The sequence below is a fragment of the Phodopus roborovskii genome, unplaced genomic scaffold (assembly GCF_943737965.1).
Source record: "Phodopus roborovskii unplaced genomic scaffold, PHOROB, whole genome shotgun sequence".
Taxonomy (NCBI): Eukaryota; Metazoa; Chordata; class Mammalia; order Rodentia; family Cricetidae; genus Phodopus; species Phodopus roborovskii.
Genome location: NW_026126434.1, coordinates 28,322,004 through 28,465,449, shown reverse-complemented (window position 1 = coordinate 28,465,449; position 143,446 = coordinate 28,322,004). Strand labels below are relative to the sequence as shown.

The window sequence follows — 143,446 nt, the reverse complement described above, 5'->3', positions numbered from 1 at the left end:
ATCCATGCATCAGGCTCAGGGATGTCATTGCTGTTGTCACCTGCTCATCTGCATCAAGCATTTGGTGTCTTGTCATCTTGGAGCCCTCAGGTTTACTTGTGCCTTTGTGTGCATAGCCACATAAATATGCAGGTGGGTGTATGTGTACCTGCATGCCCAGTGTACATTTGTGAGTGCACAAGTGTGTGCATTGAGTGTAGGTACATGCATGCTTGTGGGTTCATGCATGAGTCCATGGGCATGTGCATACTTGAGTGGCATCTCTGTAGAGGGACATAGTTGTGGGGTGCTGCTGCCATCTTTTTCCTTCCCCTGGAGCTGGCTGGGTGAGGAGGCTGCACCCAGCTTCACTTGGGAGCCAGAGGAACCTTCTCCCAAAGGTGCTAACAGCACCTTATTTAAATGCAAATGGCTGAAATCCAACTTTCTTTATTAAAATTGTGCTTCAGCCTCTGGCATCTTCTGAGCACACAAGTTAGGGAGCTGATGGGAGATGTCATTTTGTATATGTTTTTTATACTGGGTAATAATAAAGCACGCTGGCCAATAGGAAAGGAAGATAGGAGGGACTAGGAGACAAGGAGGAAGAGGAAGTAGGAAGGAGGAGTCAGCATGGAGAGACTGGGGTGACCAGATGCCTGCCTCACTCCCCGGTAAGGAGACCACGTGGAAATACATAAAAATGGGTTAATAATTAAGGCAGAGCTAGCCGATTAGAAACTAGCACCTGGCCAACAGCATTATATCAAATACAGAGTCTCTGTGCATTATTTGGGGCTGGCGCGGCGGCGGGTCAAGACCAGCGGTGGCGGGAGGAAAAAACCATACTCCTTACAGGGAGCACCACCTGGGACAGAGGAGGCAGCTGGAGCACCCAGTGCATGGAGTCCCCCTGGCAGGCTTGAAAAGAACGGTGTCCAGAGGAGGCAATGAGACCCTGAGACAGGAGCCAAGCAGGGGGACGAAGTTGGAACCACCAGGCCTTCTGTGCGCTCTGCAGAGGCCACTCTTCATAATGGACTCTTCCTGCTGAGTCTGGGGGCTCTGAGGTCTGGACCAGGTCCTTTATTCAGCTCCACACCTCCCTGCTCTCACCTCTCATCTCCCCTTCCTGCTCCAAAGTCCCACGTGTGGTCTCTGGGCTTTGCTCACTCTGCCTCTTTCTCCCTTTCTTCCTCTGCTACAACACACCCACCCAAGCACCCCTTTCTCTGTGGACCCTCCCCCAGCTGGTTCCTTGGAGCCAGGCTGCTTCTGGAAGGGTGGTGGGCCGGGCTCCTGCAGGCTGGGAGGGGCTGGCACATGCCCAGCGCCTGAGCTTGGGGGAGGGTCCTGCTGCTCCCATCTGCCTTACTCCTAATATAGGCTGCAGCAGTACCAAGGAGGAGCCCCAGCAGGGAAGCAGAAGGCAGCTCAGAGGGGAGGTGACAAGGCTGCCTCTGCCACACAAATAGTTCTGTCTGTCACCTTGGGCTGGGTGGCTTCCTGAGGCTGTGGAGCTGCTGTATAAGAGGTCACCTTGCCATGCCTGGGGTCTCCACACCTTGGCCAGTTGTGACCTTTCCATCATGTCCTGGTACCAGGGCTTGAGCACTACTGAAGTGCCTACAAGGGGTTCATTTTTGTAAGGCCCATAGACCAGTCAGCCAAAGCACATCCCTAGGGTGGTGGTGCTAGCTACAGGCCCCCTGGGTTCTGCACTGCTCCCTGCCTGTCTGTGCCCTGTGTCCCTAGCCCTCAACTTCCGGGCTTCCCATCCTGGAAGGACAACACACTCATTACCTATCCCACCCAACTTCAGATTACTGGGCCAAGGTTCAGTTTTCCTCGTGTTGTTGTAGCTGTTTTAGATCCTAGTATTCCAGCCAGAAGTGGGGGACACAGCTGCTTCCCTCCCAAGCTGAGCATCTCCCGCCAGATGAGGCCCTCACATAAGCAGAGAGAACTGTTAGTGATGTCTCTGGGTAGCTCTGTGCTGGGAGCTCCTGGGGGAAGTTACCCAAACAGACCCTGGCCAAGCCAGGGAGAGCAAGGATAGGCAAGGCTGCTGGGATTTTCCCAGAGAGCCCTGCTCTAGGACCATGCTCCATCCAATCAGCTATGAGTCCCAGGCTCTGCACTGGACTGAGGGACTAGGAAGCTGCACAGGAGTTCCCTCCTCACCCATAGTTTCTGTGTGACCCAGTGAGAGAAGCAGGCAGGGCATGCAGGGGCCAGGAATGTGACTCCCTGTGGTCCCTCCTAAGCCTGGGGGATTGAACAATGTGACCTCCAGTGCCTCTGTGGCCCTCAAACACTGGACCTGGGAAATAGTCCTCCCTTCCCCAGGAGAAGCCCAATGGCACACATGGGAACTCTGCAGGACCCTCCCCCTTGTCTGCTTCTGGGAGGCAACCAAAGAGGGGCTAGAGAGTACAGCTAGGGCCCTCTGCCACTCCCTGAATTGGGGGAGGGGGGATTAAGACACAGTTTCATGTAGTCCAGGCTAGCCTCAGACTCCCTCTGTACCCACATATGATCTTGAACTTCCGATACGCCCTGCTCCATCTCCTGAGTGTTGGGACTACAGGCATGTGGCACCACACCTGGTCTGTGGTGCTGGGCATTGAAGCCCCAGCTTGTACATGCTAGGCAGGCTGGCACTGTGCCAAATGAGCCACAACCCCAGTCCTGGGGAGAAACCTCAACAAGTTTAGCAGACTTGCCAGTGTTCTTAGTGACAAGAGTCCTCTTGTCCACTAGTCAGTGTGAGTTGCTTGAGTTGTTTGTTTTTCAAGAAAAGATCTTATGCTGACCAAACTCACCATATTCTGCCTCTGGCACACGCCATTACACACACCTCTCAAGGTTATCTTCTAGAGAAGGCAGCCAGCAGCACATGGGCAGCATCAAGATCATAAAGGAAACTACAGAATTCACTAAGGTATATTGCAGCAACCCCATAGACAGGGCTGCCACATACCATCATTGCACAAAGGTCTCTAGGTAAGAGAGCAGCCACCAAGTTATGTGCCTTGTACTCATCTAGCCTTCAGTGGGAAGGGCAAGGGGGTAGTGGGGGGTGGGAGTGTGCTGTGATGAGACACCATAACCAAGTCAACTTTTAGAAGAAAGTTTGCTGGGGACTTCCAGTTTCAGGGGGTAGCATCCATGACCACATGGCAGAGAGCATGGCAGCAGGCAGGCAGGTGCTGGAGCAGTAGCTGGGTGCTCAGTTTGTTTTGTTTTGATTAAGTTTTTTGGTTTTGTTTCTTGTTTTGACTTTATTTATTCTGTGTCTGTCACATCATGCATCTCCATCCCATTCATTCCCCATCCCTATGCATCTGCCCTCTGCCCTTTCAACGCCCACCCCCCATAGAATAAAATTTAAGAGAAAAAAAGAAATAAAAGAAAAATCTTGTCATGGAAGCTGCAGTGTGACACAGTGGGTCACACAGTGAGCCCTTTTGCCCACGTATCTTTACTTGCAAGTGTTCATTGTGGAGTCATCGGTCTGGTTCAAGGCCTCTGGTTTCTACTACACTATCGATGCTGAGCGCTCACTGGGACTCCTCTTGGTTTTCCTGTTGTGGCCCTGTGTTGTGGAGATCCTGCAGCTTTGGGTCTGTGGGACTGATCCCTTCATGTGCTCCTGTAGGCCATAGATGGAGTGGGTCAACTCATAGCCCCAGTTCTGGGCCTGGGTAGTTGCAGGTTGGTCAACCCCTAGCTCTCCTGCATTGCCCTGGCTAGTTCACCTCTTGCAGAGATGAGCAAGGGGTGGGGCCAGCTCTCACACACATGGTCAGGGTCAGCCTCAGGTCTGTGCTGCCTGGGCCAGGTGCAGGGGCTACTCTCCCCAATGCTGCAGCTGGTGAGGGGCAGTGACAGCTCTCCTGCTCCTCCCCCACCCCCACTCCTGCCCAAACCACCACATGGCAGAAGAGGGCGGGGCCAGGTCTCATTCTCTGGGCAGGCCACCTGCACCCAGTAACAGGGTCAGCTCTGCTGTGGTGCTCCGGTGAGGTGAGGTGAGGTGAGGGCTGGTGAGGGGGGAGGCTCAACACCCCTGCCAGCCTTGGTAGCATCACCACATGGCATATAAGAAGGTTGTGGCCAGCTATTCCACGTTCACACCCTCAGGGCTGGGAGCTCATTTCTTAATAACTAAAGGCAGAGAGTGCTGAGCTGCCAGTAGCTAGGCAGAAGATATAGGCAGGACTTCCAAGCAGAGAAAAAGGAAGTGGGAGATGAATCTATACTCCTATGAGATGTCAACGAGACACAGAGGGAGTCACATACACAATGAGAGAGATGTAAAGAGCCACGAGGCAAAATGCAAATATAAACGGGTTAAGTTATAAGAGCTAGTGGCACAGGCCAAAGCTAAGGCCAAGCTTTCATAATTAATAAGGCTCCGTGTCATCATTTGGGAGCTGGTGGTACAGAGGAAGGCTCGTTACACATGAGGACTTTGGTTTGCCCAAGTGGCTCTTTTGCCAGTCAGCTGTTTATCCCAGGAGATGCCTCCCCATTCCTGGCAGCAGATCCTCCCAGGGCTGCCCACCTGTCTTCTCAGAGGCTGAGCAGCTTGCCCAAATGCCAGGATGCTCACTCAGGACTCAGCCTCCCTAACAAGCCAAACATCTGGCTGACAAAGGGCATGGCTTGCTCCCGATGAGGTTTCTTCTGCACAAGCATGTCCTTAATATTCAATTAGTATTTATCCACTGCGAACAACAATTACGGCCGTTGACTCTCAATGAAGCGCCTGGTTAATTAATGAGCACGGTCTTTAACACGCTGGCAGGATCTCTTTGAAAGTGAGGAATGAAATAATGGCAAAAGGGTACCAGCATGAGCCAGCTGTGGAAACAGTTGCCCTGGGAATTCCTGAGCTCCAGATGTGGGTCAAGTTGAGCATATATCTCATAAGGTGTCTACTGGAATGGAAATACAGTGGCTGGGACTTCTAGCAAGCCGCTTAACTAGGCTCAAATGCTTCCCCCTCAGAAGAGGCTGGGCCACCAGGGTCACCAAGTGTATGTTTCAAGACAACACACATTTGCATGACTCCCTCAATGCCAGCCATTGGCTCCATATGGCCTCTCCACAGAGCAGCTGCCTCATCTCTCTCACACCCTCCATCTGCCTCCTGCCTTTCCCCCAACTACTTGAGTGCCACCCTCCAGTCTTGGGCCCCAAGGCTGCCCCCCTATTTCTCAGCCCTCTGCAGACCCTTAAGGCCAGCTGCAGGTCCCAACAGCCTGGTTCTCAACTTTCATAGCCATCAAACCCTGCTGAGATCAAAGGGCATGATGACAGCCTTGCCATCTCAGGCCCCTGGCCATCTACTTTTTGTGTGAACCAAGGCAGTTACTCAGATGCTGGTGCCTTGGTTTCCCTGCTGCTGCTGCATTAAGAGAGTAACAGCTTCTATAACAGACCCACACAGCAGCCCAGAGATACATACAGTCTGCTATATGGCTGTGTCCCTGCAGTGCAGTCATACAGGGCCCAAGTTCTTTCTGTCTTGTTGCTCTGCTTGCCCTGCCATAGTCCTTGTCAGTATTCAGGCATCTGTACTGGCCTGCCGTTGAGGTCCTGACAGGATAAATCCTCAGCTGCAGCCACTGAGACCACCTCCTGTGCACATTCGATATGTACCCTTTTGAAAGGTGGGCTTTGCCCACCTCTCATCTCCCCTCCCACTCTTGTCCCCAGGGACAAGTCTCTGCTGCCTTCTCTGTCCCCCTTTCTGCCCCTTCTTTCTCCTCTTCCAATAAAACCTCTCATGTGACCCCTGTTGTATAGCGTGACTCTTTCCTGCAAGTTTTAAATAGACAACACTCATGGCCTCTCAGCGTCTCTACCACCAGAGTCCCATTGACAGAGGGGAGGGTCCACCCACTAGCAGAGGGAAGGGTCCCAGCCATGATCTTAAGGCCCTGCTTGAAATAGCTCCCACACCCCTGCCCAGCTTTCATAGGTGACAAGTGAGTTACACAGACACACTTAGCCACAAGGCAGGCCAGGAGACAAGGTCAGTCACGTGTGTGTGTGTGTGTGTGTGTGTGTGTGTGTGTGTGTGTGTGTGTGTAAGAGAGAGAGAGAGAGACCAGAGAAGTGAGGGGACATGGATGGACAGGGAGGGAGCAACCTGTCCTTCAAATGTCACTAGGGAGATCAAATGACAATAAATGTGAGACCCTATGCAACTAGCCCACAATCAAAGCCATCTCTGGTTATGACTTTATGCCCTGCATCCTGCTAAAATTGGAGGTTGGTGGTTAGTGGTACCCTCAGGGTTAGGGGTTAGCATCAAAGTTTAACATTAGAGTTGGGGTGTAAGTGAGGGATTGAGGACAGTGGTTAGTATTAGGGTTAGGGTTGGGGTAGTAGTTAGTGACCAGGGTTTAGATTACATGTTAGCATTAGAGTTTTAGTATAGGGTTAGGAGTTAAACTTGGGTTTGGTTTTTAGTAGTTACTGGCTAGTGCTTGGTTTAAAGGTTTGAGTTAGTAGTTACAGGCTGGGTTAAGGTTTAAGGCTAGGGTTATGGTAGTGTTAAGTTAGGATTTAGGGTCAAGTTAGCATTCAGGGTAAGTAATGGGGATCCTATGAGGTTTGAGTCAGGGGTCTTCATTTTGTTTCCATTGCCAGGGTAAACACCCTGAGGAAAACAACTTCAGAGGAGAAGAGCATATTTTGTTCACAATTCCCAGTTACCATCAGTCAGGGTGGAGATGTCAGAGTAGCATAGCAGGGACACGAAGCAACTTGTTGCTTTGCACCCACAGTTGAGCAGAGGGCAATGGGTGCAAGCCAGCCTGTGTTCAGCTAGCTAGCTCCCTGCTATTTATAGTCCAAGATATCCCCCCAACAGACATGCCTACAGAGAATGGTGCCACCCACACGGGGTGGTTCTTCTCACCTTAATTAACATAATCCAGACAACCCCCCCATAGACATGCCTACAGGTCACCCTGATGTAGACAGCCCCTCAAAGCTCTCCGCATCTGATTCTAGACTGTGTGACGTTTACAGTTAAAACCATTACAAGGTTAGAGAGTAGGGCTAATGTTGGGGTTAGAGTTAGGGGTTAGGCTTTGGTTTGGGAACACCTGAGGAACATTTAATAGTCTCCTGGGCCTCCTCCCTTCTCACTGTGGATTGTCACAAGCTTCTTTGGATCAGATCCCCACAGCACAGACCCAGCTAACCTCACACTGGGCTCCATGAAGTCCCACAGGTCTCTGGAGTTGCCGCTTGCTGCTTTGTGTGTTGGAAAGTGCTCGGGCACTGAGTCAAGCACTGCAGTTGACAAGGAGCATCCCAGTGTGGGAATGGACTAGAGCACTCAAGTCCACCCTGGATCCAGGAGAACTGTCAGGGATCTGGTTGCCATCCTGGAACCAAGGCATGTCCCCCTCTTCAGTAAGACACATCCCCTGCTCCATCCCCTGTAACCTACATCCATCCTCTTTCCTTGGCCTCTGTGACCCCACCCTAATCTGGCATCACCAAGTCCACATGGTGGCAGGGGCTGTATGAAGTGAAATGGGACCCATGATTCGACAGCAAGCCCTGGGGCACTTGTGCTTTTTAAATACAGCTGGTGTGAACTTCCCAGCCCAGGCTCCTCTGCCAACTGAGGGTTTGGAAACCAGAGTCCCTCCCTGGTGATGTGGACTTGGTACTGTGCTCCACTGTAGCGGTCTGGAAACCTTCATAATTCTCTGCAAGGAGTTGATACAGGTGCTTGCCACATCCTGACCACCTGAACTTGATCCCTGGAACTTGCACGGAAGGAGGAGGACAACTTCCCCAAGTTGTCCTTTGACCTCCACATGTACACGTGCTTGCCATGTTGTGTCACACACTTACATGATACACTAAATTAAATAAATGAAGAAATTTTAGCAAGGGAACCAGTGCTCCCATGTGATATCATCCTGCCCACTCCTCACCCTGGTTTCCCAGACCCAAACTCCTGGACCCCCTTCACCTACTCAAGCAAGAGCACCCCACTCCGTCCCAGCAGAATACCCCCTCACTCCTCACCATACCCCCTTATCCGACCCACTCACAACCCCAACCCCAGTAACCTTCCCAGCCTGCTTCGGGTGGTGATGCGCAGCTGTGGATGCTTTGGCCAGACTCGGGCGCCCTCCTGATCCCCTCTGTCCTGCATGACAGCAGAGATCATGCCTGTGTGTAACACTTCAGGGCTCCCCCTCCTGGCCTAAGTCACAGGTCCAGGCTCCTGTTGCCCCAAGCGTAAAATGTTTTTTCAGCCAGACCTCCTTGTCTGCTATCTACAAGCAGCTTTCCCAAATTCTAATCCCCCTGGCTGTTCTGTCCCTACAGAGCCAGGATCCTGTGAGGGTCCCTGAAATGAAGCTTCTGCTTCTCATCCTGGGTGTCAGGTGATGCCTCCCTGGGGCCCTTCCCCTGTGCTGCTGCCTGTCTCCATGTTGGTCCCCTAATGTCCTCAGCTCCTTCTTAAATGTTTAAATTTATTATGTACAGGGAATTCAGAAGAGGGCACCAGATCTCATTACAGATGGTTGTGAGCCACCGTGTGATTTCTGGGAATTGAACTCAGGACCTCTGGAAGAGCAGCCCATGCTCTCAACTTCTCAGCCATTTCTCCAACCTCTGTCCCCAGCTTATAACATTGTGCTTCCTTGCTGGCAGGGGTATGCTGAACCCCAAGGACACCAAAGTCATGTCCTCTCTGAGGACCCCAGCCTTGTGATGATTTAAACTCTGTGTGTGCAGCCATCCCTGATAGAGGAGGGACAGGTAGGCAGAATGACTGACAGGGAGGCAGGGAAGGAACAGCAACATAGATCAAACCAGAGCACATGGATGACAGCAAATGCTGAGACAGGCTGGAGTCTGGAGACAGCTCAGCAGTTAAGAGCAATGGCTGCTCTTTCAGGGTACACAAGTTAGATTCCTAGCACCAACATGGCTGCTCATATCCATTTATAACTCCAGTCCCAAGGGTTCCAACACCCTCTGCTGGCCTCCTTAGGCAGTGCACATACACGGTGCACGGGTACAGGCAAAACTCGAAAAATAAATCTTAGGAGGAAAAAAGACTAAAGCAGTCTTGAACAGTGCTGGCAAGGGACTGGTCCCCAGGAGAGTCTCTTGGATGGGAGTGGGGCATGGAGAGTGAAGCAGCAGCCTGCATGACCTGAGTGGGGACATCTCCTGGTGCCTGGGGAAGAGTCCAAGTAAAGGGAATAGTGGCAATGGCAAGGACACCCAGCATGGCCAGCAAGGGTGGGGGTGGGTACACATGGCATGAGAATGTGGAAAGCAGAATGGGGACAGGGACAGATCCTGCCAGTGTGTACTGTGCCACTTTGATACCCGCAGGATGTCGGCAGCCTCTTCAGCCCTTCCTTTGGGACCTCTGGGAGTTGAAGCTGCCTCATCCCAGACACCCAACCAGCCACGAGTGGCCCAAGGCCATCCATGACTGCAATTTAAAATGGCCTTCAATAAAACAGACAATAAAGCCACACTGCAGGACAGGCAGAATTGTCACTTGAAGAGTCAGAGCTTCTACTGAGCTAACTGAAACCGTTGCTAATTCTCAGAAAACTACCAAAGAAAGAGATAATCTTTATTTGACAGAGAACCTGGTGAAAGTCAGGAAAGAAAAGGTGGGAGTTAGTACAAAAGCCTGGCCAGCCAGAGCAGAAGCTAGATGACCCCCAGACCATCACAGGAGGACCAGGTTTCCCGAGACACAGAGACCACAGGCCCACCCATGCTGTGCTCACCTTTAAGGGAGCAAGAGAGGTGGGCATAATGTTTGGAAAGATGAATGAACTGTTTACATTGATAATTTACTTTGAACAAATTAGTTGAAAGTTCTCTGTAGCCACTTTATGAAGGAAAACAAGTGGACCGAATTCTTTCATCTAAGAGCAGGAGCAAAAGACTCTTCACACTCCTTCCTGCCTCCCACCAGAAAGTGCTAGCCATGGCAACAAAGCAAGAAAAAGAAATAAAAGGCTTGCAAATGGGAAAAAAATAAAATTGTCTGTTTTACAGGCCACATGATTATTTATAGAACACACATGCAACCTACCTCTAAGAGTCCCACACAGCAGTGAGTGAAGTTAGGTGTTAGAACCCAGGTCAACACACGGAAACCCACCCATGTCCACACCCAGGCAGCGGGTACTTGGTAGGAGGGAATTCCAAAACAACGTTATGTGATGGTGCATGTCTTTAATTCCCAAACTAAGGAGGCAGAGGCAGGCAGATCTGGTTTACACAGTACGTTCCAGGCCAGAGAGACCCTGTTTCAATAAAACAAAATGGATGCTTGTGTAAGAAATCAAAGGACTCAGAAAGGTAGCATATTCCTGGGCTGGAAAGATCCAAGCAGACAGAGAGGCACAGCATAGGCATGATGATGTACAAAACTTGGGTGAGTACACATTCAACCCACTCTACCAACCTAAATCTCAGCAGATGTTTGTGGAGATGCAAAGTGACACTAGAACCTGCGTAGAAAGATGACAAAGAACTCCTTTTACTCTTCTGTAAAAGAAGGTTCCCCTGAGGATGCTAGTGCAGGCCTGTCATCTAGCACTCGGAACGCTGAGACAGGAGGATCATTATAAGTTCCAAGTCAATTAAAAAATGAAATCTGTCTCAATTGTAGAGTGAAAAATTATTAAATCTGAATGACTTGCAGTGCCCAATCCTGAGACTGAATAAGCTTCTGGTTGAGAGTAGCATATGGGTGAGGCAATAAACCCCAATGAAACAGGACTAAGGCCGGGAATAGACTCTCAGCAGGCAAGGGTACTTGCTACCAACCTGAGTTCAATCCCTGGGATCCCACTGTGGAAGGAGAAAACCAACTCCCAGGTTATCCTCTGACCTCAACACTGTCACCATGGTACAGATACAAATAAGTAAATGCAGTTTTTAAAAAATTTAAATGTCTAGTGCTAGAGCTGATACAAAACTGGACCACTTCACAGAAGGCTGGTGGGACCGAACTGGGGCAGCTCCTAAGATTCTCTTTCCTCTTCTCCCCCTTTCCCCCTCCCTCACTGATGCCCCGCACCTGAGTCCCAGGAGCCTACCCAACCATGGTCTCCAGTCACCACGGGGATCAAGCATACAAGAGACACTTTGTGGGGAAGGGGAGAGGGTACCACATTCTGATCTCCTGCCCCAGAATCCCTTATGTATTATCTCTGTGACCCTGCCCTGCCCCCTATCCCGCTGGCCAGTGAGCAGAGGCTGTCAGGGTGTCCCTTGCTCATTCAGTTAACCAGGGCAGCAGGGGGATCCACATAGACCCAGAGTCCTCAGATCACTGTCAAGGTCTCCAGATATTTCAGCCTTTCTACAGGCCACTGTCTCTGACCCTGCTAGAATCCTGGTCTAGGCAGCCAGAGGCAATGGCTTTTGTTCATTTCCTACCATGGTGGGTCTGGTCTGCAGCCCCAAGCAGGACCCTAGAGCCTCAGTCTATTAAATAATGCTGTCTGGGGAAAGGCTGCCATGTGCGCTGATGGGACTTTAAAATTTAATTGTGCCAAATGAGATTATAGTGGGGAGGTGGGCAGGTGGGCCCCGGAGAGAACTGAGGGGCAGCTGCTGGGGGAAAGGGTAGAGAATAAAACACCCTGAGCTGGTACCACCTGGCCAGGCCCCAAGTGGCCTCTGCGCAGCTCACTAGCAACTCTTCCTCTACCAACCCTGCGAGGCCCCAGAAGGGAAGGCTGGGCTGGGCATAATTCTAAGGTTGCTTGTCCTTCACTGTTTTGAGAAAGGGTCTTATGTGCAGCCCTGGCTGCCCTCAGACTTGCAACTGCTCTGCCTTCAAGCGTCGGGATTATAGGTGTACACTACTATGCCCCAAAATGTTTTGCAGTCAGATCTTTTATAGATTTCCCCCCCCCCCCTTCCTACCAAAATTTCTAGTTTCTCTCTCCAGTTCAGCAAGGAGTCACTTGTCTCCAGAGAAGGAACTGAGAGGACCACGAAGACATTGGACAAAGCCAGGCTCGCCTTCTCTCCTCATCTGGTTCTCTCACCTCCCCCCAAGTCCGACTTCCAAAAGAAGCAGTTGTCAGTTTCCTTGCACCTCAGAACTCCCACCCTGTGCTGAGGCTTTCTTGCTTTCTTCCTCTCTTCGCCCACCTCCGCCCACCTCCGCCCACCTCCGCCCACCCTCCATCTTTGTCTCAAGCTCCACATTGCATTTTGAACCTAGAAGCCTAGAGATAAACTGAAGTCTCACGAAACAGCAGACAGTAAGCAGAGCAATAGACAATTTATACTCTGAGGGTAAAGAGTCATGTGAGTGCCGTGTCCAATCATAAGGCGAAGCCGCACTTGGCAGGCAAGGGGCACGTGGTAGACAAGCAGCACCTGGAGGGCAAGCAGCACGTGGCAAAAACATGTTTTTCTGTGGAGGCACATAAACAATCGTCAGCTGTAGTGAATAATCTGAAGTAGATTTACTCCTCTCCGCTGTGGGAGGGGCACACAAGCACATTCCAAGGACAACTCTGTGTTTTTGGAGAAACTGAGGTCACAGGACTCTTGTCTTGCTTTCTTGGAGTTTTCTCACAAGCACTCGGAATTCCTCTCAAACAATTCCATTCTTGGACCATGTTCTGACAGCCCATTTCTCAGCAAAACACTCCAAAAAGCCATACATAATTCCAAATTAGCTCCCAGATCCCACTAACTTCTATTGAGCCCCTACTACGTGCCAGGTAAGACAGCAGACATAGCAGACGCAGCGAAGAGGAAAGCAGCTAAGGTTTTGTCCTTGAGCTGGCATTCTGATGTTAAGAAATGATTAGAAGACAAACAGGGTGGTTGTGGACTTCGAGAAGAGAATCCAAGAGGCGCAGCATGGGATGGGGTGGTGTCACGGGCCAAGGCTGCCTGTCTTCAATGAAGTGGTCCAAGGAAATGACACTAAGAAGGAACATTCAGTACTCTGGAGTTTGCTAGTGGGTTCCAACAGGGTCTTTTGTTGTCAAGCCAATGGACACCTATACAACCCTAGAGGCAGGGAAGGTTCAGAGCCCAAGACAATCAGCCTCTGGGTCTCTTTGTCAGACATAAAACAAGATTGTGGTCCCACCCTGAGGACAAGCCCATCTAACTCATTTAATCCCAGTGTTGGGAGTGTCTCCAACACTGGACCACAAACTGGGCCTGAGTGTGAAAAGAAACCCAATTTCCCTACTACTCCCATCTTTCTTAGAAGAAGCCTAGAGGTGGCAACCTGGTGGTGACGGCTAGCAAGCTCAACTTGAGCTCTTTTTCAAATGAAATCTAAATAGAGATGCACACGATGTGTACCACAAATCAGAGCCATGCTCCTCGAGGACAGATGCCCTCGGCATGTTCACACGTATGCAGCATTCTTCTCATAATGGAGTGAGCAATTATAAACACATCAGATAAGATGGGAACAAGGTTGCTTCGGAGAATATAAAACAGAAACACAGGATTACCAGACAGCACCCTCCGACATCAGCTACAGCCTCCACACTCCTGCTGCACATCTGTGCTGCGAGCTATTGTCTGTTCCTACCAATAACTACTTGCAAGCTAAACAGGGGCTTTTCATTTTTGTCTGCCCCTTCTTGCAATGCTCTCCAGTCAGACAGATTCAAGAGGGCTGGGGTTGTGGCTGAGCACTGGGCTTGCTAGAGTCTACCTGGGAAGCGTTTGGGAGCATGGCTCAGAGGTACAGCAGCTGCCTAATATCCCCCAGTGAAGGGCTGGGTGGGCTCTGCAGTAGAGCTCTGGCCTAGAATTCCCCAGTGGAGGGGGGGCGTGGCTCAGCATCCCTGAGGCCCCTGGCTCATTCCCAGCACTTCCAAGAGAACAAAGAAAAATCAGCCATAGGATGCTCTTGAGCCTGGGGCCTTCCCACTGCCCCTCGTCATGGTGTCCAGTGTGCTGAGCACTATGCCTGTCTTAGGCTGTGCATGACTCAAACACCCAGAGGGGGCCAGGAAAACCACATCTCACTTGGTGATGGCCCTAACGACTGGGCCCTGCCTTCACTTGGGGCTTCTTTCTGCCTCCCTGGACTAGAACAGCTCAGGAGAACTACCTATGACCATGCAGTGCAAAAGCGCCTTCCACAGACATTGGTCCACCTCCCCTGGCATCCAGCCCTTTGGCTTGCCTTGGAGGCCTAGAGTAATGGGACTCTCACCACCTATGGTCCTCCTGGCCTGGTCTGTTGTCAGGTGACTGCCAGACATTTCTTCTCTCTGTATCTTTGTCTATGGAATGGTGTGATAAGGTTGAACAAGCCAAACTGTGAGGCTGGAGTGAGATGATATGTACAGCACAGGGGGAGGGGGTAGCTCCGTTGGGAGAGGCTTTACCTGCCATGCATGAAGTCCCGGTTTGATCCCCAGAACGGCACAAACTGGTCACAGTGGGGCAAACCTGTGATCTCTGCATCCAGAAGGTGGAGCTGGAGGCTCCAGAGTTCAAGGTCACCCTCTTACTATGTGGTAAGAAAGAGTTCAAAGCTGGGGCTGGAGAGGTGACTCAGGAGTTAAGAGCACTGGCTGCTCTTGCAGAGGACCCAGCACCCACAGGGCAGCTCACAACCATCAGTTACTCCAGTTCCAGGGAACCTACTGCCATCTTCTGGCCTCCATGGGCACAGGGCACACATGTGGTGCACAGTCAGTCATGCAGACAAAACATTCAAACACATACATAAATCTAAAACTGTTAAATAGTTCAAAAAAAGATGTGCAAAGTCCCCAAATGAAGTCAGAACCCCATTACATGTTAACAATGTTCAGACCCTGTCCCCAGCCTTGACCCTGGCCCTGGCCCTGTCCCCAGCCCTGTCCCCTGCCCTGTTCCTGTCCCTGCTCTGTCCTACCATGAACCTATTTCGTGCCCACGCTGTTGAGAATGAGATGGGATGTAGTGTGCCTTCATGGACACAGCTTTGGGGAGCTTGTGTCCTTGGGTACCTAAGGGAGCCTTGCTGAGGAGGCAGAACTGGACCAAAGCCCTAAGGCAGACAGGGAGTGGGACCCAGTGAGTTCCCCCACTCCACATGCCCCATCCCTCCCATGCCTCAGAGCCTCATCCATCCATCTTCTCCCCCCCTTCCTGTCACAAAGACTTGCAGGGGGGGAAGGGATTAAATCCAGGCTGGCCAGCAAGCGGCTGAGGAGCAGGACTTCATTACCTGCCTGCCCAGCTGTCTGCAGCCATCGATTGGCCATGGCCCTGGCGACCTCCGATCAATGGATAGCATGTTATTTACTGGATTTTGTCCTGAGCTGGCTGCAAGAGGGGAAGGGGCCTGGACGGAGCCATCCAGAACTGTCTCTAAAGGCCTCACTCTCAGGCAGAAAGGGACAGGGTATGAATCCCTGAGTCAGGGAAAGTGGGGAGAAATGGAGGCCGCACTGGTCTGGCATGCAAGGCTGTGGAACTTAGGCTAGAGCTGTACAGCCTCAGAGTCCTCTGAAAGAGGCTAGGGTGAGAAGGGTGTGATTGCTACACAAGGCCCATGGTAAAAGCAGAAGAGACATGAGCTGGGAAGAGCCCTCCATTCTGCTAGTGGTCCCCCAAAGAGAGGGAGCAGCAGCCACTCCTTCTGGAAGCTGAAGCTGTACAGGAGTCGGGGCTGAGTGCCCATCCCTGTGGTGATGGGAGATGTCATTCTGTAAATATGTTTCTCATACTGGTTAATAATAAAGTACTGTTGGCCAATAGGAAAGCAAGATAGGTGGGACTAGGAGACAAGGAGGAAAGAGGAAGTAGTAAGGAGGAGTCAGGATGGAGATGCTGGGGAGACCAGATGCAGGCCCCACTCCCCGGTAAGATGAAAGCACGTGGAAATATTAGATTAACAGAAATGGGCTAATACTTAATACAGAGCTAGCTGATAAAAAACAAGTAACTGGCCAACAGCATTATATCAAATACAGAGTCTCTGTGCATTATTTGGGGCTGGCGCGACGGCAGGACAAGACCAGCGGCAGGAGGAAAAACCTTACTCCTTACACCTGTGTTCCTCTCCCTACCTCAGGACTTCTGTCCAATCAGCCTTCACCAGGTAGCGACAGACCCCAGGGCAGGCTATGCCCTGGCTACTCACAGCTGGTAGAGGACGGAGTTGGCAGACCACAGCCACAACTTCCAGTGAACAGTTGTGGGGTGTTTTCTTCTCTGGCTCCTACGAGACAGAGCCAAATTGCCCACAGTCTGCACTGACTGGCTTTTTCTTCTTCCTGCTCACTCTGCCTCACCCTTGTTCTTGGGGTTTACCTCAGAAACAACGAGTCCTTCCTCAATTCAGGATCTGTTCCAGGGAACCCCAAAATATCATGCATGCAATGCCACCCAACAGGAGAGCTGAAGCCATTACCCAAGGGAACAATATGTCACCCATACAGCAACGCAAGATGTCACTTCCTCCAACATTATCAATATCCATCTCATGCTTGCAGCACAGGCAGGAGGTGCAGATGCCAAGAAACAAGCCAGAGAGAGAATCACTGCAGAGCTGGCTCCACCCAACATACACACCATGGTGGGATGTTCTGATGTGTGGGTGATGAGATACAAGCTGTGGCATCCAGCCTCCATAGGGTAGAGGTGAGAGGCGAGAGTACTTGAAGTGGTTTTCAGGGGAATAGGCACTTTGAGAGACAGGACTGTTACAAAGATTTTTGGGAGTGTGGCAAGGACACTTTATGCCCATGGGCCTGGTGATGGAATCTGGGTAGGCACCTGCCAGTCACTGGTGACCTGAGTGGTCAAGGCCTCTGAATGGGCACAGCTGGACTCAGAATAGGGCTGGGGTAGCCACCTGGACTAGTGTAGAGCATGTGGACAGGATGTGTACCAGCCTCCTTAGAGGTTTGAGACCAGCCCCCTTGGAGGTTTGAGACTATAGGAATGGCATCTCTGACTGCCAAGAGGCCATGATATAGTGAAGGCAAAGCACGGAACCCCGGCTGTCTACAAAACTGAATCAGACAGAGCCCTTAGACAGAGGGGCTGCTATGAGGGGAGGCTGAGGGAAGAGGCTGGAGCAGGAGACTGGAGGAGGCAGGCTTAGAGCTACAACAGAAGCACAGGGTAATGTGGGGACAGAGGGGACAATGGTGTTTGCACCTCAGGCAGAAGAGACACTGCAGGGATGTTGGCTTGCCCCAAAATGGTGGTTCATCTAAGAGATGTCAGCATTGAGGGGACCCAAGGGCAGATTTCACCAAAAGATGTCCCCCACCCACCATGCACTCTACAGGGGCAGGCAGAGTCCCAGTGTTACCATGCTGGGGTCTCTGGACCTGACACCTGGGACATGGATCCTGGATTTTGTTCACAGGTGTAGCTCACCTTGTACAGGTGATGGTTCATGATCTCTGCCTCACCTACAGTTCCTGGGGGTCTCCCTGCTGTGAGAGGGTCTCCCTGACGGTCTTTCAGTCCAGTGATAGGGACGAGTGCCTGTTGACACCTCCTCAGGGCCTCTACCTGGCCACAGGCCCTCAAGTTCCTTTCCACATGTCCAGACAACCAGTTCGTAGATCCTGGTGTGCCAGGGCCCTTTGTGATCTTAAAAACTGGGCTAGGGATGTAAGTAGTCGACAGTGACAAGCACATCAGGAAACTGGGTGTGATCGCACACGCATAAGATCACAGCAGGATCAGAAGTCCAAGGTCTTTTTCTTTTTCTTTTTCAACTAAAAGTTTGAGAGCAGACTGAGCTACATGAGAACTTGTCTGGGGGGGGGGGGGGAAGCAACAGCAAACTTACTGCAGTGGAGGCAGAGGCAGGTGTATCTCTGTGAGCTGGAGGTTAGCCTGGTCTATATAGCAAATTCCAGGTCAGCTAGGGCTGCATAGTGACACCCTGTCTCAAAAATAAAAGTTATAAAAAAAAAAGTTATTTTGACTCACAAAATATTTGTTTGTGTGGTTTTAGCAGTATTTGCTGTATCAAAATTAAAACTGAGAAACTTCTAAATATTTGACTCAAGGGTGCTGAAGAGATGGCTCAACAGTTAAGAGCACTGGATGCTCTTCCAGAGGACCCAGGTTTGATTCCCAGCACCTTTTAGGGGCTCACAACCATCTGTGACTCAAGTCCCAGGGGATCCGATGCCCTCTTCTGGCCTCTTTAGGCACTGCATGGACCATGATGTACAGACAAAACACATGAAATCAATTAAATTTAAAATATCCAATTAGCTAACTCATTTAGGATTTAAAAAATCACCTAAGTTCATATTAATAAAGTAATTTATTTTGTGAAAGATAATTATTTCAAAAGAGAGAAATGATAATTAACCTCCATTATCAACTTGAGTGGATTTTGAGTCACCTTGGAAACACCTCTCACTTCTGGGGTTCCCAAAAGGTTTAGACTTGCCCTGACTATGGATGACGTCATCCCACGTCTGAGACCCTGGACTCAGTGAAAGGGAGAAATGGAGCTGAGAGCAGCCTTCACCTATAGTCCATACTTGTGGACGTGTGACAGGCCGCCTCCCACTCTTGCCAACATGCCTTTCCACCACGGTTGGCTCTGTTCCCTCACACTGGAAACAAAATGAAAGCCTCCTCCCTCAAGTTGCTCTGGTCAGGCGTCTTGTCACAGCAGTGAGGGAAGTACCCACCGATGCGCACCACCGCCAATGCGTGTCACGTCCCTTGTTTTTATTAATTTATTTTTCACATTCCAATCCCAGTTCCCCCTCCCTCTTCCCCTCCTCCCCACACTACCCCCACCTCCCATATGCTCCTCAAAGAGGATAAGGCCTTCTCTAGGAAGTCTACTAAGTCTGTCCCATCATCTCGTTGAGGCAGGACCAAGGCAGCTCTCCACTCCCACACCCCTGTGTCTAGGCTGGGCATGGTATCTCTCCATACAGAATGGGCTCCACTAAGTCAGTTTGTGCATTGGAGTTAGATCTTGGACCCACTGACAGTGGCTCATATGTTGTCCCAGCCACACCATTGTCACCTGCCGCACATGTGTGGCCAAAGTACTGAGCTTGGCAGAGGGTGTCGGGATTGAAACACTTAACAGACCCCCCCCCAGGAGAAGTGAAGAGGAAGTTGCTGCCCTTTATTACAGAGAGTAATGGGCTTATACACCCAAGCCAGGGGATGCGCTAAGCATAGGAGGAAGTCATGCACCACCCACACCTGGGGTCAAGGCATGGGCACTGCACACCGGAAAGTTATGAGAACTATCTTATTTGATCAACCTTGAGAGCATGGGGGTTCTACAGCTGGGTGGGGAGGAAGAGAGCTGTAAGGGACAAGTACTTAAATTTCCCAACAGTCACCTATATTAAGGGAGTTTAGTTCAGTCTTATGCAGGTTCCCATTTGTCAGACCTGAGTCAGTGATCTCTCACTAGCTCGGGTCAGCTGATTCTGTGGGTTTCCCCATCATGGTCTTGACTCCTTTGTTCATATTTTTGTTCCTCCCTCACTTTGATTGTGCTCCAGGAGCTTGGCCCGATGGTTAGTTGTGGATTTCTGCATCTGCTTCCATCTGTTTCTGGAAGAGGGTTCTAGCTTCTCTGGGGTTGTGAATAGTAGGCTGATTATCTTTTGCTTTGTGTCTGGTATCCACTTATGTGTGAGTACATACTATATTTGTATTTCTGGGTCCAGGTTACCTCACTTAGGATTTTTTGTTTGTTTATTTGGTTGGTTGGTTTTTGTTTGTTTTGTTTTTTCTAGTTCTGTCCATTTACCTGCTAATTTTAGGATGTCATTGTTTCTTACTACTGATCATCTGGGGTGTCACCGTCCCTGACTTCAAGCTCTACTGTAGAGCTATAGTAATGAAAAACCCTGTTTTTATAAACAGACAGGTGGACCAATGGAATCGAATCAAAGACACTGATATCAACCCACACACCTATGAACACCTAACTTTTGACAAAGAAGCTAAAAATATAAAATGGACAAAAGAAAGCATACTCAACAAATGGTGCCAGTATAACTGGCTGTCAACATGTAGAAGAATGAAAATAGATCCATATCTATCACCATGCACAAAACTCAAGTACAAATGGATCAAAGGCCTCAATATAAATCCATCCACACTGGACCTCATAGAAGAGAAAGTTGAAAATATATTTGAATGCATAGGCACAGGAGACTACTTCCTAAATAGACACCAGTAGCGCAAACACTGAGAGCAACAAATAATAAGTGGGACCTCCTCAAACTGAGAAGCTTCTGTAAAGCAAAGAACATGGTCAACAAGACAAAACAGGAAAAGATCTTCACCAACTCCACTCCAAGATAATACAAAAAGCTCTAGAAACTAGATATCAAACTACCAAATAATCCAATATAAAAATGGGGTACAAATCTAAATAGAGAATTCTCAACAAATAATCTCAGATGGCCTAAAGATACTTAAGGAAATGCTCAGCATCCTTAGTCATCAGGGAAATGCAAATCAAAACCACTCTGAGATTCCATCTTACACCAGTCAGAATGGCTAAGATCAAAAGCACCATTGATATCTTATGCTGGAGAGGATGTGGAAAAGGTCGGACACTCTTCCATCACTGGTGGAAGTGCAAACTTGTGTAGTCACTTTGGATATCAGTATGGTGAATTCTCAGAAAATTAAGGATCAACCTATCTCCAGACCCTGCCATACCACTGTTGCCACCCAAAAGAGGCACCCAAAGGAGGCACATTCACACCACAAGGACATTTGCTCAGCTATGTTCATAGCAGCATTATTTGTAATAGCCAGGTCTTGGAAGCAGCCTGGATGCCCCTCAACTGCAGAACGGATAAAGAAAACATGTATTTCCACAACGGTATCACACCACTTTAAGCACAGACAGCTGGATTCTTATCTGCTTCTGCACCAGCTCTACGGTAATATGCCGTTTTGGTTGAAGGAGATTAAGAAACTCCAGGTTCTGCCACAACGGGGCCCATCAGAGGTTGTGGGCATTCAACACCAAACCTTAACATATGGCAGATCCTGGAGGGTGGCTTACAGCCTGAGATCATACAAATGCAATCACAGGCTCCACACTCGGTGATATTAAAGTCCTGATGCACTGCTTCCCATGGTGACCACATATGCCTGGCCACTTGTGAGAAAGGCTTTCGAGGATGGGGAAGCCGGAAGGCCCAGCTGCTTCCTGAATTCTGATTACCACTTGAAAACTCAAACTTTATCATTGGCAGTAAATCCTAGCAGTGTTTTCCTCAAAGAAACAAGGCTTGTTCACTCAACACCCAAGACGGAGCAACTCTGGTTTGTCTGTGTGTGGGGGAGTATGACGGTGGGTGAGGTGGGGGCATAGGGGTAGGTGGGGTGTGGAGGTGGGATTGTGGGAGGTGATTGGTGCCCACATGCCACACAGCCCATGCACAATGGTCAGAGGACAACTGACTACAGTTGTTTCTCTCCTTTCACCATGTGGGTTTCAGGGATTGAACTCAAGTCATTGGGCTTGGCAGCAAGTGCCCTTACCCACTGAGCCACTTCACAGGCCCTGCAATGCCCACCTCTACCCCGAGAAAACCGTGTTTCACAGGAAGAGCAATTTCAGCTCAGAGCTCCATCTCCCAAAGGCCATGCTCTGAGACTGTCTCCCTCCTTCTGTTCAGTGGGAGCCTCCCCATCACCCTGAGATTTTCTTAGAACATTAAAGACCCATATACTAGAGGAGGGAGAGTTAATCACTTGTTTTGTCATTAGTTTGTTATGGCTCAGCTCATCAGAGATGTGTTTTGTAGGATTAACTGTCCTTTCTTCCTTGCAAGTGTGTGGTGAGGAGACATATGATTATCAGTACTGTTTGGCACGGGCTCCCTTCATGCCAAGCCACCAGCTTCGGGGTAGAGAGGAGCTACACAAGCCTGCAGCATGGTCACTGCTACTTACACTGCTGAGAATCTCTCTTCTCCCTCGAGATGAGACAATGGTAAGGTGGGTGCCTTATGAGCCTCTGAGTCACAGGTGAAGGCAAGGAGCACCCACTCTCTGAGAGGGAAATTCACACTGACCTCTAACCTGCAGAGGGGATGGGAGGAAATGGGGCTGTGTCTAGTTTAAGGGGCTTGCCAAGATATGTGAACCCTCAGGTAGTCTTTGAAAGAGCAGCAGGTATCTTGAACCTCACTGTAGTGGCTTAGATGAGAATGGACCCCATGGGCTGATGTGTTTGAATGTTTGGTTCCCAGTGGGTGGAATTGCTTGGGAAGGATTAGCAGGTGTGGCCCTGTTGGAGAAAGTGTCTCCCTGGGGGTCAGGTTTCAAGGTTTCAAAAGCCCATACCAATCCCAGGCAGCTGTCTCTGCCTTGTGCTTGTGGATCAGATGTGAGCTCTCAGCTACTACTCCAACACCATGCCCGCCTGCCTGTTGCCACCATGCTCCCTACTATGATAGTCATAGACTCTAACGCTTTGGAACCATGAGCCCCAAGTAAACTCTCTTCTACAAGTTGCCTTAGTCATATATCCTTTCACAGCAATAGAAAAGACACTACCTTGTGATCAGAGAGACAGAAACCCAAGAGGTTAAGAGCATGGTAGGGACAGAACCACAGAGCACTGAGTCTTGGACCTCTCTGAGAAAAAGCCAGTGTCCTTGGCAGCAGGGCTCAGCCTGACCCTGGCCCTGAGCTCCCATGACATTGAAGGCCTGGTCACTCCTTCCCTGTATTCTCTTTCACCTGGCACTGGCCCTGACCCGTAGGCCTTGTGAAAGGGTCTCCTCTGACGGGGCTGGACACCGGCTGGAGGCACAGCTTCTATACCCTGTGCTTGAGAGCTCTACTCTCCATTTTGTAACCAAGTCTCCTACAAACCTGCCATGCAAGCAGATGGCCTCTGGCATGCAAGTGGCCTGAGTGGCTGGCTGAATGGGTTAACACTGGTGACTCTTTCATGCTAAGGCCCCTGGAGGCCCCAGCTCCTTTCCCCTCCCAGCACTGAAGAAAAGTAAAAACATCAGGAGCAGAGCTCTGGGTAAATAGCCTGGAGTTTGCCTTGAAGTTTCTGTGGCCCCGCCCCCAGGCTGCAACTGAGGGTGGCTCAGTCCTGAGTCCACCACATCCTGGAGCAGGCAGGGAAGCCATTGGGCCCAGGGTATCAGAAGAGGCTCCATCAGGGCTCCATCAGGAGCATCCTGAGGCCTGAGGATGGCAGAGCCAGTGCCCAGAGGCTCAAACAGGCCTTGAGGGGACAGATGTGACTGGAGCCAGCTAGAACTGGGGACCTTCTGCCAGGATGAGTCCCAACAAGTGCTAAATCCTGATGTCACCGCGGGTCTCACCTTTATTACACTGTGCCTTGCAGGTCCCTTCTCTGCTTGAGTCCCTCTACCCAACCTCTGTGACCAGAGCCCACTCTACACTCCCACCTCCCACCACCTCACTCTGGGGAACCCCTGGGCCTCTTTTGCCTGCTCAGGTCCCTCCACAACGGGCATTGAACTCACAAATTGAACCACCTTGGCTGGTGCTGCCCAGGGTTCTGGGGGACCTGGGCAAGGTCAGGACCCAGGGGGTGCACTGCCTCTAGAGCAGTATAGAAAAGTATAGAAAAGACAGGCACTGCACCGAGAAAGGACTCCACGCATGCGTCCCCGTGCACGATGACACAATGGCCACTCACAGGCATGGCCATGCTGATCTGTCCCCTGGACTCCAGACCTTTGCAGGCTTTGGGTGACACAGCTCAGAGCACCGAAGGGGTCAGGCCTCAGCTGAGCTTTGTGGTCTCAAGACTGGCTAACACCTCTGCGCCTCAGGTTCTTCATCTATGGGGGGCACCCCTATGTTAGGATTCCACAGGCTGTGATTGTAGAGTTGTGATGTTGCAGGCCCAGAGCCTGACTCCATTTTCTTTTGTCTGTTATTACTCACTCCCTTTACAGCTATCCTACACTGGAACACAGTTTTAAAGTGCCCTGAGTCTACGCTCCGGGGCATGGACACTCATCTCAGTTTCCAGAGTGAACTATGCTGGTTTTCTGCCTCAACAGACGTGGAAAACGTGTAAGGACACTTGTCACTGAGCAGGAACCCAGAAGGCAGAAGTTTTGTGTAACAATGATTAGTGGCTGTTACCTGTCCCAAACCCAAAGGGGTGTGAGGGGTGGTTTTTCAAAAAACTTCCAAGTCCAAATACCCCTGGACCCCAAGACATGAGAAACTGGCAAAGCTCAGACTCCTGTGACTTGTCTGGGGAACAGGGACCAGACTGAAAATGTGACTGGGATCAGAGTTGTAAGTCATGGATGGGGAATGACAGAATCTGACAGCCAAAATGAGTCCAGTCTGAGAGGATTAAGATATGGATTGTAGAATTCTGATGTCACCAAGAGGGTAAGAACCCACATGTCACCTGCTGCAGACCTAGATAAGACCTTGGCTATAAATCCCCAGGCAGCAGGGACCTGGGGGCCAAAGGGCTATCTGGAGATGGAGATGACAACTTGTAGTCAGGGCACAAATGTAAGCAGGGGACCCTGGCCAACCTGGGCTCTGTACTGGGAGCCACCCTATGTGGAAAGCTCTGACTTGGGCTAGAGAGACCCCCCTGCACTTAGTGTTCACAGCTTATTCCCCACAGTGTGGACCAGAGGCTGTCACTGCCCTGACCAGTTTCAAGTGAGGCTCAGGACCTGCTTCAAATTCAGAAACTGTGGTCATTGGATGGCCTCTGAGGGAGCTGGAAGCTGAGTGACTAAACTGTCGTCTGGCTGCCCTGACCCCCACAACGTTTTAGTCACTGCTAATGTGGGTTCCTGCCATGTGGCATAGACCCCATGGCTAACCAACAGTTCATGCCATGGCACTACCAGGCATTGGATGGGGACAGCAATAGAGGCCCTCATCAAGACACTTTATGCTGAATCTTTTTTAAATCTTGTATTTATTTAGAGTGTGTGTGTGCATGCTCATATGGGTGCATGTATGCTCATGTGATCACATGCTGTGTGAAGAATGTGGAAATTAGAACATGATTTGTGGAAGTTGCTTTCTCTCCTTCCTCCGTGTGAGCCCTAGGGAATGAACTCTGATAGTCAGGCTTGACATAGGCAAAGTCTCACCTAATGAGCAAGCTCCAGGTTCTGTGAGAGATCCTGACTCAAAAGGTAATGTGGAGCTGTTGAGATGGCTCAGTGGGTGAAGACACTTTGTGGAAGGAATATGACCCCCAAAGGGAGCGACACCACTAAGAGGTGTGGCTTTGTGGAATGGGTGTGTCACTGTGGAGGTGGGGTGTGAGGTCTTATATGCTCAAGATACAGCTCAGTGTTTCAGATCACTTCCTGTTTCCTGCAAGGTGGGAGCTACCTCTCCAGCATCATGTCTGCCTGTACACTGACATGTTGCACCATGACAATAATGGACTGAACCTCTGAACTGTAAGCCACCCAGTTAAATGTTTCCTTTATAAGAGTTGCTGTGGTCATGGTGTCCCTTCACAGCAATAGAAACCCTAAGACACACTTTCTGTCAAACCTGACCTTCCTGATTTCAGTCCCCAGAAGCTATTCGGTGAAAGGGGAGAGCTGATTCCCACACACTGTACTCTTACCCCCACATGTGTCCCATGGCATGTGTGCACAAACGTGGATATACACATGCATGAACAGACATGTGCACACACACACAAGATGCACAGGAACAATTCCTTAGGAAGTAGCATGAAATTTCTAGAATGTGGATAATGTTCTATATTTTGGTTGAGATTGGACTATACAGATGTGCCAATCTTCAGAGCTTCCAGAGAAATCCACACAAGTTGTGCGCATGTCCCTTGTGTAAACACGTCTCTAAACAAACACACACACACAAAGAACTGTAAGCAAATGCTAAGCTGGCTACCAATGCTCATGCTGATACTTGGGGCTCACTGTGAATGTTATCAAAAGCCAGAGTGGGAAACCCTCATGGTCCAGAGGGTGACCTCTCTATCCAGCTGTCTTCACTTTCTTTCATGTTGAAATTTTGCGTGACAAAATGAGTTTGGGAAAAAACTGTTTCCCTGTCTCCCTTCTGTCTCCCTGTCTGTCTCTCTGTTTATCCCTGTATCTCTGCATCTCCCATCTCCCAATCATCTCCCTGACTATTCTCCATCTTCCTCCCAGCCTCTGGTGTCCAGGGGTTAAAACAGTACACTGTCCATCTTTGTCTTAAAGAGCATCATGGGCTTTGTACACTCCTTGTCCCTCCACTGAATGAGCCCTTGGCTGTAGCCCCAGGCTGTGGCAGTCTCTGAGTGGAGGCTGGCCCTGTGCCCCTGCCCAACTCTCCCCTGTACTCTGCTGCCCATGAACAGGATTGGGTCTGCAAGAGTTTGACTCCTAAACATTCCCCAATAGTTCGTGTTCTGCCAGTGCTGCTGGGTAGGGGAGGCAGTGGGAAGAAGTTGGAGGGTAGAGGATTGTCCTTGAGGAGGATTTTGAAACCATGGTCTTTCCTCCTCTTCTCTGCTTCCTGCCAGCCATAAAGTGAGCAGCTTCTTCTTCTGCAAGCTCCCACCATACTCTGCTGCCCTGTCACAGGCCCCAAATGGACCAGCAGACTTTGAATTAAAATCTTCCAAACTGTGAGCCCAGACAAATCAAATCTCTCCCCCTTTTACACTGATGGTCTCATGGATACTGCTGCCTACATTCAAGATGGTGTTTCCACTCAGCTCATCCTGCAGGAACACCCTCACAGACACAGCCAGAGGTGTACTCCCCAGTTGCCTAGTGACTCTAAACCCAGTCAAGCTAACCATGAAGACAAGCATCACAGACCTCCCAGGCGTGCTTTCTAGGTGTGCTTGTGGTGACCCACTCTCCACTCTCCACAGAAGAGGGTTCTCAGAGGTGAGGATGGGACCAGCATTGGAAGCTGGAGAAAGCAGCTGGCATTGGAAGGATGTGATTCCATTTTTATAATCTTTAATGCAATCTCCAACTCTGCTTCAAACAGGATATGCCTGGAATTCTTTTCTTCATCCAAGCCATGAATCCCGATTTTCCTGAGCTGAGGCCCCAAAGATGAAAGGAACCCCTTAGGCTAGTGAGGGCAACTCTGTTGGCCACAGACAGCCATGGAGACATTACAGCTCACAGGGACCACAGAGAGCCATGGGGACACAGCACACAGCCTGGAGTCACTCTCCCATCAGTCCCTTGACAAGCACTCAGCACACATCTGCCATGTGGGCAGGGACTGAGGGCCCAGCCATGCCAGAGCCTCTCCCTCACCATCTATGAGGGACAGACAGCTGGGAATAAAAGAGCAACAGAGAAGTGACACTTTCCCTATGCCTACTGAGATAACCAGAGTTCAGGAGTTGGCGAGTGTGTTGTCTTGGAAAAGATAGCTGAGTTTTAGGCTGCAGAGAGAGCCAGAAAGAGCCAAAGTGAGCAGGGCCCCTCTTTCCCTCTCTTTCCAATCCCTCCTGGCACGATGGAAGAACACTATATTGGATCAGGTACAAGGCTCGTCTTGCAGGCTCCCAACTTACACACACCACAGACACACCCCCACACCCCCCCACACACCACAGACACACCACATCACACACACACACACACCACACACACAGAGAGATGCACACACATACACACATACACACCACACACCATGCCAGGTACCTTTCTGCTTAGCAGATAACCAGGACCCCAGAATACTGTTATATTCCATAACCAAGTCCCCAAACTGCTGACCCAAAACCCAAACCATGCCAGACTTGCCTGACCTTGGATCTGAGGTTGCAGTTGCCCTCAGGAGTGGTAAGGGGAGGGCCTTGCCCACCTTCTGCCCCACAGCTGGCCAATGAGGGCCCTGCAGTGAGCTTGCAGTGTGGGCTTCACAGGGAAGCCAAGGGGTCCTAAGGTGCCCAGGCCTCCAGCAGAGCTAGGCTGCTCCTCCAGCAGCGCGAGGCTGCTCATTTGGGCTCTGTCATTTCTGAGTGCCTGTCACCCATGGGCCTGTGGTGGCAGTGACCTGGTTAGTGTGAGAATTAAATGAGATGAGATCTGCAAGGTGCTTAGCCCCTGATAAGTGTCATCCAAATGTTTTTAAATAAAAAGGAAAGTGCTTAGTAAAGTGTATTTTAGAATCACTGTCGTCCATGTAATTGTATTTAAAATGTTCCCCAGGAAAGGGCCTGCCCCCTTTAAGAATGACTGAGAAGAAACTGCTTCTGTCAGCACAAAGCCAAAGATTAGGAGACAAAGCTGGAGTGGCCGAGGATTTAATTAGCCCAGCCAGGAAGCCTGAGCAGGTGGCCCTAATGGGGGGGGGGGGACACCAATGGTACTGTCCCATCTCACCCCACCCTAGGCCTGACCTTCCCAGGCCGAGGAAGTGTGGTGCTGGGGGCCAACGTACTCAGCCTTGACCTGTTGGCATCTGCCCCGACCCAGCTTAGGGCACAGTTGACCAAGGTCAGATAGCAAAAGATGCAAGGAAAAGCCAGGCTGCTGGAAGAAATGAAGGGTGAGTGACAGCAGGGACAGTTTAAAGTCAGCAGGCAGCTAGCAAGCACAGAGGCTCACATCTGTTACCCTCAGCTCAGGAGGCACAGGCAGCAGAATCACGGAGCCTGAGGCGTGGGCTGCATAATGAACTCTAGACTAGCTTGTGCTACATAGCAAGACGCTCTCAAAAAAATCCAAAAGAAAAGAAAGGGTGGGGGCATGGTGAGATGGCTCAGTGGGTAAAGGCAAGCTTGATCATCTGTTATCCCTCCCCAGGTCCCCGTGATGGGCAGAAAGGACAACCTCCCCAAAGTTAAGCCTCTGATGTCCACATTTGCCACTGCATGAACACAGGCACACCTACCCATCACAATCACAAAATAAATACAAACAAGGTAGAACATTTTTTAATGTTAGTTATGGTAGTGCATGTCCAAAATTCCAGCAGGCCAACTGGATCAACAGAGTGAGATTCGGTCTCAAACAAAACAAAACAGGAGGGGAGAAGGGAGGGAAGGAAGGGACAGAGGGAGGGAGGGAGACAGGGAAGGAGAGAGGGAGGGAGGGAGCAGAAGGAGAAAAGGAAAGAGAAAAGAGGACCAGAAGAGTCAGCATTGCTAGGGTGTCAGTTTTCTCTAGAAGGATCTGTAGCACTCTGGGACCTGAGGGAAGTGATAATTAGCCTTGACTGACCTGGATCTTGTAGCTAAGTCTTGAGGCCCTGTGCCACAAAAACCTAAACAGAAACTAAAGTGTCTGTATGCCCCAGCATCCGGTGTAGGCTGGATGGCCTGCTCTGACGCCCGGGCTATATGAGGAAGAGGCATAACAAGTTGAGGGGGAACCTAAATACTGGAACACACATGAAAGTAGAAAGGGCCTCAGAGTCAAGACAACCACAGAAAGCCCAGCAAGATGGCTGTGCCAGCAGAGCCCTGGCCTCCACTCCTGCCACCACAGAAACTTGAGTGGAGGTGCAGGCCTGTGATCCCAGACTTGGGAGGTGGGAGCAGGAGAATCAGGGGTCTTAAGTGGCTACATAGAGAGTTTGGGGCCAGCTTGGGCTACCTAAGACCCATGCTTCAACATGTGTTCATTTTCCATTTCTAGGATAGCCCTGATGTTTTTGACCCCCATAATGCCACAGACCAGAGCCTCTCCTTCAGATCCCGTGATTGACAGTCCCTAGGTCCATCTACCCGTGGAAACAGCTGAGTTCGCTCACACAGAAGGGGTTCTGGAAGCCTGCTGTGGCCTCGCTCCTCCCTGACTACTGGCCCAGGAGTCTCTTTTATCACGGACTTCAACCTGCCTTTCCACAAGGGGGCTGCTGCTACCCACATTGGGAATCTGTAGACACCAGGCAAACTTCCTGCCTCCTAGGGTTCAATGATGAAGTGGATGAGCCTCTAAGGGGTTCATATAAACGGAGTCTCCCCGAAGAAGCCCTAGATGAAGTATGGATCTCTGCCAGTTCGAGTGGGGTCTCCCAGCCCTACAAGGAGGTGTCAGTATTTTGGTTACAGAGCCCAACTACAAAGATGTTGCCCTAAGCCCCAGCCACAAAAGCAGAGAAGGGATTTGAACCCAGGCCCAACGGTCCCTTCTCAAATACAATAGAAAAGTATATGCACCAGCTGAGCATGCGCGGACACTGACCCATGTGCGCACCTTCCTTGGGAGCCTTGAGCTTCCTGGGCTCTTGGAAGAGGATGTATGTGAGCTGTAGATGAGCCAAGCCACGGGTGTGGACAAGGGTCTCTCTGAGGGGGGATTAGGGTCCTCCCTGGGTTGAACGCTCCCCACCCCCAGCAGGGGCTGCAGTGGGCTTGAGAGAGCAGCGTTACTGTCTCCATGGCTACGTGCAAGGGCGTTGGGAGCCTCTACGGATTGATCCAGCTCAGTCAGATTCAATCCCGAGCGAAAATGGATTTTTTTAATGCGTCTATTAGCTGCTTTGAAAACGCAAATTGAGTTCAAGAGAGACAGACGTCGCCATCAGAAAACAATTTGGCGTCGGAAGACCCAGTGGTCCAGGACGCCCAACATGGGCAACGCCCCTGCAAGCCTGAGCACCCCTTTGTGAGAGAACAAGGAGGGCCACTAGGCCACCCTGTTCCCCCCTCCACAATCCTCAGGGTCAGTGTAGCAGTTGCAGACAGTCTGCTACAGAAATAAGCAAATTTCCCACTCAGCAGAAAGCAAGTTCCTGGGACACAGTTAAAGGGAGCAGTTCCTGGAAGGTAGTATCTGAAAGCCTTTGGGAAATGCTTGCCTCCCCTCCACCCCCAAGTGGTTCTCTACTCCTTCAGAGCTTGCAGAAGGCGGTGCTACTAGGTTTAGTCTCATAGTGCATGTGCAGTCAGGCCCTGGTGGCACAACGCCCTGGGTTTGGGGCACCTGTTGCCCAGGGCCAACAAGACAGGGAAAGGCCCGACTCTCCCATCCATATTTTGAGATTCCCCTCTTCTGGAGGAGCTGCCTGGGCCAGATGGCTGACTGCTGCCCGCGGGGAACAAGGCTGCCTCTCAGCTGCCCATGGAGCCTAAGGCTGAGGCCTACCAAGCCAGAAGGAAGCCCCGAAGCAGTAAGGTCAGATACATACTTCCTTCCCTCCATTGTCACTCTCTGCCTACACCCTTCTTTGCATATGCAAATGAGTTCCTCCTCCTGCAATTACACAGTAATCAGGAGCAAATTACCTTCTTGCTGTTTACTTTCAGCGTCCTTAATTAATCCGGTTATTAGACGATTAATGGACCTTGTTTGGTGAGAAACTCATAGCAAGAATGGAGAAGGGGGTAGTATGCATGCAGGGACCATGCCTGTGTGTGCATGTGGGGGGGGGATATTTGTGTGTGTGTGTGTGTGTGTGTGTGTGTGTGTGTGTGTGTGTGTGCATGCTTAGGGGATGGACTAAAGGATTGCCCTGAGTTTTCTGTCCTCGTGTTCCCTTCTAAGCCTCTTTTCTTTCCCCATACCCTACTCTCCTCCATTACCCCCCTCACCACCCCTCTCCTCACAGCCTTTGAGGGACAGGCAGGTAGCCCCACCATCCAGCCCCTGGTCAGCAGTGGCTTCCAGAGCCTAAGGTCCTGGAGATAGACTCAGGCTTTCTCTGGTCCCCAGAGCCCACACTGGTGTCCAGAGAGGCATGGATGTGCTGCGTGGGTGACCTGCCTCTGCACAGGGTGATTGTACCTTGTGTGCACTGGTTTGGGAACTAGTAGCCAAGGACAAACTTAAACTTCTGATCCTCCTGGCAGGCCGACCGTGAGCCTCAGTTGTCTGACTTTTAAGATAGCCTTCTTGAGGGGCCAGTGAGATGGCTCAGTGGGTAGAGGTGCTTTCAGCTAAACCTAACAACCTGAATTCAATCCCTGGACCCACATAGTGAAGGAAGAGAATCAGCTCAACTCTTCTAGTTATTCTCTGACCTCTACATGTTCACACACATGCGTGCACACACACATACACACAAATAAAATTGCTAAAGAGAGAGCACATCTTCCTGTGTTTCTGTAGCTCACAGTGATGACTTTGGCTCTGGGCTTATTTACTCTTAGAATCCCTCCACCTCCTCCTCAATGTGTCTTCTTTCAATCACTTCTGAAAAGTTCCTCACCAATATATTAAATAGGACCTCTCCCAATTCTCCCTGTGTCTTAGAACTCCTTGTTCTCTGTCTAATGCCACCCCCTTGTCTCCATCTCTTTCTGTGTGCTCTTGTGGTGATATATTATTTATGACTTATTAAAGTTTGCCTGAGGATTCAGAAAGCAAAGTCAGCCACAACCCATAGAAGCCAGGCACATACCTTCAGTCCCAGCAGCCAGAAGCTAGGAGGTGGTGGCGCACACCTTTAATCCTAGGACTCAGGATTAGAGGTAGATGGATCTTTGTGAGTCCAAGGCCTCCCAGATTGACACAATATTGATCCTAAAGAGCACCTGGGATCACACACCTTTAATCCCAGAATTAGGGAGGTATAAAACAGGAGCAAGGTCTCAATATCAGGCATTTATTCTCCAGCCACACTGAGGGGAGGCAGCAGGATCGACCCATTCAGCCTGAGGTAATGGCAGGAGCTAGTGGCTGGCTATTTTGCTTTTCTGAACTTCAGCTTGAAGTTTGAGCCTCAATATCAGTCTCTGGGACCTTTTATTTATCATACCACATGCTCTATTGTGGCTAATGATTTCTTCAGGTCTATTTTCCAGTTCACCAGCTATTTCTTCAACTGTATCTACTATGTGGTCTAACCCTTTGATTTGGTTTTCAGTTTAAACGTTATTTTCATTTCTGAGTCTTTTGGTTCCTTTTCATATTTGCCTAAAGAGATGATTTGCCTCTATCAAACTGGGGTCACCTAAGAGACCCATCTCAGTTTATTGTGAAAGCATTTCCAGAGAGTTTAACTGAGAAGATAGGCCCAGGATGTGGGCAGCAGCCCATGGGCCAGGGTCCCAGACTGAATAGAGAGAAGAAAGCCAGATGCGCAACAGTGTTCCTGTCTCTGCTGCCAGACTGGGGGTGCAGCCTCACACTCCCATCGTGATTCTCCACCCTGAACTGTGAGCCAGAAAAAAACCTCGGTAAACTGAGGCTTCTCTGTCCCACCTTGTCTCCTAACTACTCAGAGGCTTGTATTAATTATTAATGTCCAATCAGTAGCTTATTACTAGCTGACTCTTACATTTACATTAACACAATTCCTATCTGTGTTTTGCCACATTTCATGTCTTTACCTGTGCTCTAACATGTCTCACAGCGGGCTGGAATCATCCTTGACTCCGCCCCCCTCATCTGAGTCCTCAGTTTGATTATTCTGCCTAAACTTAACCTTGCCATAGGCCAGACAGCTTTTATGATTAACCACTGAGAGGAATACATATTTACAGCATCCCACAACAGCCCTCCCTTCCATAAATGCTTTCAGTCAGTGCAGTAGTTTGAATGAGAATGGCCCCCATAGACTCATATTTGTGAATGCTTGATCCCCAGTTGGTAGACAGTTTGGAATGGATTAGGAGGTGTGGCCTTGTTGGAAAAGTGAGGGTGGCCTTTGAGATTTCAAAACCCCACACCAGACGCAGTCAAAGTCTCTCTCCCCCTCCATAACCTCCTCCTGCTGCCTGGGCATCAGATTGTGCCTTAGGGTTTCTATTGCTGTGAAGAGACACTATGATCACAAAAACTGTTATAAAGGAAAACATTTAATTGGGGTGGCAGCTTACAGTTCAGAGGTTCAGTCCATTATCATGATGGCAGGAAGCAAGGCAGAGTGCACCCATGGTACTGGAGAAGGAGATGAGAGTTCTGCATCTTGACTCACAGGTAACAGGAAGTGATCCAAGACACTGGACACAGCTTGAGCATAGAAGACCTCAAAGCCCACCCCGACAGTGACACACTTCCTCCATCAAGCTCATACCCACTCCAACAAAGCCACACCTCCTAATTGTGCTTATGGGGGCCAGTTACACTTAAACCATCACAGTCTGTGCAACTCTGACTACTGCTCCAGTGATATGCCTGTCTGCTCCCCACCATAATGATCACAGGTTAAGCCTCTAATATGATAAGCAAGCTCCAAATTAAATGATTTCTCTTTACGAGTTGTCTTGGTCATGGTTTCTCTTCACAGAAATAGAGCAGTAACTAAGACAATCACTTATTTTATCAGAGCAAGAAGACAAGTAATTAATTTACCCAACTTTCCTCAGAGATGCCTTATTCAAGCTTTTAAACATTTTAAACATGGCATTTTAAGTAAATATGCATACAGTTTGGACATGGAGATAAATCTTCCTTTGTTAAAAATTTAAACAATTATTTTATTATTTTACATGTATGGATGTTTTAGCTACATGTTTATCTGTGTACCATGTGTATGCCTGGTGCCCTCTGAGTCCAGAAGAAGGCATCAGACCCCATATAACTGGAGTTACAGACAGTTGTGAGCTGACATGTGGGTACTGGGAATCAAACACAGGTCCTCTGGAAGAACAGTCAGTGCTCTTAACCACTGAGCCATCTCTTCAGCCCCCATTCCTTTAAAAAAAAAAAAGATTTTAATGTTTTTATTTATGTGTGTACATGTGTGTAAATGTGAGGGTACCTCAGATCCCCTGGAACTGGAGTCACAGGCAGTTGTGACCTGCTTGACAAAGGCCCTTGGAACTAAACTCAGGTCTTCTGAAAGCAGTATAGCTCTTAACTGCCAAGCCATCTCTCCAGACTTTTGGTTTCAGTTTTTGAGAGCTACATATTATCTCACATAGCTGAGGCTGACTTCAAACTCATGACCTAGCAGAGGCTTGTCTGGACACATATTCAGTTCCTAACAAGGGACCACAGACTGCCTTTCTGAAATAACTAAATGAGGGAGGGCATGAAATACATGAAGCCATAGCTCTGTAGATTTTAAGTTACACACAAGCAGCCTGAGAAGGACAAAGCTGCAGAGCTTACAATGGTCCCAAGGGGTGCTCAGGGACACTCCAGGCCACAGAAACCTTGCTAGAACCCAGTGAGACCACAGGCCTGGAGGGTTAGGGGGGGAGAACACAGAGTCAGCGTCCAGGAGAAAAGCAGAGAAAAGCTGGGCCCCTCAACATGACCTTGGGCTCAACTCCTTGTAGTTCACATGGGCCTCCGGGGACTATTCCAGCATGTGGGCACCCTGGAACAGGAACAAAGCCTGGCTTCCCTATGAGTGCAGAGAACCCTGGGCAGACTGCCACTCCCAGCATCTTCTGGAGTTCTGAAGCCAGACTTGAAAGCATCTGGCTGTTTCCAAGTAACAGCTCATATCATAAAGTCAGATGACTCCTTTGTAGACAAAAATACCTGGTGCCAGAGAGGGCTATCCACTGTGTCTGGAGCCTGGATCAGGGGTCATGTCTGGCTTTGAGAGATAAAGGGAGGGAAGGCTTGGCCATGATGAGAGACAAACCTGGAGTGAGCTGACAGCAAAGATCCCAAGGACAGCCAAACAGTCTCATCATCATACTCATGTGTTCAAGAGGGCCAGAGAGCTGAATCTGTAACTAGAGCCACAGAAGACACTAGAAGGATCCACCAAGCTCCTGAGTGGGGATGTTCCTGTGCTGAAGCTGTTGGTGTGCTGGGTATGGTCCACAGCAGAGCAGGAGCCAAAACACAGAAGTTAATGATCCCGAAGACAACGGCATGAATGACAAAAGGAAATCAGTTGCGGTTCGACATGCCTAAGGATGAGGAGTTCAAGGTTATCCTTGGCTACATAATGAGTAGGAGTCCAGCCTGGGCTATGTGAGACTTTGTCTGAGATAATAGATAAACAGACAAACTAACTGACAGACTAAACACAGAAAGACAGAAGAAACAAGAATCAAAAAGAGGAGGCCATCAAGATGACTCTGGGGGTAAAGGTTCTTGCCAAGATTAAACACCTGAGTTTGATCCTGAAACCCGCGTATTAGAAGTATAGAGCAGACTCCCATCCACTGTCCTCTCATCTTCACAAGAACCCCCCAAAGTAAATAAAATACAATAAAAAGAAAAAAATTAAAAGAAGCACTATAGAGCTGGAGGGCAATCATAACCTGGGGTACATGTGTGACAGAAGTCTCCAGAGCAGAGGACATGAAAGAGGCAAGGAAAACGTTTTCGAAGAAATAACGTCCCCAGACTTTTCAAGTATAATGGCAGCTATAAAAACCCAGAAATTGGGCTGGCAATTGGCTGGCTCATGGGATAAAGGAGCTTGCTGTGCAAACTGGCAACCTGAGTTTGATCCCAGAAACCGCATGAAGGTGGGTAGAGAAAAACGACTGCACAGTTGTCCTACGATCTCCACACGAGTGCACACTCCGTAAAGTTTATTTTAACATGTCCTAGAAACTCAGAAAACAGAAACACTATGCTGCCCCATGGCATACCATCAAACTGTTCAAAAAGAGGGGTGCACCACCAGTGGTAAGGAACACAGGCCCAGGGCAAAGCCAGGCGTTGGTGGTTCACGCTTTTAATCCCAGCAGAGGCAGAGGCTTCAAGACAGAGTGAGTTCCAGGACAGCCAGGGCTCCTCAGAGAAAACCTGTCCTAAAACAAAACAAAGCAAAACAAAAACCAGGCAGACATGACAGACCAGACAAGGATGGCTGCAGAGGGCGGGTCACTCCTTAGAGACACTGCCATTCACAACGAGGGAGCTCTGTGCAGAGTGAAAGCAAAGGCTGGGTTTTGGGGGGGCCGCCAAGATAGGAGCTGGCCAGGGAGCTGTGACATGGCTGGGCAGAATGGAGGGCATGGAGCCAGGCCTGAAGTGGGGAAGGGGAGGAGCAGGGTCTGCCCTGCACCAGTTGCTGCTCTAGGGGGTCAAGATCAGCCAAGCATGGAGACACATAGGCACTGTGCCTTGCTCAGCCACCTTTCTCATCTACTCCATACTGTCTAAAACCAGGTCCAAAACTAGCGACCGGTACTACCCAATTGCAGGCTGGTCTCATGCCAATGAGGCAATCTAGCCTCCCCCCCCAACAGCTATGCACACAGGCCTGTCTGCTCCAGACTCTTTTACTGAGATACTCCCCCATTGTTCCAGGGTGTTTCGAGTTGACAGTTAAAACCATCACACCTTGTCTCAAACAGAACATGGATTTCAGAGAGGTCAGGGTACTCCATGTGGCTGGAGTTCACAGGTGGCCACTTCCCTCCCTTTCTCAAGAGCTGAGGGCTCAGAGGCTCCCAGAACTGCTCACCCTCAGGGATTCCGAGACCTCAGTCCTATTCCTGTATGTGATGGGAAAGGGGATGGTCCCAGCAGCCCGGTCCAGCTCAGCCTCCACAGCCAAATGGAAAAGCACCATGAACAGACCTCCTCTGGGCCTCTTGAGGCTAACCCATCCCTTCTTCCATCCCCTTCTACTGCTCCCTCACACTATAAAGGCCCCTTCTGAGGGAGCCCAACAAAGCTGGGGAAGAGGAAGGATGATCTAATTTGCATACTAGGCTCCTCCCTGCCCTTTATTAGGGCACAGTTGCCATAGCAACTATTCCCAAAGCCTCTCCTCTGTACTGTTCCCTTTCCACCAGAGCAGGAATCCTATATGCTCACTCAGCTTTGCGCTCACAAACCCACCATGGTCTTAAGGGCAAAGAAAGGAGCCCAGAGAGTGAAAGCAACTTGTCCAGGGACACACAGCAAAGTCTGTGGCAGAGATCTGGAACCCAGGTCTCCTGACACACAAGGTGCCTGTCACCCTGGGAAGGGACTAGACAATGTGTGCTACTGTCCCCAGCTTTCCCCAGCTCTCCAGTCCTACCCCCATGGAACTCCTTAGCAGGGTCCCTGGGATGCTCGAAAACATACCTCTTGGTTGCCCCTGTCCAAGCTGCTGTCTCCATGCTTGATTCCAGCACAGTTGTTGGATGATCAGTGTGTTCTGGGTGAATGGGCTTCAGAGTGGGGGCACCAAAGCCAGCATTTGAGAAGTCATGTGGGGGATGGGAGCATCTTGTTTCAGGCGGTCCCATAAGGAAGAGTCACCCACCCCAACTTAGTAGCACTAGTTCATGATGGAAAAAGACAGCCCCTCACCACACAGAGCGAGAGCAGCCCAGAGCAGTCAGTAGGCTCCTTCCTCAAAGCAGAGTTTGATTTAACTTTTTATTATTGAAAATTTCCAACATCTGTGGAAGAAGCATGGCAGGAACTCCCACGTGCCCACTCTCAACTCAAGAATCACTGGCTCGGACACAGACGTTTCTGCTCTCCCCTGGGCGGGCTGAAAAAGATCAGAAGCAAGCCTGCGTTTGAGGAAAGGGGGAAGAAGTGGCTGGCAGAAGCCATCAGGAAGGGCTAAGGGCAGGGAGTTCCTGGGGAAGCTCAGGGTGTTCTGGGGGCAGTGGCACCCAGAAGTCAGGGAGGGCTCCGCCTGGCTAAGGAAGCCAAGCCCTGGTCCTGCCCCAACCCTGCCTCCCTTTGTTTCCTTTTCCCCTTCTTTCCCCCCTTCACTTGCAATAAAAACATAATTATGGGCTTTGAAAGAAAAAAAAAGGCAAATTATGGTGACATGCTTTAATTATGTGCCAGCAATGGCGGTCTGAATTCCACGGGCAGGGCCTCAGAGGTTACCTAAAAATAAAGCAAGAAGGCTCATTAGATGTTAATTGCTACTTTTGCCAACTGAAGCGAGATCCTGGTGTGTGTGCTTTCCAGCACACAGAGCTGTCTGGGGAACGGGCCCCATGGTGCTCAGAGGGCTGGGGCTGAGGCGTAGGGGATGGGCCAGGTCAGTACAGATGGCTGAGGGAAACCAGAGAAGCGCCTGAGTCTACCCTGGAATCTCAGTGGACATCTGAACCCTAAGACTGGGAGGAAAAAGTGGGGGACCCTCATGACAAGTGGGCTCAGGCCCTTCCTCTAGATTCCTTCATGCTGTCCAGGGACAACTGGCACAGTGCTAATTGGTGTCCCCTCTGTCCTGGATCTGGGCCCCAGGTCCTCCTGCCTCCTATTCTGAGAAGTTGCTGGGAATACAGGTTTCAGGCCTTCAGCAGAGTCATTTCTGGAGTTGAAGGGCCTAGGTCTCAGGTTTGGCACTCCACAGCTGGCCTCCCTGGGCACTGGGCAGGTGTCACGTGTCTGTCTGTCTCATCTGGCAGCTCTTGGCTCTGGTCCAGGCAGGAGCAGCTGTCCTGTCTGTGAACTGTACACAAGCTTGCAGGTGGGCCCTGCTGGTCCCCCTGGTTTCACCAACCCCAAGGCCTGGTCTACAATGGATCCACCTCAGACATCCCCGGGCAGCTTCCCCAGGCTGGTGCAGATCTGTGGTCTGTAGAGTGTCTTGGTTATGCTGTGTAAGCAAGGACAGAGAGGGTACTGGAGGGTGTGCCCCCCTCCACTTAACCCCCTCAAGACTGAGATTCCAGGGGATTGTTCCAAGCCCTCCAGGGATCCCATCTTCCTGTCTTCCAATCCCTGTCTTACTGAAATATAAAATCCTAAGCATCTGTGGCACCTGTCCATGTGGCTGGGGCATGGGGTGGGGTACAGACCTGACCGTGTGGTTGGGGTGTGGGGTGGGTTACAGACCTGTTATCTCAGCTACCCCAGAGGCTTGGGCAACAGAATTGGAGGTTCAGTGTAGAGCCAATGTAGAGAAAGCTATCTCAGAACAGAAGAATAAAAGGAGAGGAGGATCCTGGGGTGGAACTCAGTGGTAGAGTGCTTGCCTGGTGGCCTGAGATACCATACCGTCCCCAGTACCATAGGAAATTATAACATTTCGTTTATAATTTAGGATGGGAGCTGCCAGCTGGCCCAGGAAGAGCTTCCCCTCACCTTCTCAGAGCAGGTCACACCAGCATTTCCATCCCCTTACCTGACTGTGCCTTCCAGGCAGTTAACACAGGACCCATATAGCTGGGCAGCCTGTCCTGCAGGTCACTCCTGCCAGCCTCAGGCCCACGAACCCGCAGTTTTCTGTGCCTACACTCTGGGATCAAGGGTTCAGAATGCACATAGCCCACAGCTTCCCCACTAAACACTATGGCCATCACAACCTTAGGAACCAACATTTCAGGGTTTAGTCTGACTCCCCTGCATGTAGGTTTCCTCGGCCTGTGTCTCCCCTCCTGACTGGGAGAGGAAAGGAGAGGCAGGGCCTCCGTTGGGTACTGATTCCATCGTAGAACAAGGGTGAGGTTACCACACATGAGAATGGGCCAAGCTGGCTTTGTAGCTCTGGGCCAGGTCTTCTACCTGCCTAGCCTTGAGCCTCAGCGCTGAGAAGGGGCAAAGTGCCCAGGCTAGGGTACTGTAGGAATCCCCCCAGAAGATGTCTTTCTTCCTCCGAATTCAATCCTCCTCCCATACACCTGCTTACCCAAAAGCTTTGGGAAATCGCCTGTGACCTAGTGCTCTAGGTTTGCCTGACCCAGCCCCATGCCAGCACAGTGCTGGGCAGGACCTAATCTGAGAGTTGTCAGGACCATGCTAGCAGACAGCTAGAGGGAGACAGCATTCATTCTAGCTCTTCCCTCTCAACTACCAGGTGCAGGGTGCCAGCCGCAGACCTGGTGATGGGAGGGAGGGGCTGAACACAGCTGGTCCCAGGAGTAAGGGCTGGTTCACGGGGTCAGGGACCTCAATTGGTGCAGCACAGTTCACAGTGACCTGGTCTGCATGTCTCACACTGGTCCCCGGTGTTTCCTTGCCAGGGCCTCTATGTCCCTTTGGCTATGGGCTCCATGTCCCTGTCATCTAGCTATAGGGTGCGAGACTTGGGGAAAGGGCGGTGCCAAGAACCAGGGTGGGTTCCACTGCCAGCTGTGACCTCATTGTGTCACCAACTCTGTAATTTTCTCCCATCAGAGCCCAGCTCTGAGCCATGCCCCCTGCCTGCCTCCCAACCCATCAAGAGAGCCGGCTGCCCTTGTACACACGCTATACACACTTGCCACTAGCCTACGACAGATGGGTCTGGTGTAGACACACACACACATACAACAAAGATCCATGCACAGAGGAGCTGGATATATACACAACACACAGACCCACAGAGAGTCACACCCCTATAGCACCATGTGCCAACTCTTGGGTTCCATGCACCTTAGCACCTGGAGACAGAGAAGCAAGGCTGGATCTGGGGACCTTGGTGCCCTGAACCAAATTCTGTAAGGGACGCATGCCCTTGGCCGAAGGAAGCAGGGGCCAGGAGAAATGTCACTGGTAAAATAACCCCCTATGTGCTTACTTCTTTCTTGAAAGACCTTTTTCATTCTTAATTACATGTGTGTAGATATGTACATAGGTGAGTGCAGGTACCCAAGAACTCCAGAAGAGGGCAGTAGATCTCCTGAAGCAAGGAACTTTGCCTGATGTGGATGCTGGGAACCAAACAGGTCTTCTGCAAGACCCTGTAACCACCAAGCCATCTCCAGTCCCTATTGGGGCTGGAATATTCTGCAGTGTCCTGCTCTCTTTACATGAGATATCAGCCCAGGTCTAAAGCCACCACCAAGTCCCACCCCCAGCAGCCTTCTGAAGTTTCTGCCCTTCTGCCCCCTGGCCATCAGTTGTGGCTGAGCGTGAGGCCCTCAGTGGACACACAGGCCAGGTGCAAAACCACTTGTTTATCTTTATTAGAAATGTTCTCAGTATAAAACAGTCATGCTACACATCAGGGACCATCACCAAACACCCAGGCACTGAACTCCGTGTTGTTGGCAGAAAGGGCAAGGTGGGCAGGCGGGCAGGACACACGGCAGACGGGTAGGGTGGGCTAGCAGGCTGCAGGCCACAGGTACACACAGGCCACCAGGAGGACGCTGAACTTTGCAACACACTCAATATTAGTTTTTGTTTGGGCGTTTTTATGTTTTGATCCCCCCCTTTTTTTCTCTTTTGCAACATGTAAGAGTTGTATGGGGTAAAGGGAACAAAGACTGGAAGAGGGCGGAAGCAATGGGACAGAAAAGGAAAGTGTATGAGAAGTGACATGGAATGGGTGTGGTCAGGGAAGCAGACGATGGCAGAGGATGGCAGGGGCAGAAAGGAAAACCCAGAAGCAGAGAGCCCAAACAGACAACACATGCAGAACAGGAGACAGAGGAGAATGCAAAGACAGGTAAGGACCAACCAGGTCACCAACAGGACAGACAGGGGCAGAAGGAGGGAGAAAAACCAGGCTGGGATCTTGAGACCAAGCCCCTGTGCTCTGGGGCTGGGCATGACATGGATCCAGAAGGAAAGCCTGTGTGGCACAATCTGGAACTGCCCCAGCCATCCAGCCTCCTCTGGTTGCCCACCACCACTTGCCCAGCAGTGATGGCCGGAAGTTCTACTGTCCTCAGCACCAAGCCACATTCGTGGATGCCCATGGGGCAGGCAGGACATCAGCAGGGCCCTCAGGAATGGCCCTGGCCCGATGCACCATCCTCAGAGGCTGTGACTCTCCCACCTGCGTGGCTTCTCGGCCCAGCTAGATTGCATGGTTGGTGTAGGTGACGTAGGTCTGCTTGGTTGTCAGTGCTGGAGAGAGAGCAGGGGAGCCAGGAATCAGAGTTGCCTCTTCCAAGGCCTCCTTCCCTTGTGACACACTCCCCACACAAAACTCCATCAGGGTCCCAGCCCAGAGTACCCCAACTGGGTACAGGACACACCTGGCCCAAAGCTGCCTCTCTTGCCATCCCCAGCCCTAAATACCACACAGGATTCCCACAGCACCACATCTTTGCTCAGGTGAGCCATTACCTGGAGCATGCCTCCTCCTCACAATGTCACTCAGCTGTGAGCCCATCTTTGAGCCCCTCCCTAAGTATCTCCCTACTATAGAACCCTTATCACCTAACTCTTATCATGCCTTAAAATAGTTCTTGGGATGTATGACGTAATTCTAAAATCTTAAAATATTCTCCAGGGAAATCCTTCAGAGGTTCAGCCCCAGACATTTTGGAAGAGAAAACACTTGGTGTGTTAGAATGGTGGCCTGGGGGAGTACAATAGGCCTGAGGGGAAACAATGGGAGCCAGCGAGGGGCCTTGCTTGTCAAAACACAGAGACATGCAGTAGGCTCACAGTGCCCTCTGCCCAAGCAAGACACAAGTCCTTGATCCTGGAGACACTGGGGCATCAGTCCTGTCTGTTCCTGGTGGCCTGTCCCCTCAGTCTGGAGCCCCAGGCCAGGCATTCTCTGCCTCTGTCACTCTGGTCCTCAATCATGTCCTCCACCCCAGCTGAGACTGGTGTGGCATATCTGAGGTCCTCTCATTTTCTGGCCACAGCACCCTCGAGGACCCTACTCTAGGGTCCCAGACAGATGATGGCACCAGTTCTCAGAGGCTGTGAGTCTCCCCTACCCCAGCATAGTACAGACCCTCTGGTAGTCCAGTAAGACCAAGGAGGGCTGCCTTTACTGTTAGTGAACCAAGACCAGAGGCATGAGGAAGCTGGCCACACCCTTGGTTTGTCCTGCCTTGAGAGGTCTGGGGATCTCCATCAGTGGCAGTGATAGGGTGCCTGGTGTGGGGTGGAAAGAGGCTGGATGGAAAAAAAATGCTCTCCTCATTTTGGAGCTGCTCGGTTCCCCTTGGGACTCTCAGCTCTGAGAAGGAGGCACACCCATGGGGATGGGCCAGGGACATGTGACCTAGGAAAGAGGAGACAGGGCAAGGCAGCATGGAGGTTAACCAGCTGTCTCTCAGATCCCTGTTACACTGGACACGTGGCTGCCAAGTTAAGGAAAATGTTTCCTGGCCTCTCTTGCAGCTGAGCAGGCTCCATAGTAAATCTTGTTAATTAAATCCAAGGGAGGGATGGTGTCCTAGTTAGGGTCAGTTATCAACTTGGCACAACCTACAGACATTTGAAGGAGCCCCAGTGGGGGGATCAGCCAGATCAGATTGGCCCATGGCCATGTCTGTGAGGAACTGTCTTAATGATTGCTGTGGAAGGGCCATCCCACTGTAGGCTACACTCTCTTCAGGAAGGTGGCTTTGTACTATATTAAAAGGCTAGCAAAGCATGAGCCAGAGAACAAGGAAGTAAGTAGCTTTCCTCTGTGGTTTCTGCTTCAAGCTCCTGCCTTGTGTTCCTGATGTAGCTCAGTGATGGACTATAACCTTCAGGATGAAATAAATACTTTCCCTACCAGCCCCAAGCGGCTTTTGGTCATGGTGTATATCACAGCAATAGAAAGGCAAACTAGGGCAGATGATGTGCAACTTCCACCACAGTTTGAGTAAAATGGTTGTTTCCCCTGCACTTCTGCCCTCCCTTTTCTGTTTCATGAGCAGAACAGATACTGGATAGAGCCAGCCCCAATCCTTGAGAAACCAACAGAGAAACAAGATGGAAGGAACCTGGGCCCACACCTTACTCCTTCCCACCTTTTCGTCTTCTTTGACATCCGAGAGAGAAAAGCATCTGCCTGATTTGAGCATCTTAGTCTTTCTTCTGGGACCTCAGGAGATACCAAGACCAGAGTTCAGTTCAGCTAAATAACTTTCTCCTGGCCAGGGGTGAGGGTGGGACAAGTGACTATAAATGATAGTGGGCTCCCTGTCTGAAGAAGTATCAAGCAGAAGCTGGTTGCAATGGAAGGGAATGTGCCCTAGCATCCAGGGAAAGATAAGAGCAGCAAAGCATCCCTGAATCTCTCCATGGAGCTATATAGCCAAGAGGACTGAGGACGATGAGACAGAACTGGGAAGCATAGGGCCTGGGATGGCCTGGGCAAACACAGGAGAAGAGGCTGGAATGCAGAATGGTGGGTGTGCTGGATGAGATACATGTAGGGTTCATTCGGGTAGAGGGAGCTTCCTCCCTCCTGGGTAACCCCTGGTGGTTCCCTCCTCTTTCTGCTAAGTCTGTCCCTCTACCCTATAGTTAGAATAAGAAAGCAATGCAGCCCTTACAAGGTGCATAGAATTCTTTTCCCAAAGGACTGCCAAAACTTTCAACACTTCCACCTAAACTCCATTGACCTGGCAGAGCCACAATGGATGGTCCTTCTAGCACTCCCAGCTGCCATGAACCAGTTCCCCAGACCCCACCATCCCTGTGCAAACTGATGAAGTCTCTTTCCCAGCTGCAGGACCCTCCAGTGGCTCAGGGCATGGAGGTAGAAAGAAACCTCTGCCATGGTGGGAGCTAACCCCTTACAGGGGAATGCATACCTCAGGCCATGCTGTGTCAGCAACTGCCACATGTCCTGCTAACAAACTAATCCTCCTCAAGCAGGAACAGTGGCTCTCCACCTGTAAACCAGGTGACAACAAACACAGCGGCTGGCATTCGGGCCAGTAGCAGATGAAACCCTCGGTTCTAAGACACTGGACAGAAAGATGCTCTGGCAGCAAGGCCAGGGTGGGCACTTGGCACTGCAGAAGTCCCCTCTCTGTGGGTGAAGGCATGAAGGTGTGGCAGAGCCCTCCCCAGGCTTCTCAGCCACCAGCCAACCATACAGCATTTGCAAGACAGCTCAAGGCACAAGGCTAACAGCCATCACTTGTCGCCCTGCGATTCTGCGCCAATCTGCCTGTAATCAGGGTTCTAAATTATTTATTCTGTTGTTTGTTTAAAGATATGTGGCCAGAACTTGACAGGGTGAAAAATGTCCCTGTTCCATGGAAGTGACACCTCCCACTCCTCCCTCTCACACCCTCTCATCTGGGCTGTCCCTAGAATTGATCATTGTGCAGCCCTGTCAATGAGAGAGACAGGGGACAAAAGGAGCTGCCACCTCTGGCCTAGCTGCAGCGGGTACTGGGTCGTCCTATGCAGGAGCAGTGTTGGGGACTTGGCTTCCCCTATCTACCATACTTCTTTTTATGGCCTTGTGATCTGCCTGAGCAGGGCAAAGGGACTGACTCAGTGGGGCCATCAGAACTCTGTGCAGACCCTCAACCTGTGATTCCCTGTGATTGATGAGTGTCATAGTGTCACCCCCCTGATCTTGGTAGACAGCTTGTGCATGTGTGTGAATGCATGTGTACATGTGCATGGGAGTGTCTGTCCAGTTGTGTATGGATCTGTAGGCAAAGCTGCTTCTGTACTAATATACAGGGCTTCGAAGGGATAGGGCAAGAATGGGCAAATGTCCATAGGAAGGAGCAAGGGGCCCCCATGCTCAGCCCAGCAATATAGATGCAGCTGCATTGAGAATCCTCAACAGAACATCTAAGGCAGTGCCTGAAGGGAGGGCCAGGATCAGAAGGCAGGGGTTCCGTGATGTTATAGAGGGAGAAGCAAGAATAGGTAAGTAAGATGTGGGGGAAAACTGTTAACACAAGGTGGGGGACATATCAGAAGTCAGATATATTACTCCCACGTAGAGAATGGAGACCCCAGAGACAGGGAAACCATAGCACAAGAAAAGACACCATGTTGAGACCAGCCTCAACTTCCTCTAGGGATCAAGCCCAGGTTGAGCTTGTCCCTGCTGCCATTAACTGGCTCTGTATGCTGCCCTCAGCTCAGGATCCTCTCTGTTGAGACCTCTGACAAGCCCCTAAGAAGATGCTGTTCCATGGGGACATCAGTCAAAGTCCCACCCACTCCATCCTCACCCACCTGTCCCAGAATGGCTGTGTCCTCCATCCCCATCTTTCAGACCCCATAAGAAACAAAGCTAAAGATCCCTTCTGGGTTACTCTGGGAACTGGGCCTCTATGGCAGCCCCTTCTTCACAGAGGGACTGAGAGATGCTGCCAGAACAAGGATATGGTAAGGTATCAGCAGGAGCCAGGACAGCTGGCATAGCAGGATATGTCCATCTACAGGGAGCCCCTGAAATTCTCTAAAGCCACCAGGAAATGCTGGACAGGACAACCGTGCTCACCTGCAACCTGCTGTCCCCTAGTAGTTACCAGAGGGCAGGTAGTGATGAGGCCTGCAGCTGCCTGTGTAAGAAAGGGGTTGGATGGGGCTGGGAGGCAAAGGAAGAGGCTATGCACTCACCTGGGATCTCCAGGTTCTCACACAGCTCTGACTTGGCTTCCCCATTGGGCCTGAAGTTGCCCTTCTGCGTGAACTTGTTGGACATGGTGGCTGCAGTGACCACGGCTTTGAGGCTGCGCTTACGCTTGGGCACATTCTGCTCCGGGTGGAAGAGGATGATGTAGACTTTGGGCATGTAGAGCATTCCCAGGGACACAGAGGCACTCAGACTCACGGAGACCGTCAGTGTGGTCGTCTGGATGTACAGCTGTGGGTGGCCGCAGGTGGGGGTCAGAGCTGCACCACTTCATGCCACGACGTCCTGCCCCACTCTGCCAAGACCCCACCCACCTGGTCTTGACCCTGCCCTGCTCCAGCTTTATCCAACCCACTCAGCTCCACTACCTCTCTTCCTAGAGGGCCCTGGCCTGGCCAGCACTCTTCTAGGAACAGATGTAGCTGGGATAGCCCACTCTGCACCCGGTGGCTTCCGACAGGAGGAAGTCAACATATGTAGCTGGGACTTCAGAATTCCTGGGATTAGCATGTGAACTTGAACAGGCCATTCCTTGTGTCTCAGTTTCCTTATGTACAACACAGTCCTGAAAACTACAGTACCTACCTCACAGGGCTGTGGCGAGTGAGGGCAGGGTTAATAGTGTTGAGGGTGTGGGAAGCCGGTGGAACACCCCCTACATCCAACCTGGAGAAATGTCTCCTGCGAAGCTCTTGGGGACCAGCGCTGGCCTTCATAGGAGCAGCCCTGCACAGGGCTGCTGTGGGTGACATGAACACCCACTAGTGCCTTGGAATGATTCCCAGCAGCCCCTCATCCAGTGACCATCTACCATGTGCCACCCATGTGGAACAGGCCCTAGCAAGGGACCCACGACACCCAGCGGAAGGCGGCTGTGGCAGCAACACTGTCAAAGCTCATTTCATGCTCGCTCGCCAGCACTAACGGTGACAGATGTTTAGCAAAATGAAAGCCCATTAATCTGGGTGTCGGATAATCCATTCTTCAATGGCAGAAGCTCTCCAAACAGAGCCCAGAGATTGCCACAGCCCCGCCCAGGTCCTCTCCCACTTCCTTCTTTCTAACAGGTGATCCAGGCCCTGGCTGCCCCTCTCAGCTCAGCTGGGCCCCATGGAGGATATGGGAAATGTCCCAGAGCAGAGGGATCCAGGATGGGAGAGCAGGGATCCAGGATGGAGCTGCATACCAACATCTGAAGGCAGAAACCCACTAGGGAGGGTGACGTAAAAGGGCCTTGACAACCATGTTGTGGCCTAACAGCTGCAGACCCTGATGCGCTCCCTGCCAAGACACACAGGAGGAACTCCCAGGGATGACACCCCCTGGTGAGGCCAAAAGGAATTTCTCAAGCCACCATCTTCCTCGGGTATGGGGCCACACACTGCAATGGCACACAACAGAGGAGTATGCCTCTGCCTGTACCTGCCCTCATGGGGAAGATGACAGAGAGAGAGAGAGAGAGAGAGAGAGAGAGAGAGAGAGAGAGAGAGAGAGAGAGAGAGACCGAGAGGGGGAAACTTACAACTGAGAGAGAAAGCAGAATGAGGTATAAAAGGTGTCTCCAGGGGCTCCAGGGGCTCTGCTCTCACTTCCCACTGGGCCACACCCCCGACCCCCACCCACCCACCTTGTCGGCCGACTGTGAGGTGCCAAAGAAGATGGGGATGAAGGCCAGCCAGACGATACAGGTGGTGTACATGGTGAAGCCAATGGGCTTGGCCTCGTTGAAGGTCTCAGGCACACCTCGAGTCTTGATGGCATACACAGTACAGGTGACCATGAGCAGCATGCTGTAGCCCAGCAGGCAGATGAGTGACAGGTCAGAGATGTCACACTTGAGCACACCCCTGGCAAAGCGGGGATCAAGTGTCCGTTGGTCCTGGAAGTCCACCACTGAGTGGGAGGGGTCCACCACAAACCACACACAGATGCCAAGCAGCTGGAGGGAGATGAGGCTGAAGGTGATGGCCAGCTGTGAGGCTGGGCTGATGAAGCGTGGGGCACTGACTGACCGCTTGCCCTGTTCAAAGATGCGGTAAATGCGGTTGGTCTTGGTGAGCAGGGCTGCATAGCTGATACTCATGCCGAGCCCCAGGAAGATACGGCGGAGTGAACAAGTCCCCAGGTCTGGCTCTGCAATCATGAGGAAGGTAGTGGCGTAGCACAGAAAGATGCCCGCCAGCAGCACGTAACTCAGCTCCCGGCCTGAGGCCTTGACAATAGGAGTATCATTGTAGCGTACAAAAGTGACCACCACAAACAATGTGGCACCAATGCCCACCACAGCCAGGAAGAGGGGCAGCACAGCCCAGGGCGAGTCCCACTCCAACTTGATGATGGGAATGGGCTGGCAGCTTGTGCGGTTCTCCGTGGGCCGCATGTCGTACGGGCAGGTTTTACAGGTGTAGCGGTCCACCTGGTACTGGTACCCTGTGCAGGGCTCACAGTGCCAGCAGCAAGCCATGCCCTTCACCGTCTTCTTCCGCTCACCCGGCTGGCAGGGCAGACTGCAGATGGAGCGCGGCAGCTGCTGGCCACTCCCTGGCCACTGCATCCGCTCTATCTAGCAATGACAGCACCATAGATCTGGCTTAAGGACATGCTGGCAGTGCCCAGACTTACCCTCGAGATGATCTCTCTGGCTTCACACCTGAATCAGTCCATCACTGGCCAAAGGCCCAGCTTCCTGGACTTCATCAGAGCTGACTGGCTGACAGTTAGAATCAGACAGCTTACCCATGTGACCCCGACACCACTAACCTAGTGAGAATTGAAACACTCAACACTCATCTGGACAAACTGAGTCTAGATAACACAGAAATGATACCCTACAGTCATACTGATGCAGGGCAAAGACCCGGGGAGTCCCTACTTCCAAACCCCAAGGCCTGGAAATCACGCTGCCAGAAGTGAGTTAGAAATGCCTAGACCTCCACCTATGTGGACAAGCCCCTCCCGGTGGTTCTCGTGCCCTGTGGAGTGGACAATGAGTGTCTCACAGCTGGCCCTGAGCTTCCTTCCACCCAGCGACTCCCGAGTCTTGCTCAGCTGAAAGCAAGGAACAAAGGTTTAATCAGAAGCCACTTAATGAGTGTTCAGCATTCCTCCACATCTGACTCACAATGAGAGCTAAGTTATAGGACTTGCTGAAAGCAAAGCAAGCCACAGGAGTGTTATCACACTCTACCAAATTCCTTACAACATTGTAGGAAGTAACCTGGTAGCCAGGAGGAGCTACAGGTGCTGGACCAGGGAGCCTGATTAACCTGGGGAGCCCTGGTCAAAGAGCAGCCAGGCAGTCAGTTTGTTCTCAGAGCAGCAAGCTTGGCCAGATAGGACAGTGTGTGTGCACGCGCGTGCGCGCATGTGTATTTATTAGATGCCCTTTCTTGCAGGCATGTGTTCAGCTGGTTGAAGCTGTTCAGAGAGCTCCCGAACAAAGTAGAAGGGAATGGAGAAAGGCAAGGTATAAAGAAAGCCTACATGAAGACGTTTACTTGGGTTCTGTATATTATGGGATGTATCACTCTAGCAGCCAAAGGGAGCAGTGTCTATGTAGTGGTACTGAAGGAAAAATGGTAGATGTTCTGGAAAACCCTGGTTCCCATGAAAATGGTCCAGCCCTAGGGTGGACACTATGGCTAGAGGGCTGTGCACCTCCAATGAGAGCTTCTGTTCTCCATCTGTTCCAAGAGTAGCCGGTGCAAAGCCACTTTGCCTCCCACAGGGGACACTGTGATACTTCACTAGGAGAGCTTCCGTCACCTGCAGATCTACTTAGGGCACCTGGTGGCCCTTCCTCTCCCTCAGCTCCAGCAAGCTTGCCTGCTATGGCTCCTAGTCACCCAGGGAGAGAGCTGAAAAACTCAGCCCTCACTTTATCTCACCCTGTGACTCTGTCCCTTCCTGAGTTCAGGGGCAGAACAGGAATCAGAAGAGTGCCCTGGACTGGACAGATAGGCTGGCAGGGAGGGAAGAGGGGATGTTCAGAACAACACACACACACACACACCTACCCAGCCGTCAGGCCCAGGAAGAGGGACAGGACAATATCCACCTCACAGAGCTGCCTGCCTCTCAGGAAGATCTCACTGTTAGAATTGTGCTATAGAGGGGTGCACTCGCACACAAGCATGCACACACGTTGGGCTGCCACTGTGAACAGCCCTGGCTACCTCTGTCCTCTGTGCATAGCACACCCCAAACTACCTTCTCTCTACCAGGCACTAGGGAACCTTGTTCCAAGAACAGATTCTGTCCCAACAAGCTACGTGGTCTCAGGAGAATCACTCCCTAGGGATAGCATCCTGAGACTTTTGCTCCAGGTGGAAAGGCTCTGAGATGTAGAATAAGGGGATCCACGCTGGGCAGGGCTGCAAGGGTTCCTTGCCTAGAGAGGATGCCTGGAAGAGACTGCAAGGTCCTGCTTTGAGCACTGAGAACAGCTCCCTCCCCTCCATCCTTGCAGTACAGAGACCAAGCCCTAGACAATTCACTATGGGTGCTTCCTCTCAACAACAAAACCCAAAGCAAAACAAAACTGTTTCGTGGCTGGGGGTATTACCTCAATGGCAAGAAGGAAAGCCATGGCATCTCTTGGGTAAAATGAGGTCTAAGCAGCCAGTGACTCACTCTCAAATCACTTGGTGTCAGCCAGTGACCTCCGGCCCAGCCAGGCCTGTCACTCTGTTCCCCATGTTCCCTCCCTGCCCTCACGCTTACTCTGAGGTGCAGGTGGTCAGTCCAGGAGCCGATGACTTTGTACTCAGCTGAGCCATTGCGCAGTTGGTACTGGTAGATGTCATAACGTCCTGGTGCATCTCCATTCTCGTTGAAGGTTACAGGGTTCCCTGCAATGCCTGCATGCAAGGACTTTGCTGAGCCTTTACCCAGGCACAGGGAGGGCTTACAAACTCAAAACAGAGGCATCTCTGGGAAGACTCCTGCACAGAAGTCTCAGGAGACCACCATTCCCAACCCCTGTGAACCCAGATCTCTATACCCTGCAGCTGCATGGCCCAGGCCACCCCAGAGTCAAGTAGTGTCCTGCTTCATGCCCCCACCTGAGAAGTTGACATTTCGGATGTACTTAAGCAGCTGGGTACCATCCACAGGGTCCATTCGAGGGCAGAGTCCTACACGACCAGGACACAGGTCACGATGCATGGCATGCAGTGCGTGGCCCATGGCATACACAGCGTCAATCACGAATTGCACCTTCCCCTCCTGCTCATAGGCCGAGTCCTGCCCGATGCGCTCTCGGTCTGTGAGGGAACACCATGCCGGGCACCTTTGAGCTCAGCAGTGGAAGCCTGAGCATCAGCCAGGTGTCCTGATTTGAACCCCTGTGACTGCTTCATCCCCATGTGAACATGGGAGGGAGCTCCAAAGGAGCCAGAAGGTACAAGGGTGAGTCTGTAGTCCTACACTATATCCCACTAGGCCCCAGAACATCCAGGACAAGGCCCTTGATCCTGCCACCATCAGCAGGCACTGATCTGGTAATGTCCTTAGGGCTCTAGCATCTGTAAGCCCTCTCTCAGCTGACCTGGGATCACCAAGGAAACAGTTGCCCCCACAGGCTTGGGAACAGCCAGGACAGTAGCTGTGTGTCTCCCAAGGGCCATGGTATCCCAAAAGCAGCTCACCTTGGGCTGTCACTCCAGAGCATGACACCTTCTCCCTAAGAAACAGATAAAAGGAGGCCCAAAAATCTGGCTTCCTGATGCCCTCAATGGCTTCTAGTCACTTGACACCACAAGTGCCATGCCTGCTCACTTCAGTCACAGCCTTCCTGGCAGCTGGGTGAGTGACCCATCTAGTAGCCTTCTCCTGACTGAAGTGCCCCCTTCCTGCATGTGCCCTCCCCCATCGTCGGGTACCATCCTCCCATCTTCATCAGACCAGCTGTGCCTGCAGCAACAACAGCTCCTCACAGCTGAGTCTTTCACAGAAGGAAGGGATGCAAGGATCACCGTGCCCTCCTGTGAGTTTCTAGCCGCTCTTCCCAGCCACTTGGATGCAATTCTTCCCTAATTTCATGTGGCTTTGCTGGGGGACATGAATGGAGGAAGGGTGCTCCATCTGTGTGCCCTCGAGGAGCTGTCCTTCAGACAGCCCTTCTAGTGTGGCTACTCCTGCCAGAAATCCCTCCCCCACATCCTACAACTAAGTCTAGTAAACTCATCAGTTTCCCAGGTGAAATGTGGTAGACTCAAACTTTGGTTGTGACTGGGGCCTTAGGAGAAGGGGGAGATGTTTGCACATTCGCAGGAAGGCTTGCTTCTTACAACACTCCCCTGGATGGCCACCCTGACTCTGCTCAGCAGCCCTGTGTAAATCCCCGAGCTTCCTGAGGGAGGTCTGGGTGTCCTCTGGCTGACTGTGAAACTGTGAGGAAGCTAGACACAGGCAGGTGACCTAACAGTGTCATCTGGGCAAGAGAGGCCAGGAAGGGGGCTTCTGAAGTGGCAGCAGAGACCCCTGGGCTGCAACATCCAGGAAGTCTCCTTCCTGGGCTACATGATAGTGATGATTTAAAAACCCACGCCTTCCAATATCTGCTGAGCTCAGATGGACTAGGAGCTGTGGTGAGCCTGTATGTGCCAGGCTTTGTGGATCAGTTTGTTGAATTCTTTAGTATTTTTTTTTTTTTGTAAAATACAACAAAGATTTAATGAGTAAATTTGTATTAGCACATATGAGACTGCCACAGAGAGGAGGATCGAGATGGAGACCGTGGGTTGAGGGTCAGGAAAAGACTAAAGAACCAGCTACTTAAGAAACCAGGGTGGAGAACAGGGAGGACCAGAAGTCAGAGGACAGGAGCTGTGGTCCTGCAAAGGGAGGGAGATGGCAGGGCACTGAGGGCCAGACAACAAAATTCAAAATAGTTTGGCCATAAAATACAAATGCGCTATGCTCCTACCATGGGGAAAGGCAGGAAGGAGGGGTGTAAGGGGTAAGAAGAGGCTGTTAGGAACCGGGCCATGGGGGTCCTACCTGCCCTGCCGTGCACACAGCCCCAAATCCTTTAGTGTTTTTTAAGATTTATTTTATGTGTATGAGTGTTTTGTCTGCATGCATGTATGTGCACCGTGTGCATGCCAGTGAAGGTGAGCAAAGGGCATGGGTCCCCTGGAGCTGCAGTTATTCATGGCTGTGAGCTGCCATGTGGGTGCTGGGAACTGACCTAGGTCCTCTGAGAGAGCGATGAGTGCTCTTGACCACTGAGCCATCTCTCCGGCCCCTTTATTTCTTTTTGAAAGTTTTTTGAATTACATTTACTATTCATTATGTGTGTGAGCTCCTGTGCCACCACCCACATGTGGAGATCAGTGGACAACTTGGAGGCGTCAGCTCTGTTTCCATTCAGGATGTCACTGAATCTTTCCCTCGATGCCACGAGTGATAAGTCTCTTTGCAGAGATAGAGAAGCTAAGGCACAGAAACTCTGGGCAACAAGCAGGATCCTAGCAAGAGCTAGATGCAGGCATCCTAACCCCAGGCCTATCCTGTGCTAGGCATGGGAAGAAAGCAAGCAAGAATGACTTCAGAGGTGCTGGCAGAGGAAGGGAGAAAGTGGGCAGAGCCCTCAGGAAGTCCAGGGAACTTGCAAGCCATAGTCCTGCACACTGCCTAGCCACAAAGCAGAACAGGGTACTATCTGCATCTCAGCCATTCTCCCAGATCCTGCCCAAGGACAGGGAGAACATGCACTCAGCCCCCACTCCCTAGGAACTCTAGAGGTCAACATGTCCATCCCTCTGCCCAGGCCACCTCAGAAGCAGACCTGGGGTAGGGAGAACTCAGTGCCCATCTCTAGTGTGTGTTCCACTATCCAATCCCCTCACACCAGGAAAGGCACTCACAGTCACTTGGATCTCAGAGGTGGGGGTGATGGACTGTGGCACCTGTCACTAATAGCTGGCCTGGTCACTTAACCCTTCTGGCCAGGGTTATCCTTGGCTCAGCCAGGATAGGCATTTAATGGTTAAGTGGACACTGGAGATGCCAGCATTTCCTGGGGGGGCTGTTGGTTACCTGCCTCAACCCTCTTGTCACAAATAAGAAAGCAGGCCAGGAGAGGCGTGCTCCAGGCACTCAGACGGAGCAGGCCCTCTGGGTGGCAGGGTGAGTACCCTGATCCCTCTCCTACCACATGTCCCTGTGCCTCACTGTCTAATCTGCTAACAGCACCATCAGTTCCAAATCAAGACACAAACAGCTGGAGCAGCAGAGTGCAGGTGGTCCAGTCTGCCCATCCTGCCTCCTTGTCAGCACCTCCAGCATGGGGTGCTGAGAGGCAAGAAGAGTAAAAGGTGGAGGGGGGACTCAGTTCCCAAAAGCCTCTCCCAAAACCCGGACTCAGCTCCGTATCCCAGCCAGGACCCCCGTAACCCCCACCCGGCCCTGAAGTCCATTCCCTCCCACTTGCCACCCCACCTCTACTCATGCACATCTAACAAGGAGTCACTTGTCACACCAGGACACAGAATGGAGCAGGAGGCTGCAGCTGCAAATGTGGCTTAGAGCCCGGCTGCCCCTCCAGAGCAAAACCCCTGGCCTCCCCAGCCCCTGGGTCCTGTGGAACCTTTCCACACAACCCTGGTGAAGCCCTGGCTCGGGGACACTCTGTGCTTCCACTGGGGTCATAGGTCACTGGGGAAAGGGACTAAGAATGCAGACTGCCTCCAGGAGCTGCCTCGGCCAGGAAGTCTGTCCCTGCTGGAGTGGTGTGGAAGGGCTTTGAGTGCAGACTCATGCCCAGCCCTCCTGACTCTCCAGCTGGAAATATCACAGGGCTGGCCACTGACTCCTCAGTATGCTAGCCCACCTACAGATGACACATACTAAGGAGGAAGCCTACCAAGAGTGGGCCAGCTGTGAGAGAGTTCTGTATCTCTATCTTCTATATCTCTACCCCTTTCCTTCCTTTTCCTTCACTTCCCAGCCTTGGGCTCCAGGCCTGTACCCCATGGAAGGCAATAATGACATGTCAAAGTGCCCTTCAATGGGGTGGTGGTCTAAACCCTGACCTCTTGCTCCAGGGGTCCCCATGCTGCTCTTTCTGTCTGTCCTAGATCCAGACTGTCCCCCTGTCTAGCCAGGCCTAAAGACAACATTAGGGACTCCCTGCCTGCAGGTCTAGAGCAGGGAAGTGGCAGGGGAAAGGGGAGTCACTGTCTTCTCTCTTGCAGATGACAGATGTGATGGATGTGATGTGTGGAACCCCAGGCCCAGCCGGAGCCTGGAAGCTCTGGGAGGAGGGGAGGCACATGTGTGAACAGCCACAGGAGGAAATACATTCCAGACACATGGTGAAGATGTCCTAATTGTGTCCAGGGGCGCCATGAGGCAGAGATGCATTTGGCTCAGCCACAGGTGACAGGCAGCTGGGAACTGGGGAGGGTTTTCTCTCTCAAAGCCCTGAGCAGTAGTTACTGCAGGGACTGCAGCCTTTGTCACCAGGTTGTAAATTGTAATCAGAATAAGTTCTCAAGGTTGAAATAACCAGCGTCCACGGCTCCTCTCCACTCCCCCATGTGACCCACCCTGCACAGTCCTGAGTACCACTCCTGTAGACACCTTCTGGTTTGAACCAGTTCCCTCACCAGCCCCATATATCCACAGATCCATGTTTGTGTCTATACACACACACAGACACACCTGTGCACAGACATTCATATAAATACACACACACACACACACACACACACCCCCATACACAGACATTCACATAAACACACATGCCATACACACACTAGTCACCTCCTCGCCCTGGGCTGAACCATCCCACGAGGAGGTACAAACAAGGTTCACTTTCATGTCGCCTTCAGTCCTGCCAGGCTTTAATACCTGATTCCACACCTGTTGTTTATATTTCTGTTTGCTTAGTTAGAGGGCTTTGTTTGTTTTGGGGGGATAGGGTCTCACTCTGTAGCCCAAGTTAGCCTCCAATACCAGGTGATCCTCCTGCCTCAGCCTCCCAGCTGCTGAAATTGCAGCTGTACTACCAGGCAGGAGCAGGTGTGTGAACAGGAAAGGGCAGGAGTCCAGGAAGGGAACACAGAGAGATGGCAGCGGAAACCAAGTGTGTGGGCTCTGTCTCCCTGGGGACCTCCTCCCAAAGCTGGCCAAGTCCAGTGGGTGCTGCATCCCCTCTCGAGCCACACTGTGCAAGGCCATTTCCCTGCCGGGGCTCCCTTCACTTTCCTCTCCCTTTCCACCCTTCTGTGTATCTTCAAGATGCTCCCTGAGATCCTAGACCAAGCCCCAGCATGTCCACGCCCACCTCTCCTCCATCCTGCCCCTCCCAGATCAGGAGCATCCTCTATTGCCAGCTCAGGCTCCATCCTTGGTTTCTTGTCCTCTTTCACTGGCCTGAAGTCCTTCAGCGAGTTCTGCAGCCACACTGAAAAATTGCCCAAACCTGACCCCTGCTCACCATAGTTATGGCCTTGACCCAGACTTTCCTGGGTTGCAGCCAACCTCCTTGCCATTTCCACCATTCATCCAGCAGCCTCCTTCCCAGACAGCAGACAAAGGGACAGTTAGAACATCGGTACATCCTCCCATTCTTTCACTCAGCTAGGCTTTGCTAAGTGCCATGTGACCCAGGCCACCCCTCTCTACCGGTCTAGCCTTCCCTTCTCTTGTTCAGCTTCAGCCCTGTGGGAGTTTCCTTACACCTTACAGGCATGAGCCAACTCAGGCCCTTTGCACACACTGCCCTCTACCTTCTAACAGGCATGGTCTCACTTCTCTCTCTCTTTATCTCTCTCCCTCTCTCCCTCTTTTTCTCTGTGTGTGTGTCCTCAGGTGTTTGCTGAAGTGTCACCTGAATGTATAACCTATCTAGGCTCCCAGAACCTCCCAACTCCCCTCCAATGTCCCCTAGGACTGGCTCTCTCCTCTCTGGAACTGTCAAGCTATACCACAACCCTGGCCAAACTACCAGAGAATTATGAGGCAGTTAGTTCTATTCCCAGTGGAATGAGCACAGGCTGCACAAGTCAGCCTTTCTCCCTCTCCCTTTCTCTCTGCCCCCCTCTCTGTGTAGGTCAGAGTTTAGCTTCAAATGCCATCCCTCAGAAGCCATCCATGTAGGGATTTTTTTATTTTTGTTTCTGTTTTGATATAGGGTCTCTCGCTGATCTGAATTCATTGAGTGGACTAGGCTAACTGGCCACCAAGCCCAGGGATCTGCCTGGCCCCACTTCCCTAGAATGGAATCCCAGGCATGAATCCTGTGGCTTGGTAAGGTCAGTTGCTTACACTTGCAAGACAAGTGATTTTCTGACTGAACCATCTTCCAGCCCCATAGTCAGCATCTAAATAAAAGCCAGTGATTTCCTGGTTGAGTAACCACGAAAAGGGCTTGGGGCATACCCTGGCCACCAAACCCCTGACAGTTTGAAGGACTAGGAGTTCCTAATGGGTGCAAGGCTGGCACACAGTAGGTGCCCCCAAAATACTGTCCTTCCTCATTTTCCCCAAAAGGAAGATTTTTTTTTGATGCCTCTGTGAAGAAGAAGAAGAGAAGAAGGCTAAGGAAGCCTGAGGCAGGACATCTCTAGAGCCCTGGGTCCAAATCCCAGCTCTGTCAGTTACTACATGTATGACCTTAGGCAAGTAAGTCCTTACTTAACCTGGCTGTGCCTCAGATTCCTCATCTGTAAAATGGGTTACCTAAAAGATGAAATGCAAAACCCTAGGACAGATCTTGATAAATGAATAAATGCAATTTAAACTGGCTGTTGGGATAGCTGTGTGTGGTATTGTTGTGGCTGCAGTTAGCACAATGGGTAACTAGAACCTCCCTACACAGGCCCTGCCATCCCATCCTGCCCTCCCTCTCTGGACTTCCAGCCCCTGGGAGCAGCCAACAGTAAATTTTTCCTATCTCCTCATAAACCGAGCCTTCCTCTGCTCAGCGATCACCTGGCTGGCAATGCTGTCAAAAAGACGGATGCCACATCTGCTTTGTTTATGACTTTAATTCCCAAGCCTGCTCAGTGAGCTCCTGGGGAAGGGCTGGGCATGAAGGAGGCAGGTGGCAGGCATTGCCCTCCTGGGCCTGACAGCCATAGACTGCTTCTCCTGTGACCCTTCTCAGTTAGTGTGAGCAGTCCACAGGCCAACAGCAAGTCAGCTGCCATCATCCCAGGGAGGCTGTAAGGGAGGGCCATTCCTGTCCCAGGGCTCTGGAGGCTCAGCAGGATGGCTGGATGCCAGTTACAAATGAGGACCTGCTCAAGGTCACACCCAGGTCTACAAGCTCCCATAGCTGTCTCGGGAAAAACTAGTGCATGCTGGTGCCTTCCTTACCTGCATCACAAAGCCCTGTCCCTGTCACTGCATGCCAGCTGTCTGTGCACACTAGAGCAATGCTGAGACCTCTGAGACCCCACTGCTTCAGAGAACCCAGAGAAAGAGGGCTGCTTCTCTTCGTCCTCCAAGGACCCAGGACTGGTCCCCACTGTCCCCAGGGTGGCCTTTCTTACTGCCTCCTCTCTTCTTTCCTATCCCAAACAAAGCTGTCCCAGAGGAAGTCAACTTCAGTCCCACTGCAAGGAGCAGAGCAGTGTCAGTAGGGGAGAGGGCTGGAAGCCAGGCTCCAATGAAGGGGGGAGGTGGGCACATAAGTCCCACCAGGCTTCTGGCCACCTGTGCTGGATGAAGATAAAAGAAGCTCTGGACTTAGAGGAGGGAAAAAGAGGAGCTATGGGGTAGGGTTCCCAGTTCATCTCCAAGGCCATGATACTTGGAATCAAACTGCGTATCCTGCCAACTCTAGCACTGCGATGCTTGCACATGGCCATGGTTTTCTCTTCTGCAGAATGGGTGTTAGCCCTGAGACAGTCTAAACCACTCACCCTCAGGATGGTACAGTCCTATCTTCTATAGCAGAAAACTCTGTACCAAGAAACTCACATGGGGATGGGCAGGGTCTTCTATAGCTGTCCTTCCATAGCATCCTGTCCATCTGCTTGAGCTTACACCAATGACTACCACACTCCTCCTGCTTCGCCACAAAGCCTCTGGTGCCTGCGCAGAACATGTTCCTGGGAATTTTCAACAAACCCTGGTGTTCTGGGTACTGTGGTTCAAGTAGCAGGGAGGTTGAAGCAGGAGGATCACTACAAGTTTGAGACCAGCCTGGACTACAGAGTAAGACTCAGTCTCAAAAACAAACAAATAAATAAAAAACCAGGCCTGGTGGCACATGCTTTCAATCCTAGCACTTGAGAGGTAGAGGCAGGAGAGTCAGGAGTTCAAGGTCACCCTCAACTACATCAAGACTTTGAGACCAACCTAAGCTACAAGAAACCCTGTAAATAAGATAAAAGCTCTTGTGGTTGGGTAGTAGACTGCCCTGGTGGCGACAGGTAGGTATGAATATTCATGAGTCTTCCCAGGTCACTCCCCAAGGACTAAGCCTCAAATCCAAGCCCCACCCCAAGTCCCCATTTAAGTCACCAAGGTAGCTTTAAGAAGCCAGTCCTACCTGGGATGGGGTTCTGATGGATACCCTAAGCACTCCCCAGGTGGCTGTAAAGCTCAGCGAGGGTGCAGAGCTTCCGCTTTTCAGTTCAGACAGTGCCTCCAATTAGTGTCCCCACTTCCTCCTGCAGACCCCCTGGGCCAGCTCACATCAGCCCCATCCCTCAGAGGATCAATCCAAGGTCAGGGGGTCACAGAGCTGGCCCCAGGCACCCAGCGAAGCTCCACACACTCAGAAGGCCTTTGCCTGCCTGCTCCAACAGGCAGCGGGGATTCTGGGATTGCACCTGGGCATTGCCTCAGAGGTGTCCTCCCTGGAGCCTGAGTCTGGGCTCAGCCCCCAGATACTACCAGATTTTTCTCTGAATCCCCACAAACAGGAGTGACTCCAGAGAGCCCTGATCCTCACCTAGACACTGGAGCAGGACATCCCGACTCTCCCTCTCACCCCACTTCCAGGCTTACCCACCCACCCTGGGAACAAGCTCTGGAAAGCCATGAGCAGGGCAGGGTGCCCAAACAATGCCCCCCACAGGGGCACAGGGAGCAAGTGGACGGAACACATGATCAGTCTGTCCTTGAGGGCTCAACCCCATTACTAAGCATGTCCATACTTCTTTGTATGTGCTTGTTTGTGGGGAGGTGCACACAGAGGTCAGAAGACAGCCACAGTGTCATTCCACAGGTATCTTTCACCTTTTGTTTGCAACAGGGTTTCTCATTGGCCTGGGACTCAACCAAGTAGGCTGGGTCAGCTGTGTGTAGCCAGGGACCACCTCCTTCCATCTCCCCATGCCTCCCATCTCTCCATCCCTGGGATAACAAATGCAAGCCATGCACGGCTTTTCCTTTTCTTTAGATTAATTTATGGTTTTGTTTTATGCTTATGAGTGTTTTGCCTGCATGCATGTCTGTGCACCATATACATGCAGTGCCCATGGAGGCCAGAAGAGGGTGTCAGATGCCCTGGAACTGGAGTTCAGATGGTTATGAGCCTCTCTGTGGGTGCTAAGAACTGAACCTGGGTCCTCTGCAAGAGCAACAAGTGCTCTAACTGCTGAGCTGTCTCTTCAGCTGTGGGCTGTAGGTCCTTACATTTGTGGGGGAGGTGGCTTTATCCACTGACCCATCTCCCCAGCCCCACATGTTCATACTTCTTGCACAACCTCTGCGATTACTGCCTGATAAGGTATGTGCTGTGCAGCCTCTTACATGTTGCTTGGTCTCTCTGAATCCATAGCCTCTTTTACACTTGAAATGTAAGGGTTTCTAGAGTTGGAAGGGTGAATGAAATCACATTGATCAGAAACCTAACATGTAGGAGCATGAAAAACAGGCTCATGCAGAATGCATGAACCCCCACACATGACCCACACTCACCTCAACTCAGACCACCACTCATGCACATACACCAGCTCCTGACACGCCCACACACATATTCTGCAGACCAAACACCAAGGACTTGGCTGTGACCCCAGGAGGAACCCACTGCGCATGGCTGCTAGTCCCCATGGGCTATGGCCACCAGAGGGCAGCATATATCTCGAGCTCTCAGACCCTGGTTCCTCCACTCCATCTAGCTCCCTCCTGCTCCACCTGGGGAACCTCAATCTGCCAAAGATTCCTTGGGTCGTGTCTCCACCCCACCCCCACCTCCCTGCCCAAGCTGCCCAGGTCACTCCAGAGGACATAAGACTGAAGTCTTCACCCTGGGTGAGGCACCACGTGGACGCAGCACCCAGAAACCCAGGTCACGCAGGGGACTCCTGATGCAGAGCTGTTCAGACCCAGAGCCCTCAGGACCTGGGTCCAAATGCTTATGAAGCAAGTGCCAGGCTGCAACCTCAGGGTGGAGGACCTGAAACTCAGGCCTCGGTTCAAATCCTGCCTTAGCCCCAGATACCTGTGGGAACTAAGATCCCTTCCCAGACCTCCACCCCCATGACCCATTTGGGACTCAGTTTCCCCCATGGTGCTCCCTGTGGCTGTGAAGGGCTGCTGCCCTCCCCCACAGCACTCCCTACTCCTTTTCAAATGGGTTTTGTTTCTACAGTGCATTTCCCTCTGACACATCCCATGATTTATTTATCTTGTTTATCATCTGCCTCTCTATTAGAATGAAAACTCCATGAGGATTCAGACTCTTTGTCCTTCATCCTCCATAAGAGCAGGCCCAGGTGGCACACCAGACAGCCCAGCACTTGCTGAGTGACTGACGAAGCCCCTGGTGGGTCAGGGGAGAGGTGTGCTGTGCAGTGGAATGGAACCGGCTGTGCAGGGTCAGTCAAGCACGGTGAACCCCAAGGCAGTCGAACACCTCTGTGACATCTGGGGACCAGTTCCTCCTCCTGCTCTGCTCTCCAGAAGGAACACAGTGCAACCCTCCCACTGACCTCTCAGGGCCATGTGGGCTGCACCCTACTGTGACTATAGATAGCCCTGTCCCTTCAGCCCTTCCATTCCACTCTCAGGCCAAGTCCACAGACATGAGGGCAGCTTCTGAAAACCAGTCCTTAAGCCCCTCTAGCTAGGCTCTTGGCTCCTCAAGACTTGGCCGGAGAACTGTGCTAGTGGCCACAACTGCTGGAGTTCAGGGGTCTAGCATCTGCCTCCACCGCCATCTTCTGCAGGCTCCGCCTCCCCAGGCCTCACTCCTACAGTCCCCACCTTCAGCAGGCTCCGCCTCCCCAGGCCCCTCCCCTACTGTCCCCACCTTCAGCAAGCTCCACCTCCCCAGGCCCCTCCCCTACAGTCCCCACCTTCAGCAGGCTCCGCCTCCCCAGGCCCCTCCCCTACAGTCCCCACCTTCAGCAAGCTCCACCTCCCCAGGCCCCTCCCCTACAGTCCCCACCTTCAGCAGGCTCAGCCTCCCCAGGCCCCTCCCCTACAGTTCCCCCTTCTGCAGGCTCCACCTCCCAGGTCCCACCACAGATGAAGCTCACTGGTACACTTCTTGATGTGGCTTCCCTTCTTGAGCGCATGACGGCTCAACTTGCAGTGGAAGTTGTCCTCCCAAAATTCGGCAAACCAGATGTTGCGCCTGTTGTTGTCCAGCGTGCGGCTGGAGAAGTATCGGTCGAACCCTGGCAGGGAATGGGGATGTCAGGGCCTCCTTCCTGCCCTCCCCACACACACACCCAGACATGGAGATAACCAGGGCCAGGATGGGAAAGGGACATCCTCTCATCCTCTGACCTGGGGTCCAGGCAGCTAAACAAAATAAAACAAAACATGGTGTAGTTTTTATGCCATGCAAAATGAAAAGAGCTGGGTTAGGTCCCAGGGAAGTGCATATAATTTAGGGCCACAGCCTGCATGGCAGAGATGCCCTCACAGGTCAGGCCCAGTCTGGGCACATGTAGGAAACCTGGCCAGAGAAGGCAGGGGGTCACTTAGAGCAAAGAGCAAGACCAGGCCCTGCACTTGTCTCCTCAGTCTAGAACATTCCCATTGCTGACAAACACCACCTGCTCCTCCAGCCTCTGCAAATTGCCCAGCTCCCTTCCTACCCAGGCAACCCTGCCTCAGGGCGGGTACTAGTAGGGCAGTGCCCTCTCTTCCTGTCCAGAGACCCTCCAAAGTTTACCCCATGGTGGTCCAAATGGAGGCTAGGGGACTGTCTAAGCTGTGGGGACAGAGGGAAATGAAGCCTGGCCTGTGTGTGTGTGTGTGGGGGGGGAGTGTTGGGTATCTCTTTGTTGTATGGACTATTATGGGATGTTTAAATAGCATGTCTGACCTCTACCCACTAGACTCCAGGTCCATCTCCCACGTACTGTGACAACCGATATTATCTCCAGAGGAGAACCAGTGGCCAGTCATGATGGCCATACCTTTAATCCCAGAACTAGGAAGGTAGAGGCAGGAGGATCTCTGTGAATTCAAGGCCAGCTTGGTCTAGATAGTGAGTTCCAGGACAGCCAGGGTTACTTAGTGAAACCCTGTCTCAGAAACAAAAATAACAGATGAGAGCCAGTGCCCTTAAAATGTCCCCAGTGTCCCAGAGAGAAAGGGTACTTAAGTTGTGGGTTCAAATCCCAGCCCTGTGACTCAGTGGCAGAGCGCTGGGAGGCTAAATGAGGACCTGGCGGGGGCTGACATCCGCTGCACCAGGCAGTCATTTGTGCTCCTCACGGTTCAGTGTGGCTGAGGTGGTGTGGAATTTTCCACTGCCTATGCTGGCTGGGCCTCAAGGTGAAGAGAGGATACTCTATGTGACCTTCGGCAAGTGATGGAAAGTCAGGTGAAGGGGCTGACTCCTGCGGTCCTTTCCAGGCCTGTCAACTCAACGTTGGTTTTCACTGAGTAGGACACAAACAACAAGCAGGCCCTGGGAGCCATCTCCCCTCATGAGACTGAGTCCTGCCAGGTCAGGCTATTACCAGGACACTGACAGCATACCTCATACCCTGTAAGACTCTGGCCAAAGAAGTAACTGTAGCCTTCACCCCAAAGGAAGGGGTGTGGGCAAGGCAGAAAGGAAGGGAGGCAAGACAGAGATGGATACCCAGCCCCAGCCATTGGGCCTGAGCTGGCCACAGCCAAACATGCTGCCACACAGACCTGACCTGCAGAGCTGTCTCCAAGGGAGAGAAAGGGTCCCAAATAGGAGAGGGTGGGCTGGACACTTTCATGACCACATGCCTTGCATATCCCACAACCCAAAGCAGCTAAGAAACCAGAAGGACACTTCCAGGTCTACACTCCAGTTCCGTCACACTAGAGGCAAATGAAGAGGCAAGACAAGCCAGAGAGCAGAAGAGGCTGGAAGTAAGCCATGAGGGGTGATGGGGATGACAGGGGCCGTCATCCCCACCTGCTGGGCCTACCTCGTACAGACATCCTCTTGGGGAGGATGGTGACAGCACCCTCAGCCACCTCCTCAAGGCGCAGCACAGGAGCACTCTTGGAGCCCCAGCTATCAGAGCCCATCCAGAAGAAGTGGCCAGTCTGGTTGGCCCTGCGTGCTGCCTCCAGCACCCTCCTGTAGGGACACAGCAGCCCAGCCCAGATATGTAAAGCTACCCAACTGCCCCCACCCCAGACTGCATCCAGAACCTCTATTCATATTCTTCAGCCCAGAACCCATGGCTGCCCCTGCTCCCAGCCACAAAGGATACCCCATACTCACCTGTCCCCCCACAGCCTATGTCCATCCCCAGGTTATACCTGAGTTCCTCGCCCTGACTCGAGGCCCATAGTTGCCTCTGTCAGTGCTCCAGGCCCATAGCTCCTGTCTCTTTAGCCTATGCCTATACACATGTCTATAGTGACCTTTGTCTTCCTATCTTTCTGAGCTTGCACCTGGCCCTGCCAAGACAACCTTGATCAAAGGGCACACCATCACAGGGCTGAGGGCACTCCGCTGATCTTGAACTGGATGGCCTTCAAGCCCAGCTCTTAAGAGGGGAGAAGAGGAAGGGGTAGGAGTTCTTTGAACCCACTTCCCTTGGAAAGGAGTAGAAAACTCTCATGTAGAGGACAGGGACCCCAGGGGTGCTAGGCCTCTAGACATTAGTCTAGAGGAGAGCAGGGACTGGACTTCTAGAGAGAAAATATTCTCTGTAAGCCCTAGAACCTGACGTCAAGCCAGCCTATGGTCATCCTGGGACCCTGCTCTCATCTCTCTGCCAACTCCTAGCCCCTTAGCAGGCCACCACCCACCTTGAGCCACCACTAATGGTAGATGGGGCAAGGCACATGGAACACAGCCACAACCCTGTTAATGCTTCCTGCATCCGAGGAGCCAAGGGGAAGAGCTACCATCCCCACATCCAACCGTCACCTACATTTATTTTTACCTCAGTCCACTTCTGAAAACACAGTGTATTTCCAGAAACATCCTGCCTCCTGCAAGGTTGCCCATGTGGCTCAACAGTCCCATCTAGCCCCTCCCCTAGGGACATGGTCCCAGACCCTCACCCTTCTTCCCAATAGAAGGCTTATTTAAACTAGGGTACCCCCCCAAAGTTGTAGGCCCAAAGTGGAATGCACAACTGGGGTTGGCTCTAGGGGTATGAGAAAGGAGCCAGGGGGCAAAGGAGACCCAGAAAAGCCTGCAGCCACTAAGCAACCACTTCCAAGGACATGGAGAACTCTGGCACCAATGTCTCGGGGACCTGTATGACTTGAGGAGGCTCATACTGCCTCTGCACCTCCGTCCCTGCATCATCCCTAGGGCTTCTGTGTTGCTGCAACTCAGGACCCAGAGTAGTGTGTGGGAAAGGGTTGAAAGAGGGAAGCGGGCCAGCGTTGGTCTTAGAGGGTTCCAGGGAGAGGGCTGCTAAGCCTGGGGCTCACTTTCCACTGTGAAAGCAGGCCCACTCCTCCCCCAGTTCTGCTCAAATGCAAGGTTCTCACTCAGAGGTGAACCTCAGGGACCTGACATGGGCTGCTAGAAGGTGAATCAAGAGAGAAGCAGAAAGCACTGAAGATGGGGAGGCCCTGTGACCTGTGACCCCTGCACAGGAGTAAAGGTCCGGCAGAGGGACTGGTGGGGTCTCCATAGTCTTTGTACTCAGAGCCATCAGAGTCTGGGGTCTAGAAAGGAACCAGCCTACCACAGTAAGAACATGCCCGAACCCTGTGCCCCGAGCTCACAAAAACAGGCAGGGGCTGAGCTGTGGCCTGCAGTCACCAGTGAGCACCCACTCCCTCCAGGCCCTCTCCATGGCTTTGAGCATCTTCCTACGTTTGGTCCTCAAACACTACTGGACAGGAATTGCTTGCTTTAGTTTGATAAACAGCAAAGAAGCTCAGAAAGATTAAGGAGCTTGGCTGAGGTCACCCCTCCAGCAGGTTGAATTAGAACTGTGCAGTGTGGTCTCAAGTCCACAAAGTAGCGGCCTTTCCCCTAAGTGTCCTGCTCGCCATCCTTGGCTGACAGAATGGATGTTGGAAATAGAAAGGGGAGTAGGCCCATTAGAGTAGCTGGTTCTAGCCTGAGAGTCCCAGCACTGACTCACCCCTCGCCCCTCCCCATCTCCCTAGAGGGAAGTCCTTGGTGGGACTACCTGCCATGGCCACCCTACCTGATGTCATCCTCATTGGCAAAGATGATGATGGCCCTGGCATTGGATGTTTCCAGCAGGCGTTTGATGATCTTGTCAAACTCCCCAGTCTTGGGTTCCCGAGGAATCTTCACGGACTGGGCAATGCACACACCTCCTGTGGAGAGGCCCCCCACCCATCAGCCTAAGCAAATCAAGCCTGAGCTCCTCACTTCTGCAACACACCCCAGGAGGGTCCCTCCTCTGATCCCCTTGAAGCCCCACATCATAGTCACAAACACCAACCACAGCATGACTACAAACCCTAGATGTGACACCTAAGTACACTGTGCCTCAGTTTCCCTGATGTAGGCTAACAGAGTCATACTGCCTATTTGAAATCTTTATTTTACCAGTTATTGCTGGGTAACCTCAAGGCAATTGCTCAACCTCTCTGTGTCTCAAACATCACATTTATAAAGTGGAGATGGAAAGGCGACCTAATTCACGGGCTTCTTCTGGTTTCTGTGAGTCTGCGAGGACAAAGCCGCAGTCTGGGGCACAGCTTGGGCAAAGCCACTGCTGTCTGGGGCACAGCAAGTACCTGGAAGCATTGGCTATTTTTGTCGGTATCACCTCAGAAGGTTCTTTGAAGGATTAAATCTGAGAATAGCCACCCTGCTAACTGGTGTCCCCACACCCATGTTCACACTCCTCTAACCCTATCTCAGAGACCCTGCATCCCAAAACCCTGGGGGAGGGCTGGCAGCATGTGTGGCTGCTGGGGTGGGCCGGGGTGAACAGTGTACCAGGATGCTCTCCAGCTTAGCAGCCAGCAGACACCAGTGCTTTTTTAAGTCAGTCATTTCCCAATAGCTCTAGTGACAAGCCTCCTCTGGTGAGCACAAGCAGAAGACCATGCCAGTAGGTTCATGGCCACCTGCACTCCTCTGGTGGAGAGCAATTGAGAAGCACCTGTGATCACCTCTGTGTGGGGCAGGTGAGGAAATCCTGGCCCAGCCCTACACTGACAGCTAGAGACTCTTGACAACAAGACCCTCAGGGTCCCTGCTGGAGCTGGAGGACCATTAATGACTAGCACATGAGGCACAGCCAGGAAGCCAGCCCCTTGGTGAAACCTCTGCCCTTCTACAGGTGCCACACAAAACAGCATTGTCCCTGGGCTCTTAAATCACAGCCAATTCCATAACTGCTATGTTGTATCTGCCTGGTCCTGTGTCCCCCTGGGCTCCCATCTAGTCCATCCATCCCCATAGCTGCAATGCTCCTGGGAACTAGGCACCTCGGCATGATGCTCACTGACTGTGGTGGGCAGGAACCACACTGGAGGCCGGGGAGGCGGCAGCTCCAGGAGGCTGAGTGTGAGAGGGCAGGAGGCGGCCTGGCAGATGATGGGACATCCACAGTGGTAAAGATACTCACTGAGGGTGGCTGTTCCACCAGGACACACATGCATATGCACATGTACACACACGCACACACACAGAAGAGAGAGGGAAGAGGTCACTCCTACATACATAATAAGTCTCAAACACCACCACAGGAACCAGGCCCAGGATCTCTGGCTGGGCCTCCACCCCTCCCAGCCCCAGGACACAGGAAGAGCCCAGGGAAATGGCGGCTTGCTGCCCTCACTAGCTGGCCGTGTTCTAATGATCGCAGCACTTGGCTCCTGCCAACCTGGCATATGGTCTCTCTAGTTGGAAAATGGGCCAATGTCGACACATCTACTTGTCCATCTACAGATGGACAAGAGGAAGAGGCAGTCCAGGCAGTGGGGATGGGCCACCTGGCTCAAGGAGGAAATGGGAGTTTATCTCCTGCAGGGAGAAAGTGTTAGGCTAAGTCACACTCCTGGGCCAGTGTGTATTGTCCTATCCTGCACTGCACACTTCATTTAGCTGAAAAAGAGGTTGCAGTGTCTGTGGCTCAGTGAGGGGGAGTGTTAGTCACAGAAAACAGTGTTGTGTGTGGTCTTGGAGGATGTGATATTAACCCCAGAGCATCCATACAAGTTGATTGTGACCTATCAAAGGCCACATGAAGTCATTCTTCTGAGGAGCCCCACCACATGCCCGGGAGACAGATCGGGGAACTGAGGCTCGCAGAGGTAGCATGGCTTCCCCCAGGTTATGGACATAGGTGAGGAACTGAGACTTAAAGTCAGGCCACCAGGCTGCGGGCCACCAGTTAAACTCCCGAGTGTAGCGGCGGAGTTGGCTGTGGAGCTGGAGTGCCTGGCACAGGAGTGTGAGCATGCCTAGACATGGACTCGGGTGAATGTTTACTGTGTCACTGCGTCACAAGAAAGCAAGAGCCCACAGTGTCATGACTTCACTGCCCACAGTCAATGTGGCGACTGGGGGAGTGAGGACAGAGAGCTGCCTTACAGAGTCTGTCTTGGGCAGGGGGCATGGCTCCTGGGAGTGACCAGTTTCGCTTCTCCCCTCATTCCCTTTCACAGCCAGAGAGCACTTGTGACCCTGAGGTTCTACACTAATTGAGTACCCACCTTGTGCTCAGCATTGGGTAGGCGTGACCTCCAGAAGTCTACACACCCAACCCTAGGATAAATACTAATATCCCCATCTGACAGACATGGAAACTGAGGCTAAGAGCTGGCCAACAGCCTAGCAAAGTACTGGAAACTGAGGCACTGGTCCTGCTCCACACCCAGAGCCTCCCTCTGTCAAACCAAGGCCCTCTCTCCTGAAACCCTCCTCATCCAGAAAGCCCTCCCTTCCACAGCTGCCTCTGGGGAATGAGTGGAGATTACACATGTGTGTGTGCACATAGGAGTACACACACCAGAGTATATGAGAGCAAAATCACACACCCTTTCCTCATCACAGACCTCACTGCTCCGTCCAGCCCCTGTGCCCATCACTTGGTACACACACTACCCCAGGGCACTGTTCCCTCCCCCCACTCCATTGCCCTCAGCTCTCAGTGCATTCCAATCAAGAACCACTGTCCACACTGCAGCATAGAACAATGGAAGCTGACAGACAGACAGACAACCCCCAGCTCTAGGCAGACACAAAACCAGAAGAGCCAGAGGAATCTGGGGTTCCCATGCCTTTCAAAGCCCTCCTAGGTCTCCTTTAGAGATCCCTTGGGTCATTCTCCAGATCCTACCTGACAAGCTACCAGGAACCCGGCTGCCATGTGCCAGCTGCAGACCTATGTCCTAGTCAAGCCAGGTCCCCTGTGTGCTGGCCACAGGCAGATGCCACAGCCTCTCACCCAAGATGTCTCTGGTTACAGCAGCCCATAGTGTCTATGACCCCAGTTCATACCAGGAGAACAGAGGGTCTGAGGCCAGAGAAGGACTTTGCCTTACTCAGGACACTTAGCAGCAGGGACAAGCCTCCTCCATACACTATGCTGACCACTGCCTGGTGTTCTGATGTCTGAGACTGGGTTCCCACCTCCCACACCTGCTCAGGCTCCTCCACACCTACTCATGCTCCTCCCCATCTGCTCAGGCTCCTCTCCACATTCTCAGGCTCCTCCACACATGCTCAGGCTCCTCCATACCTGCTTAGACTCCTCCCCACCTGCTCAGGCTCCTCCCCAACTTCTCAGACTCCTCCCCCACATGCTCAGGCTCCTTCTCACATGCTCAAGCTCCTCCACACCTGCTCAGGCTCCTTCTCAGTTTCTCACAGTCTACATAGTGGCCCTGCAAGCTCCTCCTCTCCTTCTCTTTTTCCTTTCCTGAAAAGTGGTTTTAAATGTATAAACAGGAAAAAAAATAACAAAAAGACAAACCCTAGGAAGTCAAGTGGAAAAACCTATATTGCTGCATAATACGGTAGACTGCAGAGGAGAGAGCAGAGGAGGATCTCCCAGGCCATGCTAGGCTCCCTGCAGGAAGCAGGGTAGGCAGGAGGCAGTGGGGAGTCTCTCTCTCTCTCTCTCTCTCTCACACACACACACACACACATGCGCGTGCACGCGCACACACACACACACACACACACACACACACACACACACACACACACACCTTCCTAAGCCAGGCTGTCAGCAATCCCAGCCTCAAACCTGCTCCCAGGAAAAGAGTGGGAAATAGGCCCTTAGAGGGGCGGGTGGCTGACAGGGTTCTGCCGTGGAGCAAGGCCATGCCTAAATGATGGCACTCTGACAGTGGAGTTCAGTCAGGTAGCAGAACTGTGATCTTGTACTATTTGGGGTGGAGAACCCCCCCAGCAATCTCATCTCCCCTGAGGCTGCTCCAAGGTGAGCTAGAGATAGGGGAAGAGAGAGCTGGGCTGGGTTCCCTCTGGGTCCAACACTGCACGGAGCTCCAGGTCTGGCCAGACAATGGCTCACTCAGGCCTGGTTCCCTTCACCACCCTGTCTATTCCTGCCCCAAGCCTTCTCTCCCCTAGGCACTGTCCAGCCTGCTTACTCTCATACCCTGCTTATCCCTGGTGAGTGCACACTGTGTACATGTGTACACACCAACATGTGTGACATCTGTGTGGCTTGCTCCAGTTTTCAGCTGCTACCTGACTACAGGCTTCTCAGGACCTGCCTCTCTGACAACCTCTGCCCTACAACTGGTCTTTGGGCAGGTTCCTCACCCCACCCCACCCCAGGTAGGAGCACCCCATGCTAACTGACCAGGGATCCTCCACTATCCGCCAGCCCTTCCCTCATTGGGTTCTTTATCCCCAGGACACGTGCCCAGGGGCCCACTGGGGATAGGCAGCTGTCTGCGTTTGCTAAAGGGACAAGGTACAGGGGTGCAAAAGGACACTGGTGGGCATGGATGACAGGCTCTGGAGTCTACGCCCACAGAGTCTGCAGTGATCTTCCCTTAGAGTTACCTCCTTGTCCTACACAAGCTCTGGGCACCCAATGGTGCCTGATGTCCACTTCATGAAGAGGCCAGTCTGCCCCCATGAGGCCTGGGCACACCTGTAGAGATGCGTGCCTGTGGACATCCTCATCCCTGCTTTCTGCTCTGTCCACTTTCCCTGCCCAGCTCCATTTCCTCGCAGGAATAGAGGAGGAACCAGTACATGGGACATAGAGTCACTCGCCTGTCCCAGAGCTCAGTATGAGACAGTTGGGCCAGAGAAGGGCATCTGGCACCATCCTCTTCCTTGCTGCAAATGACTCCAGCTCCTGGCAGGCAGGGGGCCATCTGGGGAAAGACTTGTCGGGTCTCGGTGGACTCATGTTTGTGCACAGTGAGAACATATTCCCCGTGCTCACCATCGACATGCACCAAGGAAGCACAGGAGGCAAAGGGAGGTGAGCCAGCCGCTTCCTGCCTGTGAGCTCTTGGACAGGTCACCAAGCCTCTCTGACCTCCTGTAAAACAGGGAAGGACGTAAACTCCCTCAGGTAGGGCTGCTGGAGGTCCCGTCTGAGAGTGTTTGTGGGAAGAGCCACTGCTGTCCGCTGCAGCCACTTCCCTGAGGGCAGCACAGCCTAGTGTGACAGGACAGACGCTGAAATGGAACTAGTCACTCAGCTGTGTTGGGCTCAGTGTAAGCTGTTCCTGAAACACCGTGCTGGGCCACAGCTCAGAAGCACAAGTGCTGTCCAAGGTGATGCCATCATCTTCTGGAGGCCCTTAGCACCACACACATGCACTCACTCAACACACTGCTCACAGTCCTACACTCCAGGACCTCACAGAGACAAACCTACAGCCTCCCCATCTCATGGAAAAGCCACCACCGCCCATAAGGACCCCACACACACCCTAAACAAGCACAGCTTGCCCAATCCACAGCTATGCAAGCAAACTAATACAGGAACCACACGGCAACACAAGTGCAGGTATCGCAGCCAGCACTGCTGTCACAGCCTCCACACACCACACAGCTGTGCACACCACAAGACACAGGTTGAGCCCACTGGGCCACACAGCTGTGCCTATAATGGACCTCAAATGAGTACCCAAGCACAGAGCCCTAGTCCCATAAATGTACTACGCACAGACACAGATAGCAAACTGTCACATATACTACACAGACACACGTGCCCCAGCCAGTCAGACAATAAGCCTGCCAATCCTAGCCCCTCACAAGGCTCACAGCCCCCTCCCCCACAGCTCCTCCAGCTCTCCCATGCTCACCATCCATGCACACTCCCTCAGGCTTGTCCCTTTCCTCATGGGGGAGGTTCTCTTACTGAGTGCCTGGTGGACCACCCATCCCACACCAGGTACCATGCAACCCCACACACTCCAGGGTCTGCTGGAAGTGGGGGGTGCCATAGCAGCTCTCTGGAGTCTGCCCACAGTTACAGACCTCAGCCTTCCCTTTGCCAAGGGCTTTGCACTTCGCTGGAGCAAAGCTAGCCTGCTGTACAGTAACCCAGGGACTAAAGCAAAGCCCTCATGCTCACTGTCCCCCTCTTGGCCCCAAACCACATCCCTGTGGGGTTAGGGATGCACAGTGAGGCAGAGGAAAGTCAGGCATTGGAGAGCAGTGAGACACTATGACACAGGAGGCCAAGAGGGCACAGACAGCCCTGGTCCCATCTCACACAGCCACTTCCTCCCACTGACAGCCCAGTCACCCAGCAGTGAGAATGTGACATCCACCCTGGACCAAGTGCCTAGGGTGAGGCAGGATACGTGGGCCACCATGCAAGCCCTTCCATCCCTGGCTAGCCTACAGTCAAGCTCAGAATTTCATTATTCATGGTGTTAGCTCTTGGGAGGAAATTCATTGAGTGATTGCCCTAATATCTTAACACAGACGCGTTTAGGCAAAACACCTTTGAAGCAAGGAAGCCAGAAAAAAATACAGAAAAAGGAAGTTCTGAAGGCAGGTGGCGAGGGTGGGGACTAAAGAAACAGGATGCAAGCAGAAAATTATTGGGGACCCTGCCCAACCTCCCCCCATGCTTCCTCAGTAGTATGACTGTCAGTTGATGGAGGAAACCCACCTGCTCCCCAGATTCTCTGCAGAGAGGGCTGGGGTTCCTCCAAGACCCTCACATACTCATAGCTGCTGAGTGCGGTCCCAGGTCTACTGACCAGTTCACTGGTCTGCCTGTGGATGAGGAGGGGGCTCTGTGGCCAAAGAGACCCCAGTCTGGTCAAGGCTGTCTCCATCAGCCGCACCCACACACAGAACAAGACCTCCACTCCTTCCTTTCTCATCTGCCTCCAAGGACAGGCAGACAGGGGCTACACAGGGGCTCTCTAGCCCCACCCCAGCTTTTTAAACAGGGCTACTTTGTCCAAGCCCTGCACCCACTGCTACCTCAAGTCTTGGCCACTATGTCCCTGAAGCAGCAGCAGCTGCCCTCTCCTGTCTGCCCGATCCCCCTAAAAGGCTCCCAGCTCTTGGTGGTGGCCTAGTCTTGGCCCTCTGCTCTCTCTAATGACACTGGCTACCCCTGTCTTGTGCTATGTAACTTGTCTGTATCAAAGAGAGGGCTGAGCCTGGGAGCCGGGGTTCAATGCCAGGTGCCAGTTCTTAGCTGTGTAACTTTTGACAAGATACTTAATCTTTTCTGGAGATTGTCTACCATGAAGTATGAAGAATAGAGCATATAGGAGAGTGTGGTGACACACACCTATAATCCTGGCAATCAGGAGGCCTTGGGTTCAAAGCCAACTAGGCCTGCATAGAAAGGAAGGGAGGGAGGGAGGCAGAGAGGAAGGGAGGGAGATTGAGCAAGCAAATATAGATAAAGAGCACAAGACAGGCAGTGCCTGTATACAAATGCAGCAAAACTGTTCCTTGTCCTGAGCTTAGCTTTCTTCCAGGAGAGTCCCTCAAGAGATACATCATCCTCCCCTCTGGCTCCCCAGGTCCCAGCTGACAGGGGAGCTTAATTAATAACAGCACAATACAGTCAGGTGGTGGTGCGTGCCTTTAATCCCAGTACTTGGGAGACGGAGGCAAGTGGATCTCTGAGTTCAAAGCCAGCCTGGTCTACAGAATGAGTTCCAGGACAGCCAGGGCTGCACAGAAAAACCCTGTCTCAAAAAAAAAAAAAAAAAAAAAAAAAAAACAGAAAGAAAGAAAAGAAAAGAAACCTTTCCAGTTGCTGTCTAGGAGTTGGGAAGCCTGTGGGCTGGTGTTGGAGATTCCTGTATGGGGAGACTCCGGGTGCCCCTGGCCAGCTCCACTCCCTCCCTATAGGAGCAACATTCAGGCAGGAAAGGGCAGCAGGGGTTAGGGGCTGGCAGCAGTGAGCCTGCGGTTTGGCCAGAGTGGGGTGGCCGCTCTGTAGACCCAGATGAAATATTTAGAAGCCCACATCCCCGGGAAGTGGAAACTGACAAGCAAAATGAAATGTTGAGATGTAATTACGCAGGCAGCCCAAGCATGTCTCGCTGCAGGCAGTTCAGCCACTGAGCCTGTCACACCAGCCACTGGTAGGGAAGTCCTCCAGGGCCTTCCCAGCCAGCCCTGCCCTCTCTGCAAGCCAGGCTAGGAAAGGGCATTGGCAGCTGAGCAGCAGAACCACAGCCTGGGGCAGACCCTGGGTCCTGTTCAGCATTAGCTTCCTGGTGGAAAATGGAGTTGTTGACCCATGCCCCAGAAAGGGGACTGTCAGCTGGCCTGGGTGAGTAGCATGAGGGTGACACAAGCCCAAAGCAGCAGAAAGCAGCCTGGCCCAGCTTGGGGCGGGGGGCACTACCAGGAGATCCAGTTCCCACTGTCTCTGGTTAGCAAGAACTGATGGACCAGGTCAGGAACTGATCCATCAAAATTGCCCCAGACCTGCAGCTGTTGGGAGAAGGCTTGGAGTCCCAAGCTAGCCACCAGCCCTGGGAGGAGAGAGACATGCTAGGCAGGGAGGGAGGAGGCTTCAAGCCTCAGTCCTAGAGATGTGGGTATCCTTCCTAAATGTCCACCCTGTTGGGTGGGCTGGGTGGGATCCACTAGTTCCTCTGGTTTGGTGTGGGACTTTTCTGTGGTATGAAGGACACTTCCCCAAAATCTAACATTGAATATTAGTGGAGAGATGAAGTTGTGATAATTGCTCATGTCTCTAACAACACCAGGAGCAGGAAAGCTCCTGGCCTTGAAAGCTCCCTTTTTACCTAAACCAGAATCCACAGAAGAACCAATTTGTCCCAGGCTGACCAGCATGAGCCAGGAATGCACATCCGGTGTCCAGGCCCTCCCTCACCAGGCTGCCTCAGACCCAGCCAGCTGACCACTCAAGCCCCAACTACAGTGCACCCTTTCCCTGTGGGCCCTGGAGAACGGCCAGCTGCCCCTTCCTACTCTCCAGCCACTGTGCTCACTCCCCTCCCCAAGTCCACTCCAAAGTGTCCTCCAGGGGGGCCAACAGCGCACCCCAGCTCTCTCTCTTGCTGTTCCCCACCCACAAGGAGAATGGATGATCAAGAGCCTCACCACTACCACTGAGCCCTCCCTGAAGTGCAAGTGGGTACTGAAGAGTTAGCAAGCTCAGGTCACTGACTGACAACTGGGTTATAGCAGGGTGGTGGTCCAGAAGTGCCCCCCTCAGCCCTTCCACCTCTTTCTGTGTTCCCTACTCATTCCCTGTCTGTCTTCTGCCGCCTCTCTCTCTTCTGCTTTCCTTCTCCCTCCTACCCCTCAGCACCCCTTAGACAGCTAACATTGTCCTGTGGTGCCTCAATGGCCCCTCCCTATCAGCTCACACCCTGGGTATCATGACCATATTATTGATGAGGAAGCTGATCCCACCAGACCCAGAGATGGTCTGGCTGCCTCTGCCTACTGTCTCTAACCTAGATCCTCCCTCCTCTCCTTCCCTCCCCCCACCCCTTTCTCCTCCCCTTTCTTCACCCTGCCCCTTCTTCCTTCCCCCTTCCCTCTCTCCTCCCCTCCCCCTTCCTCCATTTCACATCTTCAGGTGACTAGCAAGTCATCCTGCCTCTCTCTCCACATCTCTGAATCTGTGGCACAGGCCAGGAGGAAGTTCTGGCAAGGGTTGGCAAGGGCCCTCCCTAGCCTTCCAGCCCCTCCCATCCTCTCTCCTGCTTGTCACCTTGCCCTGATGCTTCCTATACCCAAGGCTTCCCTTGGGTCCCAAGGCATGTTGGCTTCCTTCTGGCTGGTTAAAGATTTGCATAGAATTTGCATAGAATAGCCACATGATCATTCGGCCGATAGTAAAATAGAGCAGATGTATCATGTGGAGTCAAGGAGACTACAGGTCCAGGAAGAGGAGTCTAGGAGTCCAGAGTCTAGGAGAACAAGTGTCCTGGGTGGGTATGCCCCAAGGCAGTCCTGCGACCTCTCCGGTCCTCACTGGGCCTCATGGAGGATATTTGCCTGATTTTATCATTTTTCCAGCAACCAGTAAAAACTATAATTACCTCCACTTCAGAGAAACCAAGAGCTCAAAAGGACCAGTGGCCCATCCACACGGGCAAGTCACCAGGCAGGCCTGGGACATGCACTCTGCCTGGGCCTGCTCCACCTGCCCTGCTCTTCCAGGACATCCTCTGGGCCAAGCCCAATCCTGGGTCTCCCAAAGGAAGCTCTTCCCTGCCCCAGCCTCCCCATCCTGCAACTGTGGCTCCTTCAGCCATGCGCACTGAGAGCTGGAGACAAGCACCTCAGCCCTTTCATCTCAGCTGCCTAGCTGTGGCTAGACCTGCCTGGCCACAGCAGTGTCCAGGAATAAATGTGTTTGGGTAAGAAGGAAATTGGTAACAAAGCAGAGGGGAAGGGCCTGTGTCTCATGAGTGCCTCTTTGGCTCAGTGTCTGCAGACTGGCCAGGAACAGGTCGTTAGCTACAGGCTGAAGCCAACTCAGCCAAGCTGAGCTGCCTAGGAACGCCCCACCTGGCCTTGTAGCTGCTCTCCATGGTGCTGAAGCTTGGGCTGGGCTCAACAACCCACATGAACCCAGGACTACACCCTGTGAGCTGTGACTAGAATACAGCCCCACCTTCTCGTCTCTCCTCCTGAACCCATGACCAAACCCTCATCTCTTAAAAATATATTGGGGTGTGTGTATATGTGTTTGTGTATGTGATATGTATGTGTGTGTATATATGTGTGAGTGTGTTGTTTGTGTGTGTGATATGTGTGTGCATATGTGTGTGTATGTTTGTGTGTGTGTGTGTGTGTGTGTTGTCTGTGTGGTGTATGTGTGAGTGTGTGTGGTGAATGTGTATGGTGTGTGTATATATGTGTGAGTGTGTGTGGTGTGTGTATATGTGTGAGTGTGTGAGAGTGTGTGTGTGGTATGTGTGTATGTGTGAGTGTGTGTGTGGGAGAGAGAGAGAGAGTGAAAAAGCTAAGGGTTGGAGAGGTGCAATTACAAGCTAGGGACCACACCACTACCAGCAGCCAGGTCTAGAGCTCAGACCGACTCTCAGTCATGAACCCTCACAGCACTTCTGGGAAGGAGTGGGGACACATGCGCTATTCATATTCTTTTTAGACTAAAGAGGAAGTGGAAGTTTCACATTCCAGATAGCACACAGGATTTGAGCTCAGCCTCCAGCTATAGCTCTTGGACTCTGAACCACCCAGAACTGAGCTGTAAAGGCCAAAGCCACGAAAGGCAAAAGGGGACTTTTTAAACCCCAAAGCATCTTCAAGTACATTCCTGAGAACATGTACATGGCTTCCTGTAGATGACAGAAGACAGCAAATTCAGAGGCGGACAGTCCAGCAAGTGACATCTTCCTCTTGCTGCTGTCAAGGTATGCTCATCAGAGGCAGGCAGAGAGAACCAGGCAAAGTGGCAGCACACACAGCCACACACACACTCACACACCAGGGCCTGATGACGTCTAGCCCTAGGGACTCACCAACCTGAGAGGTGTCAACACCCTGCTGCAGGCCAGAGCATCAGAGAAATCAGAGCAGACAGGCAAAGTCCTCGAGGCGGGCCATGCAAGCATGGGGGTTCATCTTCGTCACACAGGATTGACCTGGCCATCACTAGCAGTCACATTAGTGCCAACACCTTGCCAATCCCCAGCCTGGCAAAGACACCAGCTGCAGCCTGGTGGACCTCACCGCTCAGCAGGGCCACTCACAGTGCTCCACTGGTGGGATCAGGCCGACACCGAATGAAGACATGCTGGGTCTGAGGCTCAAGTCAGTCTGTGGGTTTCTGAGATGGGGTGACAAGCATGTGGCAGGGTATCCTCTCTTCCTTAATTCTCCAAGATGGGTACTGCAAGCTAGGCCTCAGGCTACCTCCCCAAGGAATAGGCAGTCATTGTGTGTGTATGTACAGTTCCAGAAGCTGGTGAAGCCACAAAAAGCAGATACCCCAAGCTAAAGTCACAACAGTCCCTTCCTGTCTCCCCCTAACCCTGACTGAACCACCAACAGAGCAGCCAGGGCTAACGCCTGAGCACCCATTATCACCTTCCTGAACCCAAAGATGAAGCCCTATAGCACCCGTCTGGATGTCTACTCCTTCCCAGCCCCCCTCTGAGACAGATGGGCCTAAGTAGCCTCCAGCCAGTGTTGGCACAGCTGGGCTCCATCAACCATGAGGTCACCCCAAGCATGAGTTAACAGGCGAGGGTGTCATGGGGCTGTCAGGACAACATTCCCCACCACAGGACAAAGCTGTGTCCAGCTCCTGTCCCAGTATCTCCAATCTGGCTGTGTGGTCTTGGGAAGGCCACTTGCCCTCTCTAGTCTGTCTCTTTCTCTTTGAAATGGAAAAAAAAGTTAGGCTCCTCTGAAGGACCCAGAGTATATCTAGGGCAGAGGCCTGATGTTCTCACCACCACAATGAGAAGTCCCAGCCTGTGACCAAAAGCAACGCCTTCTCTCTACTCCCTACCTCCCCCCCAAGCCTCCCACCACCTCCCAAATGACTTATACTTCAGAGAACAAATCAATACAATATACGGCCAAAAACATCTTTAATCTTTCTTGGGGATTAGGCTATAAGGTGCAGAGGCCTCTTTCTCCCAGTGTTCAATTCTGATTTCAATTTGGCCTTCTGGAGCAGTTCTCCCTCCCCCCCCCTCTCTCTCTCTCTCTCTGTCCACCCATCAAATCAAATACCGTTTAGCATCAGGGCTGGGTGGGTTACACAGTGGTGAGGTAGTCTCAGACGACAGGGAAAATCAAAGGCCATGGTGGAGAGCTGGACCTCAGGGGCACAGGACAGTATGGAGAGGTGGCCATGTGAAGGGCTCCTTGCCAGAAAGGAGGGTGGAGGATCCAGGACCCAGCACGGAACCAGTTTTCTTGTTTTCCTAGACTTTGAGGTCCTTTCTAAACATGTGTTCTAAACTATTCTTCCCGATTCCGAACACCTGATTGCAAAAGCAATTCACAGCCCTGCCTTCATATGAACACACCAGACACCAGCTTCTCCACAGGCCATGCACACACTCTCACATATATCCCTGTCAAACCCCAGCTGGCCATGACCCCAGCAGGGGGACATCGTGGGTGGAAAACAAAGTAGACAGTTGTCATTACTTGTCCTTAGAGCTTGGAGTCAAACCCCACACCTGCCCCTCCGTACTGTGTGACAAGGTATGAGTTACAGGGTGACTCCTGAGGCTCAGCCCCTCATATAGATGGTGATACTCTCCACAGTGGCTGGGGCCACCCAGACAGCAAGCGCACACATGGAGCACCTCCAGGTCCCTACAGTGGGGTTAAACACTGAGACTAAGCCCTCTGCCTTTCCTGAGCAGCACCTTGTCCTGAGTCCCATGGAGGAGAGTCCGTGCCTTCAATAGCTCACTTGTTCAGGGCAGGGGCAGCCCTGGGATTGCAGGAGCCCATAGCTCAGAGTGACACCCAGGCAGCTCTCCCACTACAATTAAAGGGTTTCTCAGAGATTGTAGCAGGATTATGCCTGCAGGGCATCATCACCACCAACCTCTGACCACTCTGCAGTTTTATGAAAAGCAATTAGAGGTCTGGGCCCTGCAGGTATAAATATACACCGGCCAAGGTCGAAAGCGGTGGTGAGCTACTTAGAGCCCACAGGAGGAGGCTGCAGGGCACGGGGCCTCCCCTACACGCTACTCAGGGGACCCACCCTAGGAAGCCTCAGGACTCAGAGTCCTCCAGCCCATGGGTCTGCTTATCACCTCAGGACCCTCCCACAGTCACCACCACCCCTTCAGGACCCCATTGGTCTCTGGAGTTCCCATCCAGGTGTTAACCTTTGCTGTACTAATGGCTTACCACTGCAGCCTGTGGAGTGCCTGTTACAGGGACAAGTGAGAACGGCCATCAGCTCAGTGGGTGACCAGCAGCACAGTGACACAGCCCACCCACTAAGGAGGGCACCCCAGCAGCCTCCATCCCTCTGCTGATCACCCATGAAAGGACAGAGCTGTGCACCAATGTCCCTCACGGCCTTCACCCATGGCAGGGGCATACAGCATCTTGGAGTTGGAGAGAGGCAGCACCAAACAAACCCAGCTCAGGGCCTGGAGGAAGAGGGCCCATCCACACAGTACTCACCATTCTCTCGGGACTTCTGAATAAAGGCTTCCACACCGCTCTCACCATAGCTGCCCTCTGAGGCCAGCGTGGATACGTAGTTCCACTTGAGGGCCCGGACGATATCCACCATGGCCTGGGCCTGGTACGTGTCCGAGGGTACCACACGGGAAAAGAAGTCATAGCGGCTGTTGTCACTCAAGTCAGGGGCTGTGGAGGCATAGCTGATCTGGGGGATCTAGGGGTAAGAGGGACATGCAGATCGATGGACAGATGCATAAATGGGGCAGCTGCTCCCTACCCATCCACACCCTTGGGCCCCCTAAGTCACCCCTCCCATACTGCCTCCCCACCCCTCATCCAGGGAAAAATATGTAGAGCAGCAGGGCAGGTCCCAGATACTGAGAAGAGGGGGAGATATAATGGTGGCCACATAGTTACCTCCTTCATAGGGGCAAGACCTGGCCAGCAAGATATCAAAGAACTTGCCTGAGACCCAAGGAAGACTCACAGTTGGGGTCTATGAGTAATGGTTTCCAGAGATACCCCAGATGCAAATATATACTTGGGTAGGCACACATGTGGAAGCAAGGGAATGGAGGACTGGAGCCTCAGTTTCCAAGTCCCTCTGTTACCATGGAGGTTTGGTCTCTATGGCTCCCAATGGCCTGTCTCCATTTTCCTCCTGCAGGTGTCTGGAACAGCTTCTAAAGAGACCCTTTCTCTCCACTGTATGGGTACAGGGCCTGGAGAGGCCATGAGTGATAGACCCCCAAGCTGGAGCCCAACCCCAGTGGGCCCAGCCCCATCCCCCAGCAGTCAGCAGCTTCACACTGAGATTGGTCCAGGCACATGGCCCTCTACCATACTGCATGCACCCCATTCCCGAAAAGGTGGGGGGTCAGCATGGGGGTCCTGCTTGGCATACAGCAGGAAAGCCAGGCTGTACTGCCTCAACAGTCCCCAAGGCCCTGGGATGACAGACAACAACCTGGGACCAGTCCCTTCTCCCTGTCACCTCACAGGTTCTGAAGTCCCCGCTAGCAAAGGGTTCAGACTACGGTTTGGGGTTCAACTCCTGCTCTCTAGCAGGTAGAACTAAGTAGTTTCTTCTCCTCCCCAGACCTCAGGCAATTGGGAGCTGCTGGTAATACGGGGGCCCTGGGACCCCTGTGCTCTCCAGCGCTACACACACCCATCCCCTGCCCCCGCGCCCCTGCCCCTGCCTTCCTTTAGCCTCCAGACCTGGGCTCACCGCAGCTCTCTCCACAGCCCCATTGCTACCAGGGAGACATCATTCAATGCTAACTGCTTTCTGGGGTCCCTTCCCTCCCCCTGCCCCAGCCTAGAGGGGAGGAGGGATGGGGCACACAGGGCAAAGGGGCCTGTCTTAGAGTCTGTCACAACAGGTGATTCAGGCCTGCTGATTCATGGGGCTATGTGGCCTCCAGCTCACTTCTCAAAATGGCAGCCCAGAAGGACTCCTGCCACTTCCCCAGCCTCCCCTACCCTGGCCGTGCACACGGCACCACTGGATGTGAGTCTTGTTCTGTTCTGGGTGCTGAGGAACAGCTCATGCCACACTCTGGGGACAGGGACGTGCATCATAGCCACCAGGCTCAACAACCCATTTCCACTCCCAGGGTCCTGATGGAAACCATAGCCCATGGACTGTTTCACACACCCAACGCTTCTACACACACTGTGCAGCCTGACTTCACCTCTTCCAGTCAGCCCTCTGGGCTCCTCCAGGCTCCCCTCAACCTGCCACAGCACCAGGTGTCCCCTGTTTCAGTCACCTGTTGTTCAGTACCACCAGAAGGATGCAAAGGTGGGGGAGCATCCAGCCCTGAACTGGGGGACACCCCTGCCTCCAAGAAGACAGGAGAGAAGGCAGGAGGTGCTTGTGGCCAGGTGCTGTTTAGCTGGGGTGATACATAATGTACCTGATGCTGGCCCCCAGGAGAGCTCTGATTTATGCAGGGGACTGAGAAGGAAGAGTGTGAAAAGCTCTCCCTCTGCCCCTCCACACTCTTGGAATGGTGAGGAGGTCCATGCCACAGGAAGATTAAAAACTGCTTCTGGGCTTCAACAACAATCAAGCAGGAATCCCAGTGCATCTGTGCATGCATGCATGTTCCAGAACACATGCCAAGTTGCCTGAGCATGTGGGGATGGCACACTCCTTCACACTTCTCCCCTACACACAGATACTTCACTGCAGCCTGCAAAGTGCTGCAAGGCCAGTGGACATCTGCCCCGCCCCGCCCTGCCCCGCCCTGCTCTGCCCCACCCCAGCTCTCCTGCCTAGCCAGGAAAGTGATAGACTGAGATCTGGAGCAGGAGGACCTGGGCTTGGAGGCACTCCTGAAAACCTAGCGCTTGGGAGGCAGAGGCAGAGGCAGAGAGGCAGAGGCAGAGAGAGGCAGAGGCAAAGAGAGGCAGAGGCAGAGAGAGGCAGAGGCAGAGAGGCAGAGGCAGAGAGGCAGAGGCAGAGGCAGAAGGATTGATGTGCATTCCAGACTGGCCTGGATACAAAGTGAGACGCTGCCTCAAAAGAAAGTCAGAAGGCAAAAGGGAAAAGAGAAGGCAGAGTGTGAGGGGAGGAGTTGGAAGGTCCCTACCAGGGTGAGAGTTGGTGTCAAATTCTAGGAAGCCACTGCTGGCTGTGTTTGAGGGAGCGATGTGCCTAGGGGGACCACATGTGGCACACAGCCACATGAACCTGTGTTGGGGTGCCTGTGTGTCCTTAGGACGACAGGCTGCCATCTGCTCTTTCCCAACAGTCTAGGCAAGCCGACCCTGGCCAGGACACCGTGGGGCTCAACACACTACTGCTCAGACCCAAGAGAAAGACTCCAAAATGCCAGGGAGGTGGTCATCAGTGTCCCAGGGGGTCACTGAGGACACTTCCACAGTCTCTGAACCCATCCAGGGCAACACGTGACCTGGTGTGCCAGAGCCATGCAAGACCCTTACCACAAATCTTTCAAAGGCCACCTGGCAGCAAGGACAATCTTCTGTCCCCTTCCTCCAAGCCCTAAAGGGGTCATGACCTACAGGTTGAGAACCCCCAATCACCAAGGAACAGTCCTGGCACCTATCAGTCTTTGGAGGGATCAGGGTAGGCTTCAGGTGGGGGGTGACTGACCCCAGCCTCCAGCACCACATGCTGGGCCTTCCCCTTCAGAAGTCACACCCACCAAGGCCACCTGGGGCCCTGCTAACTTCCCACAGACCTGGGGAACTCAGGCTGCACCAATCTGAGTGACTACCCCCCCCACACACACACACATACACAACCTGCCCTATCAATCAATCATCCCTTCACAGCAACCACCTCCACAGACAAAGGCCAGCCTCAACATCTGGCCACTCTGGGCCTGGTTACACACTCTGCCTGCCCTGACTGGGTCCATCAGGCAGCTCTGCCGGCCTCTGTTCAGGGAGCATCCTGTCCTTCGGCCAGGCCCAGAGCACAAAGCTCCCTTGCTCAACTCTCCCACTACAACTCCACAGCAAGCTGGCCTTCCTCTGCACCTGGAATGATCTGCTTCACGCAGGTGCCTCCCTCCCTGCTGGAGCCTGCCGAGCATCCCTGCTGTGACCGGAAGCACACAAGAGAATTTTCAAACTGTCATAGAAAGTAAATTTTGCCCACAAGGCCCCAGAGGTTCCTTTGCCTCTGTGGCTGCCATGGCCACCAGCTCCCACACTCTTCTCTCCTCCGCCTCCTTGCACACCCTGGCGGCCTCGCCATTAACTCACTCACTCAGTAACGGCTTCCTGAGTACCTGTTATGTGCTTTACCTGTCATGACCTCTGTGAAGCTGAGCCCAGCACAAGAGACAGACAATTGCTTAAGCCATGAACACACAGGTACCTAATGCCAGGTGCCGTTTGCTCCCCCAGTCACTGCCCACAGTGCCAGCTCTCACCTTTGTGGTACATTTTACAACTCCCTGACCCTGTGGTTGGCCAGGTCATATGACACACCCGGCTTAATGAGTTGCCTGTGGTCCAGAGCCTGTGGGTCACTGCAGCTGGGAGACACCCTATGGTATGTAATCCCTTGCTACTGTCACCAGCAAGGCTCCAGCCTGATGTGGCTCCTGAGACAGGACCACGCACAATCCACAGGATGTGTGGCTTAGCAATTACTAAGCCCATGTTCTTCAAATCCCAGAGATTTGCAGAACAGTGTGACCGAAGCATCCTCTCACTTGTGCTGACTGGTACAGTCAACAGTGACATGGTTCTCCAGCTCTCAGACATTAGTGATGGTTCTCCACCTCAGAACCTGAATGTGTCAGGTTGATACTTTACCACACTTCTTGGGTTAGTAGGGGACATGCTAGATTGAACCAGATTCATTCAGGTACACACAGCTCACGGAACATCGTCAGAACCAATTTAGATGCCTACTATACACCTACTGTCCTAAGTGGATTTCTAAGCTTAACACCCTCGATTTTATAATGTGTAAATGACCTATTAAATCTTCATTTATCTAAAACAATACAGAAAGGTTAAGTTATTTATCTAAAGTCACACAGCTCTTGACAGGCTGGGGCAGGATTTGAACCCAAGAGGCTTGCTCCAGAAACTATATCAATAACTGCTATGTAAAACCTCAGTCTCCTTTGTATATAGTGTGCCTACACACATGTATCTACACATAGAACATGCAGGCACATGGAGAATCTGAGCTGGGGCTGGAGAAATGACTCAGCAATTAAGAGCATTGGCCCCTCTTCCAGAGAAGCCAGGTCCAGTTCCTAGCACCCACATAGCAGCTCACACCTGTCTGCAACTCAGTTCCAGGGGACCTAACACCCTCTTCTGGCCTCCATGGGCACTGTACACATGTGGTACACAGATATACATGCAGGCAAACCCTCATACACATAAAAAATAAGTAATTGAAAATAAATAAAATAGAGCTGAGCATGGTGGTGCACACCTTTAAACCCGGCACTCAGGAGGCAGAGGCAGACAGATCTCAGTGAGTTTAAGGCCAGCCTGGTCTACATAGCTAGTGAGACCTTGTCTCAATAGACTAAAAAATAAATAAGTAATTAATTAATTAATTAATTAATAAAACTAAATAGAAATCAAGGGTTCCCATAGCCTCTGGTGACAAGTGGCCGCCAGGCAGAGAGTAGGAGGAGCAGAGACACAGAGACACACTCCGTGTGCTGCACACCTCTACTGCCAAGCATTCTATGGGCTGAAGTGGTCTGTCTGTCTCTACTACAAAGGACGGGTGAGGCTGGCCCCCGGCCCCAGAGGGCTGTACAAATGGACTGCTTTGAGCAGCAGCTAATTTCTAAACGTAATTATTAATTTCATGCTTATCGTATGCAAACCTCTGCTTCCCAGACGAGATGAAATTGATTTAATTAGAAATTCCATCATCAAGCCATTTGGATCTGAGCTTTTAATTAGGATCACCAGCAACACCCCACCCCCAGGCTGCCAGAGGGGCTCCTGCCTGTGAGGAGGACACAGGCCTGGCAGCCATGTGTGGGCACCTCTACAGCTGCCAGGGTCCCTCAGGCCAACACAGCAGCTGTAACCAGGACACTGTCCCTCACAGCCCAGCCCAAGCCCTGGGTAGGGCCTCTCTCTTGGGAACCATCTTTGTTACTTTCCTGTTGCTGAGATAAGACACCATGACCAAGGCAGCCTACAGAAGAGTTTATTTGGGGCTCACAGTTTCAGAGGGCGAGTCTGGAACTATCTCATCATAGCATGGCAGTACACACTGGAACAGTAGCCAAGACCCCAAAGCATGAGGCAGAGCGCTAACCCAGACCCCAAAGCATGAGGCAGAGCGCTAACCCAGACCCCAAAGCATGAGGCAGAGCGCTAACCCAGACCCCAAAGCATGAGGCAGAGCGCTAACCCAGACCCCAAAGCATGAGGCAGAGCGCTAACCCAGACCCCAAAGCATGAGGCAGAGCGCTAACCCAGACCCCAAAGCATGAGGCAGAGCGCTAACCCAGACCCCAAAGCATGAGGCAGAGCGCTAACCGGGAACTGATTGGGCTTTTGGGAGACAACATTTTGAGACAGGGTTTCCCTATGAGGGCCAGGTTTGAGACAGGTTTCTCTGAGTAGTCCTGAACTCACTCTGTAGACCAGGCTGGCCTTGAACTCAGAGAGCCACCTGTCTCTGACTCCCGAGTGCTAGAATTAAAAGCATGCACCACTACTACCTGGTTTATGGCTTAAGCTTTTAAAATCTCAACGCCCACCTCCAGTGACAAGCCTACAAGCTACACCTTCTAGTCCTTCTCAAATATTTCCACCAAGTATTCAAATACATTAGCCTATTGGGACCATTTACATTCAAAATCCCACAGTGACAAGATCCATATACCTTCAATCACAGCACTTGGGAAGCCGAAGGAGGTGGAACTCTGTGGGTTCCAGGCCAGCCTGGTCTATATAGTGAGTTGCAGGACATAGAGAAACTCTGTGTCAAAAACAACAAAAACACAAAGTTGATATCAAGGTGCTAGGTGCTCAGTTGGGCCTTGAGCCCCATGTTCCAAAGAATGTCTAGCAGTCTTCCTCTCTGAGCCTTGTGAGATGCCCATGCAGTGTCCTTTCTAGCTCAGTGCAAGGCAGTCTATCAGAGTAACTAATCTGAAGTATTTCACATGCATGACTCTGACCCCAGCTCTCACCACATCTGCCCTGGCCTCCCAGCAGCTCCTGCCATGCCAGCCTCCCTCTGTACCTTGAGTGCTGGGAGTACACTGTGCCTCCAGGCATTTTCACTAGTCATCTCTGCTGCTGGGAACCCTTTCTGGAGCAGTGCATGTGACCTGCCTGCCCTATCAATCCCCATTTATGGCAGAGCCGGTCTGCCTCTGAGTCCTCACTCTGCCCAATGCCCAGCCAGGGCAGCTAACATGTCTGCACTAAGTAACTACCTACAGCAACACCCACAGGAGGACATTGCTACTGCCCACCTCCCAGGATACCCCTTGTCTCCAGGGTCCTGCTGGACCTTGTCTCTCTGATTCCACAGGGACACCCTGTCCCACACCCTTGCCTCCCCTCTGGCTGCCCAGCATCCTGTCAGACAGGAAACTGGCACTTGGATTAATTTCCTGTTCTGGATTGTTTTCCTGGAGGGAACTAGGCAGCACAGGCTACAGGCCCTGGACAGACATCCCCGGAAGGCGCGTGCTCAGTCCCTGCCTGCCCTTTTAAGCAGTACATGTTTTTGTAAGAGCCCAGCACACACCCCCACCAGGAGACTGGGAGCTGGAGAAGAATGGGGTGCGCAGGGAGGAGGGCGCGTGGCTCGCCTGGCATCGGCTGACAAAGGAGCCGCACTGGTACGTTGGAGGCAGGGCCTGGAGACAGATAAGAGTGTTCGGGTGGGGAGCAGGCCCTGGGCCGAAAACCAACAAGATCCTCAAATCAGCACTTGTCCTACTTCATAAGCAAAATGTAGATCAATAAATTACACTCACTTTAGCGGGCTTGCATGCTGACTGTACCACCTTGCCAGTGGCAATCTTGGGGGAGGTGGGTGGCAGCTGAGGCCTGGGTGGGGAGGGTTGGAGCCAAGCTTGGCACCCCCAGGGCCACAGCTCCTGTGCTATGTACAAGGAGCTAAACCCAAGCTCCCAAAGGTAAGATGCAGGTCACTAGGTAACTGAGCCATCTCAGGGCACCATCTCATGGAGCCTCCTGGTTTGTGAAGTGGGCATCATGATGAGAATCAGGCATTTGTGGAGGTCTCGGTGAGGGGCACTCGGAAGGATGGGTAAGAAAAAAGCTGGCAAGAAGGGAGGCACTGGATGTCGCAGCCATTGTCCTGTCTAGTTGCAGATGACAGAATGCAGGCCCTCTCTTCTCTCTTGCTTTAATCCTCAATGCAAATGGAGAAAAGAAGGCCTTGCCCAGCTTAGAGAAGAGGAAGGGCTCACCCAGGTCACCAGTCACACTAGACCAGCCCAGTGGCCTCAGGACTCCAGAGCCTGTGCTAGGAGTGGGGTAAGTGGAAGAGCAGGAGGAAGGGACTGGAAGGTGATGTTGGCTACACTGGCCCCGGCAGCCCTGTGAACAGGTAAGCGATGGAGGGTGTTGTGGTGACCAAGTCTGAGGGTTTGGGATACACTGAGAATCAACCTGTCTGGTGCCTCAGGGATGTCTCCTTTCATCTTCACACGATAGGACCACTGTTTGTGACTTCATTTTTCAGATGAGAAAATATGTCCTGAGATCAGACAGCAAATTGTAAGACAAGATTTGAACCCAGATCTGTCTGGCTTCACCGGAGTGTTCTCAGCCCACAGTCACCACCTGACACTATCCTGTGTTCACTTATTCTCTCTGGGCTGAGAGGCAGCCTGAATGAGGGTCAGGATTGCTCCTGCTGCTTCCCCTGCACCCCTGCACCCCTGCACCCCTGCCCAGCAGTCTGCTTCATACCATTGCACCTGCCCTGTCTAAGTGAGAATTTAATGATCTGCCTGGCTCTTAGCCAAAAAAGACGGGAGGGGCCTCTACAGTAAGCAGAGACTCATAAAAACCTCTCCCAAGCCTGGCGACCCTCCATGGGCTGCAGGAGTTTGGGGCAGGGCCAGGAGGACCTCTTGGTTCAATGCCCAGAGTGGTTGCCATCACACAGATACCCTGAGGGCCACTTTACAACAGAGTGCAAGTGATGGGGGCGTGGCTGGCCTTCAAGGAAATGAGCCACTGTCTGCCCACCACTCTCCCAAGTCCAGCAGATGCGCTGTGTGTGTGTGTGTGTGTGTGTGTGTGTGTGTGTGTGTGTGTGTGATAGACTGCACTATATTAATATAAGATGATTTAATGAGCTGTATTAACATCATTGAACACACAAGATGATAAAAGTCACACCGTCAACACTTCCTGTGATTTATATCCACAGCCAGGCCATATTCAGACTGGCCGGGCAGACAAGAGGAAGCCCCACTGGGGCTCCGGGGTTTGTCTGGGAGAAGGGGGCAGCCAGAAGCAGGGAAAAGCACAGCAGGCACAGCGTGGGGTGCCCAGCCCGGTGCCCAGCTGTGCCATAACGACCCCACTGGAGCCCCTAGCAGCCCTCCCCAAACTCCCCTTGTGGCATCTGACTTGTGTGTTCTCCTCCTTGCCCAATCCCAGTGCCCCCACAGCCTCCTCAGCTGACACAGCCTCCTCTTCCTGCCTCAGCCCTGCACCCCAGGGCTCAGAGCACACACCCACTGCCTGCCTCAGATGAACCTTGAAGGCCAGGTTCCTACCCAGCTGACCTCCCCTGGGGACACCAGTGAGTGGATGTGTCAGACTCTGTGGGTCGGAGTAGGAGCTCTCAGGCCTCAGAACAGCCACTGTGTCCTTCCTGCCGTTCAGGGCAAAACAGTGACAAAACCCTGAGTCTGCCTTATTGCCCAACCTGACTCATCAGGCATTGCTGGCCTAACTCTGGAAACATCCAGAACCCACCCACCACTCACCAACTCTTATCATGTGGCCTCTGCCACTCAGCCCCCTTCCCACTCACCCCCTCAAACACCTTCATGCCCACCTTCAGCTAGAAGGACATAACAAAACCCCAATTAGCTCAGTTTCTGCCTCCCCAGGAGCTCAGCAGGCCCCGAGGAATCTACCCAGACCTGACCTCTCTTTCCACCATGCACCCCAGCTCTGGGCTGTGCCTTCCAACATCCTAAAGCCTTTTACCTGAGTTCCCACTTACCCCCTTGTGACCACACACTTCCCACAGGTCTGTGGACTGGGCCTCCCGACTGGGATGCCAGACCCTGAGGAGAACCGTTTTGTCTGCCTCTGTCTCTGCCTCACGTAGCCCCAGGATGTAGACCGAGAACATGAATGATTATTGAGCAGCTGTGTTGAAGCAGCACTCCACTTTTACTGCTTCTCCTAAGTAGGCCTGTCAAAGTTTTACAGGGTCCACAAGATGGTTTAGTGGGTAAAGGAGTCTGCTGTGAGACTGGTCCCTGAGACCACGCAGTGAAAGAGAAAACCCACTCCCATGAGTGTTCTTCTGGCCTCCATCGTCATGTGCCCATGGGGCATCCATGCCTTTGGCCTTCCTTGCCCAGACTCATTCTGTCATCAAGACTTGCTGCTGCCAGCCCTCCAAAGGGGACAGGTGCTGGCCCCATCCCTCCAAGGGGTGCAGGATCATGTTTAATGTCACCCAGGTGGTGAGTGGCTGAGCCACCTGCACTTCTACTCTATGTGCCAGCAAAATCTGTCACCTCCACAGGGAATAAGCTTGAGTCTCTGTCACCTCTGAACCTCATGACCTGGGAAGGAGGCATCCAAAGGTCCTCAGCCCAGAAAGGCCAGGGATGCTGCTTTCTGCTGCTAGTAGCGGGTACATATGGAATGTCGTCTTCAGCCCATGGCTGCCAACCCCTTGCTGCAGAGACCTCCACAAGTATCAATTGCCTGGGGCTTGGTAGAGTGCAGGACAGCCTTGTCCAGTGCGGAGGGTGCTGCCCACAAAGGGACTCACTCATGAAGACCCCGTGTAGCCCTTTTCCGTGGCACCGCTCTTCACATGGACCCAGAGGTCACCGCTCAAGTCAAGCAACACAACTTCACCGCAGGCCTGTCCTAGAGACCTGCCTGCTGCAGCCAGCCAGCCACTGCTATCTCCCCTCATTAACTTCATAACCCTAAGGCAGGACTCAGAGACCCCAAGGCTGCCACGGCAGGCAGCTGCTGCTGAAATCAGGGCACCAAATGCAGATGCACAGTCCTGCCACCTGGCCTCCGTCCGGCCAAGTCTGTGAGGGCACCAGCACATCTGAGTCTTGTCCAAATCATGTAGGAGTGGGCAAGCTGTGCCCACAAGCTCCACATCCGGGCCTGGTCTGTGCTATGAGGTGACACATCCTGCAGAGGGAACCCCTTTCACCCTGCAAGCCCCAAAATTGTCACACTTTTTGAGAGGGTCCCTGAGGTCAGCTCAAGAAGCAGAACTCAGAGGGTCTGCCACGCACAGCAAGGCCTCCCGGTGACAACAGACAGTGGTCCCTTTCAGGGAGTAAATCACAAGAGGGCCAGAGCTGAATACAGTGACTGGAATCCCAGCACTCAGGCGGAGACAGGTGCATCATGTGTTTGAGGCCAGCCTGAACACATAGTCATCTCCTGTAGCTTGGTAAGTGTATGTGCAGGTCCCTGAGTTCATGCCCAGCAGAGCAAAAGCAGGAAGGCTTACCCAAGGCCTGCCCAGTCCCCTGTGCTCTTCCCAGCACCAGTATGAAGTTCCTATCATGGTGTCAGACCCATCCATGTACCTGAAAAGACCCTCTCAGCACAGACCCTTGGCCTCCCTCCCTCCCCACTGCTGTGTCTCTGACTGGGTTTCTCCAAGCAGGTGGCTTGCAGCTTTGTGGCGGTCCCGTCCCTTTCAGACCCAGACTCTCAGAGCTGAATCCACCTCACAATCAGAGGGCCCAGATCTGACGGGCACACATTTGTCTCTCTCCAGCCTGGCCTGCCGTGTGTGTGGCACATGAGCATGATGGGGGTCACACCACCCCCACACATTCAAGGATACAGGTGTGCACACACAGCACTCTCTGAGCTCCACACATGCAGCCCTCCCTCTACACGGTGTACAGGGCTCACTGTGAGAGGTGCAGTGAACTATGCCAACACAGCCTGTACACACAAACATGCCTCTGCTCTGCACAACATGCCTGCACATGGAGACAGGGTAGCAAGGCAGCTGAGAATCCACTAGAGGATGCACAGACCTGTTTGTAACCTGTCATCCCATGTACTCAGGAGACTGGGGTGGCAGAAGGACCGACTGCAAGTTCAAGTGCTTTGTGAGCATCCGATTGAGTTCAAGGCCAGTCTGCACACTAGTGAGACCTTGTCACAAAACAGGATAAAAGGGGACCTGGGGACATAGCATAAGCCAGGTTCTGGGTTCAATTCCCAAAGAGGGAGGGAAGGAGAGAGGGAGAGAAGGAGGGAGGGACATTGAGATTCATTGAGATTGCAATTTCCCATCTCCCAGCAGGGGACAGCAAGAGAACACAGAAGCAGGGGCAGGGTGTTCAAGCAGGTCGGTAGGTGAGAGGCTGCAGGTTGGAAGAGAACTAAGGGTGGGCTCTGCGGCAGCCCCTAGACTGGGTAACCATGTCCTGCCTCACCAGCCTCTTCTACATGAGGAACAAATGAGTTGGAGAAGACCCCATTCCTGTCCCAGGTCACCTTAAATAACCATGGTAGAAAAGGTAGAAAAAGGAGCAGGGACCGTCCCTGAGAGGACCACAGTCCCGCGGAAAAGAAGGGGACAGCAATGTCTGTAATTTGTTTAAATAATCCTGCTGAACTGGAAGGAAATTAACAAATGAGAAGCTAGCTTGAAATTAATCAAACTTCTCCCTGTCCATGTCCCCCGCCCCACACTTTCTGTCTTAATGAAGGTTATTTATCCAACGAGCAATAAAACAGGGAATTAAATTAAACAGGCCCTCTGTTCCCTCCTCCCCCCTCTCCCCCCACCCCAGGGAGACAGCAGCCCTTCTACAGCTTTATAACGGCAGGCTGGCAACTGTGGCAGTCACAGCAGGCAGAATGAGTCAGGACCCCCAACTCACTTATGTCCATCTCCATCTCAGCCCAAACTAAAAACAGGTTTACTGTCTGTCTGGTGGCAGACAGGGGAGGACCCTGTCGCTGGCCATGTTAGATGGGGTGCAGGGTTGCTCAGCAAGGCCCCTGCTGCTCAGCTAGGTCAAGCATTCTCTGCCACAGGGCCTGTGCACTGGCTCCACCCTCACCTGAGTCTATGTTTGAATGTCCCTTCCTGGAGATTTCCCTGACATCCCTGTTTTGTCCCCAGCAGACCCACACATCCCATCTTCCCTCATGACCTATCTGTCTCTGTCGAGGAAGCCACCTCCACGACCTTCTCGTCAGAACTAATCTCTCTGCCTCTGAGTGTCCAGACCCCACCTACACTTCCATTACAGCCACCCACACCCTCCCTATCACAGTGACCACACAAGAGCAAGAGACACCTCCTCAATTCAGGAAGACCAGCTCATTCACTCTGCCCACCCCCACGCCTTCACCCCTGCAAATCTGCTCCACTCCTCCCTCCAACTTGGAGCTCCATAAGATTTGCTAATTCTGAGGGGCCAGGACAGAGAGTGTGCCACTAAGAGGGTCCTTGTCTCCTGGTCACTGGCATTTCAGGCTGGTGTGAGGACACAGGGACCTTTAGGTGCCATTTAACTGCTGTATGCAGGAGCAGCTGGCCTGTTGGCCTAACTTTTCTTCCAGAGCCCCCTGAATAGAAACCACCTCTCTAAAGTTGAGAGTACTCAGCCTGGGGTTCAGCCAGTCATAAGGCCCTAGCAGCTCCACCTACTCCTGGCTGTGTGTGTGTGTGTGTGTGTGTGTGTGTGTGTGTGTGTGTGTGTGTGTGTTTGCTCATGTGCGGCCACCCCCATGGGCGAGGACAGCAGGCACAACACAGCCATGGTTGAATTATTTATTTGTACACTGTTAGCACAGGAGAGAGAGCAACTGTGTCTCCAGGCTTCAATTAAAATATCAAGGCACCCACACCGTCTGCCTAGCCACACACTCCAGCTGACACAGACAGGAGAGAGCCTCCATCCGCAGCCAGCACCCCACCCCTCTGCTGAGGTCCTTTAACTTTGCCTCCCAGTATCGGCTTGTTTCCGAACCACGGAAAACATTCTGGGATCACCCTGAACTCAGCCCACTGGCTGCTGAGACATTTCAACCCTCTCCATGACCTTAAAGAACCTTCCTTGTTTCCCAAAGGGGCCTTGGCTCAGCTTTGATGAAGGACTGACCTCTCTCACACTCACTGGACTTCCCTAAAATACAGCTGCATGTGGTCAGGGGGCAGGGACTCCAGGGGGCAGAACACATCAACCTCCAAACACCAGAAGATGCAAATGACAATGGCCAGGTTGTGATATTCCCTCCACCCTGGCATGGCCATAGCCATTAAACTAAACAAATTTTTTATTTTGTAATTTAAGTGACTCCTGATTAAGGATCTGTACTACTCCACTAAGCACTGAGACATAATTTACAGGGTTCCTAATTTAAGTATTGTAGCCAGAATGAGCTTGGGTTTCTGCTCTGCCAGTCTTCTGAGTGCTGGGTTACAAGACCTGGTTTCTGTGGTGCAGGGCGATGAGTTAAGAGCTCCATCCATGCCAAGCAACCCCTCTACTCACTGAGTCACATCCCAGCTCCTTAGAAAGGGACTTTGAAAAGATAAAAATGGGAAGATGTCAGCCACATCAGAGAAGCGGACTACACCTTCATCATACCTACCAACGCCAGAAACCCCTGATGCTGGAGTAGAGATGCAGATGACAAGAGCCAATGGCGACTCCAGTAGCTGTGGTCATAAGCTAACTGGGTCACCTACCAGTTTCGATTCACTAGCCCCCAGATTAGAACATGAGGCCCAGTGAAATGAGAGTGGGCGGGCTGAGAAAGAGCAGTGCATTGCTACCACATGCCCAGGGAGAGAGTGCTGCAGGGAGAGCACTAGGGCTGCAGGCATGCTATCGGCCCCAAGGCCTACCCTTCTTTTTTAAATTTTCCCATTTTCACATGTGTATGGTGTGTACATACATGTGTGTGCATGCTTTGCATGTGAGCGTGTGTGCATGCACGTGTGTATGTGTGCACTCCTGGGCATGCTTTGCATGTGTGTATGCATTTGTGCTTTGTGTGTGTGTGTGTGTGTGTGTGTGTGTGTGTGTGTGTGTGTGTGTAGACCCAAGGTTGAAGTCAGGTGTCTTTCTCCATTGCTTTTCTGCCTGTTCATTGAGGCAGGTCCTCTCAATCAAACCCAGAGTTCACCATTAGCTCTTGGTAGCTACCTTGCTCTGGAAGATCCTCACCATCATGCTTACCTAGTACTAATGTGAATTTTGGGGATTCAAACTCTGATCCTGACTCTTAGATGGCTAGCACTTTAACCACTGAGTCATCTCCCAGCCTTGCGATGCTTCTGTTTTAACGTGCCCAGCTTGAAAACACAGTGCCAGCACTAAGATGCTACCTCCTGGAAATGAGTGCCCAGCCAACTTCAGAGGCCAAGGCTGCCCATTGGGATGTGGACAAGCTGGCCTCTGGACGCTGAAGAAATTTAAAACTGGCAAGAGGGGAGCATCCCTTTGGAAAAAATGGTGGACAGTTCCCCCTAAAGCTGGCTGCTCCTACAGCTGGAGCCAGCTTCTCCAACAACGTAACAGTCTGGGAAAGAAAACTTTAATCCCTTGAAAGACATGTTCATGGACATCCAGATCCACTTTATTCATGAGACCCGAACATTGGTCTCATTTTCAGAAGCAGCAGAATGGACACATGAATTATGAATTATACAAATAAAAACATGGTGGAATAGTACAGAGCCATTAAAAAAAAAAAAAAAAAAAAAAAAAAACAGGGAGCTGCTTACATACCCTGCCCTATGAACAGATCTCACACAGCAGAGGCACCATGGACGGATCTCAGACAGCAGAGGCATCATTCTGTATTTGCTGGGGTGAGCCTTAGAGACAAGTCCAGCTTCAGATAAGCCTTGTAGAGTGACACATTGGCCAGAGGAACTATGGGGAACTTCCTGGGCACTAATGACACTCTATGAGGATTGTCCATGGACCTGCCTTCAAACCTCATGGGGCAATGTGTCTGAAATTCATGCTTTATGGAAACATGTCACACCTTAAGGTGAAAAGGAATGAGAGAAGGTGCAGCTCTGCCTAATGGACCATCAGACACTGAGGCAAGTGGTGACCTAACAGGGAGTGACAAGGAGGAAGGGAGGAGCTGGGAGGTGAGGGTGCCTAAACACATTAACCCGGTTCAAGAAGGCTTCCTGGGGGCCTTCACCTACTCTCCGCTTCTCCTGCCAAGCAAGCCACCCTGTCCTCAGCTCAGCCTCCATTCCATAGGAAGATCTGAATAAGTCCCTCACCCCAGGCATTGCCAGAAACACCCTGCTCTACCTCTCAGACCCTACCTGCCATCTCTCCTTCCATACCACCCTCCCCAGAGCTCACCTGAGCGCCTGTGAGACTAACTGCTTCCATGAAGCAAATGCCCTCTCCCAACCACCTCCCCCAGCTACCCCGGCAACATTCTGTCACATTTCCAGACATGACCAGAGGAGTAGCACCAAACCATACATCCAGCTGACTACCAGGAGGGTTTGAACAAAGAACAGCCAAAGCTCCAGTGGGTGATTATGTAGCCAGCAGACAGCATGTTTCAGTGACTGGCTAAGGACATTAGAAAATGTTCACCACCCTGGTTTGTGCAATCACACTAGCCACGGATGTACCTCAGCCTGCTAAATTAGCAGAGGGCTATGGGAAATACACACAAATCAGGTGTCACCTGGAAGGGAAACTGGCAATTTTTATTGTCTCATTTATTTTATGATTTTATGCATATGGGTGTCTGCATAGACATCTGTACATGCCTGGCCAGAAGAGGGTGATGGGTCCCCTGTACTAGAGTTACAGATGGCTGTGAGCTGCCGTGTGAGTGCTTGGAACCCAGCCCAGGTCCTCTGGAAGTGTGGCCAGTGCTCTTAACCACTGAGCCATCTCTCCAGCCCTTTGTTGTTTGTGTTGTTTGTGTGCATGTGTGCATGTGTGCATGTGCGCACTTGTCAATGCCAGAGGTCAATATCAGAATCTTCCTCAATCACTCTCTACCACATCCTTCAAGCTTTTTAAGGCTTTATTTTATTTTTATTTTATGTGTAAGTATCTGTCTGTGTTAGCCCACAAAGGCTAGAAGAGGGCATCAAATTCCCTGGAACTGGAGTTATGTAGGAGCTGAGACTCAAACCTGGGTCTTCTGGAAGAGCAACCAGTGCTCTCAACTGCTGACCACCTCTTAAGACGTTCTACCTGAGTTTTTGAGACAGGGTCTGCAGTTCACCGATTCAGCTAGGCTAGTAGCCAGCAGCCAGGGCACGCTCTTTCTCTTCCTCCCAGTGCTGAGATTACAGATGTAATTTTCATAAGTGCTAGCAATCCGAACCCAGGTCCTTGTACTGTTCTTTACAACAGTGTCTTCCTGCCTGCTCCTTCTGTTTTCTGCCAGACCTGCCACAAACATGTGGGCTTTTAAAACCCCAACAGAAGGAGACAGGGGACACTGGCTATGCATAGACATGGGGTTCTAAAGCTGGTGTCCTGTCTTGGGCAGGCAGACCTACACAGAGATGCTGGGTTTAAGAGGTTCTCCTCTTGACTTCTGGGCATGCAGAGGCAGAGCAGCAGGCTGGGACCTGACCCAGCCCAGCTGTGGCTCTAACTGGCTGCATGACCTCCCCATTTTCTGTGGGCCTTGGTTTTTCTCGTCTGTAAAATGGGGCCATTGTCTTGATGGCTCTGCAGGTTGTGTGGAGTGATCAGAAAATGACCATGAGGGCTGGGGATATGCTTGCCTGGTATATAAGAAGCCCTAGGATGGGCTGCAGAGTTGGCTCAGCCATTAAAGGGTAGGCTCACAACAGAAGCCCTAGGCTCCATCCCCATTACTGAATAAAGCATATGTTGTGGGCCATGCCTGTCATCTCAGCACTTGGTAGTGGAGGTGGAAGAATCAAATCAGATTTAACCTTAGCTAAACAGCAAGTTCAAAGCCAGCCAGGGACACAGGAGAGCCTGTCTCAAAACACAGAATTTCCTCAGGCATGGTGGTGCACACCCTTACTTAATCCCAGCACACTGGAGGGTCTCTGTGAGTTTGAGGCTAGCCTGGTCTACATAGCAAATTCCAGGACAGCCAGGACTATATATAGAGACCCAGTCTCAATAAACAAACAAACAAAGAAACAAAGAAATAAATGATAAAAATAATAAACAAGGCCTTATGTCATCACAGATGCCAACAACAGCAGCCATCAGAAATCCCTGTCCCTGGCCTGGAGAGATGGCTCAGCAATTAAGAGCACATACTGTTCTCACTGAGGACCTGAGTTCAGTTTCCAGCAGTACCCACAGCAGAACACACATAGCCTGTAACTCCAGTGCCCAGGGAGCTAATGCCTCTAGCTGCTTGTCTTATATGCACATACCCAGACAAACACAAACACACACACACACACACAGAGAGAGAGAGAGAGAGAGAGAGAGAGAGAGAGAGAGAGAGAGAGAGAGAGAGAGTTAAAAGTAAAACAACAGCTCTTTAAAAACATAATCAGTGGCTGCAGAGATGGCTCAGTGGTTGAGAGCCAGACTCAATCCCCAGCACCCACATGGGGACTCATAACCATCTTTAACTTCAGTCCCTGGGAACCTGATACCTTATTCTGGCTTTCTGGACATCAGGCATTCACATGGTGCACAGATACACAGACATAACATTCAAGCACATAAAAAAATAAATAATTTTAAAAAGGTACTTTTTTTTTTTTTAAGACAGGGTTTCTCCGTGGTTTTGGAGCCGGTCCTAGAACTCGCTCTTGTAGACCAGGCTGGTCTCCGCCTGCCTCTGCCTCTCAAGTGCTGGGACTAAAGGCGTGTGCCACCAAAACCCAGCAAAAGTACATTTTTTTTTTTACTTTTTCTTTTTTAAATAAAGCCCTGAACCCCAAGAGTGTGTAGGATCCATGTGCTGTGCCTGAGCCCTATATGACAGCAAGCACAGGAAAACTTACAAATGACAGCAACCACCCAAGGGGACAGGCCGCTCCTCTGCCTGTGCTATGGGAGCTACATGTGGCTGATGAGACCCCTGCAGTCTGAATGAGCCACTCTCCGTACCTGGAATCTTCCAAGAACAGACAGGATTTCCCACCTTTCTAGATTCTACAAAACACCCTTGTTTCCGGCCACATAGAGGCCAGGTCAGGACTGATCTCAGGGCACCTATGGAAATGTCTGGCCTGGCTGGATGCAGAGGTGAGGTCCACCACAGGGCACCATCTGGTCCAGCCTGGGCCCTGTGTAGAAGAAACTGCCCACACACAAATAGGCACAGCAGTGGGTTAGCACCACATGTGACAGAAACCTTGTTCAAAGAAGCCACGGAAGCCGAGTGTCACATTGCCACACAGAGAAAAGGGCCCTTTCTGCCCAAGAGAGCAATGCCCAGACTCCACACAAGTGGGGGGAGCAGTCCCCTCGAGCCCTGAGGGCAAGGAAAGTCTCCATGCAATCCTCCACAGGGCCCAAGATCCATGTAAGGATCCATGGGGCCAGCCTCTCCTGTGGAGTCTGGAATACTGAACTACAATCAGGTGTTTAACACTGCCCTTTAAGAGAAAGGCAAGCCAGTCCCCAGAAAGCTCCCTGGTATCTAGAGAGTCTTCCAGGAGACCCTCTAAGCTACCCCAGTGGCCTGTGATGCCCCAGCTGGAAGCAGAAGCCGAGGCCAGCAGAGCTCCAGGCGGGGCCCCTGAGAGGCACAGCAGGTGAGGCTCCTGCTAGGCTTGTTGTACTTTCCTAATTGATTTTGTGTCTGTGTCCCTGAGCTCAAGATACTCAGGGCCATCTTAGCCACTTAAGTAATTTAAAATAATCAAAGCACTTACAAGGTACTCAACTGGTCTTCACACTCAGCCTCCTTGAGCCCTTGGGTAGGAGCATGGACGCCTATTGTGTCAGAAGTTCCCCACACATCGCTGCCAGAGTAACCCTGAGCCCAAGCCTGTGTGACCTTCAATCTTCATGCTCACTATCCCCTCCTCCAACACCCGCCTCAGTAAGTCAGGGACCTCAAGTGTCCACTATCTGCAGCTTCCTATAGGAAGGCTCTTGTCACTAGGGCCACACATGAAGACAACTAGACTCAAAAGAATCCAACAGAAGCCAGGCCAGGCAGCGGTGGCACACACCTTTAATCCCAACACTAGAGGCAGAGGCAGGCAGATCTCTGTGAGTTCGAGGTCAGCCTGGTCTACATAGTGAATTCTAGGATAGACCAGGGCTATATAGAGACCTGCCCTCAGAGAGAGAGAGAGAGAGAGAGAGAGACCCAGGACTACCCATGCCATCCCAGGCCCTGGCAGAGGTTAGTGTTGCCCCTCCCCCACCCAGGCCGTCTTAGTAACACAATGTAAGTGCCCGTTCTGCTACCTGCAGCCCCCTAGTCCCATTAGGTCCTCTCACTCTCCCCCAGGGTGGGTCTCCTGCCCCTTCAGGACCACTTGCCTGTGATAAGTGTGCTTGAGGAAGGCTACAGAATGGTCCATGGCTGCTACTGGCCTGTCCCACAGAGCATCTACCCTCAGCCAGGACCAGAGGGAAACTGAGGCCTGGAAAGACTAAGCTTCAGGAGCTCCAACACACCTGTGTCCTGGGTTCCATTCCTTTCTTCTACTCAGTGAGCTGTGACAGCTTTTCCAGCTCATGGCCCTGAAAATTGGTTGCAGAGTCAGGTTTAAACCTAGGCCACAAGTTCCCTTTCTCAAGCAGATCCTTGCTCATGGGCCCAGTTTGTCTCCCTTGTCTGGGAAAGAGATGTCTTGGCCTCATCACCCCACAGCCATCCAGGCAGCCTGAAAGGCACCAGCTGTGGGAAATTTCTGGAGCCACAGGATAGGGTCCAGGTGAATCAGGTGACTCCCAGAAAGGACTTGGAACTGAGCCACTGAACCAGTGGGGGGGGGGGAGGAGTAGGCATGAGGCCTGGCCACATAGAGGAGGGCTGAGGTTAAGGTAGTCCCTGCCCCTCCCCAGAGACTCAGAAACAGCATGATGTCCTCATCTCCCTCACCCCACCAGGCCCCCAGTGGCACAAGTATTATATTGAGATCTTGGCTTCTTTTTCTTTTCAGCATGTGTGGATCATAAAAATGCTAGTTTAATGAATTGGTAACATGGGAAGTTCATAGCTCATCAGTGGGGAGGCAGGGGAAAAGCACCGACCTAACCTTGAAGACCTGTCACCCAGCTCCACACCATGTCTCCCTGCCTGCTCACTGATCTGCTGGTCTCTGGTCAGGTGCTAGAGCATGAGAGACAGCCAAGAAAAGCTGCCTCAATCCCACCACCTAATGTGCTGGGGGTGGGAAGAATCAGAAAAATTCTAGCAGGTTGAGTTGGGCCTTGAAGACCTCCAGCTAGCCCACCTTATGGCAAAATGAATGTTCCAGGAGGGAACAGGAGACCGCCAAGGTTGGTTTTGGAAAACACAGACCCTGTTTAGCTAAGGAGTGGGGTCATAGCCTGCCTAGTCTAATGCCCTCAGTTACTGAGACAGCAACTGACCCACCTGAGATGCCACAGTGAGGTGGCAACCTCACCAGGCCCTGAGCTTCACTGGCAAGGGGACCAAAAGCTACCATCCCCTCACAGGGCCAGACACTATGGGAAGGACAGCAGGGTCCATGTCGACTGGTCCCCCTGGTCCCCCTTGCAGGAGCCTTAGAACATCCAACAGTCACCAGCCTGCCAAGCACCCACCACCACCCTCATTCCCACCACCCCACAACCCCAGCCCTGCCAAACTACCGCTCTTCCCATGCAGATGCTCTCCTAGCAGAGGCATCATGAAGCCTGTTAAGAGCTGTCAGCAGGAGACCAAAAGCCAATGTCACTTAAGCCTATTCTCCATGTCCCTCCCACCGGCCTCTACTGGTTCTCATCAACATGCTGGGAGAGACATTGGACAGTGTGGGACAAGATCTGGCTCCAATGTCCACGGCCTGTGGGCCTGGATGCTTCTGGTACACCCCACGTAGCCCTTCATAGACAAGTAAAATGAGGGTTAGAGAGGAACCTACCCAGCCATCACAGGCACAGCTGGGGTACAAGCGTTTGCTGGTGCCACTTTATCAGTGAGGGGCCAGAGGTTCTGACATGGTCCAGGCTCACCAGACACCTCTGCAGCCAAAAGGAGCCAATGTGGGTTTCAGAGGCACATTACTCTTGGTGAGTCTTGGTCACAGCCCTTTGAGTCCACAGTGTGGATGCGAAAGAGCGTGCTCAGAGTCGCACAGGTGAGCTATATAGAGCCTGAGTATGTACTGGGCACCTGGGCCTAGGCCACCTCCCCCCCCCCCCATCTCCTGTCCCTCAAAGCAGGCATGGGACTGCTCAATGGTGGGACCTGCAGTCTGGAATGCTGGTGTCCTGAGAACAGGTTTGGTGGGTGTCTTGCCTCATGACCAAGGCAACTTATAAAAGAAAGCATTTAGCTGTCCACACCATTGTTCCCACTTCTGTAAAAGGAGGACAGGCACTGAGCTCCTGCCGTAGGGGAGCTGGGAGGGTGACCACAGAGAAGGGCCAGGCTCAGGCTGAAGCCTGCCGCTAGCATTCCACCTTCTCCTCTGAGGCTTTATTTATCTCGCTCGCCTCGAGCGAGCACCGACTGAGCAAAGCCTACCAAAACAAACCTCACTACACAAACCTCTACTAACAGATGGCCATGAGTCCTTTCCACTGGGCAGGGTGTTGGGTGAGACACTGAGGGCGTGGAGAGTGTTTGATGGGGCACTGGTTTGACTCACTGGGAGATGACCTCCGCTACTCCCTCCCCATGCAGGAACTTTCAGGGGACTCAAAGGCCTCAGCTGCAGCAGCTGTCCCCTTCCTCCAGGAGCCCATGATGGTGGAGGTCCCTGGGGGCCTACATTCTCCTGGCCTCCACCAGGGGCCCTGCAGATTGAAGTGAAACCCCAGTAGCTCTCGAAGCTGTAGGTCAAGGGCAGGAAGCGGGCAGGTGTGGCTGTGTCCCCATAGACTTTCTCACACCATCACACGTTGTATTATGGGGGTTCACCCCAACCATAAGGTCCAGGTATACCCAAACTTTTAAACAGTAGCACAACAGAATTCACATTGATAACTGGGCAATTGAGTTGTTTTAAGCCTCATAATTTTTAACTTTTTGATACATTATTTTGTGTGTATGTGTGTGTTTGTTTGTGGGCATATACGTTAGGGTATATACCAGTTCATGAGAGTCAGTTTTCTCCTTCTACCATATGTACCCTGGGGATTGAACTCAGGCTATCAGGCTTAGCAGCAGGTGCCTCTATACCCACTGAGCCATCTCACTGCCCCAAAGTAGCATAATGACTTATTTTTATTACCTATTTGTGTATGTGTGTGTCTCTGTGTGTGTCTCTGTGTGTGTGTGTGTGTGTGTGTGTGTGTGTGTGTGTGTGTGTGTGTGTATCCACAGAATCCAGAAGAGGGCACTGAGTCTCCTGGAGCTGTAGTTGGACATGATTGTGAGCCACCTGATGTAGGTATTGAGAACTGAGCTGGCTGGGTCCTCTGCAAGAACAGCAAGTGCTCTTGTGCCCTGAGCCATCTCTCCAGCCCCTTGAGGAGTCACTCTAATTATTCTTTATCAATAAAAGTGCAGGAGTCAGATATCAGGCTAAGAGCCTGAAAGATCAGAGAAGCCACCAGCCCTCCCTGCCTGCTCCTTCAGTCCCTTCTTCCACACCGAGCAGGGTCCCTTTCTGCCCTGCCTTACTCCTTCCTATCTGTCCTCAGTCTTCCAAAACCTCTGTGGTTAATTTTGGTCAGCTAGTGGCTAACACCACCCTTTGACTCCAAGCAAGTTTATCAGAACACAATCAAAATATCACACAACAGCCCCACAAAATGTTTAAGTAAGTTTATGATTTTGTATTTAGCTATATTTATATCTGTCCTGGGGCACATGCAGCCTTAGGGCCTGGACCAGACACATGTGGACCGTAAGAACTTTCTGTAACTCACAGAGACCGTATGAAAACAGGAACAGACCAGATATGTGTCTGGTGGAAAAGGGGAGCCAAGGGTGACAGAAGACAGACAAGGCTACCTGCATGTGGATGCCATGAACGGTGACTGCCACAGCAAGGGATATCAGGTAGAAGGGACCTCAAGCTGAGGGCTACATAATAAGGACCCTGTGGAAGACAGAGGCAGGCAGTGAGTGCTCTGTGAGTTCAAGGCCAGCCTGGGCTACATAGAGAGACCCTGTCTAAATAAACAAATAAGAATGAGAGAGAAGATTCCAGGTAGAGGGGACAAAGGCCCTTGGGTTGAAAAGCAGTTTGATGTCTTCAGCAACGTGAAGAAAGCAGTAGGCTGGATGGCTGTTGTAGAACGCACTCCCTGTGACTGGTATGGTGTATGGCGTGCACTCCTGAGGGCGAGGGATGTAGCTGAGCGTGTCAGGTGGCACAGGCCTCCAGCAGGAGTTGACATTGCCAAGTACAATGGGAAGTCAACACCAGGTTTGACCAGCCAAGTCAGGAGACTCAATCTGGGTTCCAGAAAGATGGCTCCAGGGGCTGGGATGTGGCTGGGTGGTGGGTGCTGTGTAACATGCAGAAAGCTGGGAGTCCATGTCCAGTACTTCATAAACTGGACATGATGGTACATCTTTGCTGAGAAAGACCAAGAGCAAAAGGAACTTGGGGAGGAAAGGGTTTATTCACCTTATACTTCCTGGTAACTGTCCATTACTGGGGAAGCCAGGGCAGGAACACAAGGCAGGCATTTATGCAAAGGCCTAGGAGAGCTGTATCCTCATGTTCCTCATGGTTTACTCAGCCTGCTTCTATATACCCAAGACTACCAGCCCCGGGGAGGCTCCACCCACATTGGGAGCCCTCCCATATCAATCACCAATTAAGGAAATGCCCCACAAACTTGCCCACCAGCCAACCTGATGGAGGCATTTCCTCAGTTGATGCTCCTCTTGCCAGATGACTAACGTGTCAACTTGGGAAAAAACAAATGAACAAAAAAAAAAAAAAAACAGGACATAGTGATACCTATCAGCCCAGCCTGGGGGCAGGTGGAGGCAAGAGGATCAGATGTTCAGTCTGAGGCTGGCCTGAGCCACAGGACACCTTGTTAAAAGGAAGAAGGGAGGGAGGGAAGGAGGGAGAGAGGGAGAGAGGGAGGGAGGGAAGGAGGGAGGGAGGGAGGGAGGAAGAGAAAGATAGTTCCAGATACTGAGCAGCTTGCAGAGAAGCAAGGCCAAGCAAGAGGCTGAGAGGGAGGGCTGGGGAGGGGCTGGGAGGGAGGGCTGAAGAGGGGCTGGGAGGGGGGCTGGGGAGGGGCTGGGAGGGGGGCTGGGGAGGGGCTGGGAGGGGGGCTGGGGAGGGGCTGGGAGGGGCTGGGAGGGGGGCTGGGGAGGGGCTGGGAGGGGGGCTGGGGAGGGGCTGGGAGGGGCTGGGAGGGGGGCTGGGGAGGGGCTGGGAGGGAGGGCTGAAGAGGGGCTGGGAGGGGGGCTGGGGAGGGGCTGGGAGGGGGGCTGGGGAGGGGCTGGGAGGGGGGGCTGGGGAGGGGCTGGGAGGGGCTGGGAGGGGGGGCTGGGGAGGGGCTGGGAGGGGGGCTGGGGAGGGGCTGGGAGGGAGGGCTGGGGAGGGGCTGGGAGGGAGGGGCTGAAGAGGGGCTGGGAGGAGGGCTGGGGAGGGGCTGGGAAGGGGGCTGGGGAGGGGCTGGGAAGGGGGCTGGGGAGGGGCTGGGAGGGGGGCTGGGGAGGGGCTGGGAGGGGGGCTGGGGAGGGGCTGGGAGGGGGGCTGGGGAGGGGCTGGGAGGGGGGCTGGGGAGGGACTGGGAGGGGGGCTGGGGAGGGGCCGTACCTAGGATGAGCTCAGCTATAAACAAGGAGGAGGGGCCCAGTGCCTTAAGCCCCAGCTTTGGGCCTGGAAGGCAGTGTCATGCCTTCCAGAGATGTGAGCTGCCATGGGAAAGCTGGGGGCTCTCAAAGTTCCTCTCATCCACTACCTGAAACATGGTGAAAGCACAAAAGCATCTCTTCCACAGGAAATCTGGCCTCAACTCTACCACAACCTTCTGGGAATCCAGGGCAGGGGCAGGGGCTGAGCCTTGAACCTGCTCAACAGCCACAAGCCATGAGGTCATTCACAGCCCCACATGCAATGGCAGTACCCCCAAGGCCAGGCTGGGGCAGCTTAAAGGCCCCTCCCCCTTCACTACCCCAGGGAGATGCTTGCTGCTTCAGTGGGCACTGAACTGAAGCCCTCACAGGAAGAAGGAAGAGGCCTGGCAGATGGCGGGAACTCTCCAAGATCAGCCTCAAAGGTCACCGTCTGTTGTGCCTGCTGGCTCCCAGCTCTTCTGCACCCATGGAATGTCTCACGCTGACATTTCCTGTGGGCTGACTGTGTGCCAGGCCCTGTGCTGACCGTGCTCACGTCCCACCTCCTAATTCCATCCACCTGGCTCAGGGGGTTGGGGCAGCTGTCATATACACTTGGCAAACTAAAGCTGAGCAGCATGCCCAACCTCTGATGGACCTCTCATCCAGGCCTCAGAACTCTGGCATGCAAAAGAAATTCAGTGCAGGTTAGTGCCTGCCCTCTCCTGACCACCCTGTTCTGTTCTCAGATCCTACTGGCTCATTCACACTCTGGTGTCAATGATACAGTAAGTGGGGTTATAATGACTCTGGAGGGACAAGGATTAACCCTCAAGCTTGACCCTGGCTAGGGGTAATCCTGTCACCATCACATGGTATCCATGGCCACACCACGTCCTCCTCAGAGACTTTGGACCCTCGGCAAGTTGTTCTCCACACACTTATACCCTGTCCCTTGGGAGAACAGGCCAAGCTAAAGCTGACTGAGCAGGATGTAAGTGGTTGCTAGGCCTGTGGATCCCCAGAGTCAGGCATCTGCCCAAAGACGGCAAGGTTCCCATCCCACCTTGTACCAGTTTGTGTGAGCTAGCAGTCTACAGAAAACATGGAGGAGCTGGCTCCTTGCTTCCCAAGAGCACCCTGCAGGTTGTCCTCCTGGAGGAAAGGAGAGTATCCCCCTGAAAGAGTCTCCTTCTGACTGGGAGGCAGAGCCAGGCAGTCACACACACACACACACACACACACACACACACACACACACACACACACACACACACAGGGGAACAGACACCCACATGTCCCAGAGTTGGAAAGCCATCTCTGCTTCTGAGCTTGCCCTGTCCACCCTCCCCAAGTTAACCTTCTTGCCTCTGTAAATGGCTTCTAAGTTTCTGATCCAGGCTCTCGTCTCTATCAGTTTCATTAGTGAAGAAGCCTCTTGTCCCAGCTTGGACCATTAACATTGCTAAGAGGGACCCAGGGAACACAGACCACAGCCTCTGGATGCCCCCCATTGCCTCTCTTTCCAGACCAGCAGTCAATGCAGCCTGCCCACCTCACAATGCATACCAATCCCTGTGTTCACATAGGCACAGACCAAGCAGACAGGCCTCTTCACACCTGACCAGCGGGACAAGGAACAAGGAAGCCAGAACCCTGGCTCCTATCATACCAACTGTGCCCATCCTTGGGCAGAATAGCACAGAAATACCAGCCACCCCCATCTCAAAGGGTGCACCCCCTTGTGCACCTTGTTCCCAGATACATGTGTTCCTGAGAATGTGCTTATAAGTCTAACATGTGTGAGTTCAGCACACAGAAAATCGGGGCTCCCCCATCCCAAAGGTGAAGTGGATACTGGGAGGGCCCTTCACTCGAGCACTGGGAGGAGCAGAGTCTCAGGATTCCATGCAAGGCTCACTTGCTATCAGCTGGAGGCTGGGCCAGCATCACTGGGAGCACAGTTGGGTGGCCCAGACTGCCTCCCTCCCAGGCCTGGCAGAGCCTGGATGACTCAGCTGTCCCAGTCATCAGTGAAGCAGGCCTGGGACAGCTAGCCCCAGTTTTCCCTTTGTCCCCTCTTCTCCATGAGGCTGGAGGCATGGGAGGATCCAATCAGGCAGTTCACTCCAATGCAGGACCCTGAGATCAGGGCAACCGGGTCCCCAGGGACCCCTTGAAATACCCACTGCTGGAGCATCTTTTCCTCCGAGCTTCCTGCTGCCCTTACACTCAAATCAAGTAAAAACCAACTGCCCAGGAAAAGGCCACCCTGGGACAACAGCAGGTACACACAGTGTGCACACACATTTATGAAAGCTGCAGATGTGGGCAGGGGATGCACCCTGCAGCGTTACCTGAGATTAGCCATGGCTAAAATCTACCCCACCAAACAGAGAGCTTCATATCTATTCACCCCCTGCTGGAGGCCCACTCACGGATGCATCCTCAGAGTTAGACACACGAGCTCTGGGTGAGAGGGACTGGCTTCCTCTCCTCCCACCCCAAGTGGTTCAAACAGCCTTTCCCGGGCCTCAGCAAGCTCTGGAGACCAGGGCAAAAGGACACTAGAGGGGCATTAGAGGGGACCGGTGACCTCTTCTGGTCCCTTCCTTCTCTTCCCCCTCTCCCCCACCATTCATACCAGAAGAGAAGAGAGGCAGGCTTGGGGCTGGGGGGCTGGGCATAATTATTGGTAAAATGCTTGTAACGTTTCTTCCCTCTCCCCAGTAGCTTTCAGTTGTTTTAGCAGCTTAGCAAGCACTTGGCTCCAATTGAATTGCAAATCAGCAGCTCTTGCCCCGGGAAGAGAAGAAGGGAGGTGGTGGAGGGGGCAGGGAGGGGCTGGGAAGGAAGAAGAGAAAGATGTAAAGGAGGAGGGCAGAGGGCAGAGGGGAGGGTGGGAGGGAGGCCAGGACTAGGTTTGGGTAACCAGGTTAAGGTTAAATTAGCCGGCTCCCTCTTCCCCTGGGCCCATAATCCTGCCCCCATCTGAAAACCAGGAAACTCTTCTCTAGCCGGAACTGAAGGGCAGGATGGGAGGGCCACCAGGGGCTTCCTCAGCTAACCAGAAAAAAAAAACACATCTTTCCTGAGAATTGCAATTATTTGAAAACAATGTCAAAACAAAAGTCTTGCTTTATCCCCCTGGCAATCTGCAACACTGTGGTTTCTATTCTATATTTTGTCTGTCTGCCCTTCCATCGATCCAGCTGTCTTCCATCTGTCTGTCTGCCTCTCTCTGATGCTCTTTCACACTTCCAGCCCCCTCCAGGTTCAGGGTCTGCAGGAGGAGCTAAGGCAGGTGCTGCCTCAGAACTGAGCCCCATCTCTCAGCCCTACCCTCACGCCACCAGGCCCAAGCTTCAAACACTTGATCAGGCCCCAGAGCCAAGAAAGCAGCTTCCATTTTCAGACATTCTCCCCACACAGTCAGGAATAGGAGGAGGAAGGAGTCATGGGCCAGGCACCCTGGGCCATGGAGGGCACTAACCTTAAAGAGACGGAGGATGTTGGCCACCATGATTGATACAGAGCTCCCTGAAGCTCCAATGACACCAACTACTCGTTCAGGCTTGGTAATGATGGGTGGTCCACCGCTGCCACAGCGGACCTCTGTGCCGTCCTTCTCGATGAGCGCCTGCACAAAGGTCAGTGACTGCTCGAGGGCATGGGTGTCCCTGGAGCAGGTGTCCAGAATGCGGGCGCCCAGCGTGATGTTGGGCAGTAGGTCCGGATCATTGTTGATGCGATCCAAGGCAAAGAGCATGGCCTCCAGCCGGTGGATACCCTTCTCCTTCTTCAGCTCCCCACAGGCTTTACCCTCGGAGCCACGGCCGTGGACAGGAAACAGGCCTCCTAGAGTGATGTCCCCATCAATGCGGATAGAGTTCATGTGAGGGTGGCCCTTGGGCTTCCCTAGGGATGAAGGCACCCAGGGGCCACAAAGGCTAAGGAGCAGACAAAGGGGTAGCCGGGCCCACCACCAGCCCCAGCCTCCCTTCCCAGACATTTCGAAAAGGCCTAGAGACCCATGAATAGTGGGTCCCACTCCTAGCCTTAGCAGGCCCTGGGTCCCACGACCTGGGTACACATGAGCAGGACAGCTTCAGCAGCAGAGTGGCTGCAGACAGCCAATGGACTGGCCCATTCCAAAGATCCCTCCTGCTCCTTTTTGATACTTGAACAGAGCTCAGTGGCCCACATGGGCCAAATCCACAGATGACAGAAAGTGGTCGGAGCTACAGGAGGCTCAGATCCTTGTCCCCATGTCCTGCAGGCCAGATTGCCATGTCTGGCTGTGGAAAGGGAGGTGAGCTCCTATCCTGGCAGGATCTTAGCATCAAGGAGAACAGCTCCAATGACTGCTACCAACCTGGGAAAGAGAGAGAGACTATCAACCCAGCCCGAAGAAGACATTTACTATTCTGATTCCTCATCAGGAGCCTGGGAGAGGGAGCCCAGAGGTTATCGCCAAAGACGCCATAAATCTCTACTTGATTTTCACTGCTGCAGGCCCAGCTCCTCCCAGCTCCTGAGGAAATGCAGAGCTGGGAGCAGAAACTGGGTCATGTTTAAAGACCTCTGCTGGACTGGACCCATTGCCCTCACAGGCCAGACCTCTCAGAGAGGACTCCTAGGAACAGCAAGCATGGCTGGGGAGGAATGGGTCCCCGGGAATCTATAGCAAGATACAATCCTGTCAGTCCAAACTCATGACAGAAAAAAATTAAATTAAATTAAATTCAAAAAACTGAGGCCCCAGTGGAAGTCTATGCCAAGTTCCACAGATATTTCCCACCTTAGCTCTGAACAAGAAACAGCTGTTTGGGGCTCCCAGTGCTTGAGGGACCCAGAGTCCAGGATGGGAAGCCAAGACCCCAGGAGGATAGAGTAGCCTGCCCAGGAAAGCTGGAGTGCTAACTGGGCCCAGGCCAGGAGCTGCAACTCCAAAGGCCAGGAAGAAGTGGAAATCTGGGGTTCAACGGTAGTTACCACTTTTCCACATGCTCACCCCAGCCACACAAGTGCCCAAGCACAGGGCAGAGCCTGGTTCCTTCCTCCTGCCCCTCCCCCTGCCTCAGTCTCTTCTGGCCTCTCTCCATCTCCTCTGTTCCCAGTGGGGCTCGGGTTGTGGCCTGAGCCCCTGTATATTATTGTCATCGTTGTTGTGGTTGTGATTAAATATTTATCTGCAGGGTAGAGGAAAAAACAGAGCTCTTCCTCATTCTCACAGCTAATTTGGGCTAATTTCCCCTGGGAATTCTATACACCCTCCAGCCTCCCTGCTGAAGCCAGCAGCCTCCCCTCTCTACTTCAGAGGCCACCAGGAAAATAGCTGGTAGCTGAGTCAAGGCTGGGCTCCTTCTCCAAGGGTTTGTCAAGTGAAGGGCAGCTAGCTATTTGGCCACTCTGTGCCTCAGTTTCCCATGCAATGAGAAGAGGAGCTAGAATCTGGACTGAAAAATTCCCCTAAAAATGAGGTGCTTCCATCAAGGCCCAGCAGGAATCTGGGAGCCACACCTCCCCAACTTGCCAGTCCACTTACTGAAGCCCCAAGGAGAGAGAAGAAGGATGACAGGATTACAGCCTCAACTTCTAGGCTTCTCTGGCTTTGGAGCCTTCACACTAAGTATTGGGGGATAGGGACTAAACCCAAAGCCTAGCACATGCTAGGCAAGCTCTCCACCACTGAGCTACAAGCCCAGACCTCAAATCTTCCATCTGCAATAGGTTCTTGGCAGCCAAGACTCTAGCGATGGCCCCACCTAGCCCTGCTCTGCCAGTGATCTGGTAGCCCAAAACCACCCACAAAGCTCTCAAAGTCCTCCAGCAGATCAAGATGCCTCAGGTCTAGAAACAGAGCACACAGAGAACCTGGAAGAACCACCTTCTCTGAGACCCAGGGACCTGGTGCTAAACCCCCAGCCAGCACCTTGGGGTGGTCTCAAAGCTACCTCTGTTCAGAGCTGTTGCCCTTCACCCCCTCATGAGAATGGCTTTATGGGATCACTTTCTGGGTGATTGTGGGAATGGCTGGATGGGGAACTAGGCAGTTCACAAGCAGTTAGAAAGAGATGGGTGTCACCACGGGGGTCCTAGAACCCTGCCCTGCCTTGCCAGGTGGGCACATCTTGTCTGAGTCTCTCTTGTGTTCAGATATGTAAGTTGGGTCAGTTAGGAGAGGCTACAGTCTGAGCACCATACTGGCCCCTTGGGGACATGTACAGTTGTCACTGAAATACCTGTGTGCAGACAGGGCATGGATGTGCCGAGCAGAGCCAGGGTGTTACTGAGCAGTTCAGACAACCAGGGGGGCAGTGCAGGGAGCACAGCTCACTGCCAGGGGTTGGGTAGAATAGTCAAGTCATCCAGCTGCAACACTGAGTGCTTCAGCCACACAGAGCCCAGAAACCCAGTGTATGTGCAAGTTGCCTTATGCTGTGGTCACTCCACTGCTGTGGTGGGCAGTCCCTCATGCCTGCTGAGTTCACAGCTGTTTCTGTGAGTGGCACATGGAGGGGGCTTGGCACCCTGACTGAGTATGAAGTACCTCAGGGCCAGCTACTGCGGGTAGCCTGAACAACACAGCTTGTGACAGTGGCCCTACCCAGGCCTGGAGCCCTTTCCAGGGGTTCACTGACAGTGCCTAGAGGCTCAATGCTCACCCACAGGTATGGGTGATGATCAGGGCATGAGGGAAGGAAGCCCAACATGGGCAGGACGGGAATCAGGAGCCCTGATTCTGCCACGGCTCCCACATGGATTCCCTCCCAGGATAAGAGCCCTGGCCATACAGGTCCTCATGCAGATTCTAATTCCTCCAAGGGGATAGGCATACATACCTGCTTCACACACACCCCCATCTTATGATGCTGTAACAGAAACAAGGGGCAAGTAAAAATACCCTGAAAGGAAGCAGAACACAGCCCTGGGGACCTAGGTCTCCACCTGCCCGGGAAAAGAGACTTCTTTGAAGTCCATTCCCCAGGCCCCAGACCACACACACACACACACAGACACACACATACACACATACACACACACACACACACAGACAGCGAAGCTCAAATGGGGCAACATGGGGCACCTCTCCCCAGAAGGAGCCACCAGGATGGCTATAAGTCCAGCATCTCCCTCCTCTCCCTTCTTGCTTCCCACTGTCCCTGGCTTAGTCCTCCCCATCCCCTCCCACGGGTGGACACTGACAGTTCCAGAGGAGGAGCTGAGCAGAGAGCACAGAGTCCTCCCCCCCCCCCCCGACATGATAGCATTAGCTCACAAGCAGAAGCATTCTCTGCAGTGAATGAGGATGTAGAGGTAATTGGGATGGACTGCAACCTGGGTGGTGAGGACCAACTAAGGGGTTCTATCACCAGGGAGGGCTCAGGAGCCTGTCTCACTGGCCATGCCAAGTCCTCTCAAGCAGTTCTATCTTGCCTTTCTGATCTCAATCGTCCTCCCCAGGCATGGCCCAATCCAGGGGTAACCAGACCACAGAGCAACAACCCAGCCAGGAGAACCAACTCCAGTCATCCTTCACAGGGCTGCCTTCTACTCTTCCAAAACCAACAAAACACCAGACTTGAGAGCAGAAAGAGGGCTAATCTTGTCACAGGACAAGGTGGAAGCCACTACACTTGATCCTCTGAGGTCTGTGTCCCAGGAGAGATGTGGGCACTCAGGGGGCCAAGCTATCCCTATGGTGCCGTAGAGAAAGCTAGAGCCCAGACCATACCCTCAGCTCTCCTGAGCCTTACTCCATCAGCTCAGTGACCTGTCCTACCTTGGATACCTTTGGTTCCCACTCAGCCAGGTGCTCAGAAAACTGGACTACGAATGGCTGAGCAGGAACTATGCTCAACTGTGCAGACCTCTCTTGGCCCACATCTCACACCCTAAAAGGCTAAATGAAAGAGAGGTACCCCGCAAAGGATTGGTTTTTGAATCAGTACCCTCCCAAGGGACATGCCAATGCCCAGAATTGGAAGCAAACCACTCAAAACATCCCCTGCCCCACAGTGGGAAGTCCACAACAACCCTGCCTGCCTGAGAGCAGTTTTGCAGTCACCCCACTCCCACACGAGGACATCAGGCTGTGTCCTCCATGGCCTCTGTACCCTGGCATGGCAGCCTTACATTCAGCATGGTATGGAGAATGGATGCTACTGCTCCCCAGGGCCTGCACTGCTCCCCAGGGGCCTGCTCTGTATTTACAAGGCCCTATAATACACAATATAATACTGGTGTTTCTAAAGGTGGAACTTGGGGTAAAGGGTCTCAGGAAGTAAACAGGACAGGCAGGGCCAAGGCACCAAGGCATTTGGAACTTTCTACCCACCCAGCTGACAGATTTATTCCAAAGAGAAGCTCTGGGTCAGTCCTCAGCACTTCTCCAGGTCCCTTAGCACCACCCACAGCCATGGGCTGGTAACAGAGAGTGCCTCTCTGGTGCCCAGCTCAAGAGCTGAAGTTCCCAGACTGGGAACCCGCCAAGTCCTAGAACAGTCCACACCCCCAGGCATCCCTCCATTCAGGTCTGCAAGAACACAGGCCTGATTCAGAGGTGATTGGTTGTCAGCAAGCCCTGCAGAAATGGGTGTGAAGGAAAGACAGAACGGGTAGGGGATGGGAAGTACACAGGGTAACCCTCAGCTAAATATCAGTGCGAATTGGGAAGAGGAAAACATGGCATCCCTGGTCCTGTACTTCTGCCCTTCCAATGGTCAGGGAGAGCCCACTTGCCCCAGGAAATCTGCCCCAACTTCTCCAGTTCTGAAACAAATATTACAGTCTCGCTCATGCTAAAGCTGATGCTGGGAGTTGGTGGCACATTAGGGTCATGTGACCAGCTCCTTTTCATCCTTCATCCACGGTTCAGAACACAATATAACATGCTCAATCAATGACAGGCAGAGACAGGTCCCCGCCCAGAGCCTGCCATGCGACTCCACTGAGGCAGGGCCCAGGACAGTCAGCGGCAACATCTGCAGTCCTTGGAGGACTCAGCACATGAACAAACCAGACTGCGGTCCGTTTTGCCATGACCAGCCAGTAATTTGGGGGTGGCCTTCAAATATGGGCTATGAACCCACAGTGTGTCCTACCCAGCTGTGACTCAGGGACATACCAGTGCATCTGATACTAGGGATGAAGAAGGGTCAGGGAAGGATCCCAGAAGAGTCCTTTGGGAAGAGGGTCATGAGGCTTCTCTAAGAAGTTGCATTCAAACAAAGTAAAGCAGGGACGGCTAAGCTCTGTGGGCTTCTGGAGCAGAAGCCAGGAGGGAGCCACAGGGACAAAGGCCCTGAGGTGGGTGCTTAGCTTTTTGTCAAGGAACAGCAGGATGACATCATATTCAGAGGTCAAGGGGGAAGCAGAGGGGTGGCTGATGGGACAAAGTCAGAGAGAGTGACTGGCTAAGGTCAACTCAGACTCCATGGCCACTGTTCAGACAGAAAATTTGGGGCTTTGAGCTCAGTAACAAAGTGAAAGGGAACCCTGAGCCCAGTACAGCCACCTGTGAAGACCACAGCTGCCCACATCAGCAGAAAGAAAGTCCCATCCAGTGTTCAGCCAGTTGCCAAGCTCGAGGCATCAGCCATCCATCCTGCAAATATTACTCACCTTCTCTGGGACATCAAAGACCACATTGCCTCCTCCACCTTCAGGTCCAGTGTCCACAGCCCAGCCCTTTCCTCCTGTCTCATCGCACCATCCTAATGCTGCCATGGTCTCTAGCTTCCCTGCACAAGACCCAAGTCCACAGCTGGTGCTGCTGTGGCCCTGTCTGCTAGTGTGCCCTCCCTGTCCCTGTGCTCTCTCTTAACCCAATACCCCAGGTCCAAGCACTGCCTAGAGCCAGGTGCTTATCCCATCTGATTCATCCTGCCTCAGAGCTGTGGACACAGCTACATCCGAAAACAAGACGCCATCCCTAGGCCAGACACACAAAGGCCATGGACCAGAAGTGGCCATGATGATGTCTGTGACAGACAGTACCTGCCAGGAGCTGCAGAATTCAGGCTGACTCTGTGATTCTCATCTCAATTTGAACCTAAAGACAGCCCTGCATCCAGGGCATTGATTTTAACTACAAGCTCAACCACAACAACCAGTAGGTACAAGGGTTGGTTTATGTCACCCAAGAATGTGGGGAGGCAAGCAGAGAGTCCAAAGGCCCCATGCCTCACTCACACTCACACACACACACACACACACACACACACACACGTGTGCCTTAGTACAACCCACAGGAGCAGGCCAGGATCTCTCCTGGTCCCATAGTTAACACTCTTGACCCAGTGATTATGACCTTGCCTTCTCCAGGAGAGTGGTAGCTTAACTAAGACCCTCTTACTAGGGCCTAAAATGGCACAGGCTGTCATTATGGGCTGTCATTTCCCAATTACTACAGATAATATCTACTTTAATTGAACAGGATCCTGATAATATCATTATCCACTGAGTTACCAGATTCATTTAATATATGCATACACACACATATTAGCACCTAGCTGCCACCATGACTCTGCTGTGAAGTGATGTTCATGGGATGACACTTCGATGGGAGAAATCAGCTTTCATTGAGGGGTGACTTGTACTACTCAGTGTGCTGGTTTTACCAAAAAAAAAAAAAAAAAAAAAAAAAAATGGAGGACAAGAATAAGCCAGCCTCTCTTGGCCTGCAGGCTCACGGGCCTCAAAGGGGATGGGTGATGGACTAGGCCAACTTGAAGCCAGCAGTTGCTTCTCTGGGAGTCCTTTTTACAGCCTTCCCTGCAGGAGCAAAGCTGCTGAGGAAAAGGAGCCAGACAACAAGTACAAGGGACTGGGGAGGCTGCTCTCCAGCCCCACTGTGAACATGGGGTGGATGGTGATGTATGTGTGTATGGATGGTGTACATACACGTGCAAACCTGTGTACATATGGAGACCAGAAGTGGACAGCAGCTGTCTCCCTCAGTTCCTCTCCTCCCTATTTGTTGAGACAGGGTCATACTCACCACACAGGAAGCCCATGGTTAGGCTAGACCGGCTGAGCCATGAGTCCAGGGGTTACCTACCTCTGCCTCCCCAGTGCTGGGTTACAGGTACATCACCATATTGCTTTCTAACACAGGTGCCAGCATCCAAACTCAGTACCTGGGGCTTGCCAAATGAGCAGCTTCCTCTCAGTTCATTTCCTGGTAATCCCCACTGACTAGGGCAGAGCTGACACTCTTGGAAACAAGATCTCATAGGGAGTGAAAGAAAGCTGTTGTCCCCACTCCAAGCTATGATGCCTCTTCTTCAGGTGGGTCTGCTCAGCCAGCAGGCCTTCTGCAGGCCAGGAGCAGGGCGGGCCTGGATGTCAGTCCCTCCTGCCTTCTCCAGGTGCCATGAGGTATGGTTCTGCAGAAGTGGGCAAACCTTTCAGAAGCAGGTGCTGCCAACCCAGCTGCCCAGTCTCCCAGCAGGGCTTGCCCACTGGAAAGTTGGGCTCTGGGCGTGAGGAGGAGGACAGCAGGGGTGGGCAGATGTCTTGGGGTGGGTGGTAATTAGGGACTGCTGCTCGGAGCTTGTAGGAAGAGGACAGGCCTGTCAGCTGTAATTACAAGGCTCTGGGTCCATAGGTTCTGCTTCATGTTCTTCCCACCAGCTGGTCCCTGGGGTAGAGATGGCCCAGCAGTTCCGAGGTTGGGCTGTGGGGCCTTCAGGACAGGGACAAGGCTGCGCAGAGCCTTCCAGGCTCTTCTAGCCAGAAAACTATTCCATCACAGGCTGTCTGCCAAGCTCCTGGAGACACCATGCCCCTCCAACAGAAGACTGCAGAAGCCATGGCACAGGTCAGAGGAGGGGAGAACCCTCAGCTAGGTCAGAGACCAGGAAATCTGTCCAACTCCTGACCTATTCCTACCTCCCTGCCAGCTCAGGGCCTGTTCTATGTGAGGCTGAGTGTCCCCCATAGCCCTCCCTGAACATGTCTGGAAATCTACCATTCATGGAATGTTCTTCTAGGTTAAACCTTGCCAAGTTCCAGGGTGAGGGATCATTTCTGGGGATGTTTGTCCCTGAGTGGTAGGAGGCAGGCAATAAGAGTCCCGGAAAACTGTAGCCATCTATTCCCCAGGAGGGCAGGCATACAATTCAGGGCTGAGAGGAGATAGGGAAGGGACGAGCACCATCCCCTAAGGTCCCAAGAATCTGACCAAGGTTGAGGGCTCCTCCAAGAAGCAGTCTTCTGCTAAGGACTAATGCCCACAGCCCCTACAGCCTGCCTATGCCTGTCCTCTGTGACAACACCCCTCCACCCGACCCCTGACCCCCTACAACTAAGTTTTCAGCTCCTCGCCAAAGGCCTGCCAGGGGAAAGAGGGCCAAAACCAAGCTACCCTGAGAGGTAGGGGGCTGGCATGAGAAGGGAGGTCCTCTCCCCAGGGCTGGTTAGATGTTAGGCTCTGCTGCAGAGACAGACCTCCAGTGGCCCGAGGTGCTCAGAAGGGACACCCTCAGAGCACTGGCCTGCCTGTCTAAGTCCAACCATCCAGAGTAGATGGGTGACTGTGAGCGCGCGCGCGCACACACACACACACACACACACACACACACACACACACACACACGCCACACCTCCTGCCAGACTCACAGCGGTGAGTCTGCCACACATGTGGTTCGGTACCCTAGCCCTGAAAGCCCAGCTCAGGGGGTGTCTCCATAAGCCAGCTTTCTCCCTGGCCAGGGTCAGGGATAGTGAGGAGAGCAAGGAGAAGAAACCAGGTACCCCCTACAGCAAGGATTGTCTGAGAGTGTCGCCCAGGGCTAGGGGCAGAGGGCGCTGGTCCTTTGGGCTTAGGACTCCCCGCCGCTGCTGTGCCGCTGCCCCAGCTCAGCACAAACAACCTCACAGTGCGAGGTGCGGGGGCGCAGCGCACAGTCGGGCCTCCACCTCGGCCCCGCCCCCGCGCGGGGAGGGGACACGGCTGCCCGCGGTCGCGAGGATCCGACCCCGAAGCAGGGACCTCCCCCGCCACACGAGTGCTCACACAGATCCCTTACAGACACTCGATTCACCAGGGTTTCGGGGGAAGGTATGGCCCCAAGTGTTAAGAAAGCCTGACCCCAGGTCCCAGGGCTGTAAAGAGACCCCGGACCTGCAGCGCCACCGCAAACCAAGGCGGCTACTGCTGGCGGGAGGCGCTCCGGCTCCAGCCAGTGGCGAAGGTGGTGCTGGGGCCGACCCGGCTCCCAGAGAAGGGAACCTCAGAGTGGGGATGGCGCTGCCCTCTGGCCAAGGACCACGGGGCAAAGGCGCACACCCCGGCCCGCGCCCCCACCACCTAGCCTTTCCACAGAGGGGGCGCGCGGGTGTCACCCTCCCCATCGGGGCCAACTCCACCTGTCATCAATGCAGCTGGTCACAGCCCCCACCCCATGTTCCCTCAGATCCGCAGACAGCTGTGCCCCGTCCCCAAGGGGGCATCGGAGAGGCCGCCCCGGCCCGGAGGGGAGCCCTTGTACCTGGGTTCCGCGCCCTCCTCCCGGAACTACAGAGCTCGTAGAATCCACCTCCCCAAACGCGGGGGTCCCCACCGCAGTCCGCGCTCCCGGAGACGGCAGGGCATAGTCCCCTCCGCCGGCTCTCTCGGGCCACAACTCACCGCGCCTCGGCGAGGTGAACGCTGCGGCCGGGGGTCGGCTGCACTCGGGGAGCGCAGGGAAGCGGACGCCAGCCGCTAGCTGCTCTCGGTGCCGAGAGCCCGGGCCACGGCGGGCGGCGCTGATGCTGCGGACCAAGCCCGGCGCAGAGCCGCCAGTAGTCCCGGGCGCGGCGGGGAGGAGCTGGTGGCCGCTTTGGCCGGAGCCTCGGAGCAGTGCGCAACGTTCGGCAGCGGCGCCCGGGAAGCTGGAGCTGGGAGCGGCAGCCACAGCGCCGGTGCTGCTGCCGCCACGGCCGCCACTGCCGCCGCCGTGGAGCCCGAGAGCGCGGGCGAGGCGGTGCGGGGCTCTGCGTGCGCCGAGGCTCGGGGCTGCAGAGCGAGCGCAGCCGGCCGGGGTGCGGGCACCTGACAGCGGCAGCGGCGGCAGCGGCGGGGAGAAAATGAGAGCGTGAGAGCCAGGCACAGGGAACCCGGCGGCGCGGGAGGGGCGCGAGCGCCGGTTGCGCGGGCCGAGGGCCGAGGGGGCCTCACGGCTCCCGGCGCCCACCGCCCTACTGCACCGTACGCGCGAGTCCAGCCCGCAAGTTTGAGCCGCGAGGCGAGTGCGGGTCGAGCTTGCCACGCTTCCGCCAGCCTTTTAAAGAGCGAGCGCCCGGGTTCTCCCCACACACACCTGCACCTCCACCTCCGGAAGCTGGGACTCGCCACCCCTCCACGCCCGCCCCGCTGGCGGCTCCCGCTCCTACTGCACCCCGTTGTCACCCGCTCCAGGAAGCCTTCCCTCCTACACCCAGCCCCATGCGCGCGCCATCTCACCACCTCTGCACCCCAAAGATATGGCGAAAACCCCTCTTCACCCCCATGGGTCGAGGGTCAGGGAACCCAGTTTCCAGGCACACACCCGGCAAAGTACAGCAGAGCTCAGGGACGCAGAGGGGCGTGCTACACCCACCCGGTGCGTCACTGGAACCCCCACCCGCGGGGCCCCTTCTCATAGCCGCGCACACACGTGGCATATGCCCCCCTGTGGCATGCTCATTTGCACACTCCTGACACAAGCTTGCTGAGGATGGAAACTGAGGCCCGGGGAGGCGACTCCACCTGCCCCAAATCTCATGGCCTATGGGGAAGAGCGCTCTTATCCCTGAACTTCTGGCACCCCAGCGCCCCTAGACCAGGGGAACAATTGACACCCCCAACCCACTGAACACAGTGTAACAGGTGACCCGGAGCTAGCCCCAAGAGTCCCTCAGCTCCAGAAGTTGGCAGGTGGCTGTCTCCGAAGGGGTGCCTCATAGGCCAGGGAAGCCAGGAACAGACCATGCAATCATTGTAAAGCTGCAAATGCTGGGCCCAGATTGCAGATGTGGCTTCCTGGGGAGCCCCGAGGAGTGGCTAGCCTTGTCCTGGGGAGACAGGAGAGAGGGGATAACAGAGCTGGAGAGGGCCAGGGGCCTCCTTTGCCCCTGCCCACCTGCAGAGAGCCACCTGGAGTTCACTGGGCCCAGGCGTGGGGCATTCAGCTATCCTGGCCACTGGACCCCTGACTTCCAAAGAGTCTAGGGAACTGCTGGGAGAGTCTGGGGGCAGCAAGGACTGAGCTCCTGTGCTGTCTGCATCTCCCCTGGCAAGTTTCCACCAAGGCAGCCTACACCTGAGCTCTGGAGACCCATGAAGGCCAGTGCTGCATCTGTGGACCATCTTTCTCAGTGCCTGGCACCGTGCCTGGACCACAGTCAGCTTAGCAGTGTTTGGTGAATGAATAACTGTTGGCAAACTGTGTACTCTCGTTGCTGTCACATGTAATGACCCAAATACATGTCTCCTTTACCCAGTCAGTCTGAAGTCTCTGATGGAAGAGGCCAGATTGTTTGTTTGTCTATGCTTTGTTTGTGTGTTCCGAGACCCAGCTTCAGTCACAGTGTGGGACACAGACAGGGCCACCAGTGACCCTGCTCCTGGACAGACACAGCAGCAAGCATCTCCAACCACAGATGCAAAGATGGCAGAGCTCCTCCTGGCCAGGTGAGCACAGCTCTGGTCTGCAAGGAGCTGGGGTTGGTGGTTCCTCATCCATTGCACCCCTGCATCCTACCTCTAAGCTGTGGCTGAGCACGTGGCCATCCAGCACCTAGGCCCTCCCACAAAGCCAGCATAAAGGGATTGAGTCCGCAGCACAGGCTGCCTCTCTGGGACCCTGTAAGAAGGAACCACAGCAGTCCCTTCCTATACAGAACATAATCTCCAGATTGAAGGATAGATGGAACTGAAAATAACACAAGCCATGGTTTATTAGAACCAGAAGTACTACAACCAGCCCTCCCCTGCTCCTGCCCCTCAGTGTTGCCTCCACTCTGGCCACAATTATCCCCCACCCGCCACCAGCTGTGTCGTTGAAGGCTGGGCAGGCTGTGTTTTTCAGAGATTAAAAAAAGAAACTGTTGCTGGCAGATGCAGAGTCTGCGGCTGGGCCTGAGGCAGGTTCCCAGCAGAGACATGATCTGCCTGGTAGCCATGACACCTCAGACCACCAAAGCCCAGAACACTTCCCCTTCAGCCCTTACCATGGGCCCCACTGGCTTGACTGGTTTGTTCTTGGTACCCATCATGAAGACAAACACACCCTTCAGAGGTGTCTCCTGCCAGGGAGCCGGGCACCATGAAGGCACAATAGCCAGAAGTGGCCTCCAGGGAGTCGTGCTGGACCTGATTCTCCAAGGTCTGCATTCAAACCACTGTCTCCTGAAAGCCAACCACAGAGCCCTGGGCCTCAGGCTGGAGAAGAGGGGGACAAAGTGCTCTGTGCTAAGAGCCCTTAGATGTGGGGTCCCCAATCTTCCTGAGCATGAGGTTCCCCATCTGTCCGCTCTGTGGCTGGGATGAGACTCTCAAGATCCCAGAGTGAGTTGAGACAGGAGAGGAAATGACAATCTCTCTCCTCACCCCGTCTCAGGGACGGGAAGGAACAAGGTGAGCAACCCTTGAGGGCTGGCAATCTGCTTTGGGACATGCCAGCCTCCAGGACACTCTCTACTGTCCCCAAATCCAAACCTATCTGCCAGCCAGTTTCAGGACACCAGAGCCTGGCTGAAGGCCCCTCCCTGAGCCTCTAGTAGCTCTCTGACTGCACAGTAGGAGTGCCACCAATATGGAGTGCGGTGCACACTACCCACAGGCCTCCCAATGTGTGTCACCATGTTAGCCTTCCAATTTCCAATCCCATAAGGTCCCCATAAGTCCCTGTGTGCCCTTAACATATCCAGGTCAGGGCTCCCAGTGTGCTTGGACATTCAGACCCACATCTTCCATCTGCCCCACCTGACTAACAGGACAAGGTGGGACAAGTTGAGGATGGTGTCACACAATCTGTGAAGCCAAGTCTCCCAGAACCACAGTGCTGTGCCTGCCACAGGAGGGTCAGGATGGACTGCATTCAGCAATGTGCCAGGGGCCCTTAGCACCCTGCAGCATGGGAAGGGGATGCAGGACAAGAGGTCAGGGGGCAGGAGCCTCTGCCCATTGCCACCAGCATGAAGGTTGCACACAGGGGCCATGGCTGGAGGAGTGCAGGGCAGGCAGGCAGAGAGGAGCGAAGAGGCCCCAGGCCAACAGTGTTCCCCAGCTGCTGCTCCATAGATCCTGGTCTGAAAGGGAAGTGTCCGTTTCCTTTCTCAGACTCAGTTTCCCTCTGATGAGGAGAGAAAAACAGAGATGGTCTGCCTCCGCAGCCATGGCACAGAGGCCCAGAGAAGACAGGGTGAGATCTCTCCTGCCCCTGAGCTAGAAAGGAGGCGATGGTCCCCATGTTCCCTAGGAGCATCTGCACCTGCAGCCTCGACTTCAGAATGACTGGGAATGGGGCAGCTGCCAAGAAGGAGGCCTCCAGAGTAGGAACCTTTTGAATAAGGCCTTGAAAGATGCAAAGGGTTAAAAAACAAAACAAAACAGCTACCAGCTCCAGATGTGGGGTGTGGCACAGAGTGTGGTACACCTGAATCTGCCGAAGGCCTTTCTTTGACTCTGCTGACGTATAAAAGCTGCTCAGTGCACACAGCTGGTGGATGCTCAGTGCACACAGCTGGTGGATGCTCAGTGCACACAGCTGGTGCTCAGCAGTGAGCGGCTGCCTCCTACCCTGCCCATTTGTACTCTCCTCCACCTTCCTCTCTCTTTTTTCTTAAGACTCAGGATTTTCCAGCTTCTTGGCCACTCTGCAATTTGAAACTACTTATCATCGCTCTCTCTCCCCACATGTCCAGGGGCTGTCAGCCTCGAGCCAAATGTCATTAGGATAGATGTCACAAGCCCAGATGTCAAAATACAATTAACATTTAAAGGCTGCTCCCGCCCTCAGCCTGGTGGCCAGCCACTCGTGGTTCCTTCAGCTGAATGGCAGGGCCTCCGCACCAAGGAAAGCTACCAGGTGACAGGCATGGGGAGGATCATCCAGCCATCTAGCTGGCCTGATGCTCAGGCCTGCCAGGTGAGGTGCGGAAGGCAGGAACACTGGAAACAGTGTCAGGCTCGCCTGCACCCCTGGGAGTCCCCTCCATCCAGTCTCCCTGTCTAAACTTTTCTTGCACTGCCTGCCACCCATACCTTAGGACACTGGACTTCTGTCCCCACTCATCACTATCACAGGCCAACTGCCCTAACTGGTGCTGTCCCGGCCTTGGCTATCAACCATGAATCATATGTACCCTGCCACTCACTCTGGACTGCATGGAAAGGAAGGAACAGGAGTAAGGGACTCCCATGATTGGGCCTAGTGGCCCTTGTCCTCCAGACACACAGCCTAGCCGATGGAGGGTGGTTGGGGGGTGCCCTCTGTGAACTGCCCCCACCACACCACAGCCCTGGCCTTTTTAGGAAGCTGCTGGCCAGTGACCGTGGAACTCTAACAGTAGCTCCTCCCAACATGTGGAGGACCAGGATGGACAGTAAGCTGCACATGCCCCTGGAGGAGGCCAACGATCCACTTATCTGGGACACTCCACCCTGCTCTGGGATTATCTTCAGCATGGAGCACAGAACACCAAGACTGGACTGATCCAGAAAAAATCCCCGTGGAAGTAACCAGAGGGGTGGGCAATGCTGAGGGGCCAAGGCCACAGCTGCAAGGACAGTGCCCCTCGCCACCAGTCCTGCTCACCTCTTCCTCTCCTCCTCCAGGTGCTGCCTCTCAGCCACCCTGCCAAGGTGCAGACCCCAAAACAAAGCTTCTGGGGAAGAAAAGCTTGTGCTGCCAGCTCCTACCCTCGTGGGCTGCATTCTAATGGCGTTTGATTGGATCGGATGCTCTCTTAATTCCCTCCTGGGACATCAGAAGGAGGATAGGGAAGAATCTTTAATTCATCAAACTGAAATATTAATAGACTTTCAGCCAGCTGGAGTGGGGCGTGAGGCCCCCACAATGGCAAAAGAGGGGGACAGGAAGGAGAAGGTGGGAGCATGGGTATGAGAAGAGAAAGTCTGTGTGCCTTTAGGTATGCTGCTAAGACCAGTGAGCAAGACACTCCCCTGACAACCTGCAACAGGCAGATGGATCTGTGTAAGGACCCACACTAAGATACGGACTCCAAAGCCAAGCCAAAATCACGAGGCCAGTGTAGCATGCAGACCCCACCCTGGGTCCTAGGGAAGGAGTCCACTGAGCACCAGGGCCTTCCTACACCACACCCCAGGCAGTCCCTGACTCACCACACCTGATCTAGCCACAGCCCTCCCTGCCTCTGAGATCACCCTACCCCTCCTCAGATGAGTGACTGGACCAGAAAAGCCAAGCCAGGCATCCATTTAGCACAGTGTGCAGGCTGCCCAGCACCCTGGGATGCAGGAGTCTGGGAGACCCCAAGGCAGAATCCCAGAATCCCCACCTGACCTCGAAGTAAGAAAGCCTTCTCAGGGGTAGCTGCTTTCCCTCAGCATAGCCCGGGTGCAGGCTCCACGGGCTTTTTCCAAGAGCACCTGTGAGAGGAGAAGGCCACCATAGGCTCAAGGGTGGAGCCCAAGGAGCCTGGGATACTCATCTGGGTGGGGCCACTTATGCACACATCTGTGGGCTCAGGCTCAGGAGAGACTAAAAAGACCTAATCTGAGGTCAGCCTGGGCTACATAAGGAGACCCTCAAGCCAAAACCATACTTTCACTCAAGCCCACTCACCTTGTCTCTGGCCTTGGTCCCCTTTTGGAGATGTGCTCCACAGCCCAGGCTGGGCTGACTCCGAGGCAGCATCCAGTGACTCCCACACCCTCACAGTCCTCCATCTTCACCTGGGCTCCCTCTCACCCTCTGCCCAGACCCCTTCTCCACCCCAAATTTCTCCCCAACTTTAAAGGCCCAAGTGGAAAATTTTAGGTTCCCCAGGTCCGTGGCCCTCCGCCCTCAGATGTAGTTGTGTGCCTCCCACGTTTATTAGGCTTGGAGTGGGTAACTAACATTATGTGAGTGCGTGGTGGGTGGGCTAACTCCTCTAGTGTAGACGGCAGAAAGTGTAGGAATAGACCAAAAGCAGCAGCGGGAAGGTGAACACAGAGGCCTGGGGGGAGCCTGCAGAGCCCCAACCCTCTCCTCATGTACCTGTAGCAGCATATGTGGATTGTTCTAAGCTTTCTCTACAGGATGAAGTCCCATTTGACCACATACTACCCCCTCAAATAAGAAGCCATCTCTTAGGTGCCCACGGCAGAACCTGGATGCGCTCCCATCGCGGGCCTGCATCGCCGCCCTGTGGCCGGGAGCCCTTACTGCACGCGCCGGCCGGTCTCTGGCGCGTCCCCAGATCTGAGCAGATCTGAGCCCCAGGTGTGCGATGCTGGCGGAGGGAGGGGGAAACACAGTGATGGAGAGAGTTGTTTTCACCTGAACAGATTCTGGGAGAGAGGCAGCGGGGGTGGCAGGGGGCCTATTTCAGGACCGTTTCCCAGCTGGGCCGCCGCCCTCAGATTCGTGCGCAGCCACTCACCTGCAATGACGACAGAGAGCTTTTTCTAATCCACATGCGCCTTTTGAAAAAGACCCGTACGTACGGGTGACCAAAACTGAGGGGGGTCCTCGGTTTCTAGAGTAGGATGTGATACCGAGTGTGGAGACCATCAAGGACGGCCCTTCCAATCAGCCGCAGTCTGCCTCCTGGCCAAGCCCCAGCCTCTTACTCTTGCTGTACACTGGAGCTACAAGGTCTCTTATTAAACTCCAGGGTGCACCTCAAACCAGCTAACTCAGATCTGTGGGAAAGGCATCCTGGTCAACAGAGCAAGTTCCAGGACAGCCAGGGCTACACAGAGAAATCCTGTGTGGTGGTTTAAATGGGTATGCCTCCCACCCCACAGATTCGTAGGTTTAAATGCTTGGCTCACAGGGTTTGACACTATTAGGAGGTGTGGCCTTTTTGGAGTGAGTGTAGCCTTGGTGGAGAAAATGTGTCACTGTAGGGATGAGCTTTGAGGTCTCCTATGCTCAAGTTACACCCAGTATGGGACATAGTTTACATCCTGTTGCCGTGGATCAAGATCTAGAACTCTCAGCTACCTCTCCAGCACCATGTCTGCCTGCAGGCTGCCTTTCTTCCCACCATGATGATAATGAAACCTCTGAAACCGTAAGCCAGCCCTAATTAAATGTTTTTATAAAAGTTGCTGTGGTCATGGTGTCTCTTCACAGCAATAAAAACCCTAGGACATCCTGTCTCAAAAACAAAACCAAAAAAGCTGTACTGTGATGTCACACACCTTTAATCTCAGTACTTGGGAGACAGGCAGATCTCCATGAGTTCAAGGTCAGTCTGGTCTACAAAGCAAGTTCCAGGACAGCCAAAGCTACAAAGAGGAACCCTGTCTTGAAAAACCAAAAGAAAAGGGAGGAGGGAAAAAAATTGACTAAAAAAAGGCATCTTCAGAGTGGCTTGTACAAGAGGCTATGGGGGCATTTTCTTGATTACTGATTGATGTGGAAAGCCCAGCCTACTGCAGGCAACTGTTCTTGGGTCAGAGTTTTACAGTGATTGAGACCTGTATGAAAAGGACAAGGAAACCATGGCAATGGCAGGCTGGGCAAGCCATGGAGAGCCAGTAAGCAATGCTCTGCCACGACCTCTGTTTTGGTTTCTGCCACCAGGCTCCAACTGGCCTTGAACTCACAGATCTGTACAAGTATCAGAGGTCTGTGGAGGGGTGCAGGGGTAGGGGCAAAGGGACTAGTGGGGTTCCCAAGCTCTGCCCTCAGACAAGGGACAAAGGGCTCCCTATGGGACGCTGCCACCATGGGCCCAGAGCAAGGGCCGAGACAGGAGGCTTTAACCAAATGGCTTCTCCAGCATTCGGATAATGGACCTCCAACCAAAAATATCCCGTGGATCGGGCCATGGAGATGGTAATGGTAAAGGAATCTGCCTCCAAATCTGGCAATCAAATCCAATCCTTGAGCTCCATGTAATAGATGGAGAGAACCCATTCATGTAAGTTGTCCAGTGACCTCCAAACATGTGCCATGGATGCACATACACCACACACTCTCTCTCTCCCTCCCTCCCTCTCTCCCTCCCTCTCTCTCTCTCTCTCTCTCTCTCTCTCTCTCACACACACACACACACACACACACATGCTGCATGTAAACAGGGTATAAAAGATTTTAAACAAACTATTCCTTAGGTCAACACAACACAGGAACAGCTAGCTGGCAGAGGTGAGGCTGAGCAGAAGACACGGGCCCAGGCACACGTGGCCATTCAAACAGCACAAAGCCAGGAAAAGCAGCCTCAGAGTCGGGACACAAACTTTGGAAGAGCAGTGACCAAAAGGGACGCCCAAGCCCATGTGATCTGCCTTTCATCTTGGAGCAGATGGCATGTGTGCCTTTGGAAAAGTGACAGCAGATTGCCCACCCTTGCACCATTGTCCTGTTTCAATGAAGGCTTCAGTTAAGAATATGCAATTCTGGGGGCTGAGATCTGGCGCCCTCTTCTGGCTGCAGGCATATGCATGCAGGCAGAACACTATTTAAAAAGAAAAAAAAAAAATTCTAAAGCCATCCAGATGCTGCAAGTGCCCTGGGCCTAGAACTGTGTGAAACAATGGTTTGAAAGTTGCTGTCTCCCTAGTGCCCACACAAACCTCTCCCTGCAGCCCTCACCCAGAAAACTGGAAACCTAAGGTCATAGCAACAGGCTGACTCAGGCCAATATCAAACAAAAATAAAACAAAATAAAGTCCTAAGAATAAGTTGATACCTCTTGGTAACTAGCTGAGGTCTCTGTGGGTTCAAAGAGAGAACGCCACTGGATTCCAGATTCTCTGGGACCCTGGTGGTTCTGAAATGTCTGCACCCTCCCAGAGCCACATAGAGCTTCAAGGATGACAAAGGTTTCCCCTGTCCCATTTTCACAGCCAGATCCCAAAAATGTCCAACTTCAGCCCCAGCCAATGGATGACTTCCTGTGTGCTATGAAGCCAAGTGCCAGGTGGGAACGCCAAGCAGAAGGGGGACAACAGATTGGGGACACAAATAGAGAGAGGGATGTCTGCTCAAGCAGGGCGTACTGAGGGGCATGTGTCCAGGCATAAACTTCCAGGGACCAAAGAAAGAGTGTGACCATGTCTAAACTAGACACAAGGCTGGGCAGGGAGGGGGCTGTCTGAGAAGATCTGCAGTTGAATGAAGAGAGTGAGTTGAGGAAGCCAAGGGTTTGAGGATTTACAGAAACATGAAGGAATAGTGGCACAAGTCTTTAATGCCAGCACTCAGGAGGCAGAGGCAAGTGGATCTCTGTGAGTCTGAGGACAGCCTGGTTTATATACAGCAAGTTCCAGAACAGCCAGGGCTACATAGTGAGACTTTGTTCACACACACACACACACACACACACACACACACACACACACACACAATCAGAAGGCTCTGTGAACATAACTCAGTTGGTAGCATGCAGGGGCCCTAAATTCAGCCCCAGCAGCACATACTGGATATGGGGAGGACACCTGCAGTCCGAAACTCAGCATCATCCTAAACTATATAGGCAGCTTCTGGCCAGCTGGGTGGTGGTGATCCATGCCTTTAATCCCAGCACTTGGGAGGCAGAGGCAGGCAGATCTCTGTGAGTTCGAGGTCAGCCTGGTCTACAGAGAGAGTTCCAGGACAGCCAGGGGTACACAAAGTGTAAAAGTGTGCACCACCATGTTCAGCAACTCTTCCTTCCTGAGGTTGCTTCTGTCCAGCAACAGGAAGGTGGCTGATGCAAGGGAGTGACCAACACAGAGGCCAAGGAACTGGAGAAGAGTGAGCAGCAGAGTGAGGCTCCTCTCCATAGCTGAGGAGAGGAGGAGACTGAAGGACAAAGATGGGTAAGTTCCTGGACCACAGGCCCTAGCAAGTCCTCACCTCCACATCAGTCTTACACAACCATGGCACTAAGCAGGACAGCTGGAGAGTCAGGTACAGCTGTCTCAATCCATACAGAGAGAACAGAAAAGTGGACACTTGAGCATCTCAAGTGATGAAAATTCTTCCCCAGTAAAGTGCTCAACGTGGCACTCTGACCCGGGCTGAGTCCTCTCTGGCATCTATTACAGCTGTGACTTTGTGACATTAATATTGACATCAACTTGACAGCACCCAGAGTCTCCTAGGAGACAGCTTGTGAGGCGTCATCTAGATTAGGCTCAATTAGGAGGCATCATCCCTTGGACTGAGGCCCTGGACTGGTCCTAGTCACCTCTGCTTCCTCAGATACAATGTGAACCTCACACTACTGTCACCACACTTCCTGCCATGCTGGATGACCCTTTGCCTGAGTCTTCCATCTTGGATGTGGGCCAGCCGTTATCAGCTGAACATCTCTTCAGCCCTGAATATTTTGTCACAGCAACCTGACATGCATGTGTTATAGGCACATTGCCCTTGAGCCACATCCCAGCCTTTGGTTGTTTCTTTCCATGGATATGGGTAATTTGTATGTGTGTATGTATATCTGTGTACCAAGTGCAGCCCTGGTGCCCTCTGAAGCCAGAAGATGGTGTTGGATCCCCTAGAGTTATAGGCTATTGTGAACCACCATGTGGGTGCTGGGAATTTAACCCAGGTCCTCTGCAAAAGCAGCCAGTGCTCATAACCACTGAGCCATATCTCCAGCACCAACACCCTCTTTTTGAAACAGGTTTTCACTATGTAGACCAGGCTGACCCCAAACGCATAGAGATCCGCCTGCCTCTTCTTCCCCAGTACTGTGGTTAAAAGGTGTGTCGCCACCACCCGGCTGCAGTAGCACCCCTAACCACTGACCTATCCTTCTAGCACAAACCTAGATCTTAAATAATTATAAAGGATGTTACTAAAACAAATTTCAGGATGAACTATCTCTTCAGTGTCAGTCTTAAATGTAGGCTGAGGAGATGGCTTGCTGGGGAAAAGCCCCTCCAGTGTAATTGTGAGGGTGTGAATTTGGATTCCACACCCACATAAAAAGCTTGGTGTGACTGCTCATTCCTGTAACTGCAGTGCTGGGGGCAGGGTGGACTACTGCAGCTTGCTGGCTGCCAGCCTAGATGGAAAATAGAGTTCCCAGTTCATGAGAGATTCTGTCTTAAAATAAGGCAGAGACAGCAGGTGGCAGTGGCGTACACCTTTAGTCCCAGCACTCTGGAGGCAGAAGCAGGTGGGTCTTTTGAGTTCAAGGCCAGCCTGGTCTACAGAGTGAGTTCCAGGACAGCCAGGGATACACAGAGAAACCCTGTCTCAAACAACAATGACAAGGAAAGTAAAGCAGAGAGTCATATAGAAAAATGGCACCCATTTCCCCCAAGGGGATACACAAATGCATACTCCACACACCATAATGATAATACAATTTTTGTAATAAATACATGGAGCATATGACAATTTTAACATATCTCTCCAGCAGTGAAGCCCCAGCTACCTTGACTCCTCACATACGAATTCCCAAGGGAAGCTCTGATTGGCAGTCCTGCTGAATTTAGGCTCTGTGACTGTTTTATGTATGGACACAGTATCTCCATGCCATTGTTAAGGGCCAGGCCTGAAGAACTGACAATTACCCTTCCAGCTTCTTGGAAAGTAGCTGCATGCTGGGGGAAGTCCATTCCACACAGAGTGACTCAAATATGCCCTGGCCAACAGCCAGCTCCAGCTCCAGATCACAGGCAGCATGTCATGTAAAAGAGAAAAACAAATATGAGGAGACCCCAGCCATCTGACCAGCCATAGAGATCCTAGGCAGAACTACCAGCTAACCCTTGGCCTGCTAGAGACTGGAGCCACATGATGGCCATAAAAAGGAGCCATGGCAGCTAAAGGACTCGGGCATGAGGTATTGTTTACACATAACTCAGAGAAGTTAAAAAGCTCCGTGTGTGTGTGTGTGTGTGTGTGTGTGTGTGTGTGTGTGTGTGACAGAGAGAGAGACAGAGACAGAGACAGAGACAGAGAGAGGCAAGCTTGGGAGGGCACCCCGATAGTGTCTTCCAGCAGCTGCCACCACAGAAACTCCAAGGGCGAGAGGGACCCTCCAAGCATCTCTCTGGGTGGATTGCAAACTGTCAGGAAAGGCTGTGATTGGCCAGTCCAGATGACAGACACACTCAAGCACCCACCAGCCCTATGCAAGGAAGAGCAGAGATACTGCCCAAAACATATAGAGGCTGCCACTTGAACATGGGGCGGCTTCCAGCAGCGTCCAGCCACTGCTGGCCCAGTCACTCACACTGCCTGAGAAGAGCTCAACGAAGGGCTGAAGGAATGGCAGGGTGCGGTGGAGCTGGACTTTAGGTTCCCAGTGAGTGCCTGACTCCAGCCTGGCCGTTCCTGCCACATCTGGTGGAAGACCATTGAGATCGGGATGTGGCTTTGTCATGCCACATGCATACGGGCAGCTATGATATGGTTCCCCACACAGACTGGGACTGTCCCTCCTTCCTGGGTGACACTTCTGGCGCAGCCCTACACGCCGCCGGCCAGCAGGGGGCGCTCCCGCACCCTCTCGGTCATGGCTCCTTTCCCTGCTTCACTTACAGTAGGGACTAGAAACCTTCCTCCTGGCAAGATGGTGTGGAGAGGGAAAGCAAAAGAGGACAGAGGAGAGAGAGGAAGGGGAGGAGAGAAGGCGGGAAGGCCCTACAGCCTATGGGTTTCCCCTACCAGGATGGCAGGGGCTGGAGGACTGAGGCCTGCGAAGCTGTCTAGGAACACCTCCCCCTCCCCGGGGCAATTCGGGAAGAAGCCACCTCCACTGGTTACTCTGCAAACCAGAGAGTGAACCCTTGGAAAACAAGATGAACGCCTAGCCTGGAGGGGCACCTTCAATCCCAGCAGAGACAAACACATCTCTGAATTGGAATCTGCCTTGTCTACAAGAGCAAGAAAGCAGCCCAGCCAGCCACCCAACCAAAGAGCCATGAGGTGCCCTCAGCCTGGGTCAGGAGCCACCTAGGGAGCTAATGTGTCTGCCCTGCTCTGGCCTCTGCTGTAAGCTACTACACTCTGCTCTTGTGGGTCACCAGGGCCGGAAGCTGGCAACTGAACTTGCTCGCTCCTGACCCCTCCAGAAGGAGAATGTAGGGCAGGCTGGCCCCTGTCCAAGCCCAGCTGGTTCGGTTTAATGGCTCGCTTCCAGCTCAGCATCACAGTAGGGCTTACTGAGGGGCACTGCCCTGCGTCACAACTGGAACAGGGTTAAGACATGATCTGAACTCCGTGTCCTGTAATTGGGTTGTTTTTGTTTTGTTCTGTTGGTTTTTCAAGACAGGGTGTCTCTGTGTAGCTTTGGATCCTGTCCTGGAACTCACTTTGTAGACCAGGCTGACCTCAAACTCAGAGATCTGGCTGCCTCTGCCTCCTGAGTGTTGGAATTAAAGGTGTGCACCACCACTGACTGGCTGTTTGTTTGTTTTTCCTCTTTGAGGACCCACCTCCCAAATAAATACACTGAGACTTATTTTACTTATGAATACCCAGCCTTAGCTTGGCTTGTTTCTAGCTAGCTTTTCTAACTTAACTTACCCTATTTCTCTTTAACTGCATTTTGCCTCTGGGCCTTTCAGCTTTCTTTATTCTACAAATCTTTCTTTCCTTCTTACTCTATGTCTGGCTGTATGGCTGGCAACTGACCCCTAGTGTCCACCTCTCCTTCTTCTATCGTTCCTTCCCCCGAACTGAGCATAGATTTCTCCTATTTATTCTCTGTCTGGCAGCCCCACCTATCCCTCTCCTGCCTAGCTATTGGCCATTCAGCTCTTTTATTAGACCAACTAGATGTTTTAGGCAAACTGTAACACAGCTTTACACAGTTAAGCAATGCAACATAAAAGAACGGAACACACCAAGCAGTGGTGATGCACACCTTTAATCCCAGCACTTGGGAGGCAGAGGCAGGGGGATCTCAGCCTGATCTACAGAGGGAGTTCCAGAAAAAAAAAAAAAAAACTCCAAAGTTACACAAAGAAACCCTGTCTCAAAAAACAAAAAGAAAAAAAAAAAAGAATGAAACACATCTTCTGACCTCTGAGAACATTCAAATACGCATGGTATACAGAAACAGGTGTACACATACATAAACATAATAATAAAAATAAAAAAGAGAGGGGGAGAGACAGCGTGCTCTGGCCTGCCTCAGGGAAACTGTCCCCACCACTGGCATCAACACACACAAAAGCCTGTGTATCCTAGTAGTGCCAGTTTTGCTTCTAGCTGTGCCCAGCCAGACACACCTCACCCACCGCCAGCCCAACTCACACATGGGCTATTGTTTTGTTTTATTTTGTTTCTGAGACAGGGTTTCTCTGGGCAACAGCTCTGGCTGCCCTGGAACTTGCTTTATAGATCAGGTTAACCTAAAACCCACAGAGATCTGATTGCCTCTGCCTCCTAAGTGCTGGGATTAAAGGTGTGTGCCACCACCTCCTGGCAACACCTGGCCTAGTGTAACATGAGTTCTAACTGGTCATAATAATAAAAGCCTAGTGAAAGCTGGAGAGAAGCAGAGCAGCAACCACTAGAGCTCTTAACTCAAGAACGAAGAAATCCTCAGAACGAAAAGAGAGCCAGCTCCTTTCTCCCTCCCACCTACATTCCTCTCCCTGCCCAGCCTTCTCACTTCCTGTCTGTCTGTACAGACCCACAGACCACCTCTACTGTTAACTAGTGGCTAGCTCTGCCCTCTGATCTTCAGGCAAGCTTTATTTGTTAGAGTACAAACAAGATATCACCACATTTTCCCTTTTTTGTCTAAAATAAAAAAAGATTATAACTAATATAAAAAAACTATATACAATAAATACAGGCAACAAATACATCAACAATATCTAGTCCATTAGCAACTGACAAATTCAGAGAAAATATTCCATATCTATCCTGTTTTGGTGAGTCCAAAAGGTTGTACATAATTCACTTTCTATTCTAACTTGCATTACCAAAACTATCTTTTTTATGTCTCTCAACCTTATAAATTTTATATTTCTTTAGTGAATTTCTTTTCTGAATCTGGTAACAGGGAAAACTATAAAGTCTTCAACTCTATCAGAGACCCAAGAAGGAAATAATATTACCTGAGTAAGCAGGAAATGCAAGCAACTTCCAAAAATATTGGAAATGACAGAAACAGCTGGTTGCCTGGACAGTCCTCCAGGGCTCCTCAGCAGCATTAGGACATCCATCTTTGGTCTACAGGCCTATCATACTAACAGGCTTTTCTGTGAAGCAGGGTTGTCTAAAGGACTGTTGTACCTTGTCCTGGCAAAGTTGGCAGTCCTTTCCTTTGGTGTCCTGCTTGTCCATTTGAACAGCATGCTGTCAACAATCAAGGCAAGGACCATTATCTTCTTTATACTTCTATGAAGTAGATTGGTGCTGCCAGAAACAGACACGTCTCATTTTCAAAAGAGAGAGAGAGAGAGAGAGAGAGAGAGAAGTAAAGAAAGAAAAGAACCTATGCCATTAAAACTTCTTAAATGCCACATTCTGTAGATCTCTGAAGTGTTTGAAGATGACCTGTCTATCTAAAATATCTCTGTTTGACCTTGGAAACATACCTAATTATGACTACAAATGTGTTTGTAATAGGTGACTAATTGCTAACCTGCACTTCTTTATGATCCTAAATAGTTGGTAATAATAACTTTCAATGAATATGAATGTAGGTCAACAAGGGAAAGTAATGATATCTCTTTGCCATCAGGAAATGCCTTGAGAGGCCTTCCACAGGTCCCTATGCCAAATTTGTTTCAGTCATTTCCTGTCATTGTGGAGGAAACGCCTTTCCAGAGCAATTAAAGAACCTAATGTCTATTGTAAGAAACCATACTGCTCTATTTGAGGGAGCAGCTATAGAAGAGAGAACAAAAAAATCAGGAGAAACCATAAAGCAAACAATTTATAAGATTTCTACAAATGAACAAATGAAAAAGTTGCACCTGAATCTTGTCATCCAAATTGGCCTCTTCAGGAGGTAAATGTTCAGCTTTTAGGGATTGGCACTTTATCTCAGGTAAAACAGAGTGCAATATGGGTCAAATGTATAGGGCCAGAAGGACAGAGAGGAAAATTAAAGCCATATGTGGCTAACATAGCAATGAACTTATGGGGATGTGATTTATTACAGAATGGAAATCACAGATTAACATTCCTCCAATCTCAAAAACAAACCATAAATTAACATATGTTTCTGGAGAAATATTAGAAGGTATTATAAAGAACAGTCACCAGCTATTCAGGTTGTACAAGAACAGGGCACAACAGCTGCTGATCTTTCAAAGGCACCAAGCTCTACCTTTAAAATGGTTGATGGACAAACCTGTATGGGTTAAACAATGGCCTTTAACAACAGAGAAACTGTAGGTCCTAGAACAACTGGTACAGGAGCAGCTAAATGTTCAACATATTGAAGAATCAACCAGCCCTTGGAATTCTCCTGTATTTGTTGTTTAAAAGAAATATGGAAAATGGAGAATGGTAACAAATCTAAGAGCTGCTAATAAAGTGATACAGCTAGTAGGCTCCCTACAGTCTGGAATTCCTTTTCCTTTTCTATTACTTAAAGGATGGCCTCTTATATTTATTGATTTAAAAAATTGTTTTTTTACTATACCTTTACAAGAAAAAGACAGAGAAAAATTTGCCTTCACAGTGCCTGTTTATAATAACTCTCAGGCTGTTAAGACACATCAATAGAAGGTTTTCAGGGAAGGTTTAACAGAGAATGTTAAATAGCCCCACCCTGTGCCAATTTTTGTATGACAGCCATTGGAAATGATACATAGGCAATTTCCTCAATCTATTGTTTACTATTATATGGATGACATTTTGCTAGCTGATTCAAATGTAGATACCTTAGAAAGAATGTTTGAGGAAGTAAGGAAACGTTTGCCTGTTGAGGATTACAAATTCTCCTGAAAAAATACAAAGAAGAGATTCTATTATTTAGGATATAAAGTAAGTCTACAAAAAAAAAAAAAGGCTCCAAAAGGTGCAAATTAGGAGAGATCAATTGCAGACTTGTAATGACTTTTAAAGACTGGTAGGAGACATTTCCAATCTTCAACCCACTCTTGGAGAAAAAAAAAAAAAGATGAACTGAGTAATTTGTTCAAAATCTGAAGTGGTGACAAAAACTTAAATAGTCCAAGAGAACTATCAGGATGCACGTGTGGATGGTGTGGGTCCAGAGCTTGACTACCTTCTGGTTATTTCACCCTCTCCCATTCTCCTACAGGAGTATTAGTGCAGCGGGAAGATTGTCTTAGAATGGATCTTTTTACCACATAAACAGATTAAAAGATTTAAAGTTTAGGTGAAAAAGTTCTCTGAGTTGATTCTAAAAGGAAAAATTGAGACTTTGTCAATTAGCAGGAATAGACCCAGCAGAAACTGTAGTACCTTTTACTAATGATGAAACTGACAAATTATGGGCATGAACAAAGAGCTTGCAGTAATCTTTTGGAAGAGATTAACAACAAATATCCCAAAAGCAAGAGAAATCAGTTTATAAAGAGAACTAACTGGATTCTTCCTCGAATTGTTTGAGTAACACCGATATCTGGAGCCCCTACATTCTATACTGATGCAAATAAACCAGGAAAGGAAGGTTACAAATCAGAAAATTCAAGTAAAGTGGATCTAAGTCCTTATAATTCTGTCAAAAAGTCAGAATTTTATACTATTATCATGGCATTAATGGATTTTACAAAACCTCTCAACATAGCTACTGATTTGTAACATGCAGAAAAAGTTGTTTTGCATATTGAAACTGCTGAATTTATACCAGATTATACAGAATTGACTATATTATTTATTCAGTTGCAGGAAATAATCAGGAATAGGAATCATATGTCATCTGATCCCATGTAGGGTTGCCATGCCCTCCAGCACAAGGTAATAATGAAATTGATGAACTATTGATAGTAAATGTGCTGGAGGCCTCACAATTTCATTTAAAAAAAAAAAAATCATGTCAATAGCAAAGGCTTGAGAAAAGACTTTTGGATCACTTGGCAAGAAGCCAAGAAAAGTATAAGGAAAAGTCCTACTTGTTCTTTATACAACCAAACTCCACTACGTGCAGGAAGTCACCCAAAGGGTGCTCAAAGGAATGAAATGTCGCAGATGGATGTGTTTCACTTTTTAGAATTTGGAAAATTCTAAATCATCATTGATACCTATTCAGGGTTTCAACAGGTGACTGCTTTGAGTCTGATTGAGTTCTGAAAAGGCTGATTCTGTCTGTAGTCACACATTTGCTAGAGTTATGGCCATCATGGGAATACCTGTACAAATTAAGACTGACAATGATCAAGCAAGTGTCTCTAGTAAAATGAAATAAGTGTTTGCTTATTATAATATAAATCATATTACAGGTATACTACACAATCCTACAGGGCAAGCAGTTATAGAAAGATCAAATTGAACTCTAAAGAATATGTTAAATAAATAGAAAGAGGTAATAAAGATCCCAGAAATAGATTGCACAAAGCTTTGTTAACTTTGAATTTTCTGAATGCTAATGAGAAAGGAACAACAGCTATAGAGAGACATTGGATATTAGAAAAAAACATGGAATTAAGTCATCTGGAAGACTTTAAAGATGTGTTGACCTCAGAATGGAAACCAGGATATGTGTATTACATTGGGAAAGGGGTTTTGCTTTTGTTTCCACAGGAGAAGAAAAGCTATGAATACCATCAAAATTAATAAAGATTAGATTTGAACAAAAGAGACTTCTTGATTAGAAAAGGTAATTGTTCATCAAACTGCATGGTTACTGAATCCAAATTAACTTTAAAATCAACAAATGCTTTTCATTTGATCAGATATAACTTGCCATAAGGGAACCTCCCTAAAATTAGGATTGGGGAAGGGTTTTGTTTTTGTCTTTTTAGGAGAATGAGGTATCCAACTAAGGAATCTGAAGACCACTGGACAAATGAGACTTCTGAAGAAAAAGGACAAATCATCCAGGAAAAAATGTCCCAAGAAAAAGAGTAAGCTCGCCTATTAGTATATCACATTTGCAACAGGATAAAATTTCATAAATCTTCCCAAATGTTTCTTTCTGCTTTTCTCTACAGACATATAATGCAAATGGTATTTTTTTTTGTAGTCCCAATCCAATTAAAATAAAGCTGGCTTTGGAGTTGAAGTGTGGCTCTCTCCTTCTCTAAATGCAAGCATACTTGTTAAAGTAAAATCCAAAATCTCTGTCTCATATCAGAAGAGCCACCTGATATAGGACAGAACAAAAAACAAAAATTAAGGGACTATTGTATTGCTACTAATCTCATAATCCTTTGGTTTTATTTTGACTCATTGAAGCTTTTCTTGAGGCATAAATATTATCTTAAAATTTGTAAGATTAACATGTATACCTTTTAAACATATTATCAGTATTAATGGTTATAAAGAGTACTAATAAATTCTAGAAAAAAACTTCATCTAGCTCCCTGTACATGATTTTAGGGTTGAGTCTCTATCAGGTAATTAGGAATTAAGTTTTTGTATTCTGGATGTAGATAACAAATATTGATCCTTTAACTTCTTTGAGATGCAATGCATGTGACATTTAAAATGTTTAAGTTTTCTGCAGTGAACCATGACCATGCCTAACAGTGACCTTTGAAGTCTCCAAAAGGATGATGGGTCCCTACAATTCCACCAGGACTATGATCACACCACTAAGCTGAAAATCATCACCTAAAGATCGGCTTTGAACTACAAACTGCTCAGAACCATTTCAAGGTGACTGGCTGAGATGACCCAGCCTCACAGGACGACTACTCTAGCCAGCACTTGAGACAAGCTTTGCATTGTCACATGTTGTCTAGAGGACTGAACAACAAAATAGCTGCCTCTCCCAGGACTTGAAAATTAATCCAATTTTTTTCTTTTCAGGATCCCCTAAAGATGCTATTGCCCCCAGACAGCAGGATGTAAATTTAAGAATATAGATTCCTAGCTGGGCGACAGTGGCCCACGCCTTTTATCCCAGCACTCAGAAGGCAGAGGCAGGCAGAGTGAGCTCAAGGCCATCCTGGTCTATACAGTGAGCATCAGGACAGGCTCCAAACTACACAGAGAAGCCCTGTCTTGAAAAATAGAAAATAAAAACAAAACAAAAAAAGAACAAAATGCCACATTCCCAAGAGGTGGGTGGGTGGTTTTTTGGTCATTCAATGGGTTATGGATATTTATTTGTCAATGTTTAGAGGGGTTGGTTACAAGTTGTTATTGGTAATATTTGTAATGTTTTTTTAAAAAGCTGAACAAAGGAGATTAGATTCAGAGTTCTTGTGTTGAGGGAAAGAAAGGGGTATATAAATATGAGAGGATATAAGGGTAGATTATTTGATCTACTCTGAAAAGAAAAAGGGGGGATATAGAAATAGGATTTTAAAAAATAGATTATTGAATCTACTTTTAAACCAAAAAGGCAACTACTAGTTTTAAATATTTTACATTGATATGGATTTTTGTATATTGATACAAATTTAAGATTATTTTTGTTAGAACATACTGTAGGCATTTCTAATCTTGTTTGAGGTCTTGTACCTATGCAACTCATTTGACAATGCAATGCACATTTTTAGCCCTTGAATGTTATCATTACCAACTAATTAGGGTATAAAGGAATGCAAGTTAATAGTTATTACAATCGAACTTTTAGTCATATATTTTAGATAGATCATCTTCAAACACTTCAGAGATCTACAGAATATGGCATTTAAAATGTTTTAATAACATAGGTTCTTTTCTTTTTTTATGGCAATGAGACATGTCTGCTCCTGGCAGCACCAGTCTACCTTAGAGAAGATGATGGGCATCAAAGAAACTCACATGGAGTGTACTTATTATATATAGTTTGTACTTGTTTTATATAGTTTTTTCTTATATTAGTTATAACCGTATTTCTTATTTTAGACAAAAATGGGGAAATGTGATGATATCTTGTTTGTACTCTAACAAATAAATACTGTCTGAAGGTCAGAGGGTGTAGCTAATCAACTAGTTAACCATAGAGGTCTGGAGGTCTGTACAGACAAGAGACAGGAAGTGATATGGCTGGAAGGGGAGAGGATTATAAGGAGGGAGGAGACAGGAGCTGGCTCTCTTTTCGGTAAGGATAATTCATAGAGATAAGATCTCTAGTGGCTGACTGCTCTGCTTCTCTGATCTTTCAGGTTTCACCCCCTAATATCTGACTCTGGGCTTTTATTATTAAGACCTATTAGAACTCATGCTACACACATGGTGCAAACACATATTCAGACAAAACACTCATATATAATATGTCATATTTTTAAAAAGGAAGGAAGGAAGGAAAGAAGGCTGGCTGGCTGGAGAGATGGCTCATGCACTGGCTGCTCTTCCAGAGGATACGAGTTTAATTCCCAGCTCCCACATATGGCACACAACCGTGTATAACTTCAACTTTAGAGAATCCGATTACCTCTTTTGACCTCTGCAGTCACTAAGCACATTATGTGTTACATAGACATGCATGCAAGCAAAATATCCATAGATATAAAATAAAATAACTTTTAAAAGAAAACACACAAAGAGGGAGGGTCTGTCTCCTCTTGCTCTGGGTCCTTATGTAGGATGGCCCCTCACCTGGCCACAAGGGCTGCTGAGGTGCCTCCCTGCTTGGTGCTTCTCTGGGCACGAGCTGGTTGCAGGAAGGAGGCATCCCCCTCCGCTTTCCCCGCCAACCTGTCCACAGGAATCTCTTCCCCCTACAAGTTGTAATGAGTGATAGCCACCCTGTGAATGCCTAAATGGCCTGTGAACCCACAAGTGGCCTCGCTGCCTGCCATCCCTACATCCCCTACACCCGTCTATCTTTTCTCCTTCCCCA

General features: G+C 51.8%; 1 protein-coding gene across 3 annotated transcripts; it reads right to left on the bottom strand.

The window, feature by feature from the left end:
* Window positions 1-42,256: 42,256 nt before the first annotated feature.
* Window positions 42,257-121,810, bottom strand: Grm4 (glutamate metabotropic receptor 4). Of its 3 annotated transcripts, none has more exons than XM_051187175.1 (11): window positions 121,771-121,810; window positions 110,952-111,833; window positions 81,872-82,088; window positions 67,494-67,629; window positions 65,292-65,446; window positions 63,405-63,545; window positions 52,020-52,220; window positions 51,679-51,815; window positions 48,584-49,519; window positions 46,941-47,187; window positions 42,257-42,512 (listed from the first exon to the last, which is right to left on the bottom strand). In XM_051187175.1, exons 2-11 carry the CDS (start codon window positions 111,468-111,470, stop codon window positions 42,463-42,465), a joined length of 2,739 nt encoding a protein of 912 aa, XP_051043132.1. In that variant the 5' UTR covers window positions 111,471-111,833; window positions 121,771-121,810; the 3' UTR covers window positions 42,257-42,462. The 3 variants fall into 3 exon arrangements, with proteins under 3 accessions (XP_051043132.1, XP_051043133.1, XP_051043134.1); XM_051187176.1 differs by lacking the exon at window positions 121,771-121,810 and adding an exon at window positions 121,098-121,194; XM_051187177.1 differs by lacking the exons at window positions 110,952-111,833; window positions 121,771-121,810 and adding an exon at window positions 121,098-121,209.
* Between the last annotated feature and the right edge of the window lie 21,636 nt (window positions 121,811-143,446).

Excerpts from the sequence above, each read along its gene's own strand:
- Grm4 (XM_051187175.1), bottom strand. The coding sequence starts at position 111,470 with ATGTCTGGGAAGGGAGGCTGGGGCTGGTGGTGGGCCCGGCTACCCCTT. Across the intron at positions 52,221-63,404 it reads CCACATCAAGAAGTGTACCA|ACCGAGAGCGCATCGGGCAG; the intron begins GTGAGCTTCATC and ends GTTCCCTCACAG. Across the intron at positions 42,513-46,940 it reads TGAGAACCTGGAGATCCCAG|CACTGACAACCAAGCAGACC; the intron begins GTGAGTGCATAG and ends CTCTCTCTCCAG.